Source organism: Carex rostrata, chromosome 21, assembly GCF_964058835.1.
Source record: "Carex rostrata chromosome 21, lpCarRost1.2, whole genome shotgun sequence".
Lineage (NCBI taxonomy): Eukaryota > Viridiplantae > Streptophyta > Magnoliopsida > Poales > Cyperaceae > Carex > Carex rostrata.
The window spans coordinates 3,391,101-3,535,279 of NC_135938.1; the positions used below are offsets into that span (position 1 = coordinate 3,391,101).

The 144,179-nt window shown below is 33.7% G+C and overlaps 7 protein-coding genes and 1 long non-coding RNA gene across 15 annotated transcripts; 1 reads left to right on the plus strand and 7 right to left on the minus strand.

Moving 5' to 3' along the window:
* Positions 1-6,684: 6,684 nt before the first annotated feature.
* On the minus strand, positions 6,685-11,190 carry LOC144573582 (uncharacterized). Its single transcript, XM_078323364.1, has 3 exons — positions 11,029-11,190; positions 7,901-8,072; positions 6,685-6,967 (listed from the first exon to the last, which is right to left on the minus strand). The coding sequence occupies exons 2-3, from the start codon at positions 8,069-8,071 to the stop codon at positions 6,890-6,892; spliced, it is 249 nt and encodes an 82-aa protein (XP_078179490.1). The 5' UTR covers position 8,072; positions 11,029-11,190; the 3' UTR covers positions 6,685-6,889.
* Positions 11,191-14,307: 3,117 nt separating this feature from the next.
* On the minus strand, positions 14,308-16,357 carry LOC144573248 (beta-glucuronosyltransferase GlcAT14C-like). Of its 2 annotated transcripts, none has more exons than XM_078322979.1 (4): positions 15,719-16,350; positions 15,353-15,428; positions 15,039-15,154; positions 14,308-14,806 (listed from the first exon to the last, which is right to left on the minus strand). In XM_078322979.1, the coding sequence occupies exons 1-4, from the start codon at positions 16,200-16,202 to the stop codon at positions 14,358-14,360; spliced, it is 1,125 nt and encodes a 374-aa protein (XP_078179105.1). In that variant the 5' UTR covers positions 16,203-16,350; the 3' UTR covers positions 14,308-14,357. The 2 variants fall into 2 exon arrangements, with proteins under 2 accessions (XP_078179105.1, XP_078179106.1); XM_078322980.1 differs by having other exon boundaries at positions 14,667-14,806; positions 15,043-15,154; positions 15,719-16,357.
* Positions 16,358-24,090: 7,733 nt separating this feature from the next.
* On the plus strand, positions 24,091-26,369 carry LOC144573238 (very-long-chain (3R)-3-hydroxyacyl-CoA dehydratase PASTICCINO 2A-like). 2 transcript variants are annotated; one of them, XM_078322962.1, is made up of 9 exons: positions 24,091-24,245; positions 24,350-24,461; positions 24,740-24,758; positions 24,844-24,932; positions 25,033-25,086; positions 25,175-25,245; positions 25,348-25,429; positions 25,938-26,034; positions 26,125-26,367. In XM_078322962.1, the coding sequence occupies exons 1-9, from the start codon at positions 24,175-24,177 to the stop codon at positions 26,193-26,195; spliced, it is 666 nt and encodes a 221-aa protein (XP_078179088.1). In that variant the 5' UTR covers positions 24,091-24,174; the 3' UTR covers positions 26,196-26,367. The 2 variants fall into 2 exon arrangements, with proteins under 2 accessions (XP_078179088.1, XP_078179090.1); XM_078322964.1 differs by lacking the exon at positions 25,033-25,086 and having other exon boundaries at positions 26,125-26,369.
* A 723-nt stretch (positions 26,370-27,092) lies between these two features.
* EMB2735 (embryo defective 2735) lies at positions 27,093-29,698 on the minus strand. Its single transcript, XM_078323345.1, has 3 exons — positions 29,553-29,698; positions 29,077-29,214; positions 27,093-27,839 (listed from the first exon to the last, which is right to left on the minus strand). The coding sequence occupies exon 3, from the start codon at positions 27,808-27,810 to the stop codon at positions 27,328-27,330; it is 483 nt and encodes a 160-aa protein (XP_078179471.1). The 5' UTR covers positions 27,811-27,839; positions 29,077-29,214; positions 29,553-29,698; the 3' UTR covers positions 27,093-27,327.
* Positions 29,699-32,519: 2,821 nt separating this feature from the next.
* LOC144573209 (cysteine-rich repeat secretory protein 55-like) lies at positions 32,520-88,272 on the minus strand. Of its 6 annotated transcripts, none has more exons than XM_078322924.1 (3): positions 87,951-88,272; positions 71,482-71,999; positions 55,020-55,107 (listed from the first exon to the last, which is right to left on the minus strand). In XM_078322924.1, the coding sequence occupies exons 1-2, from the start codon at positions 88,236-88,238 to the stop codon at positions 71,517-71,519; spliced, it is 771 nt and encodes a 256-aa protein (XP_078179050.1). In that variant the 5' UTR covers positions 88,239-88,272; the 3' UTR covers positions 55,020-55,107; positions 71,482-71,516. The 6 variants fall into 6 exon arrangements, 5 of the variants coding, with proteins under 5 accessions (XP_078179048.1, XP_078179051.1, XP_078179050.1 ...); XR_013517901.1 differs by lacking the exons at positions 55,020-55,107; positions 71,482-71,999 and adding exons at positions 83,141-83,173; positions 87,279-87,855; XM_078322922.1 differs by lacking the exons at positions 55,020-55,107; positions 71,482-71,999 and adding an exon at positions 32,520-33,152 and having other exon boundaries at positions 87,951-88,270.
* On the minus strand, positions 55,030-56,026 carry LOC144573211 (cysteine-rich repeat secretory protein 55-like). The gene is made up of 2 exons (XM_078322926.1): positions 55,716-56,026; positions 55,030-55,628 (listed from the first exon to the last, which is right to left on the minus strand). Exons 1-2 carry the CDS (start codon positions 56,001-56,003, stop codon positions 55,143-55,145), a joined length of 774 nt encoding a protein of 257 aa, XP_078179052.1. The 5' UTR covers positions 56,004-56,026; the 3' UTR covers positions 55,030-55,142.
* An 18,652-nt stretch (positions 88,273-106,924) lies between the features above and the next one.
* On the minus strand, positions 106,925-107,873 carry LOC144573213 (uncharacterized). The gene is made up of 2 exons (XR_013517902.1): positions 107,576-107,873; positions 106,925-107,446 (listed from the first exon to the last, which is right to left on the minus strand). It is a non-coding gene; the product is annotated as an uncharacterized LOC144573213 (long non-coding RNA).
* Positions 107,874-115,890: 8,017 nt separating this feature from the next.
* LOC144573212 (cysteine-rich repeat secretory protein 55-like) lies at positions 115,891-117,066 on the minus strand. The gene is made up of 2 exons (XM_078322927.1): positions 116,738-117,066; positions 115,891-116,574 (listed from the first exon to the last, which is right to left on the minus strand). Exons 1-2 carry the CDS (start codon positions 117,023-117,025, stop codon positions 116,092-116,094), a joined length of 771 nt encoding a protein of 256 aa, XP_078179053.1. The 5' UTR covers positions 117,026-117,066; the 3' UTR covers positions 115,891-116,091.
* Between the last annotated feature and the right edge of the window lie 27,113 nt (positions 117,067-144,179).

Here is a 144,179-nt window from a genome sequence, read left to right on the forward strand (position 1 = left end):
TCAAAATAAGGGGTTTCAAAAGTCTTTTAACTTTAAAAAGAATCAAACTGTCCATTTTTCTGAGGGTTGAAGTAACCTCTGTTGTTAATGCATATGATTGGTAGTTTCTTTTTCTCAATTGTACTTTTTGAAGCACTCAAACCTAATAGTATAGTTGAGCTCGTCAAAGGTCAGATATTCAAAAGACATCTTAAAGAGAAATATATAGGAGGCATGTTGCGGCCATTTTTATTAATACCCAAAAAAAAGTTAATTTTAAAAATAACCTTGCATTCTATTTTTTTTCAAAAATAACCTAACTGCCTGGCCCACGGGCGGCCCAGTAAATAAACAAGCCGCCTGTCCCACGGGCGGTCTCCTCTTTTTTTTTTTTTTTTTTTTTAAGAGATCTGAGTATTTTGATTTAAATAATTTTGTGAAGAAAAAGTTTTCTTGTTTAGAGTGTATGCCAAAAAAATAAGACATTTGATAAATTTATGAAGTGATGTCGTAACTCTTTATAACTTTGATTTTATTTGTCAGTTAGATATCACAAGTCTAAATATAACACTAATGAAGGACTTGGCCTTTATTCAAAAAATTTCAAGCTCTGACAGCTTGTTGATCTTTTTCTCTTTTTCCGGTTTTTATAATATATGTATAATATATACATATACACATACACACACACACACACACACACATACATACATATACACATATACATATATACAATTTTTTTTATAAACTTATTTTTTTATAAACTTATTTTTTTATAATATATGTATATATGTATATATAAATATGTACATATACATATATTATATAGAGATAGGCTAATGTGCTTTCGGTAGCATATGAGCCGAAATACACACGGTCCAAATTTGAAATTTGAAAATTCAAAAGGTCGATCTGAACCGTTCATATTGTTCTCCATATTAATAAAAATGGCGAACAAGATGAACGGTTCAAATCGACTTTTTGAATTTTGAAATTTCAAATTTGGACCGTGTGTATTTCGGCCCATATGCTACCGAAAGCACATTAGTCTATCTCTATATAATATATGTATATATATATATTTACATACATTATAAAAAAATGAGTTTATAATTTTTTTTTTGTATATATGTATATGTGTATATGTATATGTGTATATGTATATGTATATAGAGTGTGACTAATATGCATTCGGTAGCACTTCGGCCGAAGTGCTACCGATTCATTTTTCAATTTTTAAAGTCTAAATGATCGATCCAAACCGTTAGATGTCATCTCCATATTAAAATGTGCTTGGAGACCAAATTTTACATTTTTTGGAATTTTTTTACTATTTATTAAGCCACTTTGAAAATCGCTGATCCAACGGTAGTTTCTGATTTTTACTGTTTGGTATGCCACCGTTGGATCAGCGATTTTCAAAGTGGCTTAATAAATAGTAAAAAAATTCCAAAAAATGTAAAATTTGGTCTCCAAGCACATTTTAATATGGAGATGACATCTAACGGTTTGGATCGATCATTTGGACTTTAAAAATTGGAAAATGAATCGGTAGCACTTCGGCCGAAGTGCTACCGAATGCATATTAGTCACACTCATGTATATATGTATATGTGTATATGTATGTGTATATGTATGTATGTATGTATGTGTGTGTGTGTGTGTGTGTGTGTGTGTGTGTGTGTGTGTGTGTGTGTGTGTGTGTGTGTGTGTATGTATATGTATATATTATATATATATTATAAAAATCGAAAAAAGAGAAAAAGATCAACAAGCTGTCAGAGCTTGGAAATTTTTGAATAAATGTCAAGTCCTTCATTAGTGTTATATTTAGACTTGTGATCTCTAACTGACAAATAAAATCAAAGTTATAAAGAGTTACGACATCACTTCATAAATTTATCAAATGTCTTATTTTTTTGGCATACACTCTAAACAAGAAAAAATTTTCTTCACAAAATTATTTAAATCAAAATACTCAGATCTCTAAAAAAAAAAGAGGAGACTGCTCGTGGGCCAGGCGGTTAGGTTACTTTTGAAAAAAAATAGAATGCAGGGTTATTTTTAAAATTAACTTTTTCTTTTGAGGTATTAATAAAAATGGCCGGGCATGTTGTAACTAACAACATTGCAAGATATTAGAAAATTGTCAAAAAGAAAATACCCATAATATAAAAAACATTATTTCTTCATTAATTATTACAAGTAGAATATCTTATGAACTTTTCAAGTTGATAAAGCATATCTTGTGTTCTCACCTATGTGGCTATTAATTTTTTCTTTATTCTGGGGTTCTCACCTATGTGGCTATGTTTTTTTTGTTTTTGTTTTTTTTTTTTTTTGTATTGTTACACACTGTGAAGCAAATTTGTTGTTTAACATGCACTTCATTCTCTGTGAAAAGAATGGGAGTTGGCAATAGCTTTGATGTGGAAGGTATAATATTGTGGAGAACAATTAAGGAACCTTTTTGCGGTACGGTCTTAATGCATATATATACTTCAATATCAAACATATACACTATTGGTTTTGTATCCCAACCATAATTCACGTCTCTATCTTCTTTCAAAGTTCAAACAGTTGATCTGAACCACTCAATATGATATACATATTAAAATGTGCTTAGAGATCAAATTTTATATTTTTTTGAAAATTTTTTACTATTTTTTTAGATAGGTACAAAATCACTGCATCTGGACTATCCAAAAACAGTGATTTTGTACCTATCTAAAAAAATAGTAAAAAAATTTCAAAAAATATAAAATTTGGTCTCTAAGAACATTTTAATATGTATATCATGTTGAGCGGTTCTGATCGATTGTTTGAACTTTTGAAACAGAGATAGAGACGTGGGATATGGTTGGGACACAAAACCAATGGTGCATTTTTACCCTCCTCTATATATATTTATACACACACACTAGTATCGTGCCCATGTTACAACGGAAACTTATTATAAGAGAAAATAAATAAATGACATATTTTCATAAAAAATACAAAAAAAAAAAAATTAATCTCAACCATCTAAATATTACATTGCCAAAAGAGAAAAAAAGTTAGAAAAAGACCATACAAGTAACAACTACCTACTTTAAAGCATCAATGACTCCTAATTTAAAACAGAAAATGCACCTATCAATTCGCCTTTTGCAACCTAGTAAATAGGAAAATGCAAGGTGCCTATTTGTTACTTGCTCCCTTACCAACAAATATGGTGATGTCTAGAAATTGAATGAAAATGAAAGTACATAAACGGCAATGTAAAAACTAAATAAACTGCAACTAAGATCTTAATTAAACTACTGAGAAATGAACTGCATTGCAGTCTCCAATTGTTCATGCTTCCTGACACCTTTCACACCTTAAGTAGGAAGTGCTATTGTTGGATTCTCATTGTTGTTACCTTTTGCACGCATTTGATCAAGGAAGAACCTAGCACTAAGTTGCATGGGCATTAATATAAATAAAAGGCATATTTCTTTGTATTTTTTCTATTTAAAAAAATCATAATGTCAAGTTAATCGATTGTGCCGCCACTAATTGTAGTGTATATCTTCACACTTTCCAGAGCAACCTACCAAAACAAGTATACAATTCACCTATGAAAAAAATGTTTTAGGCTAAACAAATGTTGTACATGAAATCAGATGAAAATAAGAAAAATATTATCAAGAGAGGATAAAACTTTATTTTAGGAGTAAAAAAAAAAGCTAATTAAATATCAAAGATGGCTACAACTCACTCAAAGAAGGATGAGTCATGCTGATCACTATACGTCACTAATTCCACCTGTACAGTCAAGAGACTCAAGACACATATCATCATATTAAGAAGAAATGATATAGTTTTGTAATAAACAAAAATAATCTTTTATTTTCAAGTACAATTGTAATCATCTTGCACTGCATTTCTGAGATAATTTGATAAAGAAAACATCAGTATAAGATTTGCAGCTATCAATCTCCTAGCAGGAGAGGAGCTCAGCCAAGGCGCTAATACTGATTCAAAAATTAAACCAACGAAAAAGAAAGATAATACTAAAAATAATAATTTTATTTGAAATTATGTTCTTGAATTAACACAAAGTCACAAACAAAACCTGAATTTTTGGTTTATGTTTGCACCGGCAGCTGAGCCAGAGAAATAGCTGGCCTGTCCTAATTTGTGCTTTTATACTTTTTAATTGATTTCAATTGTGATACGTATCAATCGTATAGATATATATAAAAACAAAATTGATAATATATATTCTATATTACTCATGATAATATCTATAGAAACAAAGCAAGAGAAATAAGGAAGTGAAGAAAAAAAATTGATTTCAACTGTGATCTACCGTATAGAAACAGAAGGTAGAGCCGGTTCAATTGGAAAGGAAGAAATAAGGAAATATGAAATTATATCGCTAAATTTTAGAATTTGTTTAATTTTAATTATAATGTATTGTGTGGCGGTACGTGTGTCGAGTATTTTTTTTAATTAAATTTAGACTTTTACACATTATTCAGATGTTTTTAATTAAAATAAGACATATTATGTTATTGGAGGGCTGAGGTTAAATCCGAAATTTCATCTTTCAATCATAGCCGTTGACGGATTAGACACCCAATGTGCTTAATAAAAGAATGGAGATACACACACAAAAAACGATAATACGTAAATCCAACATTAAATTTAATACCAAATCAAACATTAAACTTGATATTAGTAGTATTGTCGTTGTTATTAGTATGCTATTTTTATCGTTATTATTTTTAATTTGTTTGCTCTCTCTTGAGGGTTGTTGGAGACAATTTTAGTTGGGAGTCAGACTTACAGTCAGTTCTCATAATTAAACTGTGGACTTCAGAACTTTAATACTATTTTCAACAGTTTTTTATGTCTCTAGTCGAATTCTAATCAATGATTCTGATATACCATCTATATGTTTCACAACACACAGACACATAAACACACTTACCCAATCATGCAAGTAGCTAGTTTCATTGTACTCATAATAAAGAGAAAATGTTTCCATCTACTGCTAATAATAGATCGGTGTCTGTCTTGTGCACTCTCTTCTTTTTTGAAAATATCAGCAGAGGCTGCCGGGTTCAGAACCGAAAGAAAATTACATTACAAAAACAAAAAGTAAAAAAAGTAAAAAAAGTAATAAAAACAAAAAAAAAACTGATATGCAGTATTGTACTTTTTCTTCAAAGTGTGTGCGCGCGCGCAACAAAAAAAACCGACTAAAGGTACTGGCAGTTTATTGACTGGGTCTTCTCTGCGAAATTTAGTTCATTATATCACTTTATTGACGTAGAATGCTTTTTTTTTTTCCAATGCTTGCTAAAGGGAAATAAATCTGCTGTGATCCATAGGAATTGCAGGACTATGTTATTTCAAATCTAATCTTTTATTTGTTTTGAGATCCGTGCATATAAACAAATTTTATTGGGATTCATGATTTCCAAAAAAATAAAAGGTTAGATTTGAAATAGCTCCCTGCAATTCCTATGGATCACAGCAGATTTATTTCTTTGCAAAAGTGTTTCAAGGCACACACACAAATTACTGCCAAATATTGAATTTCTACCGCTATAAAGAAAGATTCTGAGGAAAAAAAAATTACTCCTCTAATTTTCCTTTCATGCTTCTCCATAAAAAAAAAAAAATGCAAGTATCAGAATTTTTTTTGAGTAATTAGACTATGTATATGTTCAATGTACAAGGACTTTTGGTTGAAAAATGTACAATCTAACAAATTTTTATTATTAATATGATAGATATAAAAACTTGATTAACTTTTTAATAAGATGTTCATTCAATAAATCTAATGAGTTTGACCGGACTGCATCAACATTCCAAAAAATGTGGAAAAAATTAGTGGAATGCGTCACAATGAGGTGTTCAGTCAAACTTGGGAGATTTGACAGGAGGATTGAGTTCAAGGGCTATCATCATCTATTCATCTCTCTAATAAAAAATAACAAAAATAATAATAATTATCATTATTATTATAGTAACATCATCAGCAGCGACACTAACAACAACCATAATTATGACAGTGACGTCATGATGATCATGTTGATGATTGTAATTAAATGAATCAATAAATAAACATGGTAATAACAAACATAGTCACAAGATTTGCGAATTCCGATTAATTCGTTTTTTTTTTTTGCTCTCTTGCAGGACTGAGATCTCTGATTCAGATAATTCCGAATCATTCCCGTATTATTATCGAATCACTAATTTTTGACATCACCAAACCGAATCCAAATAATTCATTTGTCACTATGGAAACCAAACAGATACAACTGATACTCTCATTTGTAATTTGGAGAGAGCTATGCAGAAGAACATTTCAGGATGTGGAAAAGTCCGAACAGTCGCTACAAGGAGAAATAGTGACTAAATTTCAGAGCTGGCTTTCAGCAAGCATTAACATGATAGCCAGCTCAATTTTGTTTATGTATATTAGTTTTTTCTTTTGTTTCTTTTACTTTATATTTTATTTATTTATTTTTGTGTAACTTTGACATCACTGATGTCCTTTTTTTAATGGAATCCGAGGGGCGTGACCCCCAAATTTCTAATTAAAATAAAAATAAAAATATCATTTGTCACTATCATAACAAAAAGTATAGCATACGCTTGCCCAAAGATACCCAAGCACTCCATTTAGGCAAGGACTGCCTTGAACCTTGAGGAATTTCAAAATACACTGTAAAATCTTGTCCAATCAGATTCCATGATTTAGTATCTTTAACAAAAAATTAAAATAAAAAGCACAGTAAACTCAAAATTTTAAAAACCTAGTTTAAATGTACTGTGAACTTATTTTTTAAAGTACTACCATAATGAACAACGAATACTCATCATCCAAAAATTATGAACTTCCAAGAAGCCAAATTTAATCAATGAACTAGAAAAAGCCACTACCCCGGCCGAGGCGTTGCAAATGATAATTAATTGTTCTTCCAGGATTTTTTGGTCTTCCCTTCTGCAAAACCAAAATGAAAGACTTGTAAGAGCTTTTACAATTTCAACCTAACAATTTACTGTATTTGGAAGTTCACATAAAAGATTACAGTCTTTTCTTTGAATGCAGATGTGTTGCCTGGTGTATATGTTGAAAAATTATACATTTAATCTAGGCAATAGTTGACAGGCATGGATACCATGATCCATAATTACAGATTGACAGTTCCAAATGCATTAATTTTGGAAGTAAATTATTCTGTATATGTGTATGGGACGAAGGAAGTTGAGGACAATTTTTATAGAGGGTTCAAGGACAAATACATTTTCTTTCTGCACACACACACACACATGTTATCTGCAGTTCGGAAAGGAAAGTTTGTGATTTTTGGCTTTGGAAGGGCATAAATGAAACTGTATTCTTGTATGTTAAGCCAAAATTTACATATCATGTGGCAAATATACGAACTTCAGGTAATCAAAAGATAAGATGCGCATTCCGACGAATATCATATATATAGTATGTTATCTCATGGCATCGAAACCCAAGGGATAATATCATATCTAGAGAGTTCATTGCATCAACACCCAGTATACGCAAGTTCTGGCTATAGTTGGAGCCTAGCAGTGTTATGGGATATGGGGCCCTTCTTACTAGAAGTTGCTGTCGGTATTGTTGCTATAGTTATCTTGTCGGGTTCAGTCAGGAATCATCCTATTCATGAAATTGGAATTATAGGTTTTCTAATTGTCATGATTGCAAACTGGATCTGATTGCAAAAAGATCCAATTTTAAAAAAAGGTCGAGTACCACAATTAATAATATAAGAGTATGTGCCTGATTACCAGTCATATCTGCCACCTGGTACTAGCCAGTACTTATTCTAGGTATAGGAGAGAAAACAAGGAAGAAAAAGACATGGTTTAAAGTAGTTGCAACTGGGAAAAAAATGACCTGTTCCTCAGCACAAGCAACAAGAAGATTCTTGAATTTAGTGCATTTATCATCTTTCTTGTTGTTTAAAGAGAGACAGCCGAGAAATTGCAGCATTTCCTTCATGCAGGGCTTCCCAGCACCCCCAAATTTTTTAGGGTTTATGTACATACCACCTGCCTTGCGACCCATTCTACATCAGCAACAAAAAACATTAAATAATTAACATACCTGAGACATTACTAACTCTCCACAAAATTGAAATATCATTTAATGGTTCTGTATTTTGAATCCAAAACATACTAAAATTTTGAGAAAAATGGAGCATTGGTTCAATTTCAACATACTGATGCTTCTCTGATTGTTTAAAATATATACCCTAGTATTAATATCATAATTGCAATTACAAATGTAATATCATAGTGTATTTTTCTAGAGCAATTGCAAATATAATATGAACTAGACTCAACTTCGGCAGTCTCTGTCGGGTTTTATAAAAAAAAAAAAGTATTAATATCATAATTACCCCTACACCCCACACCCCAAACTCTAGAAAAACAGTAGTAAGCAATAAACAAACAAATAGATAAAACCAAACCATCTAAAAGGAAATAGGTCAAAGCTCCAACCATATAGTGCAATAAACAAACAAATCGATAAAACCAAACCATCTAAAAGGAAATAGGTCAAAGCTCTAGAAAAACAGTAGTAAGCAATAAACAAACAAATAGATAAAACCAAACCATCTAAAAGGAAATAGGTCAAAGCTCCAACCATATAGTGCAATAAACAAACAAATCGATAAAACCAAACCATCTAAAAGGAAATAGGTCAAAGCTCTAGAAAAACAGTAGTAAGCAATAAACAAACAAATAGATAAAACCAAACCATCTAAAAGGAAATAGGTCAAAGCTCCAACCATAGTGCATTTTGTACACAGTTTATAGGTACTATTTCTCATAATTTTCACGTTTTAATCACTGTTATTACTTGTTAATGTTTTCACACAAAAAGGAGACAAGACAGAAAAAGACCAACAGTAACATTTAGGTGGTTTGCAGTGCAACATTAAATGAATGGTCGAGTTCGCATACAGTGCACATATACATCATAACAAATGTAAGTTATCACTCTGTAAATATATAATTTTGTGAGTGATTGAATCAGTAGCCCATCAAAGCTACTATTTTAAAAAGGGAAAAAATGAAATGAGGAAAAAGGAACTATAAGGAATTTAAAAGTTGTAAATTCCATCAACTTAGTTAATATTAAAAAAATTCTCTGTCTCATGCCAACAAGTAGTTGATAAGAAAACAACACTGTATGCTAAATCTTTTAATCCTGGCTCTCAAAGCGTCTATATTTATTTGAACAGCATGACTCTTTTTATTCTGAATACCTGAACCACCTCAAAAACCTAATAACAATTGAATCACTACATAAATAGACAACTTAAAAGTTATCAACCATTGGGGGTGTTGAATCTGCTATGTACTTCTTGGTGAAAACAATGCTATCACAAGGCAATTGACAACCCAACAAGCAATATAAGCTCTAAGGAGCAACGCATCAAACACCTTATTAGCATAAAACCACATAACAATTTACTGAGCAGTTACTTGCCAAATGGCCAAGAATCAAAAGCAATACATCTAGCCACACATTTGGAACGGGGTAGTGAAGTTATTTACTAAAAATTAGGACGTTCAATCATAGCAAGCAGTAACTCTTTTTATTCTGAATACCTGAACCACCTCAAAAACCTAATAACAATTGCATCACTACATAAATAGACAACTTAAAAGTTATTAACCATTGGGGGTATTGAATATGCTATGTACTTCTTGGTGAAAACAATGCGATCACAAGGCAATTGACAACCCAACAAGCAATATAAGCTCTAAGCAGTGGCGTAGCCAGGAATTTTGCCAGGGGTAGGCGAACATATATGAAAGAATATATATAGTTGCAAAAAAAAAAAAAAAATTCAACATAACAAAAACTACAATATCAATCAAAATAAACACGAAGTCAATATAAGATAATTGAACATCAAAAGTTTCAACTAAGTCAAAAGTTTATAACAAATATTCGTTTACATAGAAAAAAAAAAGAAATATATTAATGAAGATCTAAGTTTGACCTAAGTGGAAAACAGAGAATCAGATCTAAGTGAAAAACAATTAAGCTCTCTGACCTAAGTGAAAAACAGAGAATCAGATCTAAGTTTCAGCAATTAAGCCTCGAATAAAAGAGCTAAAAGGGTTTCAGCAATTAAGCCTCTAATAGAATAGACTATTTATGAAGGTTGTTTTGATATTGACATGTTACAGTATGCAAGGGCAATGAGAAAAGACATGGTAATGTCAAGATTATTGTATTCCCAGAGGATGTTCATGCAATTGACAGGTTCATGATGCATATTTTTAGTAATTTATTTTACCAGGAAAGTTCAAGATTGTTGCATGCATGATTTACAATAATTGATCAACTTGGATCAGTCGAGAATGCCAAGGATTCTTGCAAAATAAAACAAAAGCTGCCTGATGTTCCACAAACTATTGATTTCTTGGATCAGACAAGAATGCTAACTATTAGTTGTACCCAGTAATTATAAACACTAAAACCTGTGCAAATTTCCTTTTTTTTGTGAGTCATAAAACCATTATTATAGAACCCTCTCTATAAAATACTGAGGATTAAAACTTTACAAGCCACAATAATCATACAGGGTGAATTGCATGATCAACAGAATTAGGCACAAAAGGCCCGAAACACAAATTGGGAAGCTAAAAATAACTGTGCACGTTATCTTAACCAGTAATACCAAATCAGTCACAAAATTGAATCGAAATAAATAAAAAAATTCACTCACTAACTTCGACAAATCTCAAATTGAGCTCAGAGGCCTATCACGAGATCATAATTTCACACCCAATTGACAGGTACCATCCAGTATTTACCCCCGTTCAATAGCTGGTACCAGCTATCTACCCCCGTTCTTTTAGTTTTCAATTGAAATTAGAAATTGAAATCAATTTGTTTCTAGGATTTATGCATTTGGTCTTTCATACAGCAATTAAGCCTCTAATAGAATCGACTATTCTATGATTAAAATTTCGAATTTTTCCAAAGATAAGAAAAATTACTTGAATTGGTAATCTGGGATGGGAGAGAGATGAGGCGCAGGCGCGCAGCGCAACCAGTGAGCACAGAGAAACCAGCGCAACCAGTCCTCGTCGCGATTTCTCCAGTTGGGTCCGCCGCCGTCTGCGTCGCGATCTACTCGGGATGAAACGAAGAGACAAATGATAGTTCAATTCTCCTAACGGGCTGGGAAATAAATTCAGGGGTAGGCAACTTTTCAAGGCCCATTAGAAAACATGATCCAATTTTTTTTTTTTTTTTTTTTTTCCGCAGCTGCCTGCCCCTATACCTCTAGTCTGAGTCCTTTAATAATTACGCGTTAAAATTTTATAAGGGCTGGATTTTATATTTTTTGGTACTTTAAAAAAAAAATTGTCAGATTTTACTGGTTTTTTAGATTTTGATATAACAGCGTTATTAAATGTACTACAATTTTCAAAATCAATATTATTTCTTCTATTCACAAATATTATACTATTAAATAAAAAATTAAGGCTATGGTACTATGCATAGCGCAGATTGGTCCGTGCTATGAATCAACATTTTTGTTTTCAAAACCTTAACAGTTGATCCGAACCGTTCAACATGACCTCCATGGCTCCATATGAATATGTAGAAAATCATTGTTTTTGTATGATCCATAATTTTCATATCAAGTGATTTTCTACTCATCTAAAAAAAAATATAAAAATATAAAATTTAGTTTATAAATACAAATTCACGTGGAGATCATGTTGAACAGTTCGGATCGACCGTTCGAACTTTTAAGCTAAAAATTTGAGTTAATAACACAACAGATCAATATGCGCTAGCGGCGCTAGACAGAGAAAAAAACAAATTCATTCCTCTATTAATACATTTTATATTTAGTGCTTCTTTTCTTCTATTTTATATCTTCAATTATTTCTAAATTTCAGAAATTTTATAGATTAATAAAGAACAATATCATATCTATGAGAAAGGTGTAGGTCCGATGCCAATCGGACCTAGTTTGGTTTCGATGGGCAGATATACTGTCTAATTTGCTTCAGGATTTGTGCGCACTAATATTAAAGCAGACGCGAAAGTTCTGATGCAAATCCTAAAGTCATCTGATGGTGAGTGAACCCGTTGGAACCAAAGTAGGTCCGATGCCCATCGGACCTACTCTGTTTCCCATATCTATAACCATTGAATATTAGAAAATAGGTTATATAATAAGAAGAAGAAGAAGAAGAAGAAGAAGAAGAAGAAGAAGAAGAAGAAGAAGAAGAAGAAGTTTCGTAAATCTATATAAATTTTCTCAACTAATGTGATTTCGCAGATTGAGCAAGGTACTCAAACCTAATTATTATCGTAACAACAGCCTTGTTCTACTACACCGTTTTTCAAAATACTCCCTTGTCCTTGCGATTCACTCCGAAATTTTAACTTTATGAACAATTTAAAGAAAAAGAAAAATTTCAATTCTACATTTCATGCAGATTCAATTTGTGCGGAAATCTGAGTTACACACAGATTGAATCTACGCAGAATCATTATCCTGGACAATACTAATTTCCGAAAGATTCAAGCTGTAGAAATTGATCAGAAATTTTTCACAAGTTCCAACATTTTTCTATTATTTGAGTTCAAAGATCAAATTCACTAGAAAACAAATGTATTATTTTTTTTAAATTTCAATTATGAGCCGTCGCTTTTTACATTTACTATAAGTTCTGCGCAAATTGAATATGCGAGAAATGTAAAATTGAAATTTTGAAAAAGTCACTCATAAAATTAAAATAATAAAGTATTAAAATGGTAACTAAAAAATTTCGGTAGTTCACTCCACATCTAGAGGTGTCAACGGATACGATAAAAATTGAACAGAAGTATTTTCATACCCGTATCCGTTACAAATTATTCTTACTTGTATCCTACCCTTATCCGCTACAATTTTGAATTGTTATGTATATTTGAACTTTACTATAGTTATTCCGGCACTAAGACTCGAACCGAGATAGAGCAACAATCAAGCTAACTTTTCTTTATAAAAAATTGAAGTTGAATTTTTCTAAATCTAAGGAAGAGCTTTGATCTTGTTGATTTCGGGAAAGAACCACAGAAGAAATAGCTGGCAAGTATATATTTTGGAATGAAAGAATTAAGATAAAATCCCAATTTGAATTACTTTTTAATCTGACAAGGCATATTAGATATAAATAGCTTCTCAATTTTGATTAATAAGTTGAATGAAAGAAAATCCACTCTAATTATCATATGTTTCCGCAAAGAGCTACGGGCTTAGGTGCGTTTGGATGGAGCAAGAATAGCACTAACCCGAGAATAGTACTATTCTTTTTTGAACTATTCGATATTTGGATGGAGCAAAAATAGCACTAATCCACTATTCTTTACATTTGGATGAGAGCTAGAATAGCGAAATTTGAGAATAGTAAATAAGAATAGTGATTTTTAGATTAGTGTGAAAATGGTGCTATTCGGATTAGTAAAAATGTTGTTTGGATTGTATATTTGGAATAGTGAATAGTTGTAACCGATAAATAATAGTATTAACAGGATGCTAATTAAGAGGAAATATAGGCAAGTGGAGTCTTAAACGAATTGTCACAATGTGGAGATAACTTAAAGTAATGTCAATTTTGTTATTTCAGAAGTGTGTTGACGAAAATTTGAGAAAGAATCATTTTTCCCTCTCTCTTCACATTTTTGAATAGTAGTTATTCCAACATTTACAAGAAATAGAGAATAGCAGTTATTCTAACTATTCCGAACAACAAAAATGTTGTTTGGATACACATTGCTATTTCTAATAACCGCTATTCTAGAATAGCCTCTATTCTTGACACATTCAAACATACATTGTTTGTCTTGTATGGGTTAGTTTACTATTCTACTAACCCAACTAAAAGTTGAGTTAACTATTATTTTCAAACTTGAGATCAACTCTATTCTTACTCAATTTCTTGTTTCATCCAAACGTATTAGTTCTATTCTTGCTCTATTCCTTGTTTCACCCAAACGTATAGACATATTGCTACTAATTTAACATGTTTAGAACCTTACATACCATTTACCAAAGATGCAAAGCCGGACCAATATCAAAAGAAATACGAGTCAATGTAGCACAATTTTTCCAAGAATGTGTATGAACTATGAAATGATGTGAATCCATTTTGAGTTGATTACTTTTCATTACATCAATCGTAACTCATAAGCAAAAGAAAAAAGAAAAGAAAAGAAAACAATGATTTGGGCATACACAATCAGCTAAACAATCATCAACCAAAATTGAATAAAGAATTTTTTTTCAAAATTATCAAAGTAATTTACAATTAAACTAATCAACTCATTTACATTGCTTTGTTCTAAAATTTTCAGGCTCAAGCAGCCTCAATAACAACCTCTCCATCTTTCTAGACATTGTCGTGGGTCTAATCAAACCCGGTAACCTATATCTCAAAAAAGACTGCCTGTCAAGCAGGGACCCACCTAAAAGCTCTCTATCGATCCGATCCAACTCTGTATCATTTGTGTTAAAACCATGTACAAATGGTGCCCCGCTGTCAGCCATTTCGTCAAAAAACTGATGTGGCGGCTTTAAATCCAACATGAAGCGTAGGTCATGGTTTATTGTAGTGTTTTGAAATTGGTTAGAATTACATATGACAGTGTGGAAATAGCTCTCCTTGGAATGAATAAAATTGGAATAGTATAGAAGAAGTGTGCGAGGAAGATTATCCCAACCCTTTATGCAATATTCAAGAAATGTTCGGCTTAATACCATCCTTGGAGAGCCTACAAATAAATTTAAATCAGAAGATCATTTTGGAAAGCAAATAGATACTGGATATTAGCCATGGAAGTTGGATACAGAGATACCAGACCTCATTTTGAATGGTACCAGTAGAGTAGCAGCCTAATGTGACCGCAATTAAAACTGGTACGGACGTGTTCATATATTTGACAGAGCGAGAATTGCAAAAAAAAAAAAAAAAAGCAAGTAGAAATGTAAAATAAATGACAGTACCTACAAATATTTTGAAGGATGAAGGCAAATTCCTTTTCTCCTTGACCCAAACTACACCCGACTTATTTGAAATATATAATGCAGGGTCGACAATCATGGGCCTGACTCTTTCATGCCTACAATAAACAACGAGAAAAATCAATGTGCCTTTTAAAGTGAGATCAGAAGAATAGACAGAATCATTCCAAATCACAAAGATTATAACTTTTTGTTTAAATTGGAGCTGAAATAATGGCACGCATGAACATTTCCTGTCCTTCCTATTATTTTCTTTTTGAACAACATAAAGAAATGTATGGGAAAAAAGAACATACTCTTTTGAACCAATTTTGCTGGTATGATCAATGAAGTTCAACTCCCGAGGCAAGTACGAAAATATATGAAGAATATCTGACAAAAAGGGGGCAAGGATAGATATTAAGAAATTCATATAACCAGATAAAGAAAAATTGGTTTCCAATCAAAGTTTAAATGAACTGTTCTTATTTTTCTGGAACAATCCTAGTTAAACAATGCAGAAATATCATTACTTTCTACCCCGAACAAACATCCCTATTTATGGAAAGGTCGGTACCATATTCAATTTCAAATAATTTTGACCAATAATGTTTTCCTTAGATTTAACAAAATTAAGTGCTGTTTATCAGGAAAAGAAAAAAAAAATATAATAGGACATGTACCATCTTGTGGCATAAGTGGGTAATCTGAAATATCCAAATTAAGAAACCAGCTCCATCCCTTGAATTTTCTCAACAAAAACACCACGGCATGAAGCATGCAAGCAACCTCTGTGGGCCCATCGTCTGACGCGTGACAACCTCGCTCAACCACCCTCACATTACCATGCTTTCTCACCAACTCCTCGGCACGAAGAAATGCCTCTAGATCCACACGCTCGTTTTCTGACGAGTCAGCACCCAATTGGATTAGATAGAAATTCAACGGATGGTAGAGCGCCCGGAGGAGACGTCGGAGCCGACGGGCGTCGCCACCGGTTATCAGGTACGCCAGACGAGGAGGCCTAGGATTAGGGTTAGGGTTCGGATTTGAGGTCTGGATGGGATTAATGGCGAAAGGCAAGAGGAAGAGAGTGAGGAGAGGGAAGGTGAAGAGGAAGAAAAAGGCAACGCGCTTATGCTTTGAGCGAGAATGGCTTTCAAGCATCGTTCCGCTTAGGGTTTTGAGTTTGGATCAAGAGTAGGGACATGAGTCGCCGGAGAAGTTACAGTCATACGGCCATCTCCTATTTCTTTTCGTTTGAATGGAGAAGCAAGATGCGCACGGGCAATTTAAAATCCAAAAGGAAAAAAACAAAGAAAAACAAAGAAGAAAGAGGCGTACGGATGCGGGAAAGCAAATGGGCGCTAGGATCCTCTGCATTAACTCAAAAAAGAATCTTTGGAATTAATGTATCTGGACCGTCCGATATTCTTTAAGAGTCGTGCATACAAGATCCACACTAATATTAAAGAGCTCCTGAATTATAGGCTGTGGATGGATTGGCTCCATTTAAAATCAGACGGTACAGATCAGTTAACTCAAAAGATGCTCTTTGGAGTTAATGCAGACGATGCGGACTCAGCAGATGGTGGGACCTGAATGCATAAAGCTTTATTTTGAAGTTTTTAATGCAACGTTGTTTGAATACGATTTCCTTGCAACTAAATGCGACGTAACACCTCGTCTGTGGATATTACAATCGTTCGATATTAATCTAGCGGCTATTTTTGTTTTGATACAACAGCCGAAGCCAGACAATAGTGGGCCCCTAAAAGGAGGACTGTTCGTACAGACTTTTCACTTCTATATACTATTATCGTGTAATAAATTAACTGCTGAAAGTACGGCCCAATAATGACACTGCAGTAGGGCAGTGGGGGACCGTAGTTTGGGCTGGATCAAATTGGGCTTTTTCATAATTTACAGTTGGGCCGAGCTACGCGGCTCATGTATTTCGAGTCGATTTTAAGGAGTAGTTAGCAAATAGTACTAACTTAGGCTAAGTTAGCAAATAGCTTCGTATTTGGATAGGTGAGCAGCCGTTTGAAATAATCGTTAACGGTGTTGTTTTACTATTCTAACTAAAAAGTTAAATTATCAATTATTTTGGACAATTAGAATAACACGCTAACCTCATTAATCTCACTTCTCATTCATACATATTATGCTAATTTAGTTAGTTTACATGATCGTCATACCTCAAATTGCATAGGTAAAAAAAAAAAAAAATCACTTCGAGGCTGTTCAACAATAAGCTTAAAAAATTGTAGTTTAAGTATTTAAGCTGTGCTAAGGAGGCATTTTTCGACAAATAAAAGATTAGAGCAATGAAATATCATGTTAAATGAAGAAATTATTCATAAATTCTAACGGTTAATGTGAACCATTTAATATAATTTCTATCTAAATATGTACTTGCATACTGAATTTTATATTTTTTAGAACCTTTTTATTTTTTAAGATAAAGAGAAGAAAATTACTTGATCCGAAAATTCTAGACCATCCAAAAACAATGATTTTCTATCTATCTTAAAAAATTATAAACAAATTTTAAAAATTACAAAATTAGATATGCAAGTACATATTCATATGAAAATTGTGCTGAACGGTTCAGATCGGCCGTTAGAATTTTGAAAACAAAAATATTGATATGTATTAAAAATAAATCCGTGCTATGCATAGTAACATAGACTCATTAGATTATATTGCATATGATTAAACTTCATTTGCTTTTGTTTTCTATATACCGAGGTACTTTTTTTTTTTTTAAATCTTCGCAAAAGCTGCGAAGTCGTGAGGGGGAATCGAACTCTCGATCTTTGGGTACAACAACTCTAGAACTTTTTCCTAGTCAATTATGCTACATTTCCTTTCTATATCGAGGTACTTTTAATGACTGGTTAGCGATTATCAATTAAAAATCTTATTAATCAAATAAGATTTTACACAAGCAATAAAAAATAATGATATTTAAAAAACTAATTGGACGTCAAACTTTCTTAATCATGCCACGTCTCGTCTATTACCAACTATTCATATATATTTCTCTCTCTTTATTTTTTTTTATGATTGAATTTATGCAATTTCTTTTCTTTTTTTTATGTCTAAACATAACATATAGTTCAATAGCAGTATATACTATACTTTCAGATTATATTATTATGCATCATGTAGTTTTAAATCGAACTCATAACATTAACATCCTATCTTCCTTTGAACAATTCTAATACTCTTTCATTACTTTGTGCTTGAGAGGGATCAAGCTGTTTCCCATAATACATTAAAATTAGAATAATAATTTAAGTCAAATGGTTTATACATTTTATCTTTTTAGCCATTGTTCTATCTACAACAATATATACTACAACCGCATAGCAATAATACATGAAATTATGGTAATTTGCATGTGTGATCAGGGGCGGATCCATGATTTTTGTAGGGGGACAAAAATATATCAAATCGGATTTAAATATATAATTGGATTTAAACCCATTAACTAATTGAATACTCAATAAAAAAAAATACTTTGATTTATATTTTTCAATTATCTAACTTGTAATTTCTGATGCTTTAACTTATACGGTTAATTTTTCATGTATCATTTAAGAGTTGTTTAAGTTCTTATTTACTCCTCTATTCTTAGTTATATCTCACATATCCCTCAACTCTTATTTTTATTTTCCATTTACCCTTTGAATTAATAGCCCACAATTAAATACTATTGAATTTATTTATTTTCCATTATACTCTTTTTCTTTTCCTTTGATTTAAGTTTTGCAAAGGGCACCATTGTTGTGCTCTAATGGATAAGTACTCGGCTTTAGAAACATTCTTGAGCAAAGCCATGCATGTACCACGTTGGTTCATTGTGCATTCATCGTTCGGCAAATTAAAAGCAACTATTTGGGGACCTTTTACGTGTAACATGATTCGCGAATAAAACACGAATAAAACGTTTTTTTAGAGGTTGCCGAACCAAACAGCATTTATAACGGTTAACCGAACTTTTACCGATTTATTCGCATATAAAACATGAATAATACGTTTTTTACGAATTATTCGCGTTTTATTCTAAAAGTTCGTCACTCCGTGTATTTTGTTTTCGCTCCATAATCCATGCCCTGTTGGTGAAAACGCAGTTTCACGTGACAACCCAACCATGTGGGTGAAGCTAATTTGCTGTGGCACAGTTTTTGTGACAACTTTTGAATTTTGAAAGGAGTCAAAGGACCAAGTGGACCCACCACTTGAACTCATCTTAAATCAAAATTATAATTTATAGAACAGATTTTGAATGTCAAAGAGCTCTGCACAGCTTTTTTTTTTACTGCCAATTTTTTTTTAAAATGTTGAAAATTACAAAAATTAAAGTGTATATAACTATATATATTTTTTTGGGGGTTTTTTTTGCTTCCTTATAAAACCAAATCATTCCCGAATTATACCCGAATTATACCTGAATTATACTTATTTGGTATTTACAAAAACGAATTATTTCCGAATTATACCCGAATCACGAATTTTTGACTCGGCCGAATCTTTCCCGAACTATTAAGTTGTCACTATGTTACGTCCTGGAAGAAAAAAATGACATAGGTGATTTTTCAATTATGCCAAAATAGTTTACCGGGGTCTCAAACAACATTCAACAATCAAAAAATAACTTCAAGCCAAGCAAAAAAAATTTACTAAAGTACTTCGCAATTAATTCATGCAAACTACAATTTTCTATCTGAATTATCTTGGCTTGGTTTCAGTTCATATAAGGCCAGGGAAAGCTTCCAAGATTTAAAAATTCAAAATATTTATTAGGACACACCTTTTTCCATTACAACAAGAAAGTGAGTGGTGTGATATTTGCAAATATCAAGATTCTAAATAGCGTTTATCGCGTCATATCGGGAAGTCTCCAAAAAAAATTATAGCGAATAGCGTCAATATAGCAAAAGCTATGCCACATAGCATTTTTTTTTTTATATAAAAAATATATTATATATTTGTACTAAATATCAACATTATCTAGTCTCATAGAACAATAAATAATACCAAAATGATTAAAAAATTATAATATTCATATTGAATCAATAAAAAGTCCAAATTGTGACTCAAAATATCCATAGTAATACTAATATCATAAACTATCAATATTTTTCTATTCAAAATATCTTCAACATCATAACATAATTTATCTTTTTTCTATTTAAATTTCAAAATAACCTAGAAATTGAAAAAAAAAATTCATACTTCTAGTAAAATAAACAAATGATCCTTGAAGAAATTCTTGTTAGTTCCTAAAATTTTCTTAATTTACTAATTATTTATTTGATTTATCATCAGTTAAAAAAAAAACTAAGGACAAAATGAAAAATTTATTATAGCGAACTATAATTTGATATAATTTGATATAATGTAATATTTATCAAAATTAAATAATATCTTCAACATCTATTTATTTTAAAGCCCATATAAATTGAAAAAAAAAAAAAAAACTCATGTTGCATAGCGCGTGCTATTTGCGCTACACGCTATGCGCTATAGCGGACCGCTATTACCGCTATAGCATCCGTAGCTCAAATAGCGTGTTTTAATGCTATAACTTAGCGTTTAGGGTCCAAAAACGCTATAGCGTGCTATTTAGAACACTAGCAAATATAATAAAAAAATATGAAGTTATTCTGTTATTTGCAAAAACACGGTTCGGATGTAATTACTAAGTCCTCTTACATTGATATGCTCCATTATATATCAACAAAGAAAATGAGAAATCAAAAACATAACGGACCCCTGCATTGAAGAGAAGCCGAATTACTCGGATTGGAGCAGCAGATACACTATAAGACTTGTAACAATCGTCCACTGGAAGATTCCTCTCTAAATGCTGGTTTATTTGTGATACTTTCATAGTGTTAATTTTACACAAGACATGAAATAGGTTAGTACAAAAAGATTTTCAGATTACAGGCAAACCTGCAATTGGTCTCCAAAAAGTTTGAGCAGATCCATGACCATTCTGTACACCACGTCCTTGGGTTTCAAGCATTTTACCTCCACCATCTCCATTAGAGCACAGCAATGGTGCCCTTTGCAAAATTTAAATCAAAGGGAAATAATAAGAGTATAATGAAAAAAAAAAATTAGATAGTATTTAATTGTGGGCTATTAATTCAAAGGGTAAATAGAAAAGAAAAATAAGAGTTGAGGGATATGTGAGATATAACTGTTGAATTTATTACTAACCTCGTTGGATTTAATGTCAATATTGAGCATATATGTAATATAATTATGGATTGTTTACTGTCATATATGATTGTCAATTAAAGTAATCAAATAAGGTAATAGACAATTAATATATTCATTAGGATGTGGTCCATAAATGTGTAAAACAATTTAGGCAAATATCAAATCATTGATGGACTGATTTAGAAATTTGTAATTCAGAAAAAGTATATTTTTAAAGGTTAGAAATCTGCCTTTATGGAGGGTTGTGTTGTCTGCACGGATATCGATGCAGTTGCACAGCTTTGATGTACCAGCACGGTTTTTGATGCACAACACACTATACCTTTTTCATTTTGGCAAATAACCATAAATGTTATTATATATAAGAATTGGTCTCCAAGGCACAAGGTAACTAAGAAAAGCACAAAAACTGAACATATGTTTTTCTCTTCAAAAATATACAGTTTTGTGTGCCTTCTCTTCTTCTTTCACCATCAAAGAATAGAGAAGAGAAATCCATTAGAAAATATGGAGATGATATCTCAAGGGCCACACCTTGCTGTCTTAGAAGACTTATTTCTCAACCCAACGACAAGAGGTAAGAAAGACTTCTTGCCATTGAAGACTTGTCTCGTGCTCACGGAGACGGCTTGCTCTACTATGGTCTTAGTTATTCCATGGCAAACGACATGGAATCAGGTATTATGTTCCGCACTTATGATTTATGTTTTGGGTTTCTTTGGCATAGGACGATCCTTAAGTTAAGGTGGGGAACTGTTTCTCCTTCCCCGTGGTGTAAGTGTTTGACCCCTAGATGAGATGTAATTTTTTGATCTCTAGATAAGGCGTAATTGTTTGACCTTTATGATTTCCCAACAATAACTAAGTGTAGAGGGGTAAATAAGAAATTAAGCAACTCTCAAAAGGGTACATGAGAAATTAACCCTAATTTATAATTCTAATTACCAATAATAATTCAAGAAATTTATTTTGATTTTAACTCTAAATTTAACCCGAATTACAAATCAAACATACAGAGAGGAGCAAATTTTTTTTCAGAGAGGAACAAAATTGATCAATTCTAACAGATCACTATTAAAACTCAAACTTCAGGGGGGAGGCTGCCCCTCTCCTGTTACATGTTGAATCTGCCCGTGTGTGGTAACGTTATTTATTCTTACTTGAGGGATGTTTAGACATGATTTTTCGTTAAGGTGTTGACCTTGGGTACTTATTTCAGCATGTTGGCTTATATTATGAACTCTGGATTCACATGACTTATTTGTGAATTTACACTCGATTTGATCATAATAATTGGTCTTCTTCTTTATATAACAATGTCAACACTCGATTTGTCATGATAATTAAGTTTGTGATTGATTATCTTATATATAAAAAAGCGAGAAGATAATTCATAATTTAATTGATTTTGTGCTCTAATTTAAATGACATTGGTGTTATTTTAGTCATAATGACGCTCACTAAAAAAATCTATCAAATAAACTTTACAACAAACTTAAATTATTCAAACCGATCTAATTTACGAGTGATGTATTTACATGCAAAATTTAATTCATTCTTATGAATTGAAGCAGTAAAAATGATAACAAATGAATGTATTAAATTAACTTTTAAATATTTTTTTTACCGTTTGACTTCATACGAAATGAATTCAAAAATTTATAAATTTTGGAGATTTTTTTTACATAGAACCAATTTTAGTTATTTTAACAGAATGAGCACTATTTGTTTGATTTTTATAAAAAATAGCTCCACTGGATCAGCAGAGGGGGAAATAAGTATCCAACTCATGACTTGAACCAAATTTAAATTCTTCCTCCACCGATCCCTAGCTGTTTTTTTATAAAAACTAAAACAACGATGCTTGTTTCATTAAAATAACTAAAATTAATTCTATTTTTTTTTAAATCTAAATTTTGGATGTAAATGCATAACTCATAAGGTAGATCTGTTTGAACAATTTGAATTCGTTGTTTGAAACATATTGGATAAATTTTGGAATCAGTGTCATTACAACTAATATAACCCCCATGTCATAATAGTTAAGGCTGAAAAGAGTTTTCAAAATTTAAAATTTTCTATTAACATAATTAAATGCAAGTAAAATTAACAAAGAGGCTTGTAATATGCGAGATTGGATTTCTATTTTATTTGTTATAATAAGCATTTAAGACGAAGCAGTCAGAAACAGGAAGCAGTTGCAGATCGGATCACCTATCATTAGAATGGATCCAGAAGATCTCCTTTGCAATCGTCTCCATTTCAACTCAACGACCTAGATCATTCAGATGAAGATCTTAACTCAATCAAAACCGTTCATCATATAAGGCCTTATCCAGTACAAATATATACCACTTTTCTGAGAATCACGTCAGTTATGGTGCGGACCAACCCCGACCCACCCGCTTTCTCCTCTGGGTCGAAAGATAATATTATGCACTTTCAATCTTATACGACAAATGTACTAAAGCTGACGTGGCATTTTTGAATTGGACTGTATGAAATGTACGCCGTTAAAGTATTGTACCAATGTTTGTTTGTAAGTTTTTTTGTAAACCATAGAGTCAATCAATTGTTGCTACTGATTTAATCTTCTCCCGCTCCTCATCGAATTCACTTCCTCTCAGGTTACCGGACCGAGTACAATTGAATCGGATGATCTAAAATTGTCCTTTTTTAATTTGGCACAAATCTCAAAGCAAAATAATACTGTCCCCTCTGTCATCCCCACCAAGGACCGGCTTAGAGTAAATCTGGACCGTCTGTTTCAATTGTGTTGCGTCAGGTACCTGGGAGGATTCGGATCCTCCCTCATCTCTCTATTTTTAAACCCTCGACTGGTCTCAAGCTAAAGACTAAAGAGAACAAGCTCTGATTCTGATCCGAAGCAGCACAAATGGCGGGCATTTTGTCCACGGTCAAGCGGATTTATCTCGCAATTTACAACTGGGCAGTCTTCTCTGGATGGTGAAGCCTCTCTCTCTCTCTCTCTCTCTATGCATTTCTCCTTTCTTGATTCCTGTAATCCAATTGCTTCTCGATTTGACTGTCTGTTTGATTTGGTTGATCAGGCTTCAGGTTTTGATTTTCGCTATAAAGGCCTTGAATGAGTCAGGTCCTGCAGCTGTGTATGATGCTGTGGAGAAGCCTTTGCAACTTGCACAAACAGCAGCAATCCTGGAGGTATCAACAATCGGAAGCATATGATACAACATCGTTTTTCAATTGTTGTAATTTTTTTGTTCTTTCATTTTTCTGTGTTGTGTGTTGTGCAATTATCCCGAATTATATTATGGCCTTCAACATTCGATAATCATGTTTATACCCCTGAAAACCAAAGTTCTGGTACCAATGACTGTAAAAAATTTAAAAAGTGTTATTTATTTATTTTTGTTTAGTTTGAGCTGCCATCTCACTTCTTTTTTTTTCCCTTTTATTGTGTATCTTTGCTTGATGGGCAGATTATCCACGGGCTAATTGGTTAGTAATTATTTTTCATCATTAGATAAAAGTTACTGTTTTTTTTTCAACGATTGCTGCTGATTTACTAGGTTGATCAATGTAGGATTGGTTAGATCACCTGTATCAGCTACTCTGCCACAAATTGGGTCTAGGCTATTTGTTACTTGGGGCATTTTGTACAGCTTCCCTGAGGTATGATTTCCTGATTAAATCAAAATACGAAAAAAAAAATATGAAATCAATGATAAAACTTCTCTTTTCTGATTGGCTTATGTGTCATTTTGTTGGGTAGACAAGGACTCACGTTTTGGTTAGCTCTCTGGTTATCAGCTGGTCTCTTACTGAGGTACATTTTCTCAAAATATAAAAAAAAGGGGACAAAAAGAGTGGCTTAAGTATAGTTTTATGTTAATTGATAATAACTTTGTATGCAGATAATCAGATACTCCTTTTTCGGTATGAAGGAGGCTCTTGGCTTTACACCTTCGTGGCTCCTATGGCTCAGGTCATTGTCATACTATACTCTCCTTTTCTTAGATACGAGATTCAAAATCCCAGATCAAAGAGAAGGGATAATCTAATTATTGATTTTCAATCTTTCATACAGATATAGCACATTCTTACTTTTATACCCAACTGGTATCACAAGTGAAGTTGGCCTAATTTATATCGCTCTGCCATATATCAAGGTAACCGAAAAATCAATCATAAAGAAATCTGTTTGCTAATTGCTATAGCTGGTTGGCATTGTCACATTGTGTTTGTTTGGCAGAGTATGGTTGGTAAAGGCCCATACAGAAACTTACTGCATCTAACAAAAAGTAGAAAATGATTTTTACCTTTGTTTCAACACTCAGAAACATAACTTTTACCCACTATGGACCTCATATCAGTTCAGTAATGATTTTTCTCCTGGAGATCATCTTGTTCTTCTAGGTGCTTAGCTTCTTGAATGCATATTTTTGCCTCGTTACTCTTTAAGTCCCAACCGTGAGAACTTATTTTAGTTATATAAGCAATGGTTTTGTGCAAATGATATAGAAGGGGATAAATTTGTCCAATATAAATAGTACTACTGATAATGATAAAAGAACATTACCTTCTTCATTTAAGAAAGAGTTGTTTATTTTGCAAATAAACCCTGGGTATTTGTTGAAAGAAAGAAAAGCATTTCAATAACTCCTGGTTTCACCACAGGCATCAGAGAAATACTGCTTTAGGATGCCAAACAAATGGAACTTCTCCTTTGATTATTACTTTGCATCAATTGGCGTGCTTGGAATCTACGTCCCAGGTTCGTTACTCTTGTATTTGAGAGAGGGTTTCCATCTTTATCATGTTCTATTTTGTATTGTGATTGTTGCATTCTTTTATGTTTCTATAGGTAGCCCGCACATGTACACGTATATGCTTGGGCAAAGGAAGAAGGCTCTCTCCAAATTAAAGGTAGAATAAACATAATTTCCTATAGTAGCTTGTTTGTATGTAGAGTTGATCAAAATTCACATGTTTTAAGCGCCTTGGTAGGGAAATATTTATACTTGTAGATTTAAATTTGAAAATGTGTTTCCTGTGCAATTTGTTTGTTTGATTGTCAATTAATTTATAAACTCTTTAACTCCCAAGGTTTGCTTAAGTTGAGCAGATAATTTGATGTTACTATATATTAGAACTAGAGTGTAGTTAAGTTCACCAAATCTCTTAGTGAGCTCAATTCCAAAATATATTGGATTGAATTCAAATAACGAATTGAAACTATTAAAATCATTCAATTTTACTTTACGAGTGATATGTTTACATGTCAAATTTACAAGTTTTTAAATTAACCAATATAAAGTCAAACAGTAAAAAAGTTTATAAATTAATGTTAATGCTTTATTAATTTTTTTATCACTTGAATTTATACTAAATTAATTCAAAAATATATAAATTTTGCATGTTAACATATAACTCGTGTAATAGATTGATTTCAATTGTTTGAATTCGTCATTTGAAGTCAATTCGATAGTTTTGAAACTAAGCTCACTAAAAGGCTTGGTGAGCTTAAAAGGCTTGGTGAGCTTAAGAACACCTTAGTTGTACTTGGTATTACAAATCTCTACCATCTTTTAAGATAAATTTCAAGAACTTAAACAACCTTAGCTAACACTCAAAGCTAAACTTCGTAATTGAAATTCAAATGACATACTAAGCTCAAATACCAACATTTAACATTTCAACAGCTAATTTTTGTTGACTTACCATTCCATCTGGCAGAAATCTCAACACCGCTGGAACAAACAAAACCATTTTATTCATACAGACACAACATATTTATATTATAAATTTAAATAAAAAAAAAGCACTTGCACAGACAACCTAAAAAAAAGCACTTGCACAGAAAATCAAAGCACATTATATTCAAACCTAACAAATAAAAAACTCATATGCACTTTAACCATAACCTTCTGAAACATAAACAAGTACTAAAGCTAGTTTTCGTCATTTTCTTCATATTTATTCTAACCCTCTAGGCCTCTTCTATTATATTAATAACGAACAGCAAATTGTTAATTCACAGAAAAATATTACAAAAAGTGAGAAAACGTTAAACTGACTTGCTGGTTTTATCCCCTTCATTCTCACCTTTTTCACTCTTCTCTTTCTCTTCCATTACCTGCTTGATCCCCTCCTGATACCCTTCAATAAAAGCCCGTAGTGCATCTCTGTACGCTGAAGCGCGTGTCATATACACTCTTTGCAACGTGGGCCTCAGTGTCTCCATTCCACCCCTTGCTGCCACTGCCAGCTCTTCCAAAAGGGACATCTCGATCTCCTGCTTGGAACTATCCTGTTTATCTGCAGCCTTCTCTTTGTGCTCTCTAGGCCTGAGTTCGGGCCCGATATCTCGCACCCAGCTGGCTGCGTAGAGTCTAGAAGCTTCTTTTAAGACATACCATTTTTCTTTTGTTGTGAGTTTTGGCTTTGGTTTGTAGCTTGGCGGATCAGGAAGCGAGGAAGGGAAGGCAATTTCTTTTAGGTCGTACCTTATGTAGTCATATAATTTTCGACATACTACCCTCAGCTTCATGTTGATTGTTCAGCGGAATTAAAACTCTCCTGTTATGAAAAATATGAAGCCAAGATTAATTGAAGTTCTCAAGATGTGAGAACAGATGCATGGAATACTTTAGTATATTATATATGATTGTGAATCTAACAGAAATGGATCAGCACCAAAAGTTTACAGAAAAGCATCCGGTTAGTACCCAATACTGAAAAAAATAATATTTAGCAAAAAAAGTACCACAATACTAATTTAAAAAAAAAAATACCACATTAGTATCTGTTTATTGGAAAAAAATTCCTATCAGAAAATACCAGACCAATAATAAATATACTGATTATTCCTAAACAGCCCCTGGCAGTACTAGGAAATCTCCTAAATGTACTGGGAAAATGACCATAATAGTTCAATTCACCGTATAAAGGACTGGTGCCAGCCTTGGTAGAGTCTATATAATCTCATAACCTCAGAATAAACCATCCATTGAACAATTAAGATTGATATGACCTTGTACTAACCAGTAATAGGAATGAGATTTTGAGACTACAATTGACAGTCATTACACACGATCAATATTTATAAGGGAAGTAAACTATTTGATTAAATTTCATTTATTATGCAGATTATTAAGAGAATAATTAAAAAATGTTCAGTTTGGAAAATAGTTTTGTAATTGCAACTGAGTTTGGATTTCATGACTCATTGAACTCCAGTTTTGAGTCCCAATTTCAATCAAATATCAAGCAACAGTAGTATCAACAGTGATCTTGAGTGAAACAAAATACAACAATAAAAAGACAAATGCCAGCTAATCCAGAGTATTTTGTACATTGATCTAACTATTATCTATATTCAACACTAATGGTTCAAGTCAATCCCAGATCAGGTCTAGCCATTAATGGCTGAAACCAGTGGCGAAGCTAGGATTTTTGTTAGGGGTAGGCAAACATATATAGTTGCAAAATTTTTTTTAACATAATATAAAATTACATCATCAATTAAAATAAACAAGAAGTGAAGATAATATAAATGAACATCAAAGGTTTCAACTAAGTAAAAAATTTATAATAAATATTCTTTTACAATTCAAACAATTCAGAACCTAATTCATCTCTGTAATGGCGACGAACCCTAACCATAAGCAGTACTTTGAAAAAAAAAATTATGAACACAAAAGGGAATTAAAGCAACTACTCTAACGCATGTTCATAGAGTTATTTGCAATATAGACAAATGAAAAATTGAAATTGATAAATAATCAGATAAAGAATGATATTCAAATATTCTAACCTGAAATATAATTTGTATTCCAATATCCAAAACAGGTCCCCATAAGCTGGAATTGAGCTTGAGAATTCTTCACTTGCACCAATTTTAATTCCAACAGCGTTTCTTTCTAGTTGATCAAGCTGATAAGAGAGCCATTTACTGAATAATAAAAAAAAAAAATCTTAAAAAAGTAAAACAAAACTAGAATAAAAAGTGTAGAAAGAGGGGAACTAACATGGAAGAACACCTCTAAAACAAAGCTAGACACCAACAAAAGGTCAGAGAGAATCAGAATTCAGAGAAAATCAATTAGAGACAAACAAGTAGAAAAAGCTATGAAATGATATTCGGTGAAAAGGGAACCCTGTAAAGAATCCAACTTTACAGTGAATTAAATTCATTAGCCTTAAATTACAGTTCAAAGTTCAAACCTATTCAATCTAGTACTGGTAATGTAGCAATTTACCACACAAAGGCAACAGTAGAAGGGGATTTACCGAACAGCAGTAGAGGCGGCTAGAGCTAGCGGGTACAGGCGGGCTGGCACAGGCGGCGCGCCGCTCTTTCTTCTTCGCGCAGGCGACGGTCCTTTTCTCGCGCAGTATCGCGTTGCTCTGGCTCTCTGCTAGCGGAGGCTTGAGAGTATTTTTTTTTTTAATTGATCTGGCCTCTGCTTATGGGCTTTGGGTTCTGAATTCTGAGGTATCTGGGCTAGGCAAATCCATAAAAAGGTCCGGTCCTAAAAAAAAAAAAAAAAAAAAAATCAGGAATAGATAAGTGGCTACGCCTGTTATACATCAGCTTCGTCACTGGCTGAAACCTAACAAAATAAAAGGAGGCAATTCAGTACCAGGAAAGGAGGTATTCAAGTCTACGCTTGTCAGCAGCCACGCGTTGACTTGCTTTGCTCAGCTTGTGCCGCCACGCTTAGCAGTTAGCAGTGAGACAGAGAGAGTAGGCGGAGAGAATGGGTGCGGAGCTAAGTCCGATGGGAATTGGGAGGGCTTAATAATTTCGAGAGAATTCAAAGAGATTTGGAAGAGGAAAAACTCGGACAGGGATTAATGGTTGGTGGGCCCTTTTGTTGGGTTTAACATTGTGTATGGGGAGGTGTGGGCTGAAATCAAATATGGGCCTAATCAAGAACTGGGTTTTAGAATATCTTGTGCTTTATTTTTTGGGCCGTGGGCCGACTATTATTTACAGAAGTTTGATGATGTTTTTGAAGGGTGTACATGAAATGAAATCCCCCTTGTGTAAATATGAATTGGCAATTACTATAGATGACTTTTAGAGGTAAATTTCTCTCTTACATGAAATTCATAAAGGGTAATTATGACATTTACCAAAAAAACATCCATAATTTTCATAAATCGTCAAGTAAAATGATCTCATATATCAAAGATTTTTTATTGTACTTATTAGTAAGTTTTTAATTATAACTTTTTTTTATATTAATAAATATCTTTTTTTTTTTCTAAAGCTTGACAGCAGCTGGCATTGATATATGAATAAATGTCATGAGTCACAAATCTTTGATATTTTAAATAGATTGTCGATTCTACTTTAAAACAATGGACCGCTAATAAACAAATATCTTAAAAAGAAAGTTATCCACAATGTATATATAAAGCATGTGGTATCTGTTGATAGGTTTAACAAAACAATTGTCCGTTATACTGAAAACAGGGATATTTCAAGAAATTCTGGCCTCTTATCGTGGCTTATAATGTATTATTTTAAGTGGATCGTCCACTTATATAATTTCATGAAATATATATACATTTTTGAGACTATCGTGTTTTTGACAAGAGTCGATCTGATGTAGACAAATTTCATCGACTAAAATGTCTAAAATTGACCCCATCTTGTGGGATTCGTATCCTCTCTGGTATTGCAGAGGATGTGAATTCCATCTTGTGAGCATATATATATATATATATATATATATATATATACAACTTGTGATTTATTTAAACAAAGTAGATGATCGTTACAGCTGACGACAGTTTTGTCTCATGTTTAATTAATTTGGTTTGTTCGGTACATATTTGAAATTTTTCTTTCTTAAAGCCGCTTTTTTAATTACCTTCTTTATATTTATATAAATATATATATATATATATAGAGTACGGCTAACGCGCTTCCTCTAGCATATTGGCCGAAATGCTTCCAGTGAAAATTTGAAATTTCAAAATCCAAAAAGTCGATATGAACCGTTCATCTTCTTCTCCATATTAATATCTGCTTGGAGACCAAATTTTACATTTTTCTGAAATTTTTTACTATTTATTAAGCCACTTTGAATATCGCTGATCCAATGATTTTACTGTTTTGTTAAGCCACCGTTGGATCAGCGATTTTCAAAGTGGCTTAATAAATAGTAAACAATTTCAGAAAAATGTAAAATTTGGTCTCCAAGCAGATATTAATATGGAGAAGGAGATGAACGGTTCAGATCGACTTTTTAGATTTTGAAATTTCAAATTTCCACCGGAAGTATTTCCGCCCATATGCTAGAGGAAGCGCGTTAGCCGTACTCTATATATATATATATATATACATATACAACTTGTGATTTATTTAAACAAAGTAGATGATCGTTACAACTTGTGAGCATATTTAAACAACTTGTGATTTATTTAAACAAAGTAGATGATCGTTACAGCTGACGACAGTTTTGTCTCATGTTTAATTAATTTGGTTTGTTCGGTACATATTTGAAATTTTTCTTTCTTAAAGCAGCTTTTTTAATTACCTTCTTTATATTTTCAACTTATGACCTCATATGTTATTTTGGGAAAAAAAAAGTACATGTATTGAAAAAGTTATATATGTATTTTGTCATTTTGGGAAAAAAAGAGTAAAGATATTGAAAGAGTTATTTAACTTATTTTAGATTCGGCTAGTAGTATGACATCAGTGTCATATGACATTAACATCAAAATTGATTGAATAGACTTCAAACGACTAATCTAAACCGTTCAAGCCAATTTACTTTATGAGTTTGCGTTTACATGCAATTTTTTTATATTTCAAGTTATTTTAGTATGAAATCAAGCGGTAAAAATGTTGAAAAATGAATGTATTAAAATTAGCTTAAAAACTCACATATTTGACTGCTTGACTTGATACTAAATAAATTCGAAACATTATAAATTTTTCATGTAAACGCACAACTAATGAACTTGATCGGTTTGAACGGTTTGGATTCATCATTTGAATTCGATTTGATAGGTTTTGACATTGATGTTATATAGGCTGAAATGACACTGATGTTATACTAGCCAGAGTCCTTATTTTAATTACACTTAGTGCACCATTAATGGAAATAAAAATGAAAAATGTATGACTGATTTGCTGTGTGAATGTGTGAAGTTCAAATATTTCTGTAAATATCTTTAATAAAAAAAAACAGACGAAAAACTTAAATATATATATAGATGAGACCAAAGTTTACATAATTAGATCAAACTTATAAAATATATATTTGGATGGTGGTGAAGTATGCATCATCAACAATCTTATTCTTGGCACACTAATGAAAGCACTAAATATTCAAGTCATGACCGGTATATATATAACCGATCATTACATAAAGAACAAAACAGCAACTAATGAGGATGCACTATTTTGGTAATGTTCTTCTTCGCAGAATTTGCAGTGTCACTATAATCAAGCGGGAAGTAGAACGGGTAGATCTCGTACCGCACCATGCAACTGCTGTACAACACCTGACACCCCTGCCTATGCGAGCAGTATATCGGAAACCACTGCAGAGTTGTCGACAGACACTGCGCGCACTGCATCGGCTGGAGATCCTTCGTACACTGCGCCAAAGCGTAGATGGTTACGTACATTGAGAATTTGGCCTTCTCACGGCCAAGACTGTTGCTACCGGCCGACACCGCATCTGCATTTACTTTGCCCATTATCCTTCTGACTGCCTTGTCAAATGCATCGGGATTTGTAGCGTTCTGGGTATTGTAGAGGATCGTCCAGTAACCAGTATCAGTCTGCCCGATAAAGTTGTCGGTGCTATACCGCACGAAGCAGTAGTCGTACCAAAGCCTAGCATCTGATTGATTCGGGCATGTCTGTGTTTGTGTCATTTTTGAATTAGCGTAGAGAATTTATAACCATATTCAGTTATTTACTTGTATTAAAAAAACTTCATTAAGATAACAAGAAAAAGTTTGTAAAGAAACAAACCACGTTAAACTGCTTAGCAGCGCTAGCAAGGCAAGCTGAGCAATCATTTGTACTGACATCACCTCTGCATTGCGCGAGGCCATAAATCGTGTTGTTTCCTATGCCGTAGGAGGTGACTGCGAAGCCCTCCATAGAGGCCTTGGTTTTTAGGTCTGATATAACTTGGTCTATGTTGGTTTGAGTTTGATTACTTGTGAAGTTCTGGGCACAGTAATGAGCTATAGGATCTGCACAGTAGCTCAAGGGGAGCAAAAGAGAGAAGAAAAATAGTTTTAGTACAAGTGCCATTGTTTTAATGTACATACTATAAGATTTGTTACCCCCATTTTATAACAAATATGAAGTGGAGTAATTAAGTGGTGGGGAAGACTGTATGGAGCATTGCAGTTTTTCTTGAATTCGTATCCCCTCAGGTTACCTGACTGAGTAGAATTGAATCGGACGGTCTGAAAATGAATTAGCACGCATCTCAAAGCACAAATAATCTTGCCCCTCTGCCATCCCGAATCCTGACCGGCTGATAGTAAATCTGAGCCATATTGTATTAAGTCAGGTACCTGGGAGGATACGGATCCGTTTTCTTGACCACTAATGAATTTTTGTTGAGAAAAATATCACGCGATCGACGGAGGCTCATGTGGAAATTTTGGGTTGACATATTAATTAGAGATCAAGTCAAAGTTCTAGATTATTGAATTAATTGATTGTTGAACAATGCTCGACAAAGTCAATGCTTTAGAATGTTTCTTTTTTGAAATTAATTTTAAAGTTTTTATTAAGTCAAGTCAGCAATATATTAAAAAGAAAAAAATAATTTAAGTCAATTATTCAGTCAGCATGAAATTTATAAACAGTTTCTTAATAATAAACTCTACTGCATAGTTTCTAAATAAAAAACTCTCTCACATCTCTAAAACTAAATTAGAAACTGACACATCAGATTAGAAACTGTTGTTATGTTTATCTTTGTATTAGGATAGTTTGAGGGGGTTATTTGTAAGAGTGTTTGTAAGGCTCTATATAAGCCTAACCCTTGATTAATAAAGATAATCCTCCTTTTTTACACAAAACTAGTTGGTATCAGAGCCACTTTTCAGATCTAGGGTTTTGCGTCAAAAACCGTGCAACAGCAGCCACCTTCCGCCAGCACAGCCAGCACCTCCGCCAGCACAGCCAGCACCTCCGCCAGCACCACCGGACCTCCGCCAGGCCTCCGCCAGCTCCGCCAGGGGGTCCGCCAGCCCTCCAGGGGCTCCGCCAGCCCTCTGCCAGCTCCGCCAGGGGCTCCGCCAGCTCCGCCAGGGGGCTGCCGGCTCTGCCAGGGGTCCGCCGGGTTGCCAGGTGCTCCGCCGGCCCTGCTGGTGCTCCGCCAGGGGTGCTGGAGCTCCGCCAGCCGCTGTTTGTGAGTCGTTTTGGCTGTTTTATCTTGGTAACAGATCTGATCTGATCTCCGTTTGGCTGTTTTTGGTGACAGATCTGATCTGATCTGATCTCTTCTTCTTCTTTTCTCTCTTGATTTGATCTATCCTCTTCTCTTTTCTCTCTATTTCTCTTGTTGATTGTTGTTTGGCCGGCGTGGGGGGGTTTATACCCCACGATACCCGAGAGACGGGTATTAATCGGGTTGTTTGAAACTCGAATCTTGATGTTTTGAGATCAAGATCGGGTTAAAAGGAAAGGGAAGGGGTTCGAGGTAATGATTTTCTAGATCTTACGGGTTCGAGATTGTGTCTTGGGGAAGAAGGAGGATTTGACTCAATCTTGTGTGTAGATCAGAGTCAGATCAATGGCAGGTGAGGGTTCGAAGATGGGTTTAGCAATGAAAGAGGCCTTGGAGAAGCTGAATGGTGATGAGATCGCAATGTTGATGCGAGCATTTAGCTTTGCCTCTAGTGACACTGCACCGAAACCAACCCCAGCACCTGCACCAGCACCAAGGGTGGAGCTTCCCTCGATTGATGTGAAACTCGATGGTCCAGGTTCGTATCTGAGCTGGTCACGTCGGGTGCGGTACACTCTAGTTGGGAGGAAACTAGAGGGGTACTTGACTGGAGCGATTGCTGAGCCAGCTGAGGGTACTCCAGCGAGGGATGAGTGGAGGTCCACTCACATGTTGGTGTACATCTGGCTCTTAAACTCGATGACTCGAGAGATCGCGGCCAATGTTGATGGCATGGAGGATGTGAAGTGTGTCTGGGAAAAATTGAGGAAGACGTATGATGGTGTGGGGAACAACCTGAGGGTTTATCAGATAAAGGGGGAGATTGCTGCTTGCGTACAGGGGGAGAGGACTGTGCAGCAGTATGCCATAGAGCTGGAGCGCTTATGGCTGGATCATGACTACTGCACGAGGACGTTGTGTTGTCCTGATCCTGCGTGCAGGAAGACTGAGGCTTGCATGCAGGATAGGACCATGGGGTTCCTTAGAGGTCTGGCCCCAGCCTTCGAGCAGAGGACTGCGATGTTACTTGCTCAGCCGAAGATTCCCTCGCTGGAGGAGGCAGTCTCGGCCATGATACAGGAGGAGACCCGGATCGGGCTCCAGACCGGGGCAGGGGGACTTCCAGGGGTGAAGTCAGCTCTAGCCGTCTCCAACTCAGGTGGTACCAGGTCTAGAGGTGAGACCCGGGAGTGCTACAACTGTGGAGAGATAGGCCACCTGAAGTCGGCTTGCACTAAGCCACCAAAGGGGAGGAACTCTGGTGGACGTGGTCAGTCTGGGGAGCGCGGTCGTGGTCGTGGCCGCAGAGGAGGTGGAAGAGGGGGCTACCGGGCAAACCTGATGGTAGCAGGAGAAGAGGATGAAGGGGGTGCGCAGGATGAGGAGCTCTCTGCGGAGGATCAGGAGCTCTTGAGAGCCTACTCCCAGTTACTTAGGAGGAAGGGAAAAGGTGCGGCAGAGGATGCATCTACCTCGGGTAACATTGCCACTTATGCTCATTCAGTTGCAGGTACTAGTGACACCCATGCTCTTGCCTCTATATCCACCGTTAGTTCACCATGGATTATTGATTCTGGTGCTTCCAGACATGTGACGGGTACTGTTGGGGAGTTTTCTTCTTATACTCACCTGGCAGTCCCTGAGAGTGTTCAGACAGCCGATGGTACGGCCCAGCCCGTAGTGGGTAAGGGTACCGTGCGATGTACCGACTCCTTGACTTTGTCCAATGTTTTACATGCTCCATCTTTTCCAGTAAATCTCTTATCCATTAGTGCTATTATCCTCCAACTGAAATGTGTTGTTTCTTTTGATATTCCCAAGGTGATCTTCCAGGAGAAGGGAACGGGCAAGAGGCTTGGGACTGGCACATGGCGTAACGGATTGTGGTTCCTTGAGAGAGAAGGGATGGACTCAGCCCTCGCATCTGTGGTGGAGAGATCTGGAGGAGTGAGGAGTAGTGTGGAAGACTTGTTGTTGCTCTACCATAGGCGGATGGGTCATTCTTCTTTTAGTCTTTTGAGTCGTTTGTATCCAGCTATGTTTGAAAAAGCTAATAAAGAGAGACTTGTTTGTGATGCTTGTGAGCTTGGCAAGCACACCAGGAGTTCGTATGTTAGTACAGGTAGTAGGAGCACCTGTAGTTTTGATTTGATACATTCTGATGTGTGGGGACCTTGTTCCACAACTTCTGTTAATGGTTTTCGATATTTTGTGTCTTTCATTGATTGCTTTTCTCGTACTACTTGGCTTTATTTGATGAAAAACAAGAATGATGTGCTTGCTTGTTTTAAAGATTTCCACAAAGGGGCTCAGACTCAATATGGGGCAATAGTGAAGGTATTGAGGTCTGACAATGGGACAGAGTACACGAACAATGCGTTCAGAGAATACTTATCCTCCCAGGGAATCCTGCATCAGACCACGTGCCCATACACACCAGAGCAGAATGGAGTGGCAGAAAGAAAGAACAGGCATCTCCTTGAGGTAGCGAGAAGCATGATGATCTCAATGAATGTACCAAAGTACTTGTGGGGACAGGCAGTCCTGACAGCTGCGAGACTGATCAATAGGATGCCGTCACGTGTGTTGGAGTGGAAGTCCCCGGTTGAGTTATTGAAAGGTGAGATTAGTGATAGTCTCTCCTTGAAGGTATTTGGTTGTGTGTGTTTCGTGCAGAACAACAGACCAAATGTGGGAAAACTGGATCCGCGAGCGGTCAAATGTATCTTTGTGGGGTACTCGGCCACTCAAAAAGGCTACACATGCTGGAGTCCCGTGGAGAGGAGGTTGTTTGTTAGTATGGATGTCACATTTCGAGAGCATGAGCCATACTACTCCTCTCAGGTTACATCACCTTTTGGAGACTCGCTCGATACTGGAGGTATGAGGCGAGAGGGGGAGAGTAGCAGTGGTAGTGAGAGGAGGATGGTGGGCGTGAGCGATGTCCCTTGCGCGCCAACAGTTGAGGAGTCGACTGTTGTGGAATCGGCTGTGGTGCCGGAACGAGGCGGGGATGATCCCGATAATGGTGGCACTCAAGCTCAAGGGGAGCTGCGAGTGTACACGAGGAGAAGGAGGCAGGTTGAGGATACCGCGCCTACAGTGCCGCTTGTGCCAAGTCCCTTGTCCCTTCCTACCCCGACTTCTGAGACACCATCCACTGACTCAGAGCACACAGGTGATATGATTCCTCTCTCTACTCCTCCCACTCCCATGTCGGTAAGGAGGACTTCTCGCCTCAATGCGGGAGTTCCCCCTGATCGATACGGTTTCCCACATGATATTGCCCAGTTTGTTTCTTACTCTCACATCTCACCTGCACATGGAGCATTCATTGCATCTCTGGACATTGTCTCTATTCCTAAGTGTTGGCAGGTTGCTAAGGAGGATCCAAAGTGGAAAGCCGCCATGCTTGAGGAACTTGAGGCTCTCGCAAAGAACAAAACCTGGACGCTTGTGCCATTACCACCAGGAAAGAAGGCGGTTGGATGCAAGTGGGTTTTCACTGTGAAGCAAAGCCCAGAGGGTCGGGTTGAGCGTTACAAGGCCCGGTTGGTGGCAAAGGGGTACAGTCAGACATACGGTATTGACTATGATGAGACTTTTGCACCCGTGGCGAAGATGAGTACAGTGCGGACACTTGTTTCCTTAGCAGCGAATGGGGGTTGGAAGTTACATCAGCTTGATGTGAAGAATGCCTTCCTTCACGGCGAGTTGTTGGAGGAGGTGTACATGGAGGTCCCACAGGGTTTTGGCACGAAACAAACTGAGGGTAAGGTGTGCAGACTCAAGAAATCTCTTTATGGGCTGAAGCAGTCCCCTCGAGCCTGGTTTGACAGGTTTAGGAGGGCTATGGTAGGCATGGGGTATCAGCAGACCAATGCAGACCATACAGTGTTCTTTAGGCGACATGGAGTTCACATTACGATGCTGGCAGTGTATGTGGACGACATGATTATCACTGGTGATGATGAGGGTGAGATTGCATCACTGAAGAAGAGGTTGAGTAAGGAGTTTGAAGTGAAAGACTTGGGGCAACTCAGATACTTCCTTGGGATTGAGATAGCTCGTGGTGCAGAGGGGATTGTTTTGTCTCAAAGGAAGTATGTGCTGGATTTGCTCACAGAGACAGGTATGCTAGGGTGCAAGCCTGCGGTGGCCCCGATCGATCAAAAGTCTAAGCTAAGTGCTGAGGCAGGAGAGCCAGTTGATAAGGAGAGGTACCAGAGGTTAGTTGGTCGATTGATCTATTTGAGCCACACTCGTCCTGACATCTCCTTTGCGGTGAGTGTGGTGAGTCGCTACATGCATGACCCTAGGGAGGGTCACATGGATGCTGTGTACCAGATCCTGAGATACCTGAAGAGTGCACCAGGCAAGGGGTTGATCTTTCGCAAGAATGGGCATTTGAATATTGAGGGATATTGTGATTCAGACTGGGCTAGTTGTGCCGATGATAGGAAGTCCACGTCTGGATATTGCATGTTTGTAGGAGGCAATCTGGTCTCCTGGAAGAGCAAGAAACAGTCGGTAGTTGCGAGGTCCACAGCCGAGGCAGAGTACAGGGCCATGGCTTTAGGTGTTGCAGAGATGATGTGGTTGAGAGCTCTGTTGGTGGAGCTCAAGATGGACCAAGGGGCACAAATGAAGCTGTGGTGCGACAATAAGTCAGCTATTAGCATTGCTAATAACCCTGTGCAGCATGACAGGACCAAGCATGTGGAGATCGACAGATTCTTCATCAAAGAAAAACTGAATAGCGGGTTACTTGAGCTGGGACATGTAGCTACTAGAGAGCAAGTGGCTGACTGTCTCACTAAAGGGCTTAGTTCGTTGGATTTGTCGAGACTATGTGACAAGATGGGCCTAGTGGATATTTTTCGTCCGTAGGCTCATCTTGAGGGGGAGTGTTGTTATGTTTATCTTTGTATTAGGATAGTTTGAGGGGGTTATTTGTAAGAGTGTTTGTAAGGCTCTATATAAGCCTAACCCTTGATTAATAAAGATAATCCTCCTTTTTTACACAAAACTAGTGAAACTCTAAAAGTATAGAAATGTGGATGCTCTTAATTAGGTACCGGTGAATTTGAATTCAATAATCCATTTCGTTAATTATATATTAATACGAATTTTAACACGGTCCTAATTCAAACTCAAATGATGAACTAATGCAGAGAATCCGGACTTTGGATATGCATGCAATTATCTGATATATATATTATTTCAATAACGTAAAATAATTTTTAATAGGAAGCTGATAACAGTACCCGTGCTACAGTACCCGCACTGTACCTACAGGGGAGACCACCGAAAATTAAATGTAAAAAAAATAACTTTTTGTGGGGCTCACAAAAATTATATAATTCGAATTTTTTTTCCTAAAGTATTAATATCTATGTATAGAAGTATTTATACTTATGTACGGAAGTATTTATAGCTATGAGGTGAACAATTATAAATTGTGCGGGTACTGTAGCGCGAAGATAATAGTACCCACAGCATTGTACCCGCACTGTACTCGCGGGGGACCACCGAAAATTAAATGCAGAAAGATAACTTCCTACAGGGACTGCAAAATCTCTACAATTTTTTTTTTCATATTATTAATACCTACGCAATTTTTCCTTTCAAATGAGATTCATGATGATGTACTTTCAGACTCGTCGTCGCGCAGTATTTATATCTCGCCGTACAAGTATTTATACCTATACTTGCAAGTATTTTTTATATATGACACTGAAAGTATTAATATCTAAGTATTGAAAGTATTTATGCTTATACACTGAAGTATTTATACGTATGAGGTCAACTATTTTTGTTAGAGAAAGGCTGACGCGGGGATGATTGAGAAACTCGAAAAGTGATAATCATATATAACAAGTCACGCATCAAAGTATTAATATTTTTTTAAGTGTTAATATCTTATCTTCTAAGTATTTATAACTACAAATGTATACAAATCTAAGCATTTTTTCCATATGCCACTAAAAGCATTAATGTATAAGTATTGAAAGTATTTATATTTATGCATTAAAGTATTTATTCCAATGAAATCAACTATTTTTATTAGAGAAAAGTTGACGCGAGAACGAGTGCGGAGCTTGCAAAAAGTTAACTATATAATTAGTGAGGACCATAGAGAAATGATACTGCTGAGATTTTAGAATAATAATTAGTTGAGACTATATAATTAGTGGGACCATAATACATTATTTTCGTAAGTGTGGATACTATAGCGCGGGTACTAAAATAATTATTCTTTTTAATAATGTCTGCACAGAGTAATTAAAGAATTGCTTTTTCTGATTGGTTCTTAAATGATGATGTGTTATGTGACGTACGTAACAAGATTTAAGGAATTATTCTGTCGGCATCTGAAAAGTATGGCCAGGAATGCATATAAAAGTTTGGCTAGGAATTCAAAACCCAAGCCTTGAATCAAATTTTGGACTTTTTCTACCACTACTAGCAGTATTATAAAAAAACACTTTTATATCGGTTAGAATCGCGTTCCGCTACCGGGTTTCAAACCGTTGCATATCGCCCTGATAGAAAATTTGTACCCATACGCCATCGGTACGAGCCGATGGCGTTAAGCTCCAACGCGATCAGTTAGAAATTAGAGACCGGCAGGAATATTAGATTTGTGGCCGTTATATATGCCGTTAAAATAGAAACACCATCGTCTCTGGGTGTTATTAGCCGTTAGCAAAAGTGTATTACACCATCGGATGTGTTTGAGTTGGCGTTTGCATATCGTAGTTTGCTATCTGTTATTACTTTGGACCGTCAGTGATTTCTTTTTATATATTTAATTATATATGCCTGTATTAGGAGCTTGCCTCCATTTTTATATAGCAATATATATATATATAGAGTGACTAATGTGCATTCGAATGTATATGGCCCGAAATACACACGGTCCAAATTTGAAATTTCAAAATTCAAACGGTCGATCCGAACCATTCATCTTGTTCTCCATATTAATATGTGCTTGGAGATCAAATTTTATATTTTTCTGAATTTTTTTACTATTTATTAAGTATTTTACAAAATTGTTGATCCAACGGTGGCTGCACAAAACAGTAAAATCAGCAGCCACCGTTGGATCAACAATTTTGTAAAATACTTAATAAATAGTAAAAATATTCAGAAAAATGTAAAATTTGGTCTCCAAGCACATATTAATATGGAGGACAAGATGAACGGTTCGGATCGACCGTTTGGATTTTGAAAACTCGAATTTGGACCGTGTGTATTTCGGGCCATATACATTCGAATGAACATTAGTCACTCTCTCTCTCTCTCTATATATATATATAATCTCTCTCTAGATCTATATATATAGCACCAAATCGAATACAAATAACATGCAGCAAATTAAGCAAGATAATTAATATAGAAGATCAACAAAACATATATAGAGAACAATACAGCACTAAATTAACCCACGTACCATCATTCATTAACACATCTGTTCTATTACAACAAATTAAGAGAACCCCCAGGACATACCAAATGGATCTTTCAAAACACAACCATTAATTGTTCTAGCTAGCTAGTACCCACAAAAATGTACATCATATATATGTACCTAAAGTTTTTATAAATAAATATCCTCCCTATAAAATGGAAGCTGCCATTCCAAGAAGTACCTGCACCATCGGACACGAACCTCGTGCAATTCTGCGTAAATGTATGGAAGGTGTGGTAGCGGAGACTGCATATTTAAATGAAAACATATTAATAATAGTGCATTTATAATTAATTAAGTGCATGATAGAAACAAATTGACATACCTCTGAAAAATCACTTGCGATTTCACGGATGATGTAATCCATATTCTTCATCACGTAGTATCCACACTCCCAGTCATATACTTGCTGTGGGACCTGAAAATAGAGTTGGAAAACAAAATTCAATTTTATTAGTGCAATTATGTTTGATCTTATTTTTATTTTTTAAAAAGGGCCGAGGTCCGTTCTATTCATCATGAAATCATAATTACAAGATGAGTTATACCAAAGCATATAAGTTTAGATATGCAGTATCAAAAAACAACCAGCATATCATTTATAACTAAAAACCAACGAAGTAACTCATAATAAGCACAACAACCAAGCTATAAACCAAGCTTCTGTGAGTCTAAACTCCAAAAGTACATATAATAAGGTAGCAATAACTAAGCCATACAACAAGGGGCTAATGATGTAAACTAAGTACACCACAATTTTCATTGGCATGCATGTACTGGTCAAGGGGTATAACATCTACAAATACAACCATCTAGTGTTCAACTATCCTCTGTAGTGGTTCCTTGATGTTTGCTTTATGTTTGAACTTGAAATAAGTTAAAATGAAATACTCCATATAATTTTTTAATACATGAAACATTGACCATTGACAAGTTCTTCGCCTCTCCGATTGCTGTTCACTCCGCTGTAGATATTGGGCATAAGCCCTACAATTAATAAAGGTCAGTGTGGTACTTATCCCACTACTACAAAAATGGTCATTGTACACTGCATATTGTACACGGATTTGGCAATTTTATATAAAAATCGTATAGAAATTGTAATTTTTTGGAAGCCCAAAATATTTGTGGGATCTCTACACGGATATTTATTAAAGAATCAGTATAGAAAGCCATGAGAGAGCTACACGGACGTTTATTAGGAAATGTACACGGCTTATTGTTTAAATAACAATGTAGAAAGCCTTAAGAGAGCTACACGGATATTTAATTAAAGAACCATGAAGAAAGTTAGGAATTGTACACGGATATTTATTTAAATAACAGTGTAGAAAGCTTATAAGAGCTATAGAGACGTTTAATAAAGAGCCGTGTATAAAGGTAGAAATTGTACACGGTTTTATTTGGTTTAAATAACAGTATAGAAAGCCTTGAGAGAGCTACACGGACGTTTAATAAAGAGCCGTATAGAAAAGTTATTTTAGGGTTTTGGTTATATAAAATGTCTTCTCCTTTCAGCGCCGTTTTGATCAATTAATACTCTCTCTCTCTGTTGGTTTGATTTTTGCGCACAAAGAGGTCAGATCTGAGATCTTTAAAGTTAATTTGTACCTGTCCTCTCTATCTTGCTAAGGTTTTCTTGGTAAGGTTAGTCATGTATATATATATTTCTTTTTTTTTTTGTGCCGAATTCTCATATTAGCACAAACTGTTTTTTAGTTAAAAATAAATATATAATTTGTAATAGTTCTTCAGGTTTTTTGACTTATTGCCGAACCAAAGTCAAAGTAGCTTCAACTTCATCTTTCATCTGCGGTGTGGATTTTCTTGCTTCGGAGAAAGAGATAGTGAAGTTGGTCTTGCCCGCTGGCTTCGAGTGTCCATACCTTCCTGTCGCCGCTGGCTTCGAGTGTCCATACCTTCCTGTCAGTGGTACTTTTGAATAGGAATAGCGAACAACTTACTTCTAAGAGCGGCAGGAGTGGAAAAAAATGAATATATCTCGGCAGGCAAAAAAATGTTTTTCTCGGCACAAACACTAAAAAAAAATGATTTTCTTTGGTGCCGAATTATCATCTCGGCACAAGGAAGAAAAAAAAATGATTCTTGGTGCCGAATTCTCGTCGAATTCTCATCTTGGCACGAGGAAAAAGAAAAAAAAATGATTTTCTTTGGTGCCCAATTCTCATTTCGGCACAATAAAAAAAATTGATTTTTCATCTCGGCACAAGAAAAAAAATTGATTCTTGTGCCGAATTCTCATCTTGGCACAAGAAAAAAGAAAAAAAAATTGATTTTCTTGGTGCCGAATTCTCATCTCGGCAAAAGAAAAAGAAATAAATTGGAAAAAAAATAATGCTACACAGATATTTAACTTAAAGTCCGTGTATGAAGAGTTATAAAATAATAATATAAGAGAGCTACACGGATATTTAACTGAAAGTCCGTGTAGCTCGGTTATATGGAGAGCGACACTGCCAATCAATCGTGTACGGTTGTTTATGTAATAATCCGTGTAGCTATCTTATAATTGCACACGGGTAAATATCCGTGTGTATTTATTTAAGGATTTCTACACCCTCACAGCGTACACGGCAGGAAATCCGTGTAGCTCCTCCATTTATGTCCGTGTGCAATATCTTATTTTGTAGTAGTGTCCTAGGAATTTATCATGTATATCAGATTATTAATTGGTGTATTAATAGACAAGTCCAGCGGCCTCCAAGTCATGAAATCCCTCAGTTCCCTAAACCCCAATGAGATTAGGAAACCCTTAATCCTAGTCTGCTTCCGCCTGATATGGAATATCCAACTATCTCCATTTGATTCGGGGGGGGGGGGGGGGGGGGGGGGGGGGGGGGCGAAGATATTCCTCATGGAGCTCTTTCATCTCCAAGCTGTTACAACACTTCCACGGTGACCAGCGGTAATCGTCGTCCATCTACACCTACCATTCATTCCTGCAAGAACCGATTACGTACATGGTTAAACAAATGAAAAGTGTAATCACGTTAATGAGAATATTTAGTAAATAATTTATTAATTTGACCTTTACAAGACTGATTCCCAACTTGGGCCATTGGATTTCAACTCCGACGGCATCTCGGAGGAAAACCATGCCTACAACCGGTACCGGTACAGGTAGAGGTAAGATGTTATACTTCTCAGTTATGCTAGTTATTATAATTTAAAATTTTACGGAATTACATTGGTATAAAATATTGCGACATTTTAAAATTTTGTCCAGTTTAGGAACAAAGCTGTGCTTAAAAATTTTCTAGTCACATGCACAACGTACTTTTTTTTTACCAAAAATGATTGTTAGTGGAGCGGAGCAAGACTTTCATACTATACAAATTAATTATATAAAAAAATTATACTAAAAGTGAGAATTAATCAATTTTACAGTACTTATGATATTTTATTTTGAATTATATAGAAAATCATACATAAATATAAATGAAATTTTAAAATTAATAGAAATCAATTGCCTCCATTCATTCTACATAATGGGTTTTGCTATGATATTTTACTTTTAGCTAAAATAAAATTTCACGAGCACTGAATGAAATATTTATCATTGTGAATTCAGACACTAAATTGATCAAATTTTATTTTTTCGTTGATTTGGCAATTATTTTAATAGTAGCAATCTCAAGAGAATATATTCTATGTATTACATGTTATTGCATTGAGACTATCTATCCCTTATCAATTAATTGTTTAATAAAAGTCATAATTTTAGTTATTTACTTAACTTTATTGTATTGTACATATATAGTTTTGCGACGTTTGTGCGATTACCCACCACATGTAATATAATTGCAAAAGTACGATTCTTTTTTCCATCTCTATTACTTTCATCCCATCTTTTGGCTCGGCTTTTGTTGAATCTTTTGAACATCCTTTTGTAGGTTTGTGCAGACGCTAATCATGCACTTCTTACACGCTGTGCAGTGTGCACAAGTCACCTCGCTTACTACTCGTTTGCTAAAAAATAAGATAAATAAAATAAAAGAAAAAGAAAAAGAGAGAAAAGATGCGTCATGGCAAATGGGTTTGGTTGGTTTGGTTTGGCAGCTTGAGATGGGCTCGTGGGGCAGTGTGTTTGTGTGTGTGTACTAAATAAGAGAGAATAAGGAGACGAGACGAAATTAAAGGCATGAGGAAAAAGGGTACTAACTGGTTCCAGAGGTGCATGCGCATGCAAATGCAAGGAGGCTTTCGACAAGCACTTTCATTAGAACATGATTGACCCTCACTGAGAGCAAAAACATGTCTTTTTGCAACAACGACTGGTCCCTGATCAAAGTTTATGCCGACAGTGCATCTTCTAATCTCCTACATGCAGATGTAATGAATCAGAAAATATTTAATTAAATCAGAAATCCATTGAATCAAATAAGAATTAGTTGAATCGTAAGGTTTGAGTTTCATTACTTGTGAAGTTCTGGGCAGAGTAACGTGCTATAGGATCTGCACAGTAGCTCAAGTGGAGCAAAAGAGAGAAGAAAAAAAGTTTTAGTAGTACAAGTGCCATTGTTTTATTCGTACATAGAATAATATTTGTTACCCCCATTATATAACAAATATGAAGTGGACTAATTAAGTGTGTGTGGTCCGAAAATAAATTAGCACGCATCTCAAAGTACAAATAATCCTGCCCGTCTGTCATCTCGAATCCTGACCAGCTGATAGTAAATCTGAGCCACATTGTATTGAGTCAGGTACCTGGGAGGACACAGATCCGTTTTTCTCGACCACTAATGAATTTTTGTTGAGAAAAATATCACGCGATCGACGGAGGCTCATGTGGAAATTTTGGGTTGACATATTAGAGATCAAGTCAAAGTTCTAGATTATTGAATTAATTGATTGTTGAACAGTGCTGCACAAAGTCAATGCTCTAGAATGTTTCTTTGCAGAACGCAATTTTATTAATACATGTGGGTACTGGGTTGAGGCGGAGGCATGTTCAAGCTATGGCAAATAAATATTCTGCTTTTCCAATGGAATAACAGGATTCTATTATTTCGATTCCAACCATTCAAATTTTTTAAGATTCGTGTATGAAAACAAAATTTATGTTAAGATTTGCATATGAAAAACGTTGAACGGTTGAGATCAGAATAACATAATCCTATATTATTCTATTGGAATAACAGCAGATTTATTTCCCTAGGGGTCAATTGACCCTCATTTATTTTCCAATTTTTTGTACTTGTACACAATTTTCTATATAGTTTCGAGTAAAATGTTATAGATACGGTAAAATTGACCTCCATTAGTAGCATACAAATTTTATATAATTGACCTTTATGGTTTAAAAGTCTGACTACCACGAATTCATATCACCTTAAGCCCTAAGTTTCCGGTGAATTAATTTTTTTCAATAAGGTAAAATAATTCTTAACAATGTCTGCACATATTAATTAAAGAATTGCTTCTTAAATGATGCCGAAATTTTTATTAATAGAAAATTAATTAAATAAATATTGATAATGAAGAACGAATCTGAGTTTTTTTGAGATATTGGGAAAACGTGATAGTGTATAACGTTATTTGGATATTATAGACTACCACGGCCTGATTAGCCGTAAATTAATTACCGCACTTAGTAATTAACTAAAAAAAAATTACTGGACGTGAGTAACAATCACGTCCAAGGCCCAATTTGAATTTTCATGTGGACAAATGCATTGGTTTCCCAAATTCTGTCTAGACATGATACTCTATCACGTCTAGTAAATTTTTTTTTTAGTTAATTAATAAGTGCGGTAATTAGTTTACGGCTAATCAGGCTGTGGTAGTCTATAATGTCCAGTGGATGTTATACACTATCACGTTTTCTCTATATCTCGAAAAAACTCAGATTCATTCTCCATTATCAATATTTATTTAATTAATTTTTTATTAATAAAAAATTCGGTAAATGATGAAGTGAACGTACATAACGAGATTTAAGAAATTATTCTGTCGGCATTTGAAAAGTTCGGCTAGGAATGCATATAAAAGTTTGGCTAGGAATTCAAAACCCAAGCCTTGAACCAAATTTTGGGCTTTTTCTACAGCTACTGGTTACTAATAGTTAAATCATCAATGCCAGCTCAGATATCGAAAAAAAAAATCTTCAAAATTAGTTTGCACTTTGCATTGTCGCCCTTATAATCTCTTTAATATTTTGAAGGCTAGCTAGTCGGTGAAATGTCTTCCAACATATTTCATAAAATAAAAGCAAAAATATTAAAGCGTTTTTAGTTAATTAGTGATGACATGTTTTTTGAAAAGGTCAGCTGGCAATTATTAACCCGTAATTATGATGCATTGAATTTAAAATATATATTGATAATCATTAATAAAATATATGGAAAGATCCGAATTTGGATATCTTTCGGGGTTAATAAGCACATCAATCCTCTATATATGCTATTTTTTTTTCATGGTGCCTTAATCCACTTCTTTATTTTTTTCACATTCGATCCATTTTCTGCAGTACTTTAAAAAATATATGGATTCAAATTTGGTATTAATTAAACAATGAGATTAACCATCTTTTATGGTTAAAAAAATAAATTTCAAATTGAAATAAAATTGAATCACACAATATGAACAACATTTCTGCAATTCAAACATTTTATGTAGGCTATTATAGCGGTATGATAATAAATATGAAAAATATTAACTGAATATATCAATGAATTTAAGCTAAAATTATCAGAGTGATTGAAGTTCCAATTATATTGAATGATTTTTTTTTTTTTATTTCTATACTTTATGTGTTGGTATTTTTCTTTGACAAACAAACCCCTAGGTTTTTTTAATTAAGATTTCAAACTTTAGCTTATAAGAAGAAAAAACATTACAAAAAGTAAAAGAAAAAGTATATATATAGATATGTCACTAGTATTATATAAAAGAAATAAGAAAAAAACCAAAATAGTGTTACAAGCATCCGTATGCCAAGTTGCAATTAGCTGGTGGGCCTCGGAGTTTCGTTCTCTTGGTACACTGCAGAGAGTAGGTTCAATGTCCATTGATCCACTTTAGGTTTGATGGACTCGAAGAATGTCCTATCAGCTTTAAGATTTGTGTGCTACGCTTTAATATTAGCACAGTCTCAGATCAGTTTTTGTATATACATATTTTAAAGCAAATCGGATAGTTACAAAGTCCATTAGACATAAAAGTAGATCTAATGGCCATTGGACCTACTCCTTTCTCCTCATGGTAGGTATAAGCATGTGTAAGATTGAAACTGTGAAATGAAAGGCCAAAATAGTACGATTCCAACACGCACCATTTAATTTACTTCCTGTAGCTTAGTACACCGAGTCTATGATCATAAGGAATGCAATTTGAATCTTGGTGCAATAATGAGAGTCGAAGAAGTAGTAGCAGCTCCGTCCTCCCTTCTCCTATCCGTCATGGTCCATTTGAGCAGTGCTTTTATTTAATGGATCTGGTCACTGCTTCAGATCGTTAGCTACTCTCTTGTCTCAACTTACCGGGTTTGAATGGGAGGCTGTGAATTCGCTCATCTCATATATATGTAATCTCTAGCTACTATCTATATATATAAATAAGGTACGTGTTTTTATGGCTGTTACTGATGACGAGATTGCAAAAAGATGTCTCCTTCCTCTTCTCTTCTTCTTCGTCTTCTTCTTCTTCTTCTTCTTCTTCTTCTTCTTCTTCTTCTTCTTCTTCTTCTTCTTCTTCCACCTCTCTGAGTGGTGACTGTCTTGGACCGGTTGATTCAGTTTCCGGTTCGATTTGATTCAGTGCCTTCTCGGCTGAGTGGTGACTGTCTCGGTCCGATTTGATTTAGTGCCTCTTGACTGCGCATTCCTCTGGGTGGCGGCATCGATTTTGGAAATAAGAAGACGTTTCATCCTCAAGAAAGAGCTCGAGAGGAGAATTACAAAACTAATTCATAGTTATTTTTTCACAATCCCTCGACTAATATATATATATATATATAGAGTACGGCTAACGCGCTTCCTCTAGCATATGGGCCGAAATGCTTCCGGTGGAAAATTGAAATTTCAAAATCCAAAAAGTCGATCTGAACCGTTCATCTTCTTCTCCATATTAATATCTGCTTGGAGACCAAATTTTACATTTTTCTGAAATTTTTTACTATTTATTAAGCCACTTTGAAAATTGTTGATCCAACGGTGGCTTACCAAACAGTAAAAATCAGAAGCTACCGTTGGATCAGCGATTTTCAAAATGGCTTAATAAATAGTAAACAATTTCAGAAAAATGTAAAATTTGGTCTCCAAGCAGATATTAATATGGAGAAGAAGATGAACGGTTCAGATCGACTTTTTGAATTTTGAAATTTCAAATTTCCACCGGAAGCATTTCGGCCCATATGCTAGAGGAAGCGCGTTAGCCGTACTCTATATATATATATATATATATATATATATATATATATATATATATATATATATATAGGGTCCGGCTAATTTGCTGCCGGCAGCATTTTAGCCGGAGGTGCTACTCCCTTTTTTTTATTTTTTGATGTCCAAATAACAAATCCAAACCATTAGATGTTTAATCTATATTATAATCTACTTGGAGACTAAATTTTATATTTTTTGGAATTTTTTTACTATTTATTATGCTGGTTTGAAAACCGTTGTTTTCAGTAAATTTCTGCAGCATTGAAATCAGCGGTTTTCAAACCAGCTTAATAAATAGTAAAAAAATTCCAAAAAATGTAAAATTTGGTCTCCAAGTAGATTATAATATAGATTAAATATCTAACAGTTTGGATTTGTTGTTTGGACATCAAAAAATAAAAAAAAGAGGAGCAGCACCTCCGGCTAAAATGCTGCCGGCAGCAAATTAGCCGGACCCTCTCTCTCTATATATATATATAATAACAAAAATAAGACAGTATTTGTGAGGGTAAAAAGTGACGTTTTGCGACGGAGTACCGTCATAAATGTGCTTTTTTGATTGACGACAGTACTTTTCGCGAGAAAGTACCTCATAAATATGCTTTTTCTATTCACAAAGTGACTTGCGCACGTATGGAATATTGACCACCTCAGAAACCAATTGCATGGGTCAAAGGATGCGGACATAGCGATCGAAATCACTACATATTTATTATGGCTTAGGTATATATATATCGCCGTCTGTGGGTGTAAGCAAGATGGATTTGCAAAACTTCATAATAGTGGACTCGCCACCTGCTAATCACATTACTGACGTACACAGGTACACTACAGCTTGCTCCAATTCAATGTGGCTGTAAACATCATCAGTAGAGGTGGATTCAGGATTTTGATTAGATGTACAAAATGCCGACAAGAGTAAAAATTAATTTAGTTTAAAATATTAAAAGTTGTAATAAATAATATTCTTTTACATATATATAATTAAAACAACAAATATAGTAATATCCAGCCAGGCCTGCAAACAAACCGAAGTAGGGTAAGTGACCTTAGACCAAGATCAGAAGTAGGGTCTTGTTTGGCACTAATAACCTCATGAGAGGGATTGGAGCCTAAATGAGACTAGATTTGTCTTGTTCTTTGTAAAGTTGAACAAATTAGAGAATTAGATGTCTTTTTAAAGTACTTGTTCATTTTTAATACTCTAAAATGTAAAAGTTGAACAAATTAGAGAATTAGATGTCTTCTTAAAGTACTTGTTCATTTTTAATACTCTAAAATGTAGAATTAAAGGTCAAGGCGAGTTATCAAATTACCTAAATAAAAGATGACCAAATTATCAAATTGAAGTCCTTGACCAAATTAATATATTACCAAAAATGATCAAAATATCAAATTAAAGTTCTTAAAGTCCTTGGTCAATTACCAAATTAATCCTAATTGGCTAATCGATCCCCACATCAGAAATAAAGAAAAAAACTAGAATTTGATCTGATATCTACCCTTCTATTTCAAATATCTTAAAGTTTAAAATAAGAAAAGGTGTGTCCCACATAATCCCATCCATAAATCCTCCCTTTTTTCGCTAAGTTATCCGCCATATCATTTTGGCTTCTTTGAACATGAACACAATTAAACAACTTATTTTCCTGCATCAATTGCCAAACTTCCAAAATTTTATCAAAAGCACGCCAGTCCGCATTCAATGGTGGTTGCCTACTTGAGCAAATTGTAACTAGCTCCAAGCAATCAGAGTGGAAAGAACATGCATCAATCCCCAAACCAGTAACAATCAGAACAGCCTCTTTAAGTGCCAAAGCTTCAATTTGCAAAGGGCAGCAGCCCTTAACAGCTTTTGATTTGTATAAAATCAATTCTTCTTTAAACCACACCACCACTCTAATTCCCCCGTTCCACCCGTCCATCCAAGACCCATCCGAGAAACAGACATAGTCGTTTTGAAACTCAGCCAAAGAGGCCGAGGGTTGTGCCCTACCCGTCATGGCACAGAACCTACGTGCTACTTGGTTCAGATTACATAAAGATTCACTCGCGATCAAATTTAGGTTGTGTTGCGTGGAGGCGATAAGAAAACAAAAGGAATCACGCACCGACCAGTTCAACGTGCTACTTGGTTCACCTAATTCAGCACAGTGACTGCGTTTTTCATTCTTCTTTGTTGGGGTGTCCTTTTATTTTATTTTACTGGGTTGCTAGATTTTTTCTTTTTCTTTTTGCTTGGTAGTAAACTAAATTCTTCCAGGTTATTGCACAAGAGATAAGAATGGAGTACAGAAGTTGGTTTCCGGTTCAGGGGGCGCTACAATGATGTAGACCTAAAATATGAGATAATTAAATATCTCATAATTGTCGTATTAATCTTTATTGTCTTTTTTCTTCTTTTCTTTACTTACTTTAAAAAAAAAAAAACTTTTTTACTTTTATGTCATCTCCCTTTTTTAAAATTGACACTACTTGTATCCCGATTAATGGAATCCGGAGGCTAGACCTCCTCATTTCTCTCAAAAAAAAACTAAATTCAGGAGTAAGTCTTATTCTCAATCAGAAATAGGCACAAATGTAAAATACTATTGAGCCTAATTATTTTCTTTTTCAGAATTCAGGAGTAGACACTTGCCAATTAATCATTGTGCCTTTTGGATCCACCCTTGATCACTAGCGCAAATTATTTTCAGAGCTTCTAATATTTCCATTTTTTTTAGTTAGCAGTTAAAAAAAATAAAAATTTACATAGGTAAAAATTCCCAAGTTAGCCGGAAGACAGACATATCGTCTGCGCTATGCAACTCCTGAGGGATGGAACAATTAGTATTAGAGATAAAAATTTAAAGTTGACAACACATTGATAAAAGTTCCAGCGTTAGTAGGAAGACAACATTGTTTACATAGCCTTTAAGAGGGACACGCAGACAATGTGTGTTCGCAAACCGGCCAACATTGGAATTTTTACCAATGTGTCGCTAACATTGAAATTTATTTATTTGTTTAGGAAAAAAATTCTGGTATGCCCATACAAACCTATAAAATAATCAATTTCCCTCAAAAATCAACATAATATCCAATATCCCCACAAACAATTTATTTTCTCTCTTTTATTCCATTCTATTTAATTATTTTTATTTTTTATTTAATTATTTTAAAAATTAAATTGCCCATTATACATTTTAACTTAAAGAGAGATGTACGTGCATTAATTCTTGTTTCATCGTCCTCTTACCTCTCTTTTTCTGTTTTTTTTTTAAATCTTCGCATAAGCTGCAAAATCATGAAAGGAAACCAAATTCTCGACTTTTGAATGACCAACAGTCCTATTATATTTTTTCTAACCAACCGTGCACCTCCCCTTTGCCTCTCTCTCTCACATTCAAACTAGATCTATCTTAAGTTTCTAATAAAAATTTAGCCTAATTTTACCATTACCTTGTGAAATTGGTTACGCTAAAATTTAAAACTTTGGGAGGCATCAATTTACTCTTTACATTCCTAATCTATTCATAGTATATATGCCAAAGAGAGAATCCGCATCCCCACCTAAGGGTAGAATTATTAAAGTCCGTTCGTTCTTTAATTAACTTGGCACAAATCTCAAAGCGGACCCCTTTATATAACTATATAACAGCATTGTTTTTCTTTTGACCCAGCTGGAAATAAATCTGAGCTGTTCCTTATGTTTTGCATGATGCAATACCTGAGGGGATATTATAAAAACACACCTCTATTCTGATTTCTTTGTTTTTTTTCATAATGTGATTTAAAACATTAGTTTATTAACCGGATTTTTGCAAGTTATACAAGAAATTAAGAAATTAAATTATTTCACTTTGACAAGTCCAATCATTAAAAACCATCATCAACTTCATGCTTAAGAAAAATGGTATACTTTGTGATTCAAGGGACAGTGTATACCATTGAGTCCCGTTGCCATTACTATTGCAAGGATCGATCCTTCCTACGCTTCCTACGCTTGCTGATACCATTTAGTTTTGTTGCCATTACTGAAAATTATAGTAGTGATGATAAGGGGATAACGAAACAAGAAGAATTAATTAATACACATCTTCCTTTAATTCTAAAGAGTATATTGGACAATTTAATTTTTGATATAATTAGATAATAGATATAACAAAAAAAAAGTTAATTTTTTGTAGAGATATTAAATATTATGGTGATTTTATGGAGAAATGGGTTATTTTAAAAGTTTGCATCGACACACTGGAAAATTTTCTCCTTTTCTAAATACTAACTAAAAAATTTCGGCTAATTATTGGTGTAACAACTTTTATCGCATATTATATTAAAATAAAAACCTTATATTTTTAATGGATAGCAATTCAAGAAACATTGTCAATTACCAGCAATACATACATACACACAACACACATACACACATACACACATACACACAACACACAACACACAACACACATACAAACATACATACAGTGGACCATCAAAGATCTTCACTATAAAGCAACCCTTTTATTATAATTACTAGACAAAACTAGATTGAACAGCAGACAAATTAGCACTAATGAGGAGGCAGTATAGCCTTAGTGTATAATTTGTCTACCCCAGAATTTTTAGCGTTGGCATCAAGAGGAAAGTAGAATGGATATATTTCGTATCGCACCATGCAACTACTATACAGCACCTGGCACCCTTGCCTATGCGAGCAATAAATCGGGAAGTACTGGAGGGTTGACGATAGGCACTGAGCACAATCCAATGGTTGGAGATCCCTTGTGCACTGCGCCAGAGCGTAGATGTCCATGTATTCTGTGAAATTGGTTTTTTTACGTCCCAAACTGCCTCTGCCGGCGTAAACTGCATGTGATTTTGCTTTGTTCACCAGCTTGATGACAGCATTGTCAAATGCATTAGGATCTGTGGCGTTTTGGAGATTGTATAGAATGGTGACGAAGTCGGTATCGGACTGCCCTACAAAGTTAACGTTATCGTAACGCATGAAGCAGTAGTCATACCACAGCCTTGCATCGGCTTGGTTCGGGCATGCCTGTATTTTAATTACCGTCAACACAATTAATCATATTCACTTGTATTAAAAATTAAACTTCTTAGATAAGTTTGTAAAGAAACAAACCACGGGTAACTGCTGAGCAGCGCTAGCAAGGCAAGCCGAGCAGTCACTTGCACTGACATCACCTCTGCATTGTGCAAGACCGTAAATTGTGTCGTTTCCATTGCCAAAGGAAGTGACTGCGAAGCCGCCACCAGAGGCACGGGTTGTTAGGTCTGATATCACTGTGTTTATGTTGATTTGAGTTTGATTACTTGTGTCGTTCTGGGCACAGTAATGTGCTATAGGATCTGCACAGTAGCTCAAGGGGAGCAAAAGAGAGAAGAAAAATAGTTTTAGTACAAGTGCCATTGTTTCCTGTCTTGCGAAGTGTATGTTTTGTTTCTTCATTATATAACAAATATGAAGTGGACTAATTAAGTGGTGAGCAAGGTATACTGTAGCATTGCTTTTTTTTTCTTGACCACTAGTATAATTAATTTAGTTGAGAACAATATCACGTGAGGGAGGAACAGAAAAATTTCGGTACGGGTCGGATGTATGACATTTTTATATATACCTATGTTCATTTTAAATTAATTTTACTCATATATACTCTATCTTTATTTATCAAATATTAACTTACTCATAACCTACTTTTATCCATTAAGATAACGAATAACGAAATAAATAACAAAATTTAAAGAATAAATTGATAGTATATAGTTTAATCCAAAAATATAACAAATAACTATATACATCAAGTACTTAATATCACATAATAATAATATTAAAAATTATAATTTTTACATCCCATTAATATTTTTTATCCCATTATTTTTAAATTTAGAAATTATTAACTAAATGAAATGATAAAGTATTGTATAAATAATTTTTTTCATAACTTATTAATTAAAAAGCTATATAAAATGTTAGATAAATTAATTTTATCGTAAATTACTAAATAAAAAAATTGAAATGTAATATAAATCAATCTATTTATAATAATATAATAATATAGTTAAATGTATAATTGAAAAAAAAATATCATATATAATTTTATATTTATTAATTACCTAAGGATACATAATAGCTCTTAATTAGTTACACATATTCTTACCCACTAAGCTAACTAAATATATTTCTTACCCGTATTCATATCCGATAAGCTAATGAGAAAAAATCTTATCCATGCTCGCCTTATCAAATACAGTTAGAGCCGAGTAAACGGTTATAAAGATATCGTTGACACCCCTAGTTAGGGGCGGATCGATGTAGCTTGTTACAGACCCTCGAAATCCAAAATTAATGTACACAAATTAGATTCTGGGCCTCTACCCTATCCTGAATAATGATTCTATCATACCCTTTACCTGTGATGTGAGTCCAACAATCTAATATATTTTAAATAGTCTAACAAATTAAATAGATAATTCAACAATCCAATATATTTTAGATAGCTCAACAATTTAAAGCATAATCCAACCCCAACAAGTTAAATAGATAGCCTTGATGCTTATTATGTTTTATCTAATATTCAATTATCTAATGGGTTTAAACCTGATTAGCTATTTAAATCTGATTTAATAATTTCTTACTCTACTCTTGTAAAAATTCTGCATTCGCCCTGCCTTAATCATAGTTAATTCTTAAATATTGATTTAGTTGATCGTTGAACAGTTCTCCATGACAAAGTCAATGCTCAAGAATATTTCTTTGCAGAACGTAATTTTATTAATACGTGGATATGCACGAATTCATATCACCTATATGCCCTGTGGACTGTGGTACCGGTGAATTTGATTCGTTCGTCGTATATTGATACGAATGTTAAAGGATATATTATTGTGTTACAGATTGGAACGAAATTAGTCTAGATTCTAATCGGACGGTTCGGATTTAAACTTAACTAAAGAAGCTTCTTCCTGATTAGTTCTTAAATGATGATGTGTTTTATACATGTAGTGAGATTTGAAAGAGTTAATTATGCTGTCGGCCTCTGAAATGTTTGGCTAGAAATAATTAGAAATGTATATATAGAAACATGCGGCATGCAGAGTGGGAAAAATGGCACGGTGGAGTTGATTCTGTCACAAAATGGCACGATACGTGTACGTGTCGGTTACGTGCCGTGACTCGTATGTTCCGTGCTGTGGCTATTCGCGTATAGTGATTATATTTGAAAATTTGGCACGGCACGTCACACAAAAGATCTGATCACAGCACGGCACGACACATGATCATGCAAGTCACGTGTAATTAGAATCGTTAGATCTTGATCAAATGATGAATCTTCAATAAACTAGCTTAAACTATAATCAAATGATCACGCAAGTCACATTTGATCAGGACACGTTTGGGTACAACGTGACTCACGTAATGTAATCATTTGGATGTCGTGACCATCTCTTGATATTTTAATCACGATACGACCTACACATCACGACACATAAAAAATTAATTTACTCACAATATATTAATTATAGCAAGACATAATACGGCACATTTTTTCTACTCTTCATGCGGCGTACGTATAATTATTTAACCAATTCAAAACCAAGTGTTAAACAAATTTTGGACTTATTCTCCAGCTACTGCCTATTGGCTACTAGTCGCTCAGTGCCCGGCCGACGGCCATTCAGATATCGAAGAAAATATCTTGAAAATTAGTTTGCACTTTGCTCAGTGCCCGGCCGACGGCCATTCAGATATTGAAGAAAATATCTTATCTCTTTAATATTAGTGAACACTACCCAGTGAAATGTCTACCAATTTTTTTTAAAAAAATTAAAGAAAAAAGATTAAAGAGTTTTTAGTTAATAATGACATCCTTATGAAAAGCCAATTGGCATTTATATCAAATGAGAATTGCATAATAATGGTGCTTTGCATTTACCATATTAATGAGAGCAATCAACCCTGCTATGTCGTGCAGATGCATATACATCATACATCCATTTTCCATGGTGCATTGTTCACTTGTTAATTTAAATTTTTTTGCATTCTCTCCATTTTTCTCCAGTACTCAAATAAGATATGGATCCAATTTTGGTACAAATTAAACAATGAAGTTAACCATCTTTTATATGGTTGACAAAATAAATTTCAAATTGAATCACACTATATGAACACCATTTCTACAATTCATCAAACAATTTATTTATGCCATCAGTGATGATAATATGACAAATATTAACGAATATATATATATATATATATATATCACAAAATGAATGTAAGCTAAAATTATCTGAGTGATTAAAGTTCCAATTGAACGACGATGTTTTTTTTTCTACGCTTTATGTACGCGTACGTGTTGGTATTTGTTTGGCCGGCTAAAGTAAATTAAATGGACTCTTCTTGTTTTCCAATCGGGATGGTATTTATTTTTTTTCCCCACATGCATACATATGCATGTGCACGACAAGAAGAGTCCATTTACTTTAGCCCAATTAAATACACGACATAAAGCGTAAATGCAAAGCACCATTATTATGTAATCATTCGGATGCATATATAATAATGGTAAATGCAAAGCACCATTAAATACACGACATAAAAGTAATTAATTGCCGTGCAGATGCATATATAAGATTAAAACACCATTATTATGCATAATAATACACGACAAAAAGATTCAATACACGACAATTGCATAATAATGGTGCATGCATGTGGGGAAAAAATAAATACCATCCCGATTGGAAAACAAGAAGAGTCCATTTACTTAATTTAGCCCAAACAAATATCAATGTCGGCATACAATATTTCTCGGGAATGCTGTCACATTCTTGTTGTGTATATGCTTGTGAACATGCAAGGAGGGGAATTAGAAAATGACTTGAGCTCATATGGATTGACCACCTCGATCAGAAACCAACTGCATTGCATGGGTCAAAGGATGCGGACATGCATAGCGAATAACACTATATATTTATTATGCCTTAGGTATATATCATCGTCTGTGTGTAGTCGAGCAAGATGGATTTGCAAAACTGGTATGTTTGGATGCACTAGGGAATAGTTAGAATAGCTACTGTTGAGAATAGTAGATTAATAATAGCTAGAATAGCTACTATTTAAGAATAGTGCTAACTCAAAGCTATTCGGAATATTATTTGGATTGAACATTTAGAATAACGAGAACAACGATTGAACATTTGAGAGAGTACGTTTGCTATTCCATGTTTTTGTAGGAATAGCGAGAACAGCGAGAACAGCGAGAACAGCGCTATTCTCGCTGTTCCTGAGTATATTTGAATGAATCAGAACAGCACTATTCTCGCTACATCCAAACATATAGTTAGTGGACTTGCCACTTGCTAGTCACATTATTTAATGCTGTTTCCTCAAATACAAAGTGGGTGTAAGCATCGATCACCAACCAAATTATGTATTTTTTTTTTCTTATTTGGCTGTTTCTATTTTTTTTTTTTCCTTATTTGGCTGTTTCTATTTTTTTTTTATGATATATTTAGTAATACGAGACAGTAGAGAAAATGAGATAAATATATTTCTTGTATTGATTTGTTTGTACAGTGGACATTATATAGCCAAAGGAAGAAAAAGGGCTGTTGGAAAATAAACGGTAACTTTCTATAAAAGGAAAAATGTTGAGTAACTTTATAATATACCAATTTAGTTGCTCCCTTTATTTTCTTAACTTAGCCTATGATGAACTATACCCAAAGATGGTCCTCTGAGGCTAATATGAGTCTCTAATCCTATTTATTTTTAACATTTTAATAATACATAATTAGTCCTGTTTCATTAAGCTGCAACTTAAGTTGCAAAAGCGAGTACCCTTGTTTGTTGACCACACCCTTATATATATATGTATAAGAGGATGATACAACATTCCCTCCCATATCAGAATTATGTCAGACCCCATGCACATACGTACTGTCTAATTAACACCGCAAAATAATTAAGTCAGACCTATAATTAAGCTGTTACACTAGCAAAAGATCATTCGTTCACTATTTGTTAGAGGTCATATTTTCAGAACATTAACTATTACTACGTACTATAAAACTGCTCCTATATATTCCTTCAAATCGAGTTTCATCGCTCTCCCCCCTGGAATAGCACCAATTGGGTGTCACGTGGATTCCATACCCCTAAGGGGGCGTTTGGTTGGCGCTATAGGTCATTCCAGGGAATAGAAGGATTCCATAGAATGTAATGCCAGGGAATGTCATTCCAAGGCATGTGTCATTTCCATGTTTGGTTCGCATATGACTATTGCTTCAACATTCCTTGGAATGAGTCATTCCCATGTTTGGTTCGCGCATCTATTCCAATGACTATAGACATAACTTCACTATTTATTAATTATTAACTAAATAACGTTAAGTTACCAAATTTTTTATGTATTGTTTAAAGATAAATTATAAATTAAATAAAATATATTTGAGATGGCATGCCTGTCACATTAACTATGTTTGTCTTTTTAGACTACCTATTGTATGTTCTATATTTCTACAGCATTATAATGGTTTGACAATTATTTACACATATTTTTCTGGCAACTCTCTTTTCAAGTTTACATGGGCTGTTATACTGGTACTTTTTCTGACAAGCTGTGAGATAAATATTTCGGACAAAACCTGAGTTTTTTTTTGCGTTTCCGGACTGAAATGGCAAAATTTTGACAAACATGGACAATTAAATATAGAAAAAAAATATATATTGTAATTGAACTTCTGATACTGAATAAGAAGTGAACTAAGATATTCATATACAAGGAACAATATAAAATCCTCTAGTACAGCCGTACCAATAACAAAGATGATGGTGGTCCGTTGATATGTATCAAAATTGAAAAACTGTATGTTATTAGTTACAAAAATGATTATGACTTTTTGAAGTCCCTCAAATGAAGCAATGAACTATGAACAAGACAACAATATTAACACACATAAAGAATACACGTATATGAACATCGATGTTCTTGTTTCGTGCAGTAGAGTTGCCAAGTCATTGTAGTAGCCATTGGGGCAGTTGAATTGCTTGAAGTTGCCTGATCGTTTATGTGGTAAGTGACCATAACATCACTTACATCAAACAGTATCAAGCCTCCTGCTCCAAAGAGATCACACTCGCCAGAATTGCACAGCTCTATAAATCCCCTCAAAACCACCACTGCCAAAGTACTATCAGTTTTTCAAAAACATAAACATGAACTCATGAACTGTAAATAAGAATATTTCAGGAAAATCAAAATCAAAAGGTATTTGGCAGAACAAGCACAAGAAAACAAGATAGTCTTAATAAAGAAAAGTCTCAAGTTAAAAAGAAATCCTTAAAATAATAAATTTGGTGTAAAGCCAACTTCATTGTTGTCACTGGCACAAGGAACCAAACGAAATTGCTATTTACCTGAGCACTGATATTCCCAAATCCATCAAAAGGCAGATTACTAGCCGGTTGCATACCAATATTAGAGATGCTATTGGCTGTTAGTAAACTGTTAAGTGGGCCCGCTTGAGGCTGATTCGGCTGTTAGTAAACTGTTAAGTGGGCCCTCTATCTGAATTTTAAACCGGTATATCAGTATGACAGTAGCCAAAACAAGCATGCTCTTTTTCTAGAATCTCTTTGTACAGTACGTACCAGTATCAACCCAAACCAAACCAAGTGAATTTACACTGGTACCCCTGGTCACAGTACTACTGCATCGGTCTCCATGATCAGACCCAACCTAAACCTTTCCCCTGCCATTTTTCGTACACTGTACCACTCTGATTTTCTAATTTTGAGGAGAGATAGAAAGTAGACCTGTTTGGAGTTCTAATTTATTCAATTTGAAAGCATGTTACTAACTTTTGAGATAACAATTACAAGGGTTGAGGCAAACTCAGGACCGAGTTGGCATGTTATGCAAGATACAAGCAGAGAGAAACAAAAGCATGTAAGGTTTCTGTGGTGGCAATATTTGCATAGATGAATAAGTGCATTTATGTGTAGAAGACAAACTATACATGTACAAGTAACTTGTTTCTTGAACGAAATAAAATGTCCTCAAACTGGTACAGGGATCATACCAGTACTGAAACCTGGTACTGCAACTCCTCTATGGCAATATCATATCCTCTCAAAAAATAAGTTCTAAGAAAAATATAACTGAGATACCAACCCTTGAAATGGAGTTTTCAATTTCATCCTTGCCACCAACACGAATCAATACAGGTCCCAATTTGAGAAAATTATTACTGACAGAGGAGGGACTGGGTAGATCGGCGATGGATTGAGGCGGACGGAGGCGGTGAAGAGGAAAGGCGGAGATGACGTCGGACTGGTGGCGACGTGGCTGAAATAGAGTGGAGAAAGGAGAGAAGGCGCAGGAGATCGACGCCATTGACGAGCTTGGGATGCATCCAGGTCTCGGAGAGAGACTGAGAAGGAGAAGAGGAAAAGAGTTTCACCGAAAGAAAAGAAAAAATCGCGCGTTGGGCTGTATGTCCATCGAGCGGGCATCGAAGAATTCCGCGTTTTTTTCGGCTGTCGCGATAGCCACAAATCAGGTCATCGGCATAGCCAGGAATCACCGATTCCCATGGTTATTTCCTCGTTGATTTTGCCAAACACGGACATCGCTTTCCAAGGAATTAGAATGCCAAGGAATCCCCGTCTAAAAGTACGAACCAAACGGCCCCTAAAGGAATTGCATCTATTGCTTCTGGCATCCACTCTGTTGTGGCCTCCCTCAACCTTCTTTGTAGTATGCCCTAACAGTAAAAACCTCTGATGGTTCCCATCTAGATTTTATCTTGGATGTGTGTATAAGAAATTGTGTTGATAATGTGCAGTATCTCAGTCCATTCAAAATGTAATTTGCCAACCAGATTTCTTCTAAAATGAATAGCCCTCCTTTGTGTATTCATAACTTCTTGTACCTTAAGTGGAGTAACGCAGACAGCAAAAAGGTGTGGGTAAACAGTAGCTAAGGTGCAGTCTCTTGATATCAAAGATCTGTCCAGAATTTCACCTGGGAATTTTACCGAGGAAGATAAGAGATGCAACTTTTACCTAGAGATTCTAACGTACTGACTTCTTTCCAAAAAGGAGATGAGCTAATATGCCTATTATTAGTATAGTACTTATGTATTACTAATGTTTTCCAATGGCCATTATATAAGAGATTCTTAATTAAACATCCACCACCACTACTACAGTAGTGATGTATTTAATATTTATTTGTCTTAGATCACAAACATCTAAATCTTCAAATTCTTTACCTGGAGGCATGAGGATTTTCAATTTAGCAATGCATATTTTTTTCTACTTTTATCCGTGCCCTGACACAAAATCTATATCTAATTGAGAAACAACTTTTGGTCTAGTAGCAAATATAATACTCTAGCTATGGAAAGTTGCAGGTTTGAAACCCGAATAAGAGATGATATAAAAAACAGTTTGATGGCTTGACCTCCCACACACAGAAAGCATTCAGGCTTCTAATATTGCCTCAATTTTATCTAATAAAAATCTGTATCTAATTTTATCAATTTTAGCTATTACGTTATAAGGAATTTAATATATTGATAGAATGTTTCATAGCAGATAATACCAAAGTTAATAGAGTGGGCCTGCCTCCAATTGATAATAATTTGATAATAATTGACCTTTTTTAATTTTGCAGCTTTTTTTTTTCTCAATTTTATCAATCAAGAAGCTCTAATCCACTATCTTAACCTTTTGGTATGGACATGGGAGACCAAGATGCATGCTTAACTGGGAATTCAACTACGTTACAAAATATTTGCTAATTCTGGACCTAAAGTTCTGCTGCTTGGATATATTATTGTTTTAACATGGTTGGTTTTTATTCCTAATAATGCCTCAAATGCCATCATGGTTAGGGGTGTCAATGGGTACGATACGGGTAGGGAGGAACCATTTTCATACTCATACTCTTTAAGAATTGACCTTACCCATACTCTACCCATACCCGTTAAGAATTTCCTTATTTATCCTACCCTACCCATACCCGTTAAGATTAGCGAGTAACGAAACGGTAGTGGGCAATTATTTTTACAAATAAACCTATCAAAACTTATCATGTCATACATATGCAATCACAATTACTAATATAAAATTAAAATATAAATATGCAATTAATTCTAAGTAATAGTTTTTTATTAAGCAAAAAAATAAAATCACAAATATCTCTTCTAACAAATTCAATTCCTTAATTAAATAATAAATTAACATTCAAATAAAAAAATAAAATATTTACCATAATATTCTTCTTATGATATAATTTAATTTATATAATTACCCATTACCCAACGAGTACGAAATAACCTTTACCCGTACCCATACCCATTTATCTAACAAAAAGAAATCCTTACCCATACTCATATCCAATAAGTTAATGAAAAAAAATCTTACCCATACCCGTCTTATCGAATACGATACGGATAGAGTAAACGGGTGTCATTCATACCCCTAATCATGGTCGTGATTTTTACATTTGTAGGATTTGTTTCTAAATATATATATGATGGTGTCATCGATCATCAAAGTAACAGTTAATTATATACAATTGGACCATAAAACATGTTATACGTACACTGATTTTATCTATGTTTGTTGAATAATCTACACAATGTATCAGGAGATAGAATCAATATTCTAAATAGCACGCTATAACGTTTTTGGACCATAAAAACTATAGTGGTATTAACCGTTTTTGACATTATAGCATGTTTTATTGTTTTTCTAGCATTTCCGCGATAATCGCTATTTAGAACCATAACTAGAATGAATAAAAAAAGGATAAATGATCTTCTGGTCTCACCTCTCTTGAATATGTGGGTGAGATCTTCATTAATATTTAGACAAGACTAAGAGATAATAAGCCTCTCTTTCACCTATTGGAACCATTTTATCCAAATTCCCTACTTTGCAAAATTTCTAAGAGTAGTTTCAGTGAATTTTGTCATAAATATTTTAAAAATTCACTTTTACTACTACTTGTTGTCTTTCTTGTTTGCAATGTAGCATTTGCTAACTAATAATAACATTATCTAATATGAATATATTGTTAGTTTTTATTTTATTATGTGGCATATGTTATTATTGTGCACCAATTTCATTTACAGAATTAATGAAAAGGCATCTCAATTTTGAATAAAAAAAATTCATATTGCTATTTATAAATTATACTGGTCCCAAATGTTGCCTCAGAATTATTAAATATTTCTTCTCTTATTTGGACGTATCCCATCCTGAAAAACTGTGTTCATAAAAATTAAATAGAGAAGTAAAAGAAAAACTCCTAAGGTTTCCATCATCACGTCTGAGGAAAATCATTGATGATCAGTATTTACTCTTCCGCATTACGATTTTGTCAATCCAAAATTGTAAGATTTAAATTACATTTGTTATTTTATTTTGGATTTATGGATTCTGGATTGTTCGTGTTCTAATGGCAAAATACGTTACGATTTTATTAAGTCTATCACTTTGTATCAAAGCAATCGTAAATTCATATAAGATGCAATAATTTTAACGAAATTGATTTTCAGTGATTCGTATAAAAGCTGTATAGATTTACTTTATTTTTTTATGTATAAATATTTTCTTATAATTTTGGACAAAAATTTTTAATGAAGAATTTTTATTCTCTGTTATATATGCACAAAGATATTGATTACTGTATTTTTATTAGAGATACAATGTTTGAGGCTTTTAGTAACCAAAATACATCATGTCATAGATCTCATGTGCTCTCCTTTTTAGATGTGTTGGATCCTATACAACTTAGTTTGGATGAAATTTTGGTTGATATCAATAAATTTTGGCTGATTTTATTAAGTATATCATATTTTCTTCATGAAAGCATATTGGCTGATATCAATAAATGTATTCATTACTAGTTATAGTCTATTTGTTATTATCTTAGAGAGAAAATTTAAAACTACAATTTCACTGAACTAATTGGCCTAAATTTGTTGATTTGTTTGGCATCTCTTTCCTTGGGTATTAAATTAATAATGGATCTATAATGCTTGTCTAAACTAAGTCTTAGAGCATGAAATTGAGAACATTGATAAAATCATACTTAATTCAATCCCAAGAAATTGATAAAATTTAAAAGTAAAACCATATAGACCTGATACCTATTTCGTTCATATATATGCAGATAGAACTGCTTTGATCTCATCTTCTGAATTTTTTTTTTTTTTCTAATTTTACCCTTTCCTCCTCTAATTAACATTTGTTCCTCTGGTTTCAACAACCCTGGTTCTATATTGGCATATTTGATCACTGATTCTTTTATTGAGGATTTGTAATATGAAACAGTATGTGACTTAATCTCAGTCAGAGTTGCACTTATTTGATCATTAATATCTAAAGACATGATTATGTTGTTTTTCTTCGTAGCCAAATTATGTTATGAGCTTCTAATAATTGATGTAACAAATTTTGTCACATACGATATTAAAATAAGACCACTTAATTAGTTCAAGACTTCAAGTATATCATGAAACATTTTTTGGAATTTTTTTACTATTTATTAAGCCACTTTGAAAATCGCCGATCCAACGGTGGCTTCTGATTTTACTGTTCCAAACAGCCACTGTTGGATCAGCGATTTTCAAAGTGGCTTAATAAATAGTAAAAAAATTTCAAAAAATGTAAAATTTGGTCTCCAAGCAGATTTTAATATGTAGAACACATCTAACAGTTTAGATTTATCATTTGGACTTTAAAAATCAGAAACTGACTCGGTTGCACGGGAGGGTTGGTGCAAACGTTTTGATATTAGCCTATCTCTCTCTCTATCTCTCTCTCTCTCTATATATATATATGGGAAAATTTTCAATATACCCATGTAAATTATTGAAATAGACAATTTTCCCATCAAAATGTCATAATATCCAATATCTCCATATAAATTTAACATTCTTTCTTGAGTGAGTCTATGGTACTATGCATATTACGGGTTGTTACCGTGCTACGGCTCTATATTTGAGTTTTCAAATTCTAACGGTCGATCCGAACCGTTCATCTTGTTCTCCATATTAATATGTGTTTAGAGACCAAATTTTACATTTTTTTGAAAATTTTTTACTATTTTTTTAGATATTTAGAAAATCACTTGATCTGAAAATTCTGGACCATCCAAAAACAGTGATTTTCAATAAATCTAAAAAAATAGTAAACAAATTTCAAAAAATGTAAAATTTGGTATCCAAACACATATTAATATGGAGAACAAGATGAACGGTTCGGATCGACCGTTAGGATTTGAAAACTCGAATATAGAGCCGTAGCACGGTAACAAATCGTAATATGCATAGTACCATAGACTCACTCTTCTTTCTTTTATCTCCATGTAAATATTTTAAAAACAAAATTGACCAATATACCCTCTAATTTTAAATGGAGGTTTCCATTAGTCTCTTCTTCCTTCCTCCCTTTGCTTCACGTTTCTGTCAGATCATATCAACATCTCCTGACAAAAAAAATCGAGAAAGTTTGTTTGAGAGAAACATCTGAGAAAATACCTTTTGAAACCTTCTGTTAAGCGTCTTCACGGTGATAAATAGGCTGCGCTGCCCAAGCATAGTTTAATCAGATCAACATTCTATTCACTTCTAAAAGCATGACCCACAACAATATATTAAGAAAAATTGATGACAAAAATTATAAAGAATTGTGGGCAAAAGACCATCACGTAAATAGTAAAGCATAAATACAATGACAGGCACACCACATTCAAGTGTAAATTGGATCTGATTCTCATGCACATTTTTGGATGCAATTGACATGGTTGAAACATTTCGAGAGAGTAGATAATTCCCAAAACTCGCAACATCACATACAACATCAAGTACATCTCTTGTCTAGAAGCCAAAAATGTCAGGAACAGAGTAAATGATAATGGTAACGTTCTAGTTCATTGATCGATGTTTAGAATAGTGCATCATAGTTTAATAAAGAATAATGTCTTCAGGAATCAGGTATACTCCAATAATCATATTTTACTAAACAAAAAACTTAGTATACACAAATGTATAGATACTAAAAATTGAGAGTCAATTAATCACTTCAATGAATAACGATGAAGAAGTCAACTTTGTTGGGAATCATAAAAGCCAAACAATTACGCCTTATCTAGAGATCAAACAATTACATCTCATCTAGGGGTCAAACACTTACACCCGGGGAAAGAAGAAACAATCCCCACCTTAACCTAAGACCGTCCTATGCCAAAGAGACCCAAAACATAATCTTTAGTGCGGAATACAATACCTGATTCCATGTCGTTTGCCATGGAATATCAAACCCTAGGTAGGAGAAGCAACCGTCTCCGTGAGCGCGAGACAAGACTCTTGCAAGCTTTTCCTTTCACGCCATTTTGGTTGGATCTTAGATTAGGTCTTCCAAAACAACAAAATCGCCTTTGAGAAATCATTTCCAAATTTCTAATGGATTTCTCCTCTCAATTCTTTGATGGTGGAAGAAGGGAGAAGACTCTCAGAATTCTGTCTAAGAATAACCTCTTTTAAGAATTCTGAGTTGAGTTAGTTCATCTTGTGCCTTGGGGACCCATCTATATATAGTTATACACTTCTGGCGACACGAGTGCGGGTGGTCCACCCGCACTGGGTCAAAACGTGTCTAAGTAACCGCCTTAAAATTCAGCCCAAAAATAGTATGTATCCTGAGTGCGTCCGCACTCAGGTTCAGTGCGGGTGAGCCACCCGCACTGGGCTCAAAACAGGACTTCTGAAATTGACCAAGTCCTCAGTGTGGGTGGTTCACCCGCACTAGAGCTCAGTGCGTCCGCACTGCGCTCGGACTTTTTCCTGCATTGAACTTCCAGAAAATCGACTAAGTACTCAGTGCGGGTGGTTCACCCGCACTGGAGCTCAGTGCGTCCGCACTACGCTCGGACTTTTTCTTGCGTTGTTCTGAAGTTCCCAAAATTTGGCTAAGTACTGAGTGCGTCCGCACTCAGATCCAGTGCGGGTGAACCACCCGCACTGGGCTCCCAAAAGCCTCCTAGAATTTGGCTAACTCCTGAGTGCGTCCGCACTCAGATCCAGTGCGGGTGAACCACCCGCACTGGGCTCCCAAAAGCCTCCCAGAATTTGGCTAACTCCTGAGTGCGTCCGCACTCAGATCCAGTGCGGGTGGACCACCCGCACTGGGCTCAAAAAATGCAGTTTTCTTAATTGCAAATCTCAGAATCAGTCCATCAATGATTTGATATTTGCCCAAATTGTTTTACACACTTATGGACCACATCCTATTGAATACATAGATTGTCTAATATCTTAATTCCATATTAGATCATTTTAATTGTGACAATCATATATGACAGTAAACAATTCATAATTATATTACATATATGCTCAACGTTGGATTAAGATCCAACAAACTTGATATCATACTAGCAAAAATTGAGGGTCAATTGACCGCTCCAATAATCAAATTTTTTCATCAACTTTTCATAATATATTGTTGTGAAGAGTTAATTTTTTGAACTGTTTTCAAGACATAATTTTGCTTTTGGAGGTGAATCGAATGTTGAGAGTAGGTGGCTACTATGTTTGGGCAACGCAAAATGTTTATCAACATGAAGAGGCCCAACAGAAGGTTTGAAAGGTAATTCCTGATCTAACAGGAGCGTGAAGTATAGAGAGGAAGGTAGGGAGGGAGGAAGAGGATAATAATGGACACCTCCATTTAAAATTAGAGGGTATAATTGTCAATTTAGTTTTCAAAGTAATTAAATGGAGATAAAAGAAAGAAGAGATGGGTTACGGTGAGTTGCGAAATAAAGCGATTATTTTACTTCACGCTCATATTTTGCGATTTAAAAGTCCAAACGACCGATCCGAACCGCTCAACATGATCTCCATATTGAAATGTGCTTGGAAACCAAATTTTACATTTTTTGGAAATTGTTTACTATTTATTAAGCAATTTTGAAAATCGTGGATCCGATGGTTCATAAATTTTTACTTTTTTTTACTGTTCACAGCAAAACAGCCGTTTTCAAAATTACTTAATAAATAGTAAAAAAATTACAAAAAATATAAAATTTGGTCTCCAAGCACATTTTAATATGGAGATCACATCTAACGTTCGGATCGATCGTTTGGACTTTCAAAATGAAAATACGGTGTGAAGTAGAAACACATTTTACTTCGCAACTCATCGTAGCTCATCTCAAAGAAAGAATGTTAAATTTGTATGGGGATATTGGATATTATGATTTTTGATGGGTAAATTGGCTATTTCAAAATTTTACATGGGTACACCGGAAATTTTCCCTATATATATAGAGAGAGAGAGAGATGGGCTACGGTAAACCATGGAGTAAAATGAATTGGTGCTCCATGGCACTATATTTTTATTTTGAAAATCCAAGCGATCAATCCGAACTGCTCAACATGATCTCCATATTGAAATGTACTTGGAGACAAAATTTTACATTTTTTGGAATTTTTTTACTATTTATTAATAAATTTTGAAAATCGCTGATCCGATGGTCCAGAATTTTTTACTGTTCACAACAAAAACAACACATTTCAATATATATATCACATCTAACAGTTCGAATCAGTCGTTTGGACTTTCAAAATAAAAATATGGCGTGGAGTACAAACGCGCTTTATTCCATGGCTCACCATAGCTCATCTCTCTCTCTCTCTCTCTCTCTATATATATATATATATATATATATATATATATATCGCGCATTAATTTGCATGACAAGAATGATGAACTATCTTAATCGTACATGTTGCTTCAGTGGACCATCAAAGATCTTCACTATTCCCATTTATTATAATCTTCACTATTCCCATTTATTATAATTACGAAACAAAACTAAATTGAACAGCAGAGAAAGTAGCACTAATGAGGATGTAGTATAGCCTTAGTGTATTTGTCTACCCCAGAATTTTTAGCGTTGCCATCAAGAAGAAAGTAGAATGGATATATTTCGTATCGCACCATGCAACTAGTATACAGCACCTGACATCCTTGCCTACGCGAGCAATAAATTGGGAAGTACTGGAGGGTTGACGATAGGCACTGAGCGCAATCCATTGGTTGGAGATCCCTCGTGCACTGTGCCAGAGCGTAGATTGTGATGTATTCTGTGAAATTGGTTTTTTCACGTCCCAAACTGCCACTGCCAGCTGAAACCGCATCTGAATTCGCTTTGTTCACCAGCTTTCTGACAACCTTGTCAAATGCATCAGGATCTGTGGTGTTTTGGACATTGTATAGAATGGTGAGGAATCCTGTATCGGACTGCCCCACAAAGTTAACAGTGTCGTAACGCATGAAGCAGTAATCATACCACAGCCTTGCATCGGCTTGCTTCCGGCATGTCTGTATTTGATGTCATGTTTTAGTTAGCTTAAACACAATAACCATGTTTAATTGTATTAAAATACTTCATAGATAACAAGAAAATGATTGATCAGATAACAAAATTCTCGATCGGAATAAAAAGAACATTCAGTTACAAGTAAGTTTGTAAAGAAACAAACCACAGGAAACTGCTTAGCAGCGCTAGCAAGGCAGGCCGAGCAGTCACTTGCACTGACATCACCTCTGCATTGTGCGAGGCCATAAATCGTGTTGTTTCCTATGCCGTAGGAGGTGACCGCGAAGCCGCCGACAGAGGCAATTGTTGTTAGGTCTAGTCGAAAATATGGAATCAGGATCGGTTATATATGCATATTAGTATCGGAATACAACCGATCCTGATAGTAACTATCAGGATCGGTTGTTTGAAATAACTGATTATAATACTATTTTTTTTTCAAAGTTAGCTCTGCAAAAAAAAAAAAAAAGTATCAGGATCGGTTGTTTATAAACAACCGATCCTGATACTATTTTTTTTTTTTTGCAGAACCATCATTGAAAAAAAATAGTATTAGGATCGGTTGTTTCAAAAAACCGAACCTAATAGTACTATTAGGATCGGTTCTTTGAAACAACCGATCATAATTCTTTTTTTTTTCAAGAACAAACATTTTGTGAAGCATTACATATTATAACAAGAAATTTAAATCCAAAAAAAATTAATTAACAAACATACAAGTGACTAATTAGGCTATTTCTTCAATTAACACACATTTATGCAATTAATGTAAAGCACAACAATAAAAAAAATCAATAATTACCTCTTTTGCAATCACATCACTTGAGATTAAAAAAGACCCTAAAAACAAAAACAAAGGTAACAATTAGATGGAAAAACATTTTCCAATAAAAAATACGAAAAAATGTGTTTTAAAAGTATAATAATAAGAAAATTAGATAAAGCTAATACCATGATAGTTGATTGGCCGGATGATTAAGTAACTTGAGCGAGATGTCCTCAAAACTGTAAAATAATATACAAACACCATTAATTAATTTTTGAAACAATAAAAAAAATAAAAACTGACACAATTGAGCCGGAGGTGCGAGAGGCTCGGCTTTGAGAGGAAGAGACGGAGAGAAAGAGAGAGAGAGAGACACGGAGGAGAGGGAGAGACGGAGACAGAGAGAGAGAGACAAAGAGTACTGAGGATTTTGAGAGGGAGAGACGGAGACAGAGAGAGACGCTAAGTTGAAAATGAGAGGCGCGAAATGAAAATAAGAAGAACCCTAAGCAGGTTATATAGAGAGTTATCATCAGGATCGGTTGCTTATAAAAAATCGATCCTGATACTATATTTTTTTTACCACTTTGAAAAAAAATAGTATCAGGATCGGTTGTTTATAAACAACCGATCTTGATACTATTTTTTTTTTCCAGAACCAACTTTGAAAAAAAAAATAGTATCAGGATCGGTTTTTTATAAACAACCGATCCTGATACTATTTTTTTTTTCTAGAACCAACTTTGAAAAAAAAAATAGTATCAGGATCGGTTTTCTATAAAAAACCTATCCTGATACTAATTTTTTTTTCAAAGTTGGTTCTGCCAAAAAAAAAATTAGTATCAGGATCGATTTTTTATAAAAAACCCGATCATGATACTATATATAAGAAGAATCACTGAGGTAAACCCCACTCATATTGATGGTCTATCAACCATCAAACGGCTACCATTTATTTTCTTTTCTGTTTGGTAATGCATGTACACAGATAAATATTAAGAAAAATGTGAAAAATATAAAAATTATTTATTTGTGTTTGTATGGCCAAATCAACTCTACTATGATCAATTTTGTACAATTTTATTATTATTAATGGCATCAAATTGTTAAATGGAATGCAGACCGTTCATTTCTGCATGATCATCCAACGGTGGGTCTGTAATTAAATGACATGTAATAATTTTTAAAATGATCAAGATATAACATGGAACTTTAATAACGTAAAAGTGCCGAAGGCCCGACAACTGTAAGTTTTGATCCAACGTAAACTATTTACGGCCGTGCGATGTTGCTATATTGTTTTGCTTTGATGAACTAGTAAACGAATCCCGAATTGTATCAAATTTTATAATGGTGAAATTAATATGACATTCTTTCATTTTAACGGTTCCGATCTACCAAATGCTGATGTTCGTATTCGTTCCTTCACAACCCCACACAACAAGGGTTCAAGTCCTATTCTATTAATCACCACACTAATTACATATAACACAAATGCCTAATTACATATACTTCTCAATATTAAAATTACAAACATAAATATTTTAAAATATTGAAAAAAACTAATTTGTAGAAATTTCAATTCATAAATCAATTAAACTTAAATTTAATTATAAAATGAAATTTGCTATCTCAATTTTCAAGCTGTCACTGTGCCAATTTGCTTTTAATTCGAACAGAGCATTTTAGACTACAGCGCACCACACAAAGTTGGTTCTGCAAAAAAAAAAAATAGTATTAGGATTGGTTATTTGAAACAACTGATTCTAATACTATTTTTTTTTCAAAGTTGGTTCTGCAAAAAAAAAAAAATAGTATCAGGATCGGTTGTTTATAAACAACCAATCCTGATAATATATATATATATTTTTTTTTTTTTTTGCAGAACCATCTTTGAAAAAAAAAAGTATCAGGATTGGTTCTTAGCTAGGAACCGATCCAGATAGTATCTGGATCGGTTCTAAGCTAAGAACCGATCCTAATTATCAAGTATTAGGATCGGTTCTTAGCTTAGAACCGATCCAGATACTATCTGGATCGGTTCTTAGCTAGGAACCGATCCAATTAGTTCATGTGTTGTGCTTTCATTAGCTTTTAGTATCGGTTTTATTGATAAAACCGATCCAGATAGGTATTAGTATCGGTTGGTTCATATAGCCGATCCAAATAGGCCGATCCTGATTTCAGTTTTTCCACTAGTGTCTGATATAACTTGGTTTATGTTGATTTGAGTTTGATTACTTGTGAAGTTCTTGGCACAGTAATGTGCTATAGGATCTGCACCGTAGCTCAAGGGGAGCAAAGAGAGAAGACAAATAGTTTTAGTACAAGTGCCATTAATTGTTTCCTGTAGTGCATAGTGTAATTAAGTTTTGTTACCCCCGTTATATAAAAAATATGAAGTGGACTAATTAAGTGGTGGGGTAGAATATTGTATGGAGCTAGCATTATATATATTGCAGTTTTTCTTGACCACTAATAAATAATTTAGTTGAGAAAAATATCACGTGATGAGGGTAGGGGTGTAAACGGAGCCGGATTATCCGACGGATATCCGCTCCGAATCCGTTAATAATCTGAATCCGAATTAAACGGATCCGGATAATTTCGGATACGGATCCGGATATTTATTGGATAAGCTGTACAGTATACGGATACGGATTCGGTCAGACATGTCACGTTAATAATCTGAATCCGAATCAAACGGATCCGGATAATTTCGGATACGGATCCGGATATTTATTGGATAAGCTGTACAGTATACGGATACGGATACGGATTCGGTCAGACATGTCAAAACGGAGCGGATATCCGCATATATCTGAAACCCAAATTTAATCTGCTGTTAACGGAAGTAGAATGCTTATATACTGATATTCACCTGTTTCAATACGAATTGTGGGACTAAATCGACTTGATTTTTTTTAAAGTTCTCCGCTTCACAGCTGTCTCCCATGTGAACCGTGCCCGCAGCTGTGAGCCGCGACCGTGAGCCAAGCCGAACCTGTGAACCGCGCATACACCAGCGCAAATGTGAAATTTTTCTGCGTGAGGCGTGATTCGAACTTGGGATCTCCTAGCGCCAAGGCAAAACCTTTAACCACTCCACCAAGATTTCGTTTGTGTTATGTTGTTGTAAATATGGTATTTAATCTATTCTTAATGTTAAGCCTTTAATTTTTTACAACTTCATTCAATAAATTAGAATTTTTATGATTATTTAGATGTAATATATAAATTAATAAAAAAAATTATGATTATTTCTCCATCTAATAATTCGTATTTTGTATCTTAAAAGTTCATATATCTTAATTATCTGACCATTATTCGTTTTATATCTGTATTCGAATCCGTGGACTATCCGTTCCATATCCGTATCCGTTTAAGGCGGATTTGGTTTTGAATTTTGATATCCGTTTACTATCCGTATCCGTATTCGTATCCGCTCATTATCCGACGGATGCGGATATGGTATTAGCGCTATCCGCTCCGTATCCGCTCCGTTTTCACCCCTACGTGAGGGAGGAACTTGAAAATTTTGGGAACGAAATATTAAGTATATAAAATGAATTAAATTTTTAAAAATAGTTGACAAAGTCAACGCTCTAGAAAGTTTCATTGCAGAACGTAATTTAATTAATTAATAGATGTCACTGGGTAGGCACGAATATATAATAACACTAAGCTATAAGGTACCGTGAATTTGAACTCGATTTATCATAAATCTTGAAAGATCCAGTACATTATAAATCTAAATTGAATTTTAGTTGGTCCGAATTCAAACTCAAATGATGAAGTAATTAATGCAGAGAATCCAGATTCGGATAGGCACCACACACATGGAAAAAATCTCCAAAGCTTATATTGAATGGAATTACCTGATTCTTTTTTGAAATAAACTAAAAATATTCTGAATAATGTCCGCACGGAAATAAATTTGCTGCGATTCCAAAGGAATGCAGGCTCCCTGCAATTCCAGATCTCACCCTTAATATTTTAGAATGCACGAATCTCAATAATAATATTTTTTTCTGCACGGATCTCAAAACAGCTAAAGGGTTGGATGTGGAATCGCAGGGTCCTGTGATTCTTTAGAATCACAGCAGATTTATTTCCATATCCGCACATATTACTTAGAGAAGATTCTTCCTGATTGGTTCTTAGGTGATGATATGTTATGGACGTACAACGAGATTTTAGGAATTGTTGTGTCGGCATCTGAAAAGTTTGGCTAGAAATGCATATAAAATCTTGCGGCGCATCATTGTTTAGTCAATTCAAACCCAAGCCTTGAACAAAATTTTGGACTTATTCTACAGCTACTGGCTAGTTGCTACTAATAGTTCAATGCATGCCAGTTCAGATATCGAAGAAATATATCTTAAAATTAGTTTGCACTTTGCATTTGCCCCCGGCCCTTTTTTTTTTGTTTTTTTTTTTTTGAAAAAGTGGTCACCGATTTCCACTGCAAGAAATCATTACAAAATTTACTGTAACCAGTGGTACCAAGTAGGGGTGGCAACCAACCGAACCAATCCGAATTTACCTTAGGTTTGAGTTTGGTTTGAATTAATTTCGAACCGAACCTGGTTTGATTCGTTTCGAACCGAATCCATTTCAAATCGAATTAATTGCGAACTACACATTTTTCGAATCGAACCCGAATCAAATCACGAACTAAATTATTTTTTAGCAGCCCTAGTTATACCGGTAGTTTATACATTAATTTTTTCTCGCGGGACAAAATTCACATGACTTCCTTTTATCGGTATGAACTATGAAATAAGTGTTTTTAAGTTGAAAAATTGTTCATGAAAAAATACATCAGAGACGGCTTTCCTGGTATGAACTATGAGAGACGACCGAAGAGAGAGGAGAGACAGTCATCTAGGCCGGAGAGTGGAGTGATTGTCGGAGAGACAGCCAGTCACCGAGAGTGTCGGCTAGATTTTAGAGCTAGAGGGAGAGTAAGTTAGGGAGAGATGGAGAGAGAACTAGGTTATTGAGATTTGAGAGCGAGGGAGTGTCGGCTAAGTTAAATTATGACTCTCTATCTTGAATTTTAATTTCATCAGGTAAATGGATGGCCGGTGATTTTATGAGATTCGAACCACAAAAAAATCACGAACCTATTTCGATCGAACCAGGCTAGGTTTGAGTTTGGTTTGAATTAATTCCGAACTGAACCTGGTTTGGTTCGTTTCAATTCAAACCCATTTCGAATCAAATTAAACTCGAATCAAACCCGAATCGAATCACGAACCTCAAATTTTTTTGCCAGCCCTAGTACCAAGTACAAACTATTCAGGCACCCCTTTTTTATAGGTTTATATATATAAATAAATTGTAAAATAAAACAGTTTTATGGAAAATAATTTATTTTATTTATCTTTCTGTTTTTGTTTTTGTTTTTGTATTGTTAAAAAATTGAATAATTTTTGTGTATATACCAGACGACTTCCGGACTATATCGTGGACTGATGTGAATTATGCAATGCAAGTAATAAATCCTAAATTGCACTCAATTTGGTTGCAAGTGTACAACCTTATCGAGGAGTACTTAGGGATCGTCTCCACAGGGACAAGTCGGAATTTCAAGTCTAACCTAATCAATTTAATTTAGTAAAAGAAAATAAAAGGAATTTGTTTGTTTTTAGGATGGTTTGGTTGTGATTAAATTGAATTAAACTAAAGTCTTAAAGCTAAATTCGGTTTATAACAAGTATGAGAAATTAGGGTTTCTTAGGGTTCCTATCCACTAGTGTTATGACTAATTGATTTATTAAATTTGTTTTTTTAGTTATGAAGGCACAGTTGGGTGTTGTAGGTACAAAGGGATATCTCTATATTAATACCATCTTTAAATTAGAATAAACGTCACCTCTCGGTACTTGGCTACCCTAATCTAAAGTCATTAAGTTCTTACTGTCCCAATAAATCTAGAAAACTATCTTTCACCTCTCGGTACTTGGCACAATTCTCTAAACTATTAGGTAAAACCCGTATAAGACAAGCGTCACCTCTCGGTACTTAGCCTATCAAATACCCTATTCCTTATGGTCTGAACCTAATATTCAATTTCTCAATTGCAAATACCAAATCCTAGGGTTTCATGTGATTTCGATTAAGTCCTCACAATCAATTAAAATAAAGAATAGATCACAATAAAGAACAAGAATATATATAAAATAAAACCAACTAAATCATAACAAAAGTTTCAAGTACAACCCTAATCAACCCTAGAAAAGCCTTTAGCCAGTCATGGCTAAAGCACGAATGAAATCAAAGGAATAAAAGAGTTCCAAAGGAAGAAAAGAAAATAATAAAACCGGTTAATCAATGATCTCTCCTCCCTTCTTCTCTCTTCTTGCTATTCCTTGTTTTTCCTTGTTTAATCCTATAAATTCTGCCTAAAAAAACGTCCTCCAATCTGTTCTACAGGTTCCTATTTATAGCCCCCTCTAAAACCTAGAAATAACCAACCAAAAATAGCAAATTCGGATTCTGAACCGACATAATTGCGGGCTGCAACACATTCATTGCGGGCCGCAATGTATGTAGCAGTTAACAGACTGCGCAGAAAAATTCTGAAGAGGTCCTTGTGGGCCGCAATAAAAGTCCTTGCGGGTCGCAATACATTCCTTTTATATTCTCAGGTTGTAGATCTTCTCGTTAGCTTTCCAAAAAGTGGTCACAAGCCTAAATCGGAGTTACGAGTCAAAAGTTATGGCCGTTTTAAGTTCAGACTCTATTTTTGGCTGATTGCTACAGTGCGTTGCGGGCCGCAATAACTGTGCTGTAATGAAGAGGCTCTGACTTGTTTGGTTGCGGGCCTCAATAACTCCATTTCGGGCCGCAATAAATGTTGGCAGAAGCTCATTTCTTCGTACTAACTCACCCGTTTTGCTTCGTTAAGGTCCAAACACTTGATTACCTGTAAAACAAACATAACTAGGACAGTAACTTGAACTTTTGGACATTTCTAACCTAATTTAAACTAATTTAACCAAAACTTGGCTTAATTTACATACCTAACCCTAGGTTTAAATAGATACAATTTTGGCTTATCATGGACACAACGTCATATATTTCTTCACTAGCTTTTCAAATTGGAGTCATATGCTCAAATTGGATTTTTTTTTTTTTTTTATTTACCAAAAGTTATGACCGTTTAGAACTTGAAAAATAGCGCATTAACATATGAATAAGGCTTTGATGCTATGGATAGCATAAGGCTATTCCGTGCTACGGCTTCAAAAACCTATCATATAATCTTCAAATTTCGATTTATGCTATCCATAGCACCCAGGTCTTATGATATCCATAGCATCCAAGCCTTACTCTTAACGTATTATTATAAAAGCATCGATGATGTGCCGATGATTATACCCAGCTGGTTAATCTTGACAACTAGTGTGTTGCAAAAGCACAACATGTCGGATAAACGTGCCGGCACGCACAGCTAAAAACATGGCACGTCTTGTTAGTCATGCCCATACGTATTCTTAGCCATATTGTGTCCTATTTAATTTTTTTAAAATCAGCATGCCTAAACACTGCATATCTAGACATAATAACAATATAACACCTCAAAATACTAGCACGATAGATCTTAACATGAATACAACACGACACATTTTAGATTTTTTTTCAATTTTTTTATTCCTTAGAAACATTTTCTCATGTTATATTAAAACATAAATACTACTAAATATTGAAAAATAATGAAATTAAAGAAAATGTAATTTAATTTATTTTTACTTTTTGTGTATATTTTTTCATATTTATTTTAACATCAGCACACATTTTCAAAGTAACAATTTACTAAGATTTAAAAAAAAATTACGATATAACGACGTACATCATATCAAACTGTGCTGTGTCGTTAAACGTATTGTGTTCATTTTCAGTACTGTACAGCATAATACATGTAGAGATTTCGATGTGTTAATATGACACAGCCTCATTTTGGACACATTAAAACACAGTACGTCGAAACACAACACGGTACCCTATCGGTAGCGATGTATCACTATTTTATTACAAAAATACTAATAACGTGCCGAAGTTTTGTACACTAATAACAAAACCTTCTCTCTCTTTTTTTGGCTTTTTAAAAAAAAAAAAAAAAAAAAAAACCAGCTTGGAACGTAGGTTTTGTCCGCAAAAAGGGTGCGTAAACATTGTTCGCGGGACACACCCATGATTGGTGCGCTGAGCCGCTGACATTGTCAGTGTTCGGAGACCTTTCTACAGAGGTGTTGCCAACTTTGAATTTTTATTATTTTTTAAATGCTAACTAAGAATATTAGGCTAATAATTGATGTAACAACTTATATAATATCTGATATTGAAATAAAACGACTTAATTTGTTAATGTATAGCTAGAAACATTGTAAATTACAAGCAATAAATACACATAAATAAATATATATATAGAGAGAGAGAGAGAGAGAGAGAGGCTAATATGCATTCGGTTGCATATGGACCGAAGTGCTTACGGCCAAATTTGATTTTTCAAAATCCAAACGGTCGATCTGAACCGTTCATCTTGTTCTCCATATTAATATGTGCTTGGAGACCAAATTTTATATTTTTCTGAATTTTTTTACTATTTATTAAGTATTTTACAAAATTGTTGATCCAACAGTAGCTTAACAAAACAGTAAAATCAGCAGCTACCGTTGGATCAACAATTTGGTAAAATACTTAATAAATAGTAAAAAAATTCAGAAAAATATAAAATTTGGTCTCCAAGCACATATTAATATGGAGAACAAGATGAACGGTTCAGATCGACCGTTTGAATTTTGAAAAAACAAATTTGGACCGTAAGCACTTTGGTCCATATGCAACCGAATGCATATTAGCCACTCTCTCTCTCTCTCTATATATATATATAGAGAGAGAGAGTAAGGCTTGGGTGCTATGGATAGCATAGAGGGCTACGGTGCTACGGCTCAATATTAATATGCTATCCATAGCACCCAAGCCTTACTATATATATATATATATATATATATATATATATATAGAGTTAGGTTGGGGTGCTATGGATAGCATAGTGGCCTCTATGCTACGGCTCAATATTCGAGTTTTCAAAATCCAAACGGTCGATCCGAACCGTTCATCTTATTTTCCATATTAATATCTGCTTGAAGACCAAATTTTATAATTTTCTGAATTTTTTTTACCATTTATTAAGCCACTTTGAAAATCGCTAATCCAACGGTTTTACTGTTTTGTGCAGCCACCGTTGGATCAACAATTTTGTAAAATACTTAATAAATAGTAAAAAAATTCAGAAAAATATAAAATTTGGTCTCCAAGCAGATATTAATATGGAGAATAAGATGAAAGGTTCGGATCGACCGTTTGGATTTTGAAAACTCGAATATTGAGCCGTAGCATAGAGGCCACTATGCTATCCATAGCACCCCAGCCTAACTCTCTCTCTATATATATAGAGAGAGTACGGCTAACGCGCTTCCTCTAGCATATGGGCCGAAATGCTTCCGGTGGAAATTTGAAATTTCAAAATCCAAAAAGTCGATCTGAACCGTTCATCTTCTTCTCCATATGAATATCTGCTTGGAGACCAAATTTTACATTTTTCTGAATTTTTTTACTATTTATTAAGCCACTTTGAAAATTGCTGATCCAACGGTGGCTTGCCAAACAGTAAAAATCAGAAGCTACCGTTGGATCAGCGATTTTCAAAGTGGCTTAATAAATAGTAAAAAAATTCAGAAAAATGTAAAATTTGGTCTCCAAGCAGATATTAATATGGAAAAGGAGATGAACGGTTCAGATCGACTTTTTGGATTTTGAAATTTCAAATTTCCACCGGAAGCATTTCGGCCCATATGCTAGAGGAAACGCGTTAGCCGTACTATATATATATATATATATATATATATATATATATAGAGAGAGAGAGAGAGAGAGATGGGCTACGGTGAGTTGCGAAGTAAAGCGACTATTTTACTTCACGTTCATATTTTGCGATTTTTAAGTTCAAAACGTCGATCCGAACCGTTCATCTTGTTCTCCATATTGAAATGTGCTTGGAGACCAAATTTTACATTGTTTGGAATTTTTTTACTATTTATTAAGCAATTTTGAAAGTCGCTGATCTGATGGTCCAAAAATTTTTACTGTTTTTTTTTACTGTTCACAGCAAAACAGCAATTTTCAAAAATGCTTAATAAATAGTAAAAAAATTCCAAAAAAATGTAAAATTTAGTCTCCAAGCACATTTCAATATGGATTAAACATCTAATGGTTCGGATCGGTCGTTTGGACTTTCAAAATAAAAATACGGCGTGAAGTAGAAACACGTTTTACTTCGCAATATATATCACATTAATTTGTATTACAAATTATGAATTATCTTAATCCCACATGTTGCTTCAATGGACCATCAAAGATCTTCACTATAAAGCAACCCTTTTTTTATTATATGAAAGAAGGAAATTTTGTTGCCATTTTTATATATCAAAAAGAATCTAGCCAAGAAATTAAGTTCTTGTACTCTTTGTTTGGCACTAATAACCTCATGAGAGGGCCATTGGAGCCTAAATGAGGCTTGATTTGTCTTGGTTCTTTGTGAAGTTCAACAAATTGAAGAATTAGATGTCTTCTTAAAGTACTTGTTCAATTTTTTTTTGAAAGTTGGCAGCGAAATACTGCCAATAGAGAGGCATTACAGTGGATTTGTGTATGAATTGTATTTTTACAGAGAGGCATTACATCGCTATTTATAGCATTTATACATATTTGACTAATCTCTGACTATATATAGTCCTAACAGCAATGATTAAACTAACTATAGTTATAACAACTCCTAACAGCATGTCTAATAATAAAATTAGTTGTAACTAATTTCTGTTATTGCTAATCATCTAATAAAACACCACGACTATCCGGATAATTGCACGAACAAACTTAAATACAAAGGTATTATTATTATATGAAAGAAGGAAATTTTGTTGCCATCTTTATATTTCAAAAAGAACCTAGCCAAGAAATTAAGTTCTAAATTTGGAATATATACCTGCGGCGAAATATAGATTCTATCACTTAAGGGTATACATGCCAAAGAGGGAATCCGCATCCCCACCAAGGGTAGAATTATTAATAAAGTCCATTCGTTATTTAATTAACTTGGCACAAATCTCAAAGCGGACCCCTATATATATATAACTATAACAGCATTGTTTTTCTTTTGACCCAGCTGGAAATAAATCTGAGCTGCTCCTTATGTTCTGCATGATGCAATACCTGAGGGAATATACGCTTCCCCAAAGAGGTGTGCACTGAAACTTCAAAATAATATTATAAAAACACACCTCTATTCTGATTTCTTTGTTTTTTCAGAATGTGATTTAAAACATTAGTTTATTAACCGGATTTTTACAAGTTATATAAGAAAGAAATTAAATTATTTCACGTTGACAAGTCCAATCATTAAAAACCATCATCAACTTCCATGTTTTAGAAAAAGTGTATACTTTGTGATTCAAGCCATTTCAAGGGACAGTGAATGTCAGAGAGAAAGGGAGAGAAAGGTAATACCCTTTCTAAGCTTGTTAATATCACTTAGTTCCGTTGCTATTACTATTGTAAGAACCCTTTCTACGCTTCCTAATACCACTTAGTTCTATTGTCATTACTGAGAATTCTAGTAGTGATAAGGGGATAACGAAACAAGAAGAATTAATACACATCTTCCTTTAATTCTAAAGAGTATATTGGACAATTTAACTTTGATGTAATTAGAGAATATATATAACAAAAAAAAAAGAATAAAAGAAAAACAGTTAATTTTTATAGAGATATTGAATATTGTAGTGATTTTATGGAGAAATGTGTGAAATAATCACATGGGATCGTAATAATCAGCAAGGGAAACAAAATATTCAGCAGGGGAAATAAATTGATATCAAGCAAAGAAGGAAAGAATCAATTCAGCAAAGATGGAAATAATCAATTCAGCAGCTCATCTTCCTAGCCCACCTTCCTTAGATGGTTTAGGATTTGATTTGTTGTATTATTTAGCTTTATATTCTAAAATTAGAAGATGTAATAGGATTCAATCTTGATGTTAAATACCCTTGGCTGGTGCCATGTAAAACAACAACAAATATTCTCTGATCAATAAAATATGGGAGAGAAGGGTGATTCATGGGAGTTTTGTGTTATTTAATTTCATACAAGTAATTTTGTCAAAATGGGCTATTTTAAAAGTTTGCATCGACACATTGGAAAATTTTCTCCTTTTCTAAATACTAAACTAAAAAATTTCAGCTAGTTATTGGTGTAACAACTTTTATCACATTTTTTTTTAAAAGAGGCATAAAAGCCCATTTCATTGCTGAAAAGGAGTTAAATACAAAACATGCTGATGTTCGTTTAAGTGGCCAGCATCCTGGACCAACTACCACATCCAAAAAGAAGAAAAAAGAAACAGTCATGCATCACCAAAAACATAGCAGACATCAGGTTCCAAAAGTATATAAGGTTTGCTAACACTAAGCCATTTAGAATAGGGCTGAGGCTACTTAACCTAATAGGGCAAAACAAGGTACGGAACTTCATCAGCTAAACTAAGGGAGTCCTACATCTTTCCCTGCTGGCTGGTACACCACCATGGGAAGAGGCACATACTGGCTAAGTGGAATAGCATCCTCGATTACGGGAAGCCAATCTCCGACCGCATCCTTGATCTTCTTTTTCATATTACCTGTCCAATAGAGACACAAAGATTTAATCGTTAGTATAATAGTTCTAGCAGGTTTGAGTTGAGCATTATTAAAACAAAGGTTATTTCTATTTTTCCACAAGGACCAGCTGACGGCACTAAGTACTATGAGGAACCCAACCCTATCAGTGTGTTCAAGGGACTGTGCATACCTTAGGAAATCATCCCAAGTCTGCCATTGTGTCATTACAAATTGGCTTTTACCTAACCAGAACCAAACTTGCTGTGCTAAAGGACAAAGTAAAAATAAATGATTTATAGTTTCTTGGTGACAACAATTATGGCATTGAGTATTACCATTCCATAATTTCTTAATTAGGTTGTCTTTAGTTAAGATGATACTATGAGATACTAGCCACATAAAAATCCTAATTTTGGGAGGAATTGGTAACTTCCACCATAGCATAGCTTGTGTAGGTTGAATCCCCCCAAAGTTTAGAAGATGATACAAAGAATGAGTTGAAAACATCCCTGAGCTCTCCCACTTTCATTCTATCTTATTCTAGTCCAGAGTAAAGGAGGTTGAGCTGATGAGAAACAAAATATCCATCCATTCTTGAAAATCTACTCCTACTAAAGCTATCCTAAATTTAACCAATTGGCCTTGAGATTGTATTACATCAGCTAAGAGAATATCCTTATTTATACATTTAGAGAAAAGAGAGTAGTATTTAACAGCTAGAGTGCAATTCTGGAACCATTGGTCTAACCAAAATCTAATCTGTGTATGCACCCCTGGAGTATAAATAGTACTAAAGTCTCCAATATGACTAAGTTTAAGTAAGGTAGACCAGAAGGGAGATATGAAATGAGAATGCTTCAATTTGTACTTATGTATGAGGAGAGTTTTCCAAGGGCTAATATATTCATTGTTTTTAAGTTTCCACCACCATTTGAGTAAGAGAGAGATGTTCATTTATCTAAGGTCAAGAATTTCTAAACCTCCAAAAGATTTTGCTAATCTAGAAGTATACCAGTCAATTAAGATGTATTTTTTTCTTCTTTGAGTTCCCTTGCCAGAGGAATCTCCTTCGAATTTTATCAATTAACTTGATGACTGTTAAGGGTAGTTTGTAGACAAACAAAGCATATAGTGGTATGGCAGAGAGTACTGAGTTAACTAAAGTTAATCTACCACCTATGGAGAGCAAGTTACTTTTCCAAAGTTGTAATTTACTTTCTATTTTGTCAACTAAGAAAGCCCAATCAGCCACCTGGAGTTTTTTATAGTGTAAAGGTAACCCTAAATATTTAATAGGAAATTCTCCCCATGAGCATCTAAAAATCTGATCAAGTGCTAATGTTCTATCTACATGAAGATCATACATTTCAGTTTTGTCGTAATTTACTTTAATACCAGACAATGACTCGAATGCAAACATGGCCCACCATGCAGTTTTCACATTCTGTTCTTGGGCTTCTAAGAACAGAATCGTGTCATCTGCATAATGACAATTAGTAATTGCTTTGTTGTCTATACATGGAGGTCATAATCCTTTAATAACATTAGCTATTCTCCTTTTGAGAAAATTTTACTAAATGTGTCAGCAGCCAATATATATAGGAAAGGGGAGAGTGGAAGCAACAACTAATATTAATACAAGATTGGAAGCAACAACTATAAACAACTTTTATCACATATTATATTAAAATAAAACCCTTATATTTTTAATGGATAGCAATTCAAGAAACATTGTCAATTACCAGCAATACATACTTGCACACAACACACATACACACATACACACATACATACAGTGGACCATCAAAGATCTTCACTATAAAGCAACGCTTTTATTATAATTACTAAACAAAATTAAATTGAACAGCAGACAAATTAGCACTAACGAGGAGGCAGTATAGCCTTAGTGTATAATTTGTCTACCCCAGAATTTTTAGCGTTGGCATCAAGAGGAAAGTAGAATGGATATATTTCGTATCGCACCATGCAACTACTATACAGCACCCGGCACCCTTGCCTATGCGCGCAATAAATCGGGAAGTACTGGAGGGTTGACGATAGGCACTGAGCGCAATCCAATGGTTGGAGATCCCTCGTGCACTGCGCCAGAGCGTAGATGTCCATGTATTCTGTGAAATTGGTTTTTTCACGTCCCAAACTGCCGCTGCCGGCGTAAACTGCATCTGACTTTGCTTTGTTCACCAGCTTGATGACAGCCTTGTCAAATGCATTAGGATCTGTGGCGTTTTGGACATTGTATAGAACGGTGACAAAGCCGGTATCGGACTGCCCTATGAAGTTAACATTATCGTAACGCATGAAGCAGTAGTCATACCAGAGCCTTGCATCGGCTTGATTCGGGCATGTCTGTGTTTTAATTACCGTCAACACAATTAATCATATTCACTTGTATTAAAAATTAAACTTCTTAGATAAGTTTGTAAAGAAACAAAGTAACAAACCACGTTAAACTGCATAGCAGCGCTAGCAAGGCAAGCTGAGCAGTCACTTGCACTGACATCACCTCTGCATTGTGCGAGGCCGTAAATTGTGTCGTTTCCATTGCCGTAGGAGGTGAGTGCGAAGCCGCCGACAGAGGCACGGGTTGTTAGGTCTGATATAACTTGGTTTATGTTGGTTTGAGTTTGGTTACTTGTGAAGTTCTGGGCACAGTAACGTGCTATAGGATCTGCACAGTAGCTCAAGGGGAGCAAAAGAGAGAAGAAAAATAGTTTTAGTACAAGTGCCATTGTTTCCTGTCTTGCGAAGTGTATGTTTTGTTTCCCCATTATATAACAAATATGAAGTGGACTAATTAAGTGGTGGGCAAGATGTACTGTAGCATTGCAATTTTTCTTGACCACTAGTAATTAATTTAGTTGAGAACAATATCACGTGAGGGAGGAACAGCAAAATTTCGGTACGGCCGGGTCGGATGTATGAGAATTTTATACCTATGTTTATTTCAAATTTATATTATTCATACACTATCTATCTTTATTCATTAAATATTAACTTACTCATAACCTACTTTTATTCATTACGATAACGAATAACAAAATAAATAACAAAATTTAAAGAATAAATTGATAGTATATAGCTTAATCCAAAAATATAACAAACAACTATATACACTAGATATATACATCAAGCACTTAATATCACATAATAATAATATTAAAAATTATAATTTTTACATCCCATTAATATTTTTTTATCCCATTATTTTTAAATTTATAAATTATTTAATTAAATGAAATGATAAAGTATTGTATAAATCATGTTTTTTCATAAATTATTAATTAAAAATTACATATATAAAATGTTAGATAAATTAATTTTATCATAAATTAATAAATAAAAAAATGATAATGTAATATGAATCAATCTATTCAAAATAATATAATAATATAGTTAAATGTATAATTGAAAAAATTATCATATATAATTTTATAATTATCAATTACAATATAGGTAACATATACATAATAGCTCTTACGATAGCATATTCTTACCCACTAAGTTAACAGAACAATTTTCTTACCCATATTCATACCCGATAAGCTAACAAGAAAAAAAAATCTTATCCATATTTGCCTTATCAAATACAGATAAGTAAACGGTTATAAAGATATCCAATTATCTACTGCCCTTCTTGATGTTTATCATGTTTATCTAGTATCTAATTATCTAATGGGTTTAAATCCGATTAGCTATTTAAATCTGATTTAATAATTTCTTGTTCTACTCTTGCAAAATTTTTGCATTTGGCCCTGCCTCAGTCATAATTAATTAATTCTTGATTATTGATTTAGTTGATCGTTGAACAATTCTCCATGACAAACTCAATGCTCAAGAATATTTCTTTGTAATTCATATCACCTATATGCCCTGTGGTACCGGTGAATTTGATTCGTTATATTAATACGAATGTTAAAGGATATATTATTGTGTTACAGATTGGAACGAAATTAGTCTTCGGACGGTTCGGATTTAACCTTAACTAAAGAAGCTTCTTCCTGATTGGTTCTTAAATGATGATGTGTTTTATAACATGTAGTGAGATTTGAAAGAATTAATTATACTGTTGGCCTGTGAAATGTTTGGCTAGAAATTAGAAATGCATATAGAAACATGCGGCAGAGTGGGAAAAATAGCACGGTGGAGCCGGTTTTATCACACAACGGTACATACATCTACGTGTTAGTTATGTGTCATGACTCATATGTTCCATGTCGTGACTATTCGTGTGTCGTGATTATATTTTGAAAATTTAGCACAGCACATCACACAAAAAGATTTGATCAGGGCATGACATAGAACATGGTCACGCAAGTCACATGTAATTAGAATTATTAGATATTGATCAAATGGTGAATCTTCAATAAACGAGCTTAAACTATGATCAAATGGTCACACGAGTCACACAAGTCACACAAGTCACATTTGATTAGAGCACATTTGGATACAACATGACTTACTTAACGTAATTATTCGGATGACGTAACCATCTCTTGATATTTTAGTCACAATATGACACATCACGACACATAAAAAATTAATTTAATCACAACATATTAATTATAGCAGTACATGACACGGCAAATTTTTCTCACTCTTCATGCCGCGTATTATATATTTAACCAATTAAAAACCAAGCCTTAAACAAATTTTGGACTTATTCTCCAGCTACTGCCTATTGGCTACTAGTCTTCAGTGCCCGGCCGACGGCCATTCAGATATTAGTGAATGCTACCCAGTGAAATGTCTACCAAAAAAAAAAAAAAAAAATTAAAGCAAAAGATTAAAGAAATTTTAGTTAATAATAACATCCTTATGAAAAGCCAATTGGCATTAATTTATCAAATGACAATTGCATAATAATGGTGCTTTGCATTCACCATATTAATGAGAGCAATCAATCCTGCTATGTCGTGCAGATGCATATATAAGTCTATCACACATCCATTTTCCATGGTGCATTGTTCACTTGTTAATTTTTTATTTTTTTTCATTCTCTCCATTTTTCTCCGGTACTCAAATAAGATATGGATCCAATTTTGGTATAAATTAAACAATGAAGTTAACCATCTTTTATAAGGTTGACAAAATAAATTTCAAATTGAATCACGCTATATGAATAACATTTCTGCAATTCAAACAATTTATTTATGCCATCAGTGATGATAATATGAAAATATTAACGAATATATATATCACAAAATTAATGTAAGCTAAAATTATCTGATTGATTGAAGTTCCAATTGAACGATGATGTTTTTTTTTCCTACGCGCGCGCTTTATGTGTTGGTATTTGTTTGGGCTAAAGTAAATGGACTCTTCTTGTTGGAAGGGGATGGTTTCCCCACCCCTCACATGCTTCTCGACATGCAAGGATGTCAAATTTCAGATAATGAAAGAGAAGTAACACCACACTCCCTCAAACCTCCCTCCCTTTCTTTTATATCATTTAATTTTTTTTTTTCTGTTACACATTTCTTAGTCTCTGTGCCTCTATTTATCTTGCACAGCTCTATTCAAAATAGAAAAGGAAATACATCTATTTTAGAATAAATAAATCACAAGATAAGCAAACTATGGAAACTATCTATTTCACCATCAGAATATTGCTTGTATAGAATATATCACCTAGCCTTATGTTGACCAAATATTTTTCTATTGATTTCTTTCTTCCTCTTTTTCTGGATTAGATGTGAAACTTGATGTACGTATTAGCTTGTAACTCCAACACCCTCCTTCAAGCTCATACGTAGACGTTTGTCATTCCTAATTACGAAAGAGCTTCATTGAATGCCTTGCTTGATACTACTTTTGTGAGTATATCTGCCAGTTGTTCGTGTGATCTTACAAATGGTATTGAGATAATTCCAGAGTCCAATTTCTCCTTGATGAAATGCCTATCAACCTCAATATGCTTTGTCCTGTCATGCTACACTGGGTTATGAGATATATCTATAGCAGCTTTATTATCACAAAAAAAGTTTCATTTCGGTACTAGATTCGAAAACCCAATTCCATTACCAGTTTTCTTAACCACAATAGTTTACAAATACCTTTCACCATTCCCCGAAATTCAGCCTCAGCACTAGAGAATGCTACTACATTTTGTTTTTTACTCTTTCAAGTTACCAAGTTCCCCCCTACAAAGGTAAAGTATCATGCAGTGGATCTGGCCCAGTCAGTGTCACTGTAACCTACAATCTCCATGTTTTGGTTTTTCCGAAAATATATACCTCTTCCAGGCGCACCCTTTAGGTATCTCAGAATTCTCATTACTCCATGTGTTTTTCGTTTGGAGAATGCATAAAACGACTAACAACGCTCACGGCATAAGCTCTGTCAAGTCTAGTATGTGACAAATAAATTAAATTACCAACCAACTTCTGGTACCTTTATTTGTTCACAGTTGTTACATTCAGTTATATGTCTAATTTTAAGTTTTGAACCATGGGCGTATCAGTTGGTTTACAATCTAACATTCCAACTTCAACTAGAAAGTCAAGTGTATATTTTCTTTGAGAGAGAAAAATACCTTCCTTGTTACGAGACACTCTGATTCCAAGAAAATATTTCAAACCCCCCAAATTCTTCATTTCGAATTCTTTAGATAACCTTGCTTCTAGTTCTTTAATTCTCACATGATCATCTCCTGTAATAAATATGTCATCAACATAAATTATTAACACAACTATTTTACCTCGACATTTCTTGAAGAACATTGTATGGTCTAATTCACTTTGGGTGTGCCCATAACTTCTCATTGCTTGATAGAATTGACCGAACCATGCTCTTGGTGATTGCCTTAACCCATACAATGGCTTCTCCAACTTACACACTTTCATGGCCGTGTCTGGGTACCAATATTCCAGTGGAATGTCCATATAAATTTCCTCCTTCAGATCACCATGTAAGAACTCATTTTTAACATCAAATTGATGTAGTAACCAATCTAAATTTGCTGCAAGAGATAGAAGAACTCGAACATAATTTAATTTTCCAACAGGTGAAAAGTTTCTTGAAAATCGATACCATAAATTTGTGTATACCATTTTGCAACTAACCTTGCTTTGTATTTCTCAATCTTCCCCTCTGCATTGTATTTTATGGTATACACCCAATTGCAGTGGTAATTTATGATAAATTAATTTTATCATAAATTACTAAATAAAAAAATTGAAATGTAAATAAATCAATATGTTTGTAATAATATAATAATAGAGTTAAATGTATAATTGAAAACATTATCATATATAATTTTATATTTATTAATTATCGTATAGGTAACGGATACATAATAGCGCTTATGCATAATCTTACCCACTAAGCTAACAAAACAATTTTCTTACCCATATTCATACCCGATAAGCTAATGAGAAAAATATCTTATTCATGTCTGCCTTATCAAATACAGTACAAGCCGAGTAAACGGTTATAAAGATATCATTGAAACCCCTAGCTAGGGGTGGATGTAGCTTGTTCCAGACCCCAGAAATCCAAAACTAACATAAACTAGATTTTGGGCCTCTGTCCTATCCTGAATAATGATTTTATCCTACGCTATACCTGTGATGTGAGTCCAACAATCTAATATATTTTAGATAGTCTAACAAATTAAATAGATAGCTCAACAATCCAATATAGATAGCTCAACAATTTAAAGCATAACCCAACCCCAACAAGTTAAATAGATAGCCTTGGTGTTTGTCATGTTTTATCCAATATACAATTATCTAATGGGTTTGAACCCAATTAGCTATTTAAATCCGATTCAATAATTTCTTGCTCTATTCTTGTAAAAATTCTGCATTCACCCCTGCTTTAGTCATAATTAATTCTTGATTATTGATTTAGTTGATCGTTGAACAGTTCTCCATTACAAAGTCAATGCTCAAGAATATTTCTTTGCAGAACGTAATTTTATTAATACGTGGGTATTCACGAATTCATATCACCTATATGCCCTGTGGACTGTGGTACCGGTGAATTTGATTCGTTCGTCGTATATTAATACGAAAGTTAAAGGATATATTATTGTGTTACAGATTGGAACGAAATTAGTCTAGATTCTAAACGGACGATTTAAACTTAACTAAAGAAGCTTCTTTCTGATTGGTTCTTAAATGATGATGTGTTTTATACATGTAGTGAGATTTGAAAGAATTAATTATATGCTGTCGGCCTCTGAAATGTTTAGCTAGAAAGTAGAAATGCATATATAGAAACATGCGGCGTATTATTTAACCAATTCAAAACCAAGCCTTGAAAAAAAAAAATTGGACTTATTCTCCAGCTACTGGCTACTGGCTATTAGTAGTTCAGATATTGAATAAAATAGCATGAAAATTATTTTGTACTTTGCAGTTTACCCCTTAGAAGCATCCACAACGGTGAAATGAGGAAGAAATTAAGTACAGTAAAGATACTGTCCACTGTCAAATAAAAATTAATTTAATTTTAATTTTGAAACAACTTCTCGCGGAAAGAGATGGAAGCGAATAGAAATTTATTGGGAGGAGAGAGAGAGAGAGATGGAAGCGAATAGAAATTTATTGGGAGGAGAGAGAGAGAGAGATGGAAGCGAATAGAAATTTATTGGGAGGAGAGAGAGAGAGATGGAAGCGAATAGAAATTGAGAATTTTGTCAGAGCGGTTTTAAAAAATGTTTGCGTAATAAGCAAACTTGCTAAATTAGCAATAGAGTCTGCAGCCCTGAAATTAAAAGAGAAATTGACAGCACGGATTAGCAATCGAAATAAAATCCCCGTTGTAGATGCTTTTATATATTTAATATATATTAATATTAGTGAACGCTACCCAGTAAAATGTCTACCAAAAAATTTAAAAAAATTTAAGAGTTTTTAGTTAAAAATAACATCCTTATGAAAAGCCAATTGGCATTTATCAAATGAGAATTACATAATAATGGTGCTTTGCATGCATTTACCATATTAATGAGAGCAATCAATCCTGCTATGTCGTGCAGATGCATATATAAGTCTATCATACATCCATTTTCCATGGTGCATTGTTCACTTGTTAATTTTTTATTTTTTGCATTCGCTCCATGTTTCTCCACTACTCAAATAAGATATAGATCCAATTTTGGTACAAATTAAACAATGAAAATAAATTTCAAATTGAATCACACTATATGAACAACATTTCTGCAATTCAAACAATTTATTTATGCCATCAGCGATGATAATATGAAAAATATTAACGAATATATCACAAAATGAATGTTAGCTAAAATTATCTGAGTGATTGAAGTTCCAATTGAACGATTATTTTTTTTTTACTACGCTTTATGTGTTGGTATTTGTTTGGGCTCAAGTAAATAGACTCTTCTTGTTTTCCAATCTGGATGGCTTTTTTTTGTTTTTGTTTTTTTCCCCACATGCTTGTGGACATGCAAGGAGGGGAATAAGAAAATGACTTGCGCTCATATGGATTGATCACCTCAGAAACCAATTGCATTATTGCATGGATCAAAGGATGCGAACATGCATAGCGAATAACACTATATATTTATTATGCCTTAGGTATATATCACCGTCTGTGTGTAGTCGAACAAGATGGATTTGCAAAACTTCTAGTTGGTGGACTTGCCACTTGCTAGTCACATTATTTAATGCTGTTTCCTCCAATACAAAGTGGGTGTAAGCATCGATCACCAACCGCAAATTATGTTTTTTTTTCCTTATTTGGTTGTTTTTTCCTTATTTGGCCAGTTTCATTTACCTAAACATAAGTTACTAAAACGAACACCTTGTTTGTTGACCACCTTTATGTATAAGAACATGATACAACATTAATTCCCTACCATATCAGAATTATGTCAGACCAAAATTCCTTCTTTGTAGTATGCTCTAACAGTAATTAAAAACCTCTGATGGTCTCATCTCCAAGAGATTTTATCTTGGAATGTGTGTATATCAAAATGTGTTGATGATGCATGTGCAGTATCTCAGTCCATTCAGAATGTAATTTGCCAACCAGATTTCTTCTTAAATGAATAGCCCTCCCTTGTGTATTCATAACTTCTTGTACCTTAAGTGGAGTAATGCAGATAGCAAAAAGGTGTGGGTAAACCGTTGCGGATACTACCATCGCTAATAGAAAAAACACCTTTATGTCGGTATACATACCTTCGTGGATAGTCACCTTTTACCCTCGTCAATACTGTCCTATTCTTGTTGTACAGTAGCTAAGGTGCAGTCTTGATATCAAAAATCTGTCCAGAATATCACCTGGGAATTTTGCCGAGGAAGATAAGAGATGCAACTTTTACCTAGAAATTCTAACGTACGTACTGACTTCTTTCCAAAAAAGAGATGAGCTAATATGCCTATTATTAGCATAGTACTTGTGTATTACTAATGTTTTCCAAAGGCCATTATATAAGAGATTCTTAGTTAAACATCCACCACCACTTCTACAGTAGTGATGTATTTAATATTTATTTGTCTTAGATCTCAAACACCTAAATCTTCAAATTCTTTACCTAGAGGCATGACGATTTTCAATTTAGCAATGCATATTTTTTTTCTACTTTTATCCGTGCCCTGACACAAAATCTATATCTAATTGAGAAACAACTTCTGGTCTAGTAGCAAAGATAAGAGTGAGTCTATGGTACTATGCATATTACGATTTGACCTGTAATACAGCTCAATATTCGACTTTTCAAAATCTTAACGGTCGATCCGAACCATTCATCTTGTTCTCCATGTTAATATGTGTTTGGAGACCAAATTTTATATATTTTGAAATTTGTTTACTATTTTTTTAAATTTATTGAAAATCACTGTTTTTGGATGGTCCAGAATTTTCAGATGAAGTGATTTTCTAAATATCTAAAAAAATAGTAAAAAAATTTCAAAAAATATAATATTTGGTCTCCAAACACATATTAACATGGAGAACAAGATGAACGATTCGGATCGACCGTTAGGATTTTGAAAAGTCGAATATTGAGCCGTATTACGGACCAACCCGTGATATGCATAGTACCATAGACTCACTCCAAAGATAATATTCTTTGTATGGAAAGTTGCAGGTTTGAAACCCAAATAAGAGATGATATAAAAAATAGTTGGATGGCTTGACCTCTCACACACAGAAAGCATTCAGGCTTCTAACCTACAACCTCCACATAGAGAGTATTGCCTCAATTTTATCTAATTAAAAATCTGTATCTAATTTTATCAATTTTAGCTATTACGTTATAAGGAATTTAATATATTGATAGAATGTTTCATAGCAGATAATACCGAAGTTATTAGAGTGAGCCTGCCTCCAATTGATAATAATTTGATAATAATTGACCTTTATTTTAATTTTGCAGTTTTTTTCTCAATTTTATCAATCAAGAAGCTCCAATATCTACCATCTTAACTTTTTGGTATGGATCACATGGGAGACCAAGATGCTTAACTGGGAATTCCGGACCTAAAGTTCTGTTGATTGGATATAATATTGTTTTAACATGGTTGGTTTTTATTCCTAATAATGCTCTATTACATTATAAGGAATTTAATATATTGATAGAATGTTTCATAGCAGATAATACTAAAGTTAATAGAGTGGGCCTGCCTCCAATTGATAATAATTTGATAATACCTTACCCTATCCATACCCATTAAGACTAGCGGGTAACGAAACGGTAGTGGGCGAATAACGAATAATGCAAATTGATATCACTTTATTAGACCTATTATTTCGACTTGTTTCCATACAAAAATCTATGTTTTGAACCAACAAATGGTACCTTTTATATTGAATATCCATAGAATGTGGTACTGGTATGTTTTGGTTCTTACTTTGCAGAAATCAGGCGAAATCGGGCAAAATCAGGCAAAATCAGGCAAATGGCAGACTTTAGGAAGATCTGATGCGAGTCGCATCACCCATGATGCGGGTCGCATCAAAGCCCAAAGCGACCTGCGATGCGACCCTCACTCCTCTCTTGAAGACCAGATGATGCGAGTCGCATCCACCTGATACGAGTCGCATCAACTGTTGCCGCCTAATTCAAATTCAACCCGATAAGCCCCAAGTCAGATCCGTTGCCTATATAAGCAGGTCCTATGCCAGAATTTCAGGAGCTTTTTCCCCTTTACATTCCAGAACACTTAGAGAGCAGAGATCAAGAGAGAAGAAGGAGATTGGAGCTTGCTTGAAGAAGAAGAGAAGAGAAGATTGCAAGATCCTCTCCAATCCACCTTGGATCTTCGAGCTTCATTATGATCTGTCTATTCTCTCTCTCTTTTATGCTTTCTTTCACCATGCTTGAGTAGATCTTTAGTTCCTAAGGTTAGGATGTAGTCTCTAAACTTTGTCTTTGAGTTGCATGTTCTTTTTGATCTAAGTTTGAACTTGTGTGATTCTTTGTTTGAGTATTCATTGATTGCTTGATTTTGATTGCTTGATTGATTCTTGATTGTCTACTGTTAGATGTCTATAGCATCTTTTCTAGTAATTTGACCTTGATGTTTCTTGCAATTGAGATTTAGTATTTGAAGTAGATTTATGATCAATAGTAGCCGAGAGGTGAACTTTCCATTATCGAAAGGTTGTGGATACTTCTAGCAAACCAGACAATCAATTTAGGTTAGATACCAGTAGGTGAGAGTTACAGGTTGAAGCCTCGCACAAGAAATCAACTTAGATACGAACACATGTCAGCTCTGCTCAAGGGCCATGCGACCCGCATCAGAGATGATGCGAGTTGCATCATACGGGTCGCATGATAGGTCCAGAGAAGGCAAAGTTTGGGATGAAACCTGAAACCCTGGGAGCGCCTTTTATCATTGTTCAAAACCAAAACCTTTAATTGCTTTCATTTACTGTTAATAGAATTGACACTCGAAATTAGGAAATATAAACAAACCAAACCCAACTTTTCACACTTCTAGTACCTAACTCAGATTAGTAAGAATTTAGAGTCGAATTATACCGTCCCTGAGGATCGATACCTGATTTTACTATACGAGTAGGGCTGTGCACTTGCAGCCTTAATCGAGAGTAACTCAAGGTTTTAAACTGGTACAGTTAGCTGTACCTGAAACTTTGTAGCATACTTTTGTAAGCGAACACAAATATAATAGTTTTATTATTTTTACAAATAAATCTATCAAAACTTATCATGTCATACATATGCAATCACAATTACTAATATAAAATTAAAATATAAATATGCAATTAATTCTAAGTAATAGTTTTTTATTAAGTAAAAAAATAAAATCACAAATATCTCTTCTAACAAATTAAATTCCTTAACTAAATAATAAATTAACATTCAAATAAAAAAGTAAAATATTTAGCATAATATTCTTCTTATGATATAATTTATTTTATATAATTACCCGTTATCCAACGAGTACGAAATAACTTTTACCCGTACCCGTACCCATTTATCTAACGAAAAAAAATCCTTACCCATACTCATATCCAATAAGTTAACGAAAAAAATATCTTACCCATACCTGTCTTATCGAATACGATACGTGTAGGGTAAACGGGTGTCATTGATACCCCTAATCATGGTCGTGATTTTTACATTTGTAGGATTTGTTTCTAAATATATCATGGTGTCATTAGGGGTGTCAATGGGTACGGTACGGGTCGGGTGGAGACATTTTCATATATCCATACCCATTATAATTGACCTTACCCATACCCTACCCATACCCATTAAAAATTGATCGTACCCTACCCTACCCTTACCCGTTAATATTATCGGGTAACGAAACGGTAGCGGGTGAATAACGGATAATACTAGTATAATAATTAGTTTTATTGTATTTTACAAATTAAACATCAAAAACTCATTCATTTTAACACATATATAATTGTATTTCTAATAAAAAATAAAATAAATGTGCAATCAATTCCAACTAAATTATTTTTTATAAAGAATAAAAATTCAAAAACACGAATATACATTTAAGTGAGTTGAAAATTGAATTGAGTATACATTTAAGTGGGTTGAAAATTGAATTGAATATATATTTGAATTTTATAATTACTCTATAGGGTAACGGGTACGAAATAGTCATTACCCATACCCTTACCCATTTATTTAACGAAAAAAAATTCTTACCCATACTGTTACGTTGCGAAATTTTTAATAATTAAATTTAAATGATTAAAAGCAAGAATCGAAAATTGTGCTAATAAAATGGAAGTTTAAACCTTAATTAAGGTTCCCCTAAATAAGTAAATTAAGTATGAATCAAAACCGCGTTGAAATTTTGAGATTTCGAGATTTTATAGGCTGAGTGCGGATGGGTTGACCCGCACTACGGGTGGGTGCGTCCGCACTCATTCAAACATGTGTTGATTTGAAATTCTGAAAAATTTGCTAAGTACTGAGTGCGGGTGAGTGACCCGCACTGCGGATGGGTTCAGCCGCACTCATGAATCCTTGTATTGAACTGAATTTCCTAAAATCGGCTAAGTACTGAGTGCGGATGAGGTTGACCCGCACTGCGGGTGGGGTTCATCCGCACTACGCTCGGACTTTTCCTGACCTCTTGCCTAAGTCCCGAGTGCGGGTGAGTGACCCGCACTGCGGGTGGTTTCTGTGTTAAAATTCATTCCAAAAATCTACTAAGTTCTGACTGCGGGTGAAGCCACCCGCACTGCGGGTGATTTCTGTGTTAAAATTCATGCTGAAAACCGACTAAGTGTTGAGTGCGGGTCAAGCCACCCGCAGTGCGGATGGGTCCACCCGCAGTGCGGATGGGTGCATCCGCATTCAGAGTAATTTTAACCCTAAAACTCAAATCGAACCTTCTCTCTCTCTCCCACTTCATATTTTCCCCATTTTTCAAGTGATTTCGTCCAAGGAGAAGGAAAAGAGTGTGAGAACTTTCCGTTTCTTTCTGACTCTCGGTTGTTGCGAGAAATCAAGTTTGGAACCGAGACAGCAGCCGAGGATCTCTCCTAACCCTCTTATTTGGTATTTCTTTCTCTCTCTATTTCTTTCGAAACCTCGAATTTTCTCGATTTCTCGGATTTTCGTTTTAAACTCGAGATTTGTGTTCAAATTGCTCGAGGACTAGTTCCTCTACACTCCTTACTAGTTTGTTTGTCAATCGTTTTCCAGATTTCTTCCGATTTGTGAAATTTGATTTCTAGGGTTTCGTGCCAAAATTGAAAGTTGGCATAATCGTGATTTGATTTGCTTAACCCAACCAATTAGACTTGTAATCGGTAGGGTTGCCTCCTGATCTTGAATTTTTAGAACATTTAACGGCTGATTTTAGGTTTTGACCAAATTAGGGTTAACCAAACGATAAATTGAAATGAACCGAGAACCAAAGTAGTGAAACTGTGACTGAATGGTTACCTAATTATAATTGTGTAGGATTTGAAGGAACCCGAGGTAAATGGTGTGATTTGAAAGGTTATAAGTAAGAAATCAGGAATTGAACGGATTGGTACCAAAGGATAGGAAATTGATTAAGGTGTAAGCCTGATGTAACTCGAGTAAATGTTTCCAATAGCGAACCAATGTTAAACCAAGTAAACGTATAATATAGGTGTAGGCTCGGTCGAGCAAGATATCGCGAGACAATTCGAGACGCCCGATCCTTAAATTAAGCGGTACGCTCGTCATACTAAGGTGCGGGATTCTTGGACTTGTTTGATACTTTATTTTCAGGAATTAAACTGTTATTCGTTTGTCATGTTGAATCTCATTGATTGCATTATTGAATTGTGTAAAGCATTTGCATAGCCCAATCAAATTAAACTCGAATTGATATGACTTGAGTGATTTGCATGCTGGTATGGTTGTAGGTTGTGTCGATCTATCATGATCTGATTTGATTGAAAGTCACCACGATTTGATTTGATATGTATGTGAATGGATTTACGAAGTTAAGCACTTGGATCCAATGAATTTTCCAAGTCGGGCTGTATGCTGACTTGGATTCCCAGGATCCTAAATGGCCTTAGGTGAACGGCCCTCGATATGCCCAGTACCGGTTGGGACGAGGGAAGGTGATTATGTTATGAGATGTGAATGGAACTCGTGGGTGACATGTGTAACGTCTGTGACTCGGTAGCATTCTCCTACGGGTTAATGCATTATGAAGGTCAATTGAATATTACGACTATTGGAATGATTCCAAAGAGGATTTTCTTTATATGATTTGAACCAGACCGTAATAAACTGTTAAGCCAAGCGATTGCAGATGGGTGTCAGATAAAGGGTCCAGCGGTTGGCCATCTGTAGGCGTCTGTAACCCTGCAGATGTGGGTTTGATAATGGTTCAGCTCGAAAGAACATCTGTAATTGCTACAAGCCCTATTGAATTGAGTTATTGAATTGAGTTAAGCCAAAATATATGTTGTGTTTGAAATTCATCTTGGAAATTCCGTAAACTGTGTTCAGGTTGATTAAACTGTTGTCGAGCATTGGCATTCTGTTATTTATGATTATATATATCTGTTTGAACTGTTATTGTTTGGGTTTCATTGTTGAATATAGAGTTTGATTGCAAGTCCAATAGTCTAAACTGTGGCAAAATTCGCACTGAGAATTTATTCTCACCCCCACCCTCCCGGTTATTTTACAGGTACTGGTGCGACTGATTCCGGAGAGGCACGAGAGTAGTAGGCCTTAGTAGCTTACCACTTGATAACCCTAGATATGTTTTGTTGTATAGATTTAGGGTAGGCCTTATGGTTGGTATCCGGATGAGATACTTATGTTGTATTATATTCTGACCAGACTGTGTACTCTGATTTGTGTATCTATAAACTTAGTTTATATTATTATCTGTTGAATTGTTGAGTAAGATTTGAATAGCCTTGTAAGTATACACGGCGTTGTATGCTTACGGCGGGAGACTGTCGCATCCCGTGGCCGCGGGGTGTGACACATACCCAATAAGCTAACGAAAAAAAATCCTTACCCATACCCGCCTTATCGAATACAATACGGGTCGGGTAAACGACTAAAAAGGTACCATTGACACCCCTAGGTGTCATCGATCATCAAAGTAACAGTTTATTATATACAATTGGACCATAAAATATGTTATACGTACAGTACTGATTTTGTCTATGTTTGTTGAATAATCTACACAATGTATCAGGAGATAGAATCAATATTCTAAATAGCATGCTATAACGTTCTTAGACTATAAAAACTATAGTGGTATTAACCATTTTTGACATTATAGCGTGTTTTATTGTTTTTCTAGCATTTTCGCGATAATCGCTATTTAGAACCTTAACTAGAATGAATAAAAAAAAAGATAAATAATCTTCTGGTCTCACCTCTCTTACAATATGTGGGTGAGATCTTCATTAATATTTAGACAAGACTAAGAGATAATAAGCCTGTCTTTCATCTATTGGAACCATTTTATCCAAATTCCCTACTTTGCAAAATTTCTAAGAGTAGTTCCCGTGAATTTTGTCATAAATCTTTTCAAAATTCACTTTTACTACTACTTGTTGTCTTTCTTGTTTGCAATGTAGCATTTCCTAACTAATAATAACATTATATAATATGCATATATTGTAAGTTTTTATTTTATTATGTGGCATATGTTATTATTGTGCACCAATTTCATTTACATAATTAATGAAAAGGCATCTGAATTTTAATTTGAATGAAAAAATTCAGATTGTTATTTATAAAGGGAGAATTTCTAGTGTGCCCATACAAACTTCTAAAATAGCCAATATCCCCATCAAAACACTATAATATCTAATATACCCATACAAATATAAGTTTATTTCTTCTATCCCCTTTTATTTATTTAACTTTTCATTTAGTTATTTTAAACTTTAAAATGACAAATATGCCATTCATTTAGTTTTAACCTCCTCCTATCAAATATCCCGCACCACTTCTCTCTGTTTTCATTTGCTGTCAATTGAGCTTCTAAATTTTGAAAGCAATAAGAGGCAAATAAAAGCTGTAATTCCCAATATTAATGAATAGAAGGAAATATGGCAGAACCTACCTAAAGTTTGTCGAGTCTCCCAAAATCAGTGACTAGAGAAAAAAATATTACAATTTTACATTCTCGTTACTTCTTTTATTTTCTTTTGAATTATTCTATTTACGATAGGACTACAAATTGAGGCCAGCACTGATGTGGAGTGGAGATCGCTGAGTCGTTATATAATTTTTCTATTTACTTTGTACGGGTCCTTTTAAGCATAGTAGGAATAATCGGCCGATACCGATCCGGATCGGTATCGGCCGACCCCGATCCAATCCTGAGCCGATCCTCGCGTAGCAAATCATAAAGAAAAAAAAAATCCGATCCTGAACCGATCCTGATCCCGATACCGATAATTCCTACTATGCTTTTAAGTCGTCATTTATGAATAAAAAAAATTCACTTCATAGATGATACTTAAAAGGACCCGTACAGAGTAACAAACATATATAATTCTTCTTGTTCAAGGGCCCAGATGTTACCACACTGTTCATTGTTCATAGAGGTAATTACTCAAGCCCCATGATGTGATTATAGAACAACATATATCTCTGCATAAATTCCATTTATTTCATGAGCGTTATAAAAAAAAAAAAAAGCAAGTGTAAAAGCTTCTTCGATCTCCCTCCCCTGGAGAATGTAGCCCAAGGTAATCTGGTATCGGAATGGAGTATGACATAATATCATAAATGAAGAAGTTGGTTGATTCACAAATTTCTGCTTTCCAAAGACCACTATCCTTGATTGCTTGCATAATTTAGAAGCTAATTTGACAGGAAATGAGAACGCAGAGAGGTGGAGCAAGATTTTTGATAGAAGATGAAAGGTTAAAAGTAAATGAAGGGGCATATTTGTCTTTTTAGTGTTTAAAATAACTAAATAAAATATTAAATAAATAAAAGGGGATAGAAGAAAAGAAGTTCAATTTTTATGGGGATATTAGATATTATCATCTTTTCATGGGGATATTGGCTATTTAAGAAGTTTGCATGGGCACACTAGAAATTTTCCCATTTATAAATTATACTGGTCCCAAATGTTGCCTCAGAGTTATTAAATATTTCTTCTCTTATTTCGACGTATATATCCCATCCTGAAAAACTGTGTTCATAAAAATTAAATAGAGAAGTAAAAGAAAAACGCTTAAGGTTTCCATCACCACGTCTGAGGAAAATCATTGATGATCAGTATTTACTCTTCCGCATTACGATTTTGTCACTCCAAAATTGTAAGATTTAAATTACATTTGCTATTTTATTTTGGATTTATGGATTCTGGATTGTTCGTGTTCTAATTACAAAATACGTTATGATTTTATTAAGTCTATCACTTTCTATGAAAGCAATCATAAATTCATATAAGATGCAATAATTTTAACAAAATTGATTTTCAGTGATTCGTATAAAAGCTATACAAATTTACCTTATTTTTTATGTATAAATATTTTCTTATAATTTTGGACGAAAATTTTTAAAGGAGAATTTTTATTCTCTATTATATATGCACAAAGTTATTGATTACTGTATTTTTATTAGAGATGCAATGTTAGAGACTTTTAGTAACCAAAATACGTCATGTCATAGATCTCATGTGCTCTCCTTTTTAGATATGTTGGATCCTATACAACTTAGTTTGGATAAAATTTTGGTTGATATTGTTATATTTGACCCAAATTACTATTTGGGCCCATTGGGCTTTGTATCTTTAATATATATACTCTTGTCATGAGAGAGAACTAATTCTAATCAGAATATCAACTAAATCAATTTTCAAAATTACTTAATAAATAGTAAAAAAATTCAAAAAAAATGTAAAATTTGGTCTCCAAACACATTTCAATATGGAGATCACATCTAATAGTTCGGATCGGTCGTTTGGACTTTCAAAATAAAAATACGACGTAGAGTACAAACACGTTTTACTCCATGGCTCACCGTACCTCATCTCTCTCTCCCTCTCTCTCTCTCTCTCTCTATATATATATATATATATATGGATAGGCTACGCTACTCCATGGAGTAAAATGAGTTGGTGCTCCACGCCGTCATATTTTTATTTTGAAAATCCAAACGACCGATCCGAACCGTTAGATGTGATCTCCATATTGAAATATGCTTGGAGACCAAATTTTCTATTTTTTGAATTTTTTTTACTATTTATTAAGCATTTTTGAAAATTGCTGATCCAATGGTTCAGAAAATTTTACTGTTCACAACAAAACAGAAATTTTGAAAAATGCTTAATAAATAGTAAAAAAAAAATCCAAAATATTTAAAATTTGGTCTCCAAGCACATTTCAATATGGAGATCACATCTAACAGTTCGGATCGGTCATTTGAATTTTCAAAATGAAAATACAGCGTGGAGTAAAAACGCATTTTACTCCATGGAGTAGCGTAGCCTATCCCTATATATATATATATATATATAGGCTGTGGCTAATTTGTTGCCGGCAGCATTTCTGCCGGCGGTGCTGCCACTGTTTTTTCTATTTTTTGATGTTCAAACGACAAATCTAAACCGTTAGATGTTTAATCTATATTATAATCTACTTGGAGACCAAATTTTACATTTTTTGGAATTTTTTTACTATATATTAAGCTGGTTTGAAAACCGCTGATTTCAATGCTGCAGAAATTTACTGAAATCAGCGGTTTTCAAACCAGCTTAATATATAGTAAAAAAATTCAAAAAAATGTAAAATTTGGTCTCCAAGTAGATTATAATATAGATTAAACATTTAACGGTTTGGATTTGTTGTTTGGACATCACACGGCTAAATATAGCCCCGGCAGCACCTCTGCCGAAATCCTGCCAGCAGCAATTTAGACAGACCCTATATATATATATATATATAGATGGGCTATGGTGCATTGCAATGCATGGAGGGGTTTGTGCATTGGACCATAAATCTAAAATTCAAAATCCAAATGGCCGATCCAAACCGTTCATTTTGTTCTCCATATTAATATGTGCTTGGAGACCAAAGTTTACATTTTTCTGATTTTTTTTACTATTTATTAAGTATTTTACAAAATTGTTGATCCAACGGTGGCGGTTGATTTTACTGTTTTGTTAAGCCACCGTTGGATCAACAATTTTGTAAAATACTTAATAAATAGTAAAAGAATTCAGAAAAATGTAAAATTTGGTCTCCAAGCACATATTAATATGGAGAACAAGATGAACGGTTTGGATCGGTTATTTGGATTTTGAATTTTAGATTTATGGTCCAATGCACAAACCCCTCCATGCATTGCAATGCACCATAGCCCATCTCTCTCTCTCTCTCAATCTCTATATATATATATATATATATATATATATATATATATATATATATATATCACATTAATTTACATGACAAGAATGATGAATTATCTTAATCGTACATGTTGCTTCAGTGGACCATCAAAGATCTTCACTATTCCCATTTATTATAATTACGAAACAAAACTAAATTGAACAGCAGAGAAAGTAGCACTAATGAGGATGTAGTATAGCCTTAGTGTATTTGTCTACCCCAGAATTTTTAGCGTTGGCATCAAGAGGAAAGTAGAATGGATATATTTCGTATCGCACCATGCAACTAGTATACAGCACCCGGCACCCTTGCCTATGCGAGAAATAAATCGGGAAGTACTGGAGGGTTGACGATAGGCACTGAGCGCAATCCATTGGTTGGAGATCCCTCATGCACTGTGCCAGAGCGTAGATTGTGATGTATTCTGTGAAATTGGTTTTTTCACGTCCCAAACTGCCACTGCCAGCTGAAACCGCATCTGAATTCGCTTTGTTCACCAGCTTTCTGACAACCTTGTCAAATGCATCAGATCTGTGGTGTTTTGGACATTGTATAGAATGGTGAGGAATCCTGTATCGGACTGCCCCACAAAGTTAACAGTGTCGTAACGCATGAAGCAGTAATCATACCACAGCCTTGCATCGGCTTGCTTCGGGCATGTCTGTATTTGATGTCATGTTTTAAATTAAAATACTTCATAGATAACAAGAAAATGATTGATCAGATAACAAAATTCTCAATCGGAATAAAAAGAACATTCAGTTACAAGTAAGTTTGTAAAGAAACAAACCACGGGAAACTGCAGCGCTAGCAAGACAAGCCGAGCAGTCACTTGCACTGACATCACCTCTGCATTGTGCGAGGCCATAAATTGTGTTATTTCCTCTACCGGAGGAGGTGACCGCAAAGCCGCTGACAGAGGCACTTGTTGTTAGGTCTGATATAACTTGGTTTATGTTGATTTGAGTTTGATTACTTGTGAAGTTCTTGGCACAGTAATGTGCTATAGGATCTGCACCGTAGCTCAAGGGGAGCAAAAGAGAGAAGACAAATAGTTTTAGTACAAGTACCATTGTTTCCTGTAGTGCATAGTGTATGTTTTGTTACCTCCATTATATAACAAATATGAAGTGGACTAATTAAGTGGTGGGGTAGAATATTGTATGGAGCTAGGATTATATATATTGCAGTTTTTCTTGACCACTAATAAATAATTTAGTTGAGAAAAATATCATGTGAGGGAGGAACAGGAAAATTTTGGGGATGACATATTAAGAGATCAAGTCATAGTTCTACAATATTGATCTAATTGATTTTTGAACAATAGTTGACAAAGTCAACGCTCTAGAAAGTTTCATACTTTCATTGCAGAATGTAAGTTAATTAATTAATACATATCACTGGGTAGGCACGAATAATTACACTAAGCTCCGAGGTACCGTGAGTTTGAACTCGATTTATCATGAATCTTAAATTGAATATTAATCTGAATTTTAGTTAGTCTCCGAATTCAAACTCAAATGATGAAGTAATAGAGAGAATCCAGAGTAAGACCACGCTACTTTGCGAATTAAACGGATTATTTTAATTCACGCTCATATCTCTAGTTTCGAAGTCTAAATATCTGATTTAAACTGTTAGATGTTTAATCTATATTAAAATGTGTTTGGAGACCAAATTTTTTAGTATTTATTAAGATGATTTGAAAATCGTTATTTTTTAATGGTGCAGAATTTTAATAAAAACAGCGATTTTCAAACCATCTTAATAAATAATAAAAAAATTTCAAAAAATGTAAAATTTGGTCTCCAAGCACATTTTAATATAGATTAAACATCTATAGGTTTGAATCAGCTATTTGGACTTCAAAACTAAAGATATGAGCACAAATTAAAACAACATGTTTAATTCGCAAAGTAGCGTAGCCTTAACTCTATATATATATATATATATATATATGAAAAAAAAAATCCAAAGCTAATATTGAATGGAATTACCTTATTTTTTTTAAAATAAACAAAAAATATTCTGTATATATAATGTCGGCACATTAATTTACTTAGAGAAGCTTCTTCCTGATTGGTTCTTAAGTGATGGTGTGTTATAGAGGATTTTTTTTAATAGAATTTCTTTTAATTATTTCAACAGGACAAGCACGCATTGCATGGATTTTCGAAAACTAGCCTCCACCAATCCTACGGATCGGTGTAGTAAGAAAAACACAACCTACACCGGTCCTAGGAACCAGTGGAGCTAATTTCTCACCCCGCCATTCTCTCGCCACGAAAGATCTGTTCTATACCTCGAGGGTTGATATCCAAATTTGAAGTACTAAATTAAAATACCCACGTATACATTAATTTATGAATAAGTATTTTTTTTAATTAAAATCTGAAAAGTTTAGATTATTATTAAATACCTCTTTAGATATTCCTTATTAATAAGTATTTTCTCCGATTATTATAAATCTGAATTTTTTTTCTTTATTAATACATATTTTCTTCAATTATATAAAAATCTGGAAGTTCTTTTTATTAGTAAGTATTCTATATTTCTATCTAGATATATTATAATATGAAATTTTAATCTGTAATTAAGTATTTCTTCAAGTAAACAAAAATCTAAAATTTATTAGTATAATGTAAATGTTAATAATTGATACGTCCAAAGGATATAGTAAAAAGCTTCAGTACAATCAAGATGTACATTTTAACTCTAAATACACTTTCGGTTCAGATTGCAAGTATACAATCCTACCGTGTAGTATATTGTCGGGTATCGATCCACAGGGAGTGTGTTTAATTACTATGCTTAAACTTTAGTAATAAATTTCAGAAAATAAAATAAAGTAAAGTACAATAAAAGTAAATTGGGGGGGTTGTTCTAACAATTCCTAGTTTTGGGTTCAATACCCGAGAGAGAGAAATTTTAAAACAATTAAAGTAAATAGAAGAAATAAAGATTGGTTTGCTTTCTAGTTTGAGAAGATCTAGGGGCATTCGGTCTACAATCCCTTGCTAACTCTATATATTCGGTATTTGTTTGAGTTCATGTATGATTTGATGAGGTTTCTAACCTAATATGTCATTAAGGGTCACTTTCGTGAATTAATAACGTGTCTAAGTAATTCGGACTTCACGGTTAGGTCCTTCACCCTAGCTACCTAGACCATAAGCTCTTGTTAGTCTCTCATCTCCTCAAATATTGGTACTTCACGATTAAGTCCTTCATACCAATACCCGATTCGATTTGAGATGTCCTAATTAGGGTTTGGCTTCACGGTTAGGTCCTTCACCAAATTCCTAACCTTAATTTCTGTAGTTCCGGCTTAGATTACAAATTGGTTAGATCCTAATCCAAACCTAAGATATTTGCATTCATAATTTGGTACTCTCCTCTCATTCTAACAATATTGGTTCTTTCGAATCCAACACGGGACTACTGCGATTTTAAGTACTAATTAAGTAATTAACACAAATGATAAATCACAGAAATTAACATCAAATGCCATAAAACAATCATAACAAAAACAAATAACCGAATAAGATACAATTAAACAAGTTCATGCATTGACCTAAACCCCTAGAGAGAGATCTACTTCCTCATAGAGAGATCCATTACAAAAAGTTGGCAAAGTAAGAAGAAATGAAATAAAGAAATGATTACACCCTTTATTGAATTAAGAACCTCTATCTTACCGAATATTGCTCAGGAAACCCTTCTTCTCCTTGCTTGAAAGCTTTTCTTTCTTCAGAATTTATCGCTAAGTACTGTGTGTGTGGAGAGAGAGAATGAGATTGTGGATCTGATCTTTGCACTAGTGGAAAAACAGGAATCAGGATCGGTTATATACACATATCAGTATCGGAATCCAACCGATCCTGATGAAGGCGATACTGATACTATCAGGATCGGTTTTATATTTTTCAAGAACCGATCCAAATAGAAACTATTAGGATCGGTTTTTTAATAAAACCGATCTTAATAGTTGTTATCTAGATCGGTTTTTGACTAAGAACCGATCCCGATACGTACTATCAAGATCGGTTTTTATATAAGAACCGATCTTGATAGTATTTTCAAATTTTTTTTTTAAATTAGATAACAACCGATCCTGATACGTACTATCAAGATCGGTTTTATATTAAAACCAATCTTGATTGTATTTCATATCATAATTCCAAAAAAAAAAAAAAAACTTTTAGGATCGGTTTTTATTTAAAAACCGATCCTAAAAGTTTTTTTTTTAATTATGATCTGATAAAAAAAAAACTTTTAGGATCGGTTTTTATTTAAAAACCGATCCTAAAAGTTTTTTTTTTTTTTTTTTAGAATTAGGATCGGTTATTTTAAACAACCGATCCTAATAGTAGTAATCTGGATCGGTTGTTTAAAATAACCGATCCTGATGTTTTATTGAAGTTAAAAAAAATATTTTTATTTATTTGACCAGCTTCCATATATATTTTGCTGGCCAGCATCCTAAATTTTTTTTTGTTGCACAGTAAGAAGCAATAATCAATTAAATATCATATACACATTCTAAATTAATTATCATACACATCTTAAACTATTACAAAAAATTCATGTACTTCATAAAAAGTTTTGTGAAGCATTACATGTTATAACAAGAAATTTAAATCCAAAAAAAAATTAATTAACAAACATACAATTGACTAATTGGGCTATTTCTTCAATTAACACACATTTATACAATATACACATTTATGCAATTAATGTAAAGCACAACAATAAAAAAATCAATAATTACCTCTTTTGCAATCACATCACTTGAGATTAAAAAAGACCCTAAAAACAAAAACAAAGGTAACAATTAGATGGAAAAACATTTTCCAATAAAAAATACAAAAAAATGTGTTTTAAAAGTATAATAATGAGAAAATTAGATAAAGCTAATACCATGATAGTTGATCGGCCGGATGATTAAGTAACTTGAGAGATATGTCCTCAAAACTGTAAAACAATATACAAACACCATTAATTAATTTTTGAAACAATAAAACAAATTAAAAACTGGCACAATTGAGTCGGAGGTGCGAGAGGCTCGGATTTGAGAGGAAGAGACGGAGAGAAAGAGAGAGAGAGACACGGAGGAGAGGGAGAGACGGAGACAGAGAGAGAGAGACAGAGTACTGAGGATTTGAGAGGAAGATACGGAGACAGAGACAGAGATGCTAAATTGAAAATGAGAGGCGCGAAATGAAAATAAGAAGAACCCTAGCTAAGCTGGTTATATAGGAATTATCATTAGGATCGGTTGTTTATAAAGAACCGATCCTAATAGTATCAGGATCGGTTTTATAATAAAAAAACCGATCCTGATACAAATTTTTTTGTATAAAAATAGTATCAGGATCGGTTTTTTATTATAAATAACCGATCTTGATACAAAATTTTTTTTCAAAATTGATTCTGTATAAAAAATAAAAAATAAAAAATAAAAAAATCAGGGTCGGTTTTTTATAAAAAACCGATCCCGATACTATTAGGATCGGTTTTTTATAAAAAACCGACCCTGATTTTTTATAAAAAACCGACCCTGATTTTTTTTTTTTTTTTTTTTTTTTTTTTTTTTTTTTTTACAGAATCAATTTTGAAAAAAAAAATTGTATCAGGATCGGTTTTATTGCTAAAAACCGATCCTGATAGTATCTGGATCGGTTTTTAGCAATAAAACCGATCCAGATAGTTTTTTTCTTTTATTTGGAAACTCTTTTCATATGGTTATGTTTAAATAAATATAAAAAATTACATATTAGAAATATAAGTTAATTATTTAATAGAAATTTTATTTAATTTTCAAATTCTACTTAAATAATATTAAACAGGAGATAGGTACTATTTGACATTGACATTTCATTAATGTAATTTTGATGAAAATTAATGTAATTTATATTATTAAAATTTATGTGATAATATAATTAATTATTTGACATTGATATTTCATTTTGAAGTCATTTTGACTATTGAATTTTTTTATACAATCATGCATGATGCATCAATGACTTGTGCCATATAATAATATACATAGGACTTGAACCCTTGTTGTGTGGGGTTGTGAAGGAACGAATACGAACATTAGCATTTGGTCGATCGGAACCGTTAAAATGAAAGAATGTCATATTAATTTCACCATTATAAAATTTGATACAATTCGGGATTCATTTACTAGTTCATCAAAGCAAAACAATATAGCAACATCGCTCGGCCGTAAATAGTTTACGTTGGATCTTAATATTATTTAAGTAGAATTTGAAAATTAAATAAAATTTCTATTAAATAATTAACTTATATTTCTAATATGTAATTTTTTATATTTATTTAAACATAACCATATGAAAAGATTTTCCAAATAAAAGAAAAAACTATCTGGATCGGTTTTATTGCTAAAAACCGATCCAGATACTATCAGGATCGGTTTTTAGCAATAAAACCGATCCTGATACAATTTTTTTTTTTTCAAAATTGATTCTGTAAAAAAAAAAAAAAAAAAAAAAAAAAAAAAAAAAAAAAAAAAAAAAATCAGGTTCGGTTTTTTTATAAAAAACCGATCCTAATAGTATCAGGATCGGTTTTTTATAAAAAACCGACCCTGATTTTTTTTTTTTTTTTTTTTTTTTGCAGAACCAATTTTGAAAAAAAAAATTGTATCAGGATCAGTTGTTCTAAACAACCGATCCTAATAGTTTAACTATTAGGATCGGTTTTTTAGAACAACTGATCCTGATACTATCAGGATCGGTTTTTTAGAACAACCGATCCTAATAGTTTAACTATTAGGATCGGTTTTTTAGAACAACCGATCCTGATAGTATCAGGATCGGTTTTTTAGAACAACCGATCCTGATAGTATCAGGATCGGTTTTATAAAAAACCGATCCGGATAGTTCACAAATTAGGATCGGTTGACTAAAAAACCCGATCTAACTAGTTTTTAGGATCGGTTTTGTTCAGAAAACCGATCCAGATAGGTATTAGTATCGGTTGTTTCATATAACCGATCCAGATAGGCCGATCCTGATTCATGTTTTTCCACTAGTGTTGCAAAGAGATGCCTTGAATGGAGAATAAACCCCCTCTTTTATAGCCAAGGGCTATGTCCAATTAATGGCCTAGGAAGTGGAGTTAGTGGGTGTTATATTTGGATTGTTTCTCAGGATGCCTTGTCCAATTTTAGCTGTAAAAATGTGTCCTTGTTGCGCCAAAAATAGAAACCATGTTGAAAACGTGTAATTTTGGCTGTCTGCGAGTTTAGTGCATCTGACTGACTCCAAATTTCTTTTTTTAGTTTCTCATGTTGTAGATCTTCTTCCTAACTTTCCAAAAAGTGGTCGTATGCCCAAAACGGAGTTACGAGTCAAAAGTTATGACTATTTTAAGTTCAGGCTGCAGTTATGCGTTCTGCTACAGTGCTACAGTGCGTCCGCACTGGACTCGGATTTTTCCTGTGCGTCCAGATTTCATCTGCATTGATATCCGTGCATTCGCACAGATTTTGACGAATAGTTTATTATACCTTTTTAATATTGGCGCGCGTCTAGAAATTCATCTAAGTACTTAGTGCGGCCGTATTGTACTTAGTCCAGAAAATCCATCTAAGTACTTAGTGGGCATTTTTCTTCGATTTTTCTTTGTTTTTCTTCATTTTCTGCAAATTAAAACCAAACAAACGCAGTAACTTGATCCTAGATGTATTATATTCACTTTATATTCAAAATACAAGATATTTGGTGTTATTTCGTGATAAAAATCAGATCGAATATGTATATAATTTAGGCCTATCAATAATTGAATATCGATATCAAGAATATTTATTTTATATATATTTTAGTTCACTTTCAGTAAAGATATAATATAGATATTCCGTTGTTTAAAGTTAGAAAAAAAAATTATTTTCATATTTACTCACAATTATTATATTTGTATATATAGATTTAAAAATAAATATCAGTAGTTATAAAGATTAGAAATCCCTTTCTAAATCATATATAATAATTGAATCAATGTAACCGTCGGGCTTCAAATTTGAATATGAAGGTATAGAATAGATTTTCTGTGGCGAGAGAATGGCGAAAGAATGGCGGGGTGAGAAATTAGGACCGGTGATAGAATGGCGAAAGAATGACAGGGTGAGAAATTAGCTCCATCGGTCCCTATGACCGGTGTAGGTTGTGTTTTTTTTGCTACACCGATTCGTAGAATTGGTGGAGCCCACGCAAGCGTGCTTGTTCGGTTGAAATAATTAAAAGAAATTATATTTTTTTTTTAAATCTGTTATGGACGCACGACGAGATTTGAGGAATTGTTGTGTCGGCATCTAAAAAGTTTGGCTATAAATGCATATAAAATCTTGCGGCGCATCATTGTTTAGTCAATTCAAATCCAAGCATTGAACAAAATTTTGGACTTATTCTACAGCTACTGGCTAGTTGCTACTTGCTACTAATAGTTCAATGCCAGTTCAGATATTGAAGAAAATATCTTCAAAATTGAATTTTTTTTTATAAACCATAATTAATAAAAAAAATTTATCAAATGATTATTTTTTTTACAAAAATATAAGAACTAAAATGTCATTTTGGTTCGAATTTTTTTTTTCCGGAACCGAAATGGAAATTGGGTCCAAGATATTTTTCCAATTTTTGAATATATTTTTTTCTCGAAATATGTAAAAACAGCTAATACCGAAATGGCAATTCAACCCCTAAAAAAAAGAGGACCGAAATGATATCTCGGTTCTTATAGTTTTTGTAAAAAATAAAGCAATCAAGTTAGTTTGATAAGGAGGGAAGGAGTCACTTAGAGAAACAAACCAATCAAGTTAGTTTTTGTACACTAGTAACAAAACCTTCTTTAAATAAAAAATAAAAAAACCTTGGAACGTAGGTTTTGTCTGCAAAAAAGGGTGCATAAACATTGTTTGCGTGCCACACCCATGATTGGTGCGCTGAGACGCTGACATTGTGAGCGTTCGGAAACTTTTCTACAGAAGTGTTGCCAACTTTGAATTTTTTATTATTTTTTAAATGCTAACTAAGAATATGCACCTAATAATTGACGTAACAGCTTTTATCACGTCTGATATTGAAATAAAACGACTTAATTTGTTAAATTACAAGCAATAAATACACACATATATATCACATTATTTTGTATTACCAGAATTATTAATTATCTTAATCGCACATGTTGCTTCAGTGGACCATTAAAGATCTTCACTAGAAAAGCAACCCTTTTATTATAATTACTACACACAAAATAGATTGAACAGCAGACAAATTAACACTAATGAGGATGCAGTATAGCCTTAGTGTATTTGTCTGCCCCAGAAATTTTAGCGTTGCCATCAAGAGGAAAGTAGAATGGATATATTTCGTATCGCACCATGCAACTAGTATACAGCACCCGGCACCCTTGCCTATGCGAGCAATAAATCGGGAAGTACTGGAGGGTTGACGATAGGCACTGAGCGCAATCCAATGGTTGGAGATCTCTCGTGCACTGTGCCAGAGCGTAGATCGTGATGTTTTTTTTGAATTTGGCCTTTTCACGTCCCAAACTGCCACTGCCGGCTGAAACCGCATCTGAATTCGCTTTTTTCACCAGCTTGCTGACAGCCTTGTCAAATGCATCGGGATCTGTGGCATTTTGGGTATTGTATAAAATGGTGACGAAGCCAGTATCGGACTTCCCCACAAAGTTAACAGTGTCGTAACGCATGAAGCAGTAGTCATACCACAGCCTTGCATCGGCTTGATTCGGGCATGCCTGACAGGTATAGAAATAAGTGACGTGCATTAATTGATTAAATTTACACATGTTTAGGATTTTCCAAAAAAGGTAAATAAATAACATCTAAAATAAATTAATGTTAATATATTGCATTCATACATTAAAATTTTAAAATAAATAACAAAATCAAGAAACAAACCACAGGGAGCTGCTTAGCAGCATCTGCAAGGCATGAGGAGCAATCGTCTGAACTGACATCTCCTCTGCATTGTGCGAGACCATATATCGTGTTGTTTCCATTGCCAAAAGAACTGGTAGCAAAGCCTCCGACCGAGGCCTTGGTTACTAGGTCGGATATGACATGGTTTATGTTAGTTTCAATGTGGCTATCACTGTAGGTCTGGTCACAGTACTGTGCTATAGAATCTGCACAATAGCACAAGGGGAGCATAAGAGATAAGAGAAAGATTTGTAGTAGTGGTGCCATGTTTGTGGTGTATGTAGGATTGGATTGAATCAGATTATAGTTTTCGTTTGTTTATATAGAGTTAGCTTGAAGGGTGGGGCTTGGTCAAATTAATTAGCTATGCATGCTTTTGTTGACCTTTGATGTAGAAGTATTCATGAAGAGCTGATTAGCTGAGTTGACTATTCAAAAATTAAGTATTAGCTGGCAGTAGAGGTACCTGTAGCAAGTTCATTTCAGAATATCAATACGAACACATTGGTCCAAAAATTAATGTCGATGCATGTTTTTTTTATAATAACTGGGTGATAGTATAATGATGAGAGATCTAATTACATTTTTTTTTTGTGACACCGAATTACAATTTTCATTTTCAAAGTTTTCAAATTCCAAACAGTCAATCTAAATCGTTCAACGTGATGGATATATTAAAATGTGCTTGCAGATCATATTTTATATTTTTTTGAATTTTTTTACTATTTATTAAGTAGTTTACAAAATCGTTGTTTTCAGACCATTGAAATTTTGTACTTATCTTAATAAATAGTAAAAAAATATATATATATAAAATTTGATCTGCAAGTATATTTTAACATATTCATCATATTGAACGGTTTGAATCAACTGTTTGGACTTTGAAAATATAAAGTGTCATTCGATATCACTAAAAAAAGGTGTAAGTGGATCTCTCCCCTAGTATAATATACTAAAAGTAATGATCAGTGTCATTAGTCCCATATGTTGTTGTCATATGGATTTCTTAATTTGTTTATTTCTTCTGCTATGGACAGGTTCTTCATATGACTTGGCCAGTATAGTTAGGCTAACATCCATTGAAATGGCTTCAGATAAACTCAGTATTAATTGACTAGTACTCTAGTATTATACATTAAGGTAAAAAAAAAAAAAAGTCTTCAGGTATAGAAAGTTAATGGTCTTGTCTTTATATCTTTGTATTAAAAATAAACTTTAGTTTAATTCAACATAGCAGATTAACAGCCCTGTTTCTGTAATTTGGGAAGATTGCCCTGTCCCACAGTCATTTCATGTATTCGAATAGTAAAACAGTATTGTTTGATTCTTTTTTGTATTCTAAATTATTACCTTTTGCATGATAATTAGAAACCAATCAAGTATGGTTCTCAGATAGCCCTTGACAGACAACGACACAATCCAGAATTAAAATATGATATACCAAGATGAATCCTTTACGTATCTTGTATTGATCAGATTACTATGCTTTTACAACGTCCCGAACACAATTACCTATGTTGCAGAAAGTTTTGACCAATCAACTATTAGAGAAATTTGCTTTGACAAAAATTTATCGAGAAGCCATGTTATTTGACAATAACTCCAAACTAAGGTAAAAAATAATGTAGTCAGATTTGTTTTTCATTGACTAACCTTTCGAAGTTCTAGAAGAGCTGCCTAAAGTAAAATCTTAAGCAATCAGTCTTTGAGATATCACCCAAAACAAGCGGAGACTACTATTCATTGTCAAGAACAAGCTACCTCGATCTGTGTAAAATTTGAATTGAAGTTGGTATATGGATTGGTCCACTTTGACTTCAAGATGAAGATTGAATTCGGGATAAAGTTGGTATACCGCTGTTTTCAATGCTGGAACCGTTTAATAAAAACAGCGGTTTTCAAACCAGCTTAATAAATAGTAAAAAATTTTTAAAAAATATAAATTTTAGTCTCCAAGTAGATTTTAATATAGATTGAACATCAAATACTAAAATATGGCTCCGTAAGCACTTCGTCAAAGTGCTGCCGGCAGCAAATTAGCCATACACTATATATATATATATATATATATAGAGTTAGGCTGGGGTGCTATGGATAGCATAGTGGCCTCTATACTACGGCTCAATATTTGAGTTTTCAAAATCCAAACGGTCGATCCGAACCGTTCATCTTATTCTCCATATTAATATCTACTTGGAGACCAAATTTTACATTTTTCTGAATTTTTTTACTATTTATTAAGTATTTTACAAAATTGTTGATCCAACGGTGGCTGCACAAAACAGTAAAACCGTTGGATTAGCGATTTTCAAAGTGGCTTAATAAATAGTAAAAAAATTCAGAAAATTATAAAATTTGGTCTCCAAGCAGATATTAATATGGAGAATAAGATGAACGGTTCGGATCGACCGTTTGGATTTTGAAAACTCGAATATTGAGCCGTAGCATAGAGGCCACTATGCTATCCATAGCACCCCAGCCTAACTATATATATATATATATATATATATATAGAGTTAGGCTGGGGTGCTATGGATAGCATAGTGGCCTCCCGTGCTACGGCTCAATATTCAAGTTTTCAAAATCCAAACGGTCGATCCGAACCGTTCATTGTTTAATCCATATTGAAATGTGCTTGGAGACCAAATTTTACATTTTTTGGAATTTTTTTGCTATTTATTAAGATGGTTTGAAATCGCTGTTTTCCAGTGGTGCAGAATTTTAATAAAAACAGTGATTTTTAAACCATCTTAATAAATAGCAAAAAAATTCCAAAAAGTGTAAAATTTGGTCTCCAAGCACATTTCAATATGGATTAAACAATGAACGGTTCGGATCGACCGTTTGGATTTTGAAAACTTGAATATTGAGCCGTAGCACGGGAGGCCACTATGCTATCCATAGCACCCAGCATAACTCTATATATATATATATATATATATAAATTGGACCTGTAGCAAATTAACCAGCGGGAGCCTCTAGTATAGTGTTGCCATGCACATTGCCAGTAGTGATTGATATCGGGTATGTAAATGTGCATCGATTACAACTTTATTACTTCATATATATGTCTTTCAGTCGGTGAAATTTTATTAAATATCTTCCAAATGGTCACATTAATCAAAACTCAGTTTCAACTCAATTTGTCTCACATTTTTTATATGGAGTAACTAGAATAGTGTTCAAAAAAAGTTTAAGGTGTTATTAATACCTTTCAAACTAACAGTTGGCTACAACCAAATGTTCAGTACAAACTGGTTTTATTTCCATTCATATTTTATAATGTCTTTCTATTGTGTTTATCTTCGAGTATTGTAATGGTGCCATTTTTATTCTTATGTCAGTCTATTTCTATTCCGTCTTCTTCAACTATGGTAAATGGTAAGGCTAAAGTAAAAGAGCAATCCAGCCTGAAGGAAAATGATCAAAACAACTACCAAGGGCATTTTAACAAAAAAAGTTAAATAAAATGTCAAGGGCCAAATTGCAAAATTATATATATCATTAATTAGAGTAGAACTAGTGTTCTTAAGCTCACCAAAGTGTGTGGTGAGCTTAACTCCAAAACTCATCAAATCAGTTTCAAATGACAAATCCGAACTGTTGGAACCCGCTTACCTTACGAGTGATGCATCTACATGTGAAAATTAAATATTTGAATTAATTTAGTATAAAGTCAAGCGGTCAAAAAACGTTCAAAAAATGAATGCACTAAAATTAATTTATTAACCTTCTAATTTTGACCGATTGACTTTATACTAACTTCATTCGAATGTTTAAAATTTTCACATGTAGATGCATCACTCGTAAGGTAAGCGGGTTCCAACAGTTCGGATTCGTCATTTAAAACTGATTTGATGAATTTTGGAGTTAAGCTCACCACACACTTTGGTGAGCTTAAGAACACTAGTTCTACTCCATTAATTATTTACCAGATAGTATAAATCGCCTCCTTCCATGCTGCTTCAAATAAAATCGCATGGAAAATGAGATAAGTAATATGAATAAATGGTACCTAATTAAGCTCTCACATGATTTCTCTTTACCTTTCTTCTGAAGTTTCTGTCGAGGGGATTTTTTTCATAAACCATAATTAATAAAACGTTTTTTACGGAACCAATATGATTGATTTTTTTTTTCAAAAACAATAAGGACCGTGGGGTTCCCACGGTCTCATTTTTTTTTTTTTATAAAACAGAATTTTTTTTAATTTTTTAATTTTTTGTATTAAAATATTAGAAATGTTGAATATATTTCTTTGAAAATAGATGAAATATAATATAATTTGATTTATTAGAAAGACTGCAATAAATAACCCGGATCAATATTTTTCAGGTCGGATTTTTTGCGGCTGTAAGAAAAATTAATATATTTATTTATGTGTTATTAGAAAAAAATAAAAATGCTTAGATTCTGAGTTATTGATCCCGGTTCAAAAGTCACTTCTAGGTAATCCAAAAAATATTGTGATCCTTCTAAGACATTTAATTTATAAAAAGTTATATCTATTTTGAGAATTCTTTTTGAATAACAATCATTAAATAACTTAAAAGTTTTTGTTTTTTTCAAAAATATTGGGCCATGCGTAACAGGCCATGGGTAGATCTCACTTTTGGGTAATATCTACATACAAACACACCTCGTTTATTAAATTTAAATCGACTTGGAAGGTGGAAGCACAAATCGTGTGGTTCTGAAGGCCCAATAAGTCAAAATATCAAATGAGCTGACATGGCCTTGAATTGCTCGCATATAAATGCACCATCTGATTGTCGATTGTTCATCCCTTGCATTTCTAGGCTGAAATGCTTCTGACTTAATCAAATTATGGCACTTTTATATTAGACCATGAAGATGCTGATGCAAAATAACAGAACAATTTTATTTGACATAAAAGAATGTTCAGATACAGATCAACTAAGAAAATCATAATCCATAATACAATTCATTAATCAATCAAACTGCATGATAACAAATAAAATCCCATTTACATACAAAATTACCCCTTTATGATTGGAGATTGGTCGAAGCCTTTGAAATTAATTAAACGCCAGTGTTCATGCCAAAACTGATAGTGTATTGGTGAGGTGAGAAAATGTTAAATAAAAATGAAGATTGACGAATATAAATTAAGAACTTACCCCAGATGTCTTCTATTCAAACCTTGTTGGTATATGAACTAGCAAGAGCAGGGCATGATGTCTGTCTCCAATTGTTAGCCTTTATCCAGCCGTACCAAATGTACTGAGAGATGCCACCAACTAACAGAAGGGGTATGAGCACATCATACCTAACTATTGGCGATAACAGCAGGAAAATTCTCAGGGTCACCGAGATGGCCATATATACAATCGCTATTTTCATGGCCTGCTTCTATAGCCATGCAACACCCAAACTCAGTGTGGTTTTACGTATGGAAAACCAGAATACCGTGCTCAGAACGAAGCTGAGGAGATCATTTATAGTACAAGGAAATTATGTATGGACTTATGTGGGTTCCAAAATTGCAATTCATCTCGGCTGCACTTGCTCGGCTATGTGCTCTGTTATCACCCGCAGCACTACCACTTGTCATGGTTGGGGCATTGACCAGCCGTATTTCCGGTGGTCAAGGGGCAATTTCCTTCTGTTGAAAATGGTACGGTTACTTGTCCTCTAGGCTTAAATTTTAAAATTTCTTTTTACTAGGCAATTTCCTGCTGAACAGAGCAAACAGTATATGAACGAGTTCAATTACAAGAGGGCCTAACCAATTACAGTGATGTACAACCCAGACCAGTAAATTGGGAAACCTTGGCTTGTTGGGTCAGTTTAATTTTTCAATTTAGACAAAATAAAAAAAAAATATATATATATATATATATATAGTTTAGAAAATAAAATTTTGTATGGAATTAAGTAAAGTAAAAGCGAGATTACATGCTCTACTTTTGTCAATCGCATGATGAGAATTTAAAGAAAAAATAATATTTATTTATTTTTATTTTTTTTATTACAAAAATAATAATAATATTAATGATATTACATAATCAATGAATTTATAAGTTAATTTGTTCACGGCTGGATTAATAAGCAATATAATAAATTTAGTATGAATATCATATCTAAACAGTTCGGTTCGTTAATTTAACTTTAAAAAATAAAGATATAAAATATGAAATATAATAAAATATTAGTACACTTATATTTATATTACCTTCAAGTTCTACCCGTATATATATTGTCTTACTTATATGCGAATCACATCCTCTTCATTACCTGAAAAGAGAATCTTTTACAGTTAATGGATCCAGACCGCTCTTTTAACTTGACACAAATCTCAGAGCCTAATAATACTGTCCCCTGAACTAACCCGAATCTCAAACTGTAAAATGAATCGAATCCTCTGCAATATCTGACAAGAACTGGATCCTCCTATATGACCGGGTCGTTGGTTGAATACCGTCGCGTTCAAGATCAGTACATGCATCATTCACACTCACTTTGGACCGGGTCATTATTTGAATTTTAATTTACCACCAATCATAAAATTTCTTTTTCAGTGATATTGATAGGCTGTCCTTTGAAATTGTCGCCTAGCTAATTAATCTGAATTCTATTACTATATTTCGTTCTTCTTCTAGGTTAAAATTTAGGCCTCAATGATAGGCGGTAACTATATATCTGATTAACAAATTTAGGCCTTTATCAAGTATTTATAAAAATAATAATTTAGGATTCAATTAATGATAGGCTTGCATTAATTGTTGTTTGTAACTGCTTCAAAATAGACTTTTTTTTGCAACAAATTAATGCAACCGAATAAAAATTCAATGCATTAGATTAATGTTATTGCTACAAAAATTAATTGGTCGTTTCAGCAACGTTTTTTTTGCTATCAAATTAATTGCTTTTGCAACTAAAAATAATGTTTTTAGAAATAATTTGCACGTGAGGGTAAAGACTGGGGTGAGCTTCTCCTCTATACAGTGATCTTACACTTTAATTTGGAGGTGAAAGATTTTGTCAAAAATCAACACAATCTATATCTTGTCTTCTCTGTAACCGTTCTCCTCTGTTTCCTCTCCGATTCTTTCTTCTTGGAGCAGGTGAAGTGGCAACTGACCGAACGAATTGGCGACGTCTCTCCTCTGCACAGTGATTTCTTATTCCCTTCCCTCTGCGTAATCTCTTCTGAAACGCACCCTTAGTAATTAAGCATTACATTATTGTATGGGCATTAACTAGCTTGGTCTTTCTCATTTTGTTTACAAAAGATGATCTTTCTTTGTAATTTCGACTTAATAGTTAAAAAAACGATTGTAACTTTCCATAATATAATGAAATAAGAGTCTAATAAGAGGTAGAGCTACAGTGCCGCAGGGGTAGACAGCTGTCTACTTCTAGATTTTTTTTTTTTTTTTTTTGAACTAGGTTCTTCAAGAGGTCTTGCCTACCTCTGAATTTGATTATACTTATCTCTGGATTCAATTCGAAGTAGCGATTGTTGGTTCAGACTTTAGAGATAGATGTGTGAGTCGTTTAATCTTATTAGGGAAGAAATGTATTTTTAAATTTTTGTTCAATTTGGAGTAGCGATTCACCTCTGTCCAATTAATACTAATTGTTTTAGAAATTATAAGTAATTGTTTTAGTAATTTTAGTATAAATTAGTAATTTAGAATTTACAACCGATCGATTTGGTAGACAGAGATGCAATTTGGTAAGCAGACGGAGGCGGAAAGAGAATTAAAGAAGCGATTCAAATTTGAATTCGATTTCTACCCACTCGTGACTCAAATTATGACTACGCCATTGAATCTAATAACACGTACGCAACAGGGAGACCATTAATAATTAGAAGACCGGGGAATGAACATATAACATTTGAAGAAGTCACACGGAAGGGACTTGCTAGCTAGGAAGGGACCGCGATAGCTCCATGTCTTTTGTCGTCGCATATATGCATGCAGTCTTCTTGTTTATAGTTGACTTGACTTCTCTCATTTAATTTGAGAAAATATCAAAACCCCTCTTCCATGTCGTACAGTAGATGCTGTAACTTCTCTCATTCATGAACAAGTGAATTGATTATGTAGTATAATACGAGGAAATTATGGACAGATTTAGGTAGTTTTGGTAATAACAAGCAACCCGCGTCCGTTCCGTGTCCCTTTTTGGTAATTTACCTTAAGGAGTCAGTCTCACACCTCGTCTAGCAGTACTATTTATACTCGACTAATTGACCTCAGCTAGAGAACACTAAACAGATTTTCATTTCCTAGTAATCTCCTCACAAATCCACGGTACGACTTCTACTTGACCCGACAAATCCAAAACCTAACCATGGGAGCTTCCTTCTCCTCAACCGTAACTTCCTACAGCCAACGACTTCTCAATTCCAATTCCTTCAATGACAGTACTGGACCAGAAACTGAGTTGGTCGGTACTGCCGCAACCACCCCAAATGGCAGTGACCCGGGAGATAACCAAGCACAAGACGACTCAAAGCCGATATTAATTGGCATTGCGGCAGCCATTTTGGCTGGTTCATTTACTTTGCTTACAAACCCACCTAATTAAGGCCGTCCAGAATGTCATCCTATACAACATCTATTCACTTTTCCTTCTCCTCAGCATTGTTCTGAGTATTGGCTCCTTGTTTTTCATACTTCCAACCACACCGAGTAAGGGTAGTGCGTGGGTCCGGAAGAAGGCCCTGCAAATAGCGTTTATATCCCTCATTATCACGATCATCCTGAGAATTTTCTTGCAGCTATCTGTACCTATCAAATGGTATGAGGTGCTGGTACCCGTTCTGGTATTTGGTGGAATCTCTGCGTGGCTTTTTGTAGGTTGGATAAAGACTAATTATAACGACTCGGCACAGATATCAAGCTCTGTTCTCGCTAGTTCAGTCGACAAGGGCGAGGCCGATTCACCCGTTTGAATCGGAGACATTGGGGTAAGTTCTTAATTTATATTCGCCAATCTTCATTTTTTATTTTATTTTAGTAGGGTCAAAAATATACTTCATTTCTTACTCATTTTTTAAAACTAAATAGTCGATTCGAACAGTTTAATATGATCTTCATATTAAAATATACCTAAAAAAATCAAATTTTATATTTTTTTTTTTGAAAAAATGCTTACTATATTTTAAATAGGTACAAAATTATTGTTTTTTAAATGTTTTAGATTATTAAAAACAGTGAGTTTTGTATCTATTTAAAAAATAATAAAACAATATAAAAATTATATAAAATTTGATTTCCAAACACATTTTAATATGAATGTCTGGTTGAAAGGTTTGAATTGACTAAATTTTGACTTTGAAAATAAAGATAAGAATGTGAGATGACTAATTGAGCCATTTTAATCCCGCTCAACTTTTTTTTTCACCTATACAATATTAGATTGGCAGGAACACTGGCGTCTAATTAATTTCAAAGGATTCGGCCAATCTCCGATTATATAGTTGTTCGAGGATTGTACTTCGGTTTATTTATTAAGCGTGCTTTAATTTTTGACGGGAAGAGAAATTTAATGAGGTAACTTTATTAAAAACAACTACAATTTTAGTAAATAAATTAAGAAGATATATATATCGTAGTCCAATAACTAGTTTTTTATGGAATAAATTAACTTCAGTTAGCGGTGAAGTCTATAATAAACCATAAATATTAAATCTCAATAAGTTGTTGGTCATGTAGAATTAGATATATAATCTTTTTGCAAAATTGCAATGTTGTTCGAATGAATTTTTTTTGCTTGTTGTTATAAAATAAAGCATAAATATCTTTTTCCTAAATGCATCCAGATTTATGAAAAGTGAGATAAATTTCTTAAACTGCTCATTAATCCAGCCGTGAACAAACTTATAAATTCATTGGTTATATAATATCATAGTTCAGTGAGCGGTGAATTCTATAATTCTATTAATTAATGAGATGAGCTATGGTGAGCTATAGAGTAAAAGATGTTTTTTACTCTATGGCAAAAAAATTCTATTTTGAAAATTCAAACAACCGATCCGAACCGTTCAACATAATTTTCATATTGAAATGTGCTTGGAGACCAAATTTTATATTTTTTGAAATTTTTTTACTATTTATTAAGCCACTTTAAAAATCGGCGATCCAATAGTTCAGAAATTTTTATTATTTTTATTGTTCACCCGAATTTTCAGATTTTCAAAGTGACTTAATAAATAATAAAAAATTCTAAAAAATATAAAATTTAGTTTCCAAGCATATTTTATTATGAAGAACATGTTGGAAGCTTCGAATCAGCTATTTAAACTTTGAAAATGAAGATATTGCGTGAAGTATAAACGTGTTTTACTCTAACGTAGCTCATCTCGTTAATAAATTGTATTAAATCTTTATATTGAATCCATTTATTAATGTACAAATATTGTTTTGTATTAAATCTTTTTGTAGGTTGTTCAGAAAACTGACTTAAGGACGAGAGACTTAAAAAACTCTTTTTTACACTGAAATCGAAAAGTAATTTTATTTTTACATTATTGCATTTTTTTTGTATAACAATTGTATATATAATGACTTTGATACCTGTCTACCGCAACGACCACCGAGGATGAAACAAGAACCGCACACAGAACTACGAACTGACCTAAATACACGTCCGGAGGAGCAAACGGCTGAAGCTCCACAACCACCGGGTAAGAAATTAAACATGTTATATTTATTGTTAAAACATGTTAGATATGTAATATTTTAATTAATATGTTATTTTATAAATAAGTTACATTTATGTTAGGTTCATATATTTTGTAATATTGGGAAGATGTTAGATTTGAATTTGTTTGTTTATTTTGAATTCAAATTAAATAAGTTAGATTTATGTTAGATTTATTTGTTAGAATTATTTTTCATATGTTAATTTTAATATGTAGAATAGATGGCATCTCCTTCTCGCGAACAAACAGTTGAACAAATGGTGTCACACCCCGAAACATGGGGTCGTGCAGTCCCGCCATGAATATATAGTCTCCTATATACTCACAAGGCAAGTACGATGTAAACCTAACATAATAACGGTTTACAACCAATCTAACTTACCATTTAATTAGTCAAAAATCATATTTATACAAATATGATTTATATAATTTTAAAATATACTCACAAATATATTTAAATCATACAATTACTATTTAATTTAGGTTTAAAACAAATCCGATTCGATTCCAATTCAATTTGACTCTATTACCATTAAATAAACATTTCTGCATGACCTATTGCGGCCCGTAATGAGGTTTATTGCGGCCCGCAATCGGCACTCAAATCAGCCAAATAAAACAACAATTTCTCCTTCTTCTTGCGGCCCGTAAAGGTCCATATTGCGGCCCGCAAGAGCTGGTTACGGCCCGGAATGGGTTGGGCTACGGCCCGCAATCTGTCTATCTTTCTTTCAAAGTCTCTGACTTGAATCTTGCGGCCCGCAATAAAATGGTTGCGGCCCGCAAGGCCCATTCAGGTTTCACAAAGTGTCTGACTTGAATCTTGCGGCCCGCAAGGCCCATTCAGATTTCATTTTGCGCAGTACTTTGATTTTTATTCATTGATTGCGGCCCGCAACCTATTCTCTGCGGCCCGCAATATACCCCCAGTTTTCAGTACTTAGCTCCATAATGTATAATACCATTCCCATTTTTCGAATCAATCAATTCTCGCATAATTAAACATATAATACCCATTTCCCATACCATTTCAAACACATTTAAAACATAATAATCTATATTATCATCAAGTATGTATATTTAGGTCGTAATTAGGGTTACAATCAACATGACATGGTCCGATAAGAGGCTATACAAGAAAATACCATGCGATGGTTTAATCAAATACCAAAATGGACACATTGAGTTGGCATACCCTAAAACTATCCGGATTATGCCTCACTTGTCGAGCTCGAGCCCCTTTTACTCGCGTTTACCTGAAACACATTCAATCAAATAAAATTCCCCGAGGGGGATGGGGGGGGGGGGTGAGAAAACTTGTCATCCGTTTCCTCAGTGCGGAATTTAATTAGGGCTACTGGATTTGTAAGAAATCCATTACCAGAACTAAACACACACCGCATTTGAGTATCAATTCAATTATGCAATAATAATGAATGCACATGCACCAAGAATAGAATCAAATAAAATCCAACTCATATCAAATTCAAAAGCAATCGATAAATTCTCAGAATTTTCTGGGCTTAACTGATAACTTACCAAGTCCGGTTATAATTGATAGATATCAACTATCTATCGTATCGGGCTTAACCATTCTATTCTCTGGTTTATAGTCGTACATTCATATCAATTCATCAATTCTGATTTATGGTCGCATATCTCGTGATTATGCAACGGATCATCACTCTTATCAAAGAGTGACCAAATAAACATTCAATTTACCACAGTTTCACTACTCCTACAATCACAATTCAATTCCCTCACCCAACCGGTACTGGGTCAATTAGGGTCATTCTCCGTATGCGCATATGGGTCCTGAATCAAAGTCTAGCGTCGACTCTAGACTTTGCAATTACAATTCATTCATTCAATTCAATTCAATTCAATTCAGTACTGTGGTTCCATTCAATTATCAGAAACGATAGAACAGAAATCGATAAAACCATACCAACATGCTAGATCATCACAATCATATCAATTCAATTATACTATTACTTTTCCTCATGCAATGCAGCAAATAATGCTTTCAAGCAGAGATTCAACATGTTAGTATGCACAATGGTTCAATTAGAAATCCAATAGGTATATATATATATATATATATATATGCACAGTTATTTAGTTCAAAGAAATACAAATCAAAACAGATCCCGTGAACTCCCGCACCTGATCACGTAGGGTGCGCAGAGCGGATCCGCTTTCGCTAGATTCGGTAATTCCGTCTATCCAGCTAAGCCGTGCTTGATAGGATCTATTCCTAGATTATAGGGCATAATAAGTCATTTGCAATAAAAGTCATAGTTTCCTATATCCAATCGCATTTTAATACCCCGTAAATGGTCAATTCACTAAATTCGGGAATCTTGCAAGTTTACCCTTTTAACCTTGTAAAATACCATTTTAGGGTTTAAGGCATACTTTCTCGCAATCAGGGTTTTATACCAAATAGGAACAACACGGAAGTCTCAGTTTACCCAAACTGACTGTCAAGGTTAGATTCGAGTTAATTTGCAAGAAAGGTATTCTAACCCTAATCAACTTTTGGAAACAATCCACGAATCGGGATTTGGTTGCAATTGAAACAAGAAATCAACAATTTAACACTCGAGAAGCAAAATAGAAAGGGATTACTCGAGATTTGTTCAAATCTTTCGGGTTTCATCGAAACCCTAGAAAATCAAGAGAAGGAAATGTAGAGAGAATGAGAAGAGGGAAGTACCAATGGAGCAGATGAGGGGGCGAGAATCAACCTCCTCTTCGATTTCTCAAATTTTCGGGTGGTTCAAGGAGGAAGCGCTCTCTCTCTCACTCTCTCTTTTTCTTTCTTCTTTGGGGCGGCTCACAAACGAAAGGGAGGGGGGGGGGGATGCCGCAGGGAGAAGGGAAAAGAGAAGGAAGGAGAGGAAAAGAAAAGGACAGGGGCCCAAATGTCATGTTTTGGGAATTTTGCAAATAAACCCCTCCAATAGTTCAATATTCAATAATTAAGGAAATTATACATTTATCTCTCCCTCTACATATACATATACATATTTATATACAATTTAATTTAACAATTAGGTTTTTAATTCAAATTGCATTTAAAATTTTCACGGTGTTACAAATGGTGGAGGATTTATCCCACGGAATATTTGAAGTCTCTTTTAAATTATAAATTTCTAAATATTTCAATTACTTTTTAAATTATTCATTTTAAATAAAAATTACTAACAAAAAAAAGTTAGAAATGCAAAAAGAAAAAAAATTTCTAAATATTTCAATCTCAAGTGCATAACTATAATTTCTGTAGTGATTGAGATGAAAAGAAAATAAATTTCTGATACTGTTCAGGGTCTGTTTTATAAGTTTCTGATTTTCTGTACAGTTCTGGAACAATTCTGCACTATTTAAGGGTCTTTTCTGTTAATTTCCAGAATTCTATACTACCTTGAATGGATTCTGGTAAATTCCAGGGTCTAAAATGCAAAAATACGTTTCTGACAGGATTTGAGGACTGAACTGTGACAGAAAATAAGTTAGTTTAGAAAACAGTCCCTGGACAGGGACCTTTTTGTGACAGGATGTAAAAATTTGTAACAAGAGTCCTCTTCTCATGAGTATTTCATGAAAATGCTAGATTAAAAATGTATAAAGTATTTATAAAAGTGTGGAATAGTAATTTCAGTTAGAGCATATATTGTTTTGAAACCTATTTGATACTTTTGAGGTATATACAGTTATTAATAATAGAATTTGAAGTAAAGTGGTCAAGAGGCATAATTATTATTGGATAATTATTGTACTTTAAAATAGAGAAACTGGTTCCACTTTGATTTTTAACTCAGAGCCTTAATCTTTAAAATATTATGTATGTAATGTTAGGTGATTTGGATTATCAAAATCTTATTACACATAAGTAATTGATTTAGATATGTATCTCTTAATATGGTGTCATAGTTCTCTCTTTTGAAATACAAGAAGAGTATCATGAATGATTTAAATTCTTACCTCACTGTTCTTGTAAATGTTTCTTCTTTGCTATTACTGCTATCGTGACACCGGCAACAAGTTGATATCGATGTATTTGTGTTTTATGGTATAAGTTTAAATGGGACTGGACTAAAGTATTATATGATTAATTAAGTGAGTTAATAATAAACATCACCAAAATACTAAGTTCATCTTGTTAATTCGACATAGGTGTATACTAATTAAGAAGCTAGACATGACGAGATTTATGGGAGCATCTATCTTTCACTGATTAAACACTTCTTATACTTGCCTACAATATCAGGTGCGAGGTTATTGGATTAGTCTGAGATTCATGACTAGGAATTAAATCGTAACTTGCTGTGCATTTTGAATATTTGATTGACTGCATTGATTGAACTGTTGCATCATATGCATAGCCCAATACAACTGAAACTGAATTACAGGTAAATCTGTTGACTGTCATGCTGTTATGGTTTATCGATTGGTTAATTATTATTGAAAATGATTAATTGAGACCACAATAACTGAATTAATTGAATATGAAATACTGTAATCCTTGAACCTCCATATAGTGGAGAAAAATGATTAATATATCGTAAAGTCTAGCTAGCTACTAGACTTTACTCCAGGACCCTTATGCGCATATGGTGAATGGCCCCAACTGAATCTAATACCGGTTAGATAGAGGATATTGAATAAATGTAAATTGTGACTGTGAGACTAATGAACTATGATAACTGTCTTATCATTAATTTTCTTTCAGATAATGACAGTATTGTAATATTGATTTTGTATTGTTTTCGTTAACCAATTGTAAGGATAGTTATAACAGTATAAGCTTGATACGACAGATACATGTTATGGTATCTTTCAGTGTTACTAGACTAGAAATTGTAGAGTTAAGAAACCAAATATTACTAGACTTAGTGTTTGTAAAAATTAGGTTCCAAACATTACCAGACTTTATGGTTTAAAAGACCTTGATCCAATTCATCTATTCTGATAAGATTCTTGGAGTTATGATTTATTTATCTAATTTTTGTTGTTCAATTGGATATTGTTATTGAACATTTGCATTCGTCATTATATAATGAACTATTTGTTTCTTGTGCGGTGATTTTATTCTGAATATGGATTTCCTTCGAATCCAATAATCTGAGTGGCAATCAGCACCGAGAAATAATTTATTATTTCTCACTTGTTTTCTCTTGTGGGTTACAGGTTCATTATGTGAAGTCAGAGAAACGCTTCTGGGTTATAATTGACAGTAGGGCCACCTAAAGATATGAAATTTGGATTTATTGTATTTGACAGGGTGCAGAGAATATATCTCTAGCATCATCCACTATAAAATGTCAGATAATTGTTGTAAATAAATTGGGATGTGGCAAAAATAATGGATACTATTGGCAATGCGTAAAAAGATCTATGCCTTATGTTATATTAATTGAATGGTAAATAGACACGGCTGCATTGTCGCACCTCCGGATCGGGGGTGTAACACCTCTTTATATATATATAAATAGAGTAAGGCTATGCTACTTCGCGAATTAAACGGGTTGTTTTAATTTGTGCTCATATCTCTAGTTTCAAAGTTGAAATAGCTGATCCAAACCGTTAGATGTTTAATCTATATTAAAATGTGCTTGGAGACAAAATTTTACATTTTTTAGAATTTGTTTACTATTTATTAAGATGGTTTGAAAATCGTTGTTTTTAATGGTTCAGAATTTTAATAAAAACAGCGATTTTCAAACTATCTTAATAAATAGTAAAAAAATTCCAAAAAATATATAATTTGGTCTCCAAGCACATTTTAATATAGATTAAACATCTAACGGTTTGGATCGGCTATTTGGACTTCAAAATTAGAGATATGAACGCGAATTAAAACAACTCGTTTAATTTGCGAAGTAGCGTAGCCTTACTATATATATATATATATATATATATATATATATGAGGAGGGATTAAGTTACAACAATTTTTGAGTTACAACAAGTTACAACAAGCATTTTTTACATTTTCAAAGTCCAAATCGCCGATCCAAACCGTTAGATGTGATCTCTACAATAAAATGTGCTTGACCAAATTTTACATTTTTTGAAATTTTTTTACTATTTATTAAGATGGGTACAAAATTCAATAGTCTGAATTTGACTAGTTTTTGTACCCATCTTAATAAATAGTAAAAAAATTCCAAAAAATGTAAAATTTGGTTTCCAATCACATTTTATTGTAGAGATCACATCTAACGGTTTGGATCGACGATTTGAACTTTAAAAATATAAAAAATGCTTGTTGTAACTTGTTGTAACTCAAAAATTGTTGTAACTTGATCCCTCCTCTGTATATATATATATATATAGAGAGAGAGAGAGAGAGGCTAATGTGCATTCGAATGTATATGGTCCGAAGTGCTTACGGTCCAAATTTGATTTTTCAAAATCCAAACGGTCAATCTGAACCGTTCATCTCGTTCTCCATATTAATATGTGCTTGGAGACCAAATTTTACATTTTTCTGAATTTTTTTACTATTTATTAAGCCACTTTGAAAATTGCTGATCCAACGGTGGCTGCACAAAACAGTAAAACCGTTGGATCAACGATTTTCAAAGTGGCTTAATAAATAGTAAAAAAATTCACAAAAATGTAAAATTTGGTCTCCAAGCACATATTAATATGGAGAACAAGATGAACGGTTCAGATCGACCGTTTGGATTTTGAAAAATCAAATTTGGACCGTAAGCACTTCGGACCATATACATTCGAATGCACATTAGCCTATCTCATATATATATATATATATATATATATATATATATATATTCTAGAACTATCCCTTGATCTCTTAATATGTCAACCCAAAATTTTCTTATGGGCCTACCTGACGTGATATTTTTCTCAACTAAATTATCAGTTGATCTCCTAAAAATTATCTTTATGAAACTTAAATTTGATAGCAATGGTCAAGATTCAAAATGAGACAATATAGGAACGCAATTATGAGGATGTAATTAATTGAGAAAAACAAAAGACATGTCAAAGTCAAAGGTACTTCAGAAGTGATGCAGACGAACCAAATTGAAATATATATATATATATATATATATATATATATAGAGTTAGGCTGGGGTGCTATGGATAGCATAGTGGCCTCTATGCTACGGCTCAATATTCGAGTTTTCAAAATCCAAACGGTCGATCCGAACCGTTCATCTTATTCTCCATATTAATATCTGCTTGGAGACCAAATTTTATAATTTTCTAAATTTTTTTACTATTTATTAAGCCACTTTGAAAATCGCTAATCCAACGGTTTTACTGTTTTGTGCAGCCACCGTTGGATCAACAATTTTGTAAAATACTTAATAAATAGTAAAAAAATTCAGAAAAATGTAAAATTTGGTCTCCAAGCAAATATTAATATGGAGAATAAGATGAACGGTTCGGATCGACCGTTTGAATTTTGAAAACTCGAATATTGAGCCGTAGCATAGAGGCCACTATGCTATCCATAGCACCCCAGCCTAACTCTATATATATATATATATATATATATACGAGGAGGATTCAAATGCACCCAAATTTTTGTGCACCCAAATGCACCCTATCCTTTTTCTCCGTTTTCAAAGTCCGAATAGTCAATCCGAACCGTTAGATGCGATCTACATATTAAGATGTGCTTGGAGACCAAATTTTACATTTTTTGGAATTTTTTTACTATCTATTAAGCCACTTTGAAAATCGCTGATCCAATGATCCAGAAAATGTAAAATCAGCGATTTTCAAAGTGGCTTAATAAATAGTAAAAAAATTTCAAAAAATGTAAAATTTGGTCTCCGGGCACATCTTAATATATAGATCGCACCTAACGGTTCGGATTGACTACTTGGACTTTGAAAACGGAGAAAAAAGATTTAAAAAATAGGGTGCATTTGGATGCACAAAAATTTGGGTGCATTTGAACCCTCCTCTATATATATATATATATATATAAATAGAGAGAGATGAGCTACGGTGAGTTGCGAAGTAAAGCGACTATTTTATTTCATGCTCATATTTTGCGATAAACGTCGATCTCAACCGTTCATCTTGTTCTCCATATTGAAATGTGCTTGGAGACCAAATTTTATATTTTTTGGAATTTTTTTACTATTTATTAAGCAAATTTGAATGTCGCTGATCTGATGGTTCAGCAAATTTTAATGTTTTTTACTGTTCACAGCAAAACAGCAATTTTCAAAAATGCTTAATAAATAGTAAACAAATTCCAAAAAATGTAAAATTTGGTCTCCAAGCACATTTCAATATGGATTAAACATCTAACGGTTCAGATCAGTCGTTTGGACTTTCAAAATAAAAATACGACGTGAAGTAGAAATGTGTTTTACTTCGCAACTCACCATAGCTCATTTCTCTCTCCCTCTCTCTCTCTCTATATATCATTTAATTTTTAATAATCATGCTTCCTCATTTCATTTCCTTTTGTAAACAATATTATGACTTTAATTATAATTTAATCGAATTCAATACCGTATGATTCACAATATACCAATTTGTTTTGTTCATTTGTCACTGAAATAGCTTATATGGCAGCTATATTAAAAATATTATCACCTCATTTTTGACAAACATGATATGTGACATAAGAAATCACCAAAATAAAAATTAAGTGAACCCAAGTGCATTTTTTAAGGAGGGGGATCACTTGACAATTACTATTTTGACCATCTTGATAATAAATTTTCTAAAAATAAAATAAAATTAAAATTATAAGATAAATTTATATGTATGTTATTCAATATATTTCTAGTAGTCTAATAAATTTTTTTTATGAAATTTAAATATTTTAATAACTTCTAGTTTCGAGTTGTAGATTGAAAGGCAGAGACCCTAGATCATTTAATGGACGAGCATGAAATTTTTTTTCTCTTCTAATACGTCTTTGTTGCAATGTAAGAGCACAATACTAGTAGAATTATTACAAGGTTGTAGATAAATCGTATAGAAATTTTTTTGATCATATAGAAAGAACTGAAATTGTTTTCAATCCCTTCAGTTAAATTCTAAAATACTAAAAAAAAAAAAAATCAGTTTCTTTAAGAATCAGCTGTATCCCTCACCTTCTGCCAAAAATGTTCTAATTCTAAATTGAAGAAATAAAAAATAAAAATTTTCGCTTATGAAATCAAAATAATATATCAATAATCCTATATATATTTTTTTAATAATTTATGTAAATAAAAAGGCTGCATTTCTAGAATTTTTATTATAAACCATAATTAATTTTTTTTTATGAAACCAACATAATTATTTTTTTTTTTTACAAAAACCATAAGAACTGAAATGCTATTTGGGTTCTTTTTTCTGGGGACCGAAATGGCAATTTGGTTCTAGGTATTTTCATAATTTTTCAAATTATTTTTTTCGATATGTGGAAATAGCTCTGACTGAAATGCCAATTTGGTCCGGAAAAAAAAAATTCATACCGAAATAACATCTCGATCTTATTGTTTTTGTAAAAACCAAAGCAATCAAGTTGGTTTGGTAAAATCTATTTTTTTATTTATGATTTTTATAAAAAAAAAATGCATTTCTAACTTAACTTTTCATACGCTGTACGTCAAAATAATTCCACAACTCTAACTGCATCCGAAGCAATGAAATTATTTTAGTTACCACTCTAATAATTCAAAATTAAACAATCACCACCTAAACAATTAGAATTTAATTCCTACCACTCATGCATATCCGGTCTACGTATCAAATTGAACTGGTGCACAGACTGGGGATGCGCACCAATTTATTGAGTGGACTGAGTTGGTGCAAAGACTTTTTTTTTAAACCTCACCCGTCCAGCATTGTAGCAATTTTTTTTTGTTCATTCTCTTAAATGAAACCAAAATAAAAAAAGTTGCTACATTGCTAGATGGGATAATCTATCTAGATTAGAATTTTTTTTTCTACTTAGCGAGATTAGTAGGCACTAATTTGGAAGGGAAATTTTGTACTGTTTGGGTGCCCAAAGGTTTTTAGTTAGCACCCTAATAAATCAGAATTAAACAATTACCATCCAATCAATCATTTTTTCATTCCTACCACCCAGGCATACTCAGTGCACCAAATTGTTATGATGTGCAGACTAGAGATGTGGGCCAATTTTGTGTGCATACGGAGGTGTTTTTTTTTTTTTTTTTTTTTTTTTTGGTTTTATGAGTTTTTCCCTTTTCCTTTTTTTTGATTTTATGAGTTTTTCCCTTTTCCTTTTTTTTGATTGGCGCACTAAAGTCAAAGTGGTCCTCCGTTCTATCTAGTGGTTTGCTAATATCCCCAGGGGCCGAATCCGGTCCGGTTCGCCAATGCCCATTACTCGACTGGATTGTGTCCGTGCCTCAGGTATGCACGGGTACATGAGTATGGGTATGAGCAAGGCCGGACCTAGTTTTTGGAAAAAAAAATCCGCCCTTACCCGGACCGTGCTATACCCGTGTCCGCCCGGACCAGTCCGCGTACCTGTGAACTTGTGCCCTTTGTACCCTTACCCGTGCCCGTTGTACCCGTGCCCGTGGACCTGTACCCGTGATACTCGGACCACTTTAATTTTGAAAATTTTCCCCCCAATTCTCTATATACAATTTTTTTTAATAAATATATTCAATATGTAAACAAATAACACTTTAACGAATAATTACTAGTTTTAATATAATAATGAATAAAATAATCGAATGATTGTGTTTTTCTAACATAAAATTAATTAGTTCTAAAAAAATATTGTTATTATAAATATTTAACTACCCCTTTTAATATTTCTTTGTTATGTTTAACACTCACATAGTTATCTATTCAAGACGTGTTGAATGATGGTATATATGGAATTAGAGAAATAGATTAGATTTTTTTTTAATATGTGAACTAATTAGGTTTGTTTTGAACATGTTAGGTTTTATTTTTGAAAATTGGATTTATTTTTAATAGGTTAAAAATTTGAATATGTGAAGTAATTAAATTTGTTTTAAATATGTTAGATTTTATTTTTGAAAATCGCATTTATTTTTAATAGGTTAAAAAAATTGGTTAGATTTATTTTTTTGAATATGTTAAGTAATTAGATTTGTTTTGAATATGTTAGATTTTATTTTTCAAATTCGGATTTATTTTTAATAGGTTAAAAAAAGGTTAGATTCATTTTTGTGAATATGTGAAGTAATTTGATTTGTTTTGAATAGGTTAGATTTCATTTTTTAAATTTGGATTTATTTTGCTTTTAAATGTTAGATTCATTTTTAAATATGTTAGATTTTATTTATAACGTTAGATTTTTTTTTTAAATATGTTAGATAATTAGAAATCTTTGAATGTTAGAAATATTTTTGAATATGGTTAAATTATTATATTAAAATTTGTTGAATGTTAAAATTTCAATATGTTATATTAGATTTATTTTAGAAATGTTAGATTTATTTTGAATAGGTTAGATTTATTTTTGAAATGTTAGATTTATTTTTAAATAGATTAGATTTATTTTTTGGTGAAACATTATAAGAAAATTTTGTTTGAAAATTGTGTTTGGTGAAACATTATAAGAAAGTAATTAATTTAAAATTTTCTAGAAAGTTATGTGAGATGAACATTCAAGGTAATATTACTTGAAATGCCTCAGAAATGATGGTTTACCTGCTAAATTAGTTGATATTATGATAGTGATAGCACTAAATTTGATCAAATTTTGTGATCCAACTGTATATTGAACCTAAATATTGTTATTATCTTTTTGGAATTAAATAGGTATTTTAGAATTTTTTAATAGCTAAAAACCAAAATAAGAGTATGCTCTTTGCTCTATTTAATATAAATAAAAGACAAGTGTATCTAATTTTTATTTTTATTATTATTATTTTATTATTATTATTATTATTATTATTATTATTATTATTATTATTATTATTATTATTATTATTATTATTATTATTATTATTATTATTATTATTATTATTATTATTATTATTATTATTTTAGGAAAAGCCCTTAGGCACGAGTGTATCTAGTTGCTATGTGAAGCATTGTAGTATGAAATAGTATCAAAGACATGTGAGTAGCTGTGATTATTAAAAAAAAAAAAAAATTGTAAGGATGTGTATTCATGAAAGAACAGAGATTTGCATGTCATGATTTAGAAGATCAATAATTATTAGATGGTAATGAACCATACAAAAATTAGTGGTATATTATTATTCACTTCTACAATTAAATTATTCTTAATGATAAGAAAGATTTATTGCCGAAAAAATCGTAAAAAAGATAATTGTAGTATTATCAATAGAAGTTTATTGTTAAAGACTCATGATCAATGTTTGCATTCTAAAATAGCATGATTTAATTTAAATTATTCAACATATTTCAAGTCATTGTATACCAATATATTAAATTTAATTATGGCTAGAAAAATGCAATTTGATTTATAAATAACAGTGTTCTAAATAGCGCCGTTATAGGGTTTTTGGACTCTAAACGCTAAGCTATGGCATCAAAACGTGCTATTTGAGCTACAGACGCTATAGCGGTAATAGCGGTTCGCTATAGCGCATAGCGTATAGCGCACGTTATGCAACATGAGCTTTTTTTTTTCTTTTCAATTTATATGGGCTTTAAATAAAGACTCAGATTAGAATTTAATCGTGATTTTTTTTTGCAACTGACGTACTAAGCTTTATATTAAACTATTAATTATTAAATGAGAGATCCATCAAACGAAATCAAATAAGGAAGCTACAATGCGCTATGCAACATGAGCTGTTTTTCTTTTCTTTTCAATTTATATGTATTTTAAATAAAGGTTCAAATTGAATATATTAAGATATTTCTTGATGTAACAAAATGATACTTACTATATGATAGTTTGAATATTTTGAATAAATTAAGATAGTTAATTATGCCATGATGTCTAGGTTATTTTGAAATTTAAATAAAAAAATGATAGATTATGTCATGATGCTGAATATATTTTGAATATAAAAAGATCGATAGTTTATGATATAATTAGTATTACTATGGATATTTTGAGTCGCAATTTGGACTTTGTATTGGTTCAATATGAATATTATAATTTTTTTAATCAATTTGATATTATTTATTGTTCTATGAGACTTAGATAATATTGATATTTAGTACAAATATATGATATAATTTTTATAAAAAAAAAAACGCTATGTGGCATAGCTTTTGCTATAACGACGCTATTCACTATAGCTTTTCTTTTAGGCTTCCCGCTATGATGCGATAAATGCTATTTAGAACCTTGATAAATAATGAAAATCATTTTTTTTAAAACATGTTATAATTCATGATTGAATTTTGAATTATCTGTCCCAAAAAATTAACATGCCCCCTCTGATCCAAAGTTAGCATTCATTTTAGATCCAAATTAAATTTGATTACTTTTATCAAATAATTAATTCCTAGCAATTGATTTAAGCAACATTGTTTTAAAATAATTAGCAATTTTGATTTATAATTTATTATAACAAAAATTATTGAGTTCAAATATGCAACCATGTCAAATGAATTTTGATTTATAATTTATTGATTTACAAAGGAAAAAAAAAAAACAGGTTTGGCCTCTGTTCTGGACTGGAACAGAGGCAGAAACAGAAAAAAAAATCGGCCTACCAGTGAACCCAGACCGGCCTACCCGTGAACCCGAACCGCCCTGCTTTCGAATGATGGTATTTTGGTAGCTTAACAATTTAATCCCTAATCCTAATACAATTTGGTCACAAGCGCATGACCTTATCGCTTAGTAATTTGGGTATCGAACCACAGAGAGGTATTGCAAGTACTGGTTTACCGATTTTCAGTAATCTAGACAAACAGATATTGAGTGATTTTTTATAAACTGAATAAAAATGCTGGATGAATTAACTAGATGCAGAATGAATTATAAACTAATGCAGACTAAAATCCAGAAACTCAGCCTGAATTCCAGACAGAATGCAGATTGAATTATCTAAATGCAACAGAATGCAGATTGAACTCCAGAAACAGAAAATGCTGAGAAAAATCAGAGAAAATGGATATCTAGGGTTATGGTTTCACTATGATACTTTTAATTATGTATTTCTAATTGTTTTTATAATATTTGGGTTGCAATTATTGAGGGGGTGTTATCCTAAAGTAGATGTTTATCCACTTTCGTGGCTTCGCACCGTATCTAGATTAAATAGGTCTCCTACGTTCGTGGCTTACCAGTTTTAATCTAAATCCATTAAGCTATTTGATAACCCGTGTCTTTCCCCAAAAGCCCGTTGGACTACTTTCGTAGCTCCGAGTACTTAAGTTTGTTTATGTTGTTCTAGCAATTCAATTTCTCCTTTCGGTCCATCACCAAATTCACCTAATATTGTTTGCATAACTATCGTTATTTTAAAAAGTGCTTCTAATATAAATTTCTCCTTTCGGTCTCAATTTATTATTAGCGGATCCCTTAATAAAATAAGAAATAACTAAACAAACCATTTAAGCATGCATAAACAAATCAACATCACAACCACAAATAAAATTCAAACAATTAAATCAACATAACAAAAGTATCAAGTTACTCCCATATTCCTACATAAAATGTTTAGCCAAGCATAATTTCGACACAAGCACAAATCATATTTGATTCCATTAAAATCAGAGAAATAAAAGAAAAAGAGAAGAATAAAGGCTCCCTTAATCAAGTGCAGTTCCTTCGATTTGCCTCTGACTTCTCGTTATCAAAATGAAATGTTCTCCCCTGATTTTCCCTCTGGCCGACCTCTCTCAATAATTCCCAGTAACGAAAAATAAAAAGAATGCTAAAGTGAAGATATCTCTCCTTTCGTTCCCAGCCCAATATATTCCTAATCTGATTAAATCAAATTTTGGTAAGAAATCCCCCTATTGCTATGCGCCAGCTATCAAATTAGCTAAATAAAATTGGCCGAATCAAATATAATAATTGGCAATCAAAATAAGTCGTAATCCAAACAAAGGTCCAAAAATGAATGATGCCCTGCCGATTACTCTCTAAATCTTTCCTTGTAAGATTTTCATTCATTTGTTTCTCCATTCGGCTTGACAATTCTGATCTTCTGTGCACATACTAATTGCATGGTTTTATGTTTCAATTCTGCAATAATTAACAACTTGCGCAGTATCTTGTGTCTTGACTAACATTAACTAAAATTAAATGAAATGATAAATAAAATGCAATAAAACAAGGTAATTAGGACCAATTTTTGGGCTTAATCATATGTCAAATAATGCATTAAATTATGGTTCATCACCGAACTCGAGACGAACACGATTTGAAACGGGCAGAGCAGGATTCTTGAAAAAAAACCCATCATGTCTGGCCCATTGTACCCGTGTATCCGTTGTACTCGTGCCCATTGTATCCATTGTCCGCCACGGGTTTTACCCGGCCCGGCCCGTCCTGTCCGTTTGTAAAACACTAGTTCTATTACACATATACTGCGAACTTGAGATGTTTTTTTGCTGTAATATCATATAAAAGAGTCATTAAATAAGGCTCAAAAACCCATAAAGAAAGCTGCATTATTCACTGTTTAGATTAACTTTTCTGAATTGGAGAGCACAAAAATAAAATGCATGAAAGACTAATATTTGGGGTTTTTGAGCCCGACCCAATTAGGTGAGCCAATCCAGTATGCGACACCAAAATGGTGCGTATCCTCGGTCTGTGTATCAGTTCAATTTGTTGCGTGGACTAAATACGCATGAGTAGTAGGAATTAAATTATGACGGTTTGAATGGTGATTGTTTAATTCTAATTTATTGGAGTGCTAACTAAAAAAATTTCGAATTCAAAGCACATAATAATTAATTCTGCTTTTCTGATATTTCGATTTTCTAACAAAATATCTCCTTTGATGATATTTATTTTATTTTATTTCCGATTAATAGATAAATCGGTCTCTTAATATGTCAATTACCTGACGTGATATTTTTCTCAACTAAAATACAATGGTCAAACAAGACTGCGCAATGCTCTCCTATATTATATTTTTATTGGTTTTTCTGTACTGCAAAGCACTGGAGGGTAGTGTACGTTTAATTTGTTGGATGCTGATTCTGTATGGGTTTTTATGATTCATGAGATTTAAATTATATCGCCTGCCGACTAGGAGTAATTTCTGTAATTAAGTTGTAATTTCAAATTGTAATTCTTTTATTTTTATTTTCATTTTCAATTGAATCCAGTGACGGTTTAGTTGTAAAACCGTAAAAGACATCTTGACAACTTGACATATATATAGAGTATGAAAAATGGCATGGCGGAGCTGCCTCCGTCATGGAACAGCATGGTTGCAATACGACACGTGTGTCAGTTACGTGTCATAATTCTCGTGTTCCATGTTATGATCATTAGCATGCCGTGGTCATTTTTTGAAACTTTGGTATGTCACGTGAAAAATCTAATCACGGCACGGTACGTAGTTACACGAGTCGCGTGTAATTATGATCATTAGATATTGATTAAATGGTGAATCTTGAATAAACTAACTTCAATTATGATTAAATGGTCATGTGAGTCATGCGAGCCACGTTTGATCACAACATATTTGGACAAGGCGTGACCATTCACGTACCGTGATCACTCTTTGATATTTTAATCACGGCACAGCACAGCACATAAAAAATTAACTTGATCACAGCACGAGACCAAAATCACGGCGTGTTAGTCATGGTACGACACGACAAGGCACTTCTTTTCCACTCT

Bases quoted from the DNA above. Each gene is read 5' to 3' on its own strand.
- LOC144573582 (XM_078323364.1), bottom strand. From the start codon at position 8,071: ATGGGTCGCAAGGCAGGTGGTATGTACATAAACCCTAAAAAATTTGGG. The intron at 6,968-7,900 runs GTCATTTTTTTC...TTGGTTTTGCAG, and splicing joins TTGCTTGTGCTGAGGAACAG to AAGGGAAGACCAAAAAATCC.
- LOC144573248 (XM_078322979.1), bottom strand. From the start codon at position 16,202: ATGCTTGAAAGCCATTCTCGCTCAAAGCATAAGCGCGTTGCCTTTTTC. The intron at 15,155-15,352 runs GTATGTTCTTTT...TGTTTATTGTAG, and splicing joins AGCAAAATTGGTTCAAAAGA to GCATGAAAGAGTCAGGCCCA. The intron at 14,807-15,038 runs GTACTGTCATTT...ATTTATTTGTAG, and splicing joins ATCCTTCAAAATATTTGTAG to GCTCTCCAAGGATGGTATTA.
- LOC144573238 (XM_078322962.1), top strand. From the start codon at position 24,175: ATGGCGGGCATTTTGTCCACGGTCAAGCGGATTTATCTCGCAATTTAC. The intron at 24,933-25,032 runs GTATGATTTCCT...TTTGTTGGGTAG, and splicing joins TTTTGTACAGCTTCCCTGAG to ACAAGGACTCACGTTTTGGT. The intron at 25,430-25,937 runs GTAACCGAAAAA...GTTTCACCACAG, and splicing joins TCGCTCTGCCATATATCAAG to GCATCAGAGAAATACTGCTT.
- EMB2735 (XM_078323345.1), bottom strand. From the start codon at position 27,810: ATGAAGCTGAGGGTAGTATGTCGAAAATTATATGACTACATAAGGTAC.
- LOC144573209 (XM_078322925.1), bottom strand. From the start codon at position 33,570: ATGTACATTAAAACAATGGCACTTGTACTAAAACTATTTTTCTTCTCT. The intron at 33,153-33,267 runs GTTTGTTTCTTT...ACACAAACACAG, and splicing joins CTGCTAAGCAGTTTAACGTG to ACATGCCCGAATCAATCAGA.
- LOC144573211 (XM_078322926.1), bottom strand. From the start codon at position 56,003: ATGGCACTTGTACTAAAACTATTTTTCTTCTCTCTTTTGCTCCCCTTG. The intron at 55,629-55,715 runs GTTTGTTTCTTT...ATTAAAATACAG, and splicing joins CTGCTCAGCAGTTACCCGTG to GCATGCCCGAACCAAGCCGA.
- LOC144573212 (XM_078322927.1), bottom strand. From the start codon at position 117,025: ATGGCACCACTACTACAAATCTTTCTCTTATCTCTTATGCTCCCCTTG. The intron at 116,575-116,737 runs GTTTGTTTCTTG...TATACCTGTCAG, and splicing joins CTGCTAAGCAGCTCCCTGTG to GCATGCCCGAATCAAGCCGA.